Source organism: Anguilla rostrata, chromosome 4 (assembly GCF_018555375.3).
Source record: "Anguilla rostrata isolate EN2019 chromosome 4, ASM1855537v3, whole genome shotgun sequence".
Classification (NCBI taxonomy): Eukaryota; Metazoa; Chordata; class Actinopteri; order Anguilliformes; family Anguillidae; genus Anguilla; species Anguilla rostrata.
The window spans coordinates 39,351,529-39,495,707 of record NC_057936.1 but is presented as its reverse complement, the minus strand read 5'-3'; the positions used below and the strand labels follow the sequence as shown (position 1 = coordinate 39,495,707).

At 40.1% G+C, this 144,179-nt stretch overlaps 1 protein-coding gene across 1 annotated transcript; it reads right to left on the bottom strand.

Moving 5' to 3' along the window:
* Positions 1-65,335: 65,335 nt before the first annotated feature.
* LOC135253377 (parapinopsin-like) lies at positions 65,336-140,022 on the bottom strand. Its single transcript, XM_064332582.1, has 4 exons — positions 139,416-140,022; positions 112,960-113,288; positions 83,785-84,018; positions 65,336-66,375 (listed from the first exon to the last, which is right to left on the bottom strand). The coding sequence occupies exons 1-4, from the start codon at positions 139,783-139,785 to the stop codon at positions 66,100-66,102; spliced, it is 1,209 nt and encodes a 402-aa protein (XP_064188652.1). The 5' UTR covers positions 139,786-140,022; the 3' UTR covers positions 65,336-66,099.
* Positions 140,023-144,179: the final 4,157 nt, after the last annotated feature.

The following is a 144,179-nucleotide window of genomic DNA, read 5'->3' as shown; positions in this document are numbered from 1 at the left end:
TACAGGCTGCAGCCCAATGTGCCAGTGTGCTACCAGATGCCTCATCAGGACTGAAGAACTTTTAATAATTATCCAGAGAGCAGTTCATCAGACATCACTTCAACAGTTCCTCTGGTGTCTGAAGGTCAGCGGATAAGAAGAGGGAATGCAATTACGGTAATATCCCCCTCTTTTATGTTGTCGATTTGCTATAAACACTGCGGTCGAGGAAGGGCCCAGTGGTTATCATAGATTGAACATATAAACAGCCTTCAATGACAATTCAGCAAAAAACAAGCTGGAGGGCCGATAAAAAGTATCAATTCCCAAATGGTGTCTACCCTGACAACACAGGCATATTTTGGGGTGTTACATTTTGGCGACGGGGTAACATTATTACCTTTGGGCCGCTTTCACAGCAAGCTGACTGAACTCACTAAACCAGAGTGAAGATCACAGTAGATCTTCCCTGGCTCCTGAGTCCTGTAACCAGGAGGAATATTTTCTGTAAGACCTCTACTGACAGTCTGTTGTTAATATATAGATGAGGCAGGGGAACTGAAACATCCTCATCATTAATAACTGGTACTTGATAAGATATTCGCACATCAATTGTTTGAAATGCATGTTTACTGGTAAACGAAAACAGGGTTTATTCAAAAGAAAACTCATAAAGATTCAACAATACTTTTTAATTAGCAAGAGAGCACAGCTCTGCGAGTAGAAACTGTCATCAAATTAAATATGGATGTGCACGGGTGAATATTAAAATGCAGCTTGTATGTACTGTTTCACTTATTTTAAAGGAATCTGTAATAGTAAGTTTAAAAGGTTCCCTGCTGAATCTTATATCCGTATGGCCTTGATGGTATTTGTTCTGGCAGAAAAGGGGAGCCACGTAACACATTCATTCTTGCCCCTTTGTCGCTCCTCCATTGTTTGGTCACTGGAAAAACAGAAGTACGTTATGCTGAAGCTAAAACTAATTGTACGCTGTGATACTGAGTGAAGCCTACATTAATGTTTTAATCCTTTGCTGACACTCGCATACATTGGCAAAACGTAGATATCATGCAACTGTTATTTTAGATTCACCCTTGCACCAGAAGTAACTAACCCAACTTTACTGTCTGAAAATAAAGAAGAACAAGCTATTTAATCTACTGCGGTGGTGGGGTGTTTTTTTATCGTATGCATGTGTTCCAAAGAAACCAAATACAATTACTTTTACTCACAGCATTGCCGGCCCTTGAAGCACCCGGTTTGTGCGTGGACTGTTGCAGCCCTGCATGTAAAGGTTGCTTCGAAGGGAAGGACAGCGTTTGGCCACTGTTTTTCTCCACTAGAATACAATAATATATTTGTGGTTAATCAATGATTGAATAACATGATTTTATTGCTCTAGTAGCAAGGGTTAATGTGACTGACGATTGAATCACAGAATTAATGACAGAATAATGGGACACTTAAGTAGGTTCATTTTATATGGTTCTATTAATTGTAGTTATTGTCAATAATGGAAAAATAACATGAAATATATCTGGATTCATTTTATATGGCTCTAGCAACGATAGTAAATTGCTGAATGAATAACAAAGTTTATTGATTAAGTGGATTTACTCCGGGTAGTACAATCAAAAACTTAATATCAGACTTTATGAGTGTTGTTGTTAGTGCTGTACTGGTATTGTTAACAGGTTGGAGTGAAATTAGATGGATGTGCATTTTCTTTGTTTTGTTTAGTTTTTCTTTTGTTTGAATTATTTGGTTTGATTTGGATTTGGTTTGTTTCTTTCAGGTTCATCTTCATATTAATTTAATTATTATTTTGGTTTATTTCTATTTTGCAAGAGTGGATCTCTCCTACCCAGTCCTTGCCCCCCCTTCTTTCTTTCCATCTGTCTTTGGAGTAAGACAGCCAATACTCTATGTCCATAGGTCCGCTCACCCCCCTCTCTTTCCGCTATCCCACTCTGAAATGCAGTAGCTCCTTTGATATAGCGACATCGATGTCACCCTAGTGATTGGTATGCCGGGCATGTTAACTTGTGCTTCTTTTGTGGGTAGTAAGAGTGTCACCCCTCCCTATAGTCTTGTGTGCTGAGTTTCTCTCTCTCCTCAGTGTCTACACCCTCTCCCATTTTTTTTGTTGGTATTGGTCCTTACATCACCCACTTAAAAGTCCATAAGTATATTGTTACAGGCTCTCTCCTATGTCTGGCCTTGCACTTCCTCCTGCATTTTGCTCCTTCCTCCTCCCCCTTTTTTTTGTTTGGTATGTCTATTTTGATTTGTGGTTGTTGGTTTGCTGTTTTTGTGTGTTGGTACCATTTATTGTGTTTTATTTATTTATACTGACCAGCCTATTCTGAGTTTGTTTTGTCAAGCTTACATGTGCTCGGCAGTCTAATGTACTGTAACGACCGGAATCCTGAGAAATACTTTCATATTTGCAGTCTAGAGCTGCCAAGGAACTCTGCAGTGTATAAAATTTGCATATTTCCACAACAGTCTAGAATTTGTCTGAGAGCCCTGAAATGGTGACACCTTCCCTCACCGTGTTGTCCTAGCTATTGCTTACTCGTTTAATATTCATATGTCTTGTCCTATACTCTTGTTATTTGTAAAATAAAAATCATTGTATTATTTCACTATCTCAGCCTATGTCTTGGTCCATTTAACCCGTTTGCACAACCAGCTTTGATTTTTGAGAGGGCCTCCCACCCTAATTGGGAGTGGCATAGTCTAAATTAAATTAGCATAGCAGCACTTACGCCTCCTTCGTGTTACATATCGAAAAACTATCAAAAACAGCCTAAAGAACAAACAAACAAGAAAAAAATGTATGCGTTTTTATTAAATACTGGTTTATGAGAAGAAGCCAGTTTACTCAGAAATGTTACAATTCCTTGCAAAATCCTCTGAAATCAATGCAAGGGGAAATATTGTGGTCTAAGACCCTATTTATACACAATATGTTTCACCTGAGGAGGCCCTGTAATGTAATTTTTGCTTGTTATTTAGGTAATTGCTGCAGACTATTCATACGGGATAAAAAATCCCAGTTTTTTCACCCCAGTCACTGTAAATGTAAATGGGATATACAATCATGTTCAGTGCCCTCCAAAAATATATTAATAGTAGAGTGAAATTTTTTATTTTTGCTATGCACTGAAGACATCTGGATCTGAGATCAAAGGATGAATATGAGACAAAGGTACAGACAATCTGCTTTTATTTCATGGTATTTACATGCATATATGTTTTACCATTTTATCTTCTTATTAAATGGCTTCCAAGGCATTCAGTGCAGCTGCTTTCAGTTGATCCTTGTTTAGGGAGGTTTCTGTCTTCAGTCTCCTCTTCAGCAAGTGAAATGCATGCACAATTGGACTTGAATCAGGTGACTGACTGGCCAGTCCAAAACTTTCTACATTTTCCAATTTAGGAATACTTTGGTTGCATAGGCAATGTGTTTGGGGTCAGTTTCTTGCTGCAGGATGAAGAAATGGCCAGTGAAGTTGGAGGCATTTCTTTGTACATACAAAATGGTGTTTTTTGAATTTTTTGAAATGTATGTGTTTTTTAAAATCCAGAATTTGTTTCTAAATACTGTAAGTATCCATTATCCTATGCTCATGATACAGTAGGCCTTCACTATTCCCAACACAAGCACACAGACACCTGCACATCCAACTGTTCTCATACAACATTCTTCACCATAAATGCTTATTTTAATTACTTTATCGTTTCCTAGCCTAGAAAATGGAGGACCCTTGTATTATTATTATTTAATTTTTTTGTGAACAATTTTACATTTTATTTTATATATTCATCCCCCATTCCTGGCCCAGGATCTTTAGAATAGCTTTCTTGGTGGCAGGTAGTACTGCTAAAAGAACCTTAATTGAAAACTGCTTCAGATTCAACCGAAGAGTCATCCATCAGCAGTAAAACCTCAGGACAGAGGTGGGCTGTAATCTTAAAAATATTATTGAGTATATGGGCAACATAATACATTTAAATAAATTCCCAGCACACCAGGGCACACCTGACAAAAGGCTTCATGGCTAGCTTAATCTGGAATTGCCTAAAAGGGGTCTCATAACTCCTGTCAGCCAATTTGAAATTAATAAACTGGTGTGCCATGTTTGTTAAGTAAAAATATGTTCTCATAGTGTCCCAATCTGAAAGGCAAATTTCCATAGATCTTTGTACCCATTTTATTGTGGACAACTTTTCAAGTTGTAAACTGACATTTCGTTGTACACATATGATACTGCACAAGTCCAATATTGAATGGTTGATGGTGTAAGGGTGACAAAAACTAGCAGTCTGCAGTCATATGACACAAGCCCAAATAACTGACCGAAGCCTGAGGTTCGAAAATAAAGTGGGTTTATCCACTGAATACTCCTCTCGTAGTTCCCTAAAAGAAAGCAAAAATATTTCCTGCTGTGTGAATATTGCAATCCACCCAGGAAGGCTAAAGAAAGAGGTGTGAACCCATTAACTACAGGTTGTTCCACCAGATGTGGGAATGTGAATGCAATGCTGAAGACCACAGACAAAACTTGCTGACGATAGCCTATATCTATAATGTGCTGGAATAATAATACCCAGGCATATTCCGCTCTGCGGCAGCAGGGCGCCTTGTAACCCCTCCCACCCGCCCAAAGGGATCAAAGAGCTTCTCCACCCTAGCTCCCCAGTGGTGGAACGAACTCGTCCCTCTCCGAACCTCCCCCTCACTACCCATCTTCCGCCGTGGCCTGAAGACTCATCTCTTCAGACTATACCTAGACTAACCACCACCACGCTGTATATTTCACTCTTTTATATAAAAAAAAGAACCCTTCCTGTCACTTGTTACATGTTGCCCCATCCCAGCACTTCTTGGTAATTTGTATTTGTCCTAATACTGTAGCTTATTCTTCTGCCTAGTTGGCTTTGCAGATGTTAGGTCAGAATAGTGTTCACTGTTCTCGGCTAGAAATAGCTGTACAAAATAAGTATTGTACCTTACTGAACCCGTGTTTAGCAGTTGTCTACGACCATGAAATGCACTTTTTTGTACGTCGCTTTGGATAAAAGTGTCTGCCAAATGAATGTAATGTAATGCATATAGAACAAAACTTCTGCTTAAGATTTGCAAAAGGAAGGTCCTGTATATGATATGGTTGTACTAATTCTTCTTCCATTGGGCACCATAAAACCATGGTGGCTGGTTGAAGCCACCCTGATCTGAAAGGCTCAAAAGTAATATTATAAATTTGGATATGTGAGACCTCCCACTGTCAGGATTCTGCCTTTGTTTCTGTCTTTCCTTTTTTGGGCTGCCAGATAGCGGCACTTCAGTTTTGTATTTCAGTTCGTTTTCCCTCATTGGTTTTACTTGTATTATTGTTTTCAATTATTCAATCATTGTTTTGTTCACTTCTCGTTATCCCTTCCCTCTTTGGTGTGATCATGTCTTGAGTTCACCTGTGTCTGATTATTTGCCCTGTCTATTTAAGTTCTCTGTTTCCCTGACTCAGGTGCTGGTTCCTTTTGTATCTACCTGCGTTTCTGCCTGTGTATCTGCCCGTGTGTTACGCCAGATTTCTGTCCTGTCTGTTTTTCGCCTGCCTGTTTACTGCCTGCCTGTGTTCTGCCCTGCCCGAGTTCTGTTCTGCGTGTTTTTGGATTTTTGTAAGATCTGCTGTTTTGTTTTCTGAAGGAATTTTTGTGTTTTTGAAAATTGCCCTGCGTGGCCTCGTTTTTTGGTTTCCTGTTTTTCATGACCTGTTTTGTAAGTAAAGCCTTGTTTAAATTTACCTATTGCAGTTCTGAGTTTTTTACACTCTGCATCTGGGTCCTAAAACCCCGTTGCCTGACACCTACAGATTTGGGACATCACAGTAGATTACCTGATTCTGTGCTGCTTACCAGCCCAAACGAATCAAGAGCATAATGAGCTCACCTGATCAACATATTTAATATGCTAATCTGAAAAAAAAAAAAAAAATCTTCAGCCAATCTCGCCATAATAAACCACCCTCTGTACTAAAATTCATGATGCAATTGACAGATAGCTAGTTAGCGAGCTCAGTTTTGGTTTCTGTGTTTCTTCCCAGCAGTGGAGCACTTCAAGCCATAGCTGACAAGGTGTTTTGGAAACGATGATTGAAGAAGGAATAAGCCTCCTCCGGAGTCTTGAAAATTAGCTCTGTTGTTGACTTTCACCAATGCATTGAAAAATTGTCCACCCCCATTGCCCAAAGCTTCTTCCTTTCTTTTAGCGGCAGTGGCAGCAGTGTAATCCATGTAAAAAAACAATCTGCGACCTTGGAAAGATACAGGATCCTGTTGGAGAAAGGCCTGATGGTCATTGAACTGTTAATTAAATTTGACATCATGGTTATTTTTCTGTTGGCAGAGTTCAGTTTTGTACTTGTTGTGGTTGTTGGTTAGCTTACCCACTGTGGAAACAATTACTGCTATTTCCAATTTAAGTGGGCTAAGCAAACTTGCTGTTTCTGTGACAGATTTGATAACAGGCCTCAGTGCCTTGTCAATTGGTAACGGGAGTGTGCCTTGGAAGGTACTGACTAATTGGGATAAGTGTGCTTCCCATTCATCTTCTTCATCATCCGCCTGGTACTTTTTCCTTGGCTTAACATCAGGAGTTTTTGTAAGAAGAGATGGCAGCACCTGTGGCATGGATGGTCGATATGCTTATCATAATAAAGCTACATCAAATTAGGTGCCTAAATCACACTGGTTGTTCAAGAAATTAATAAAATACTGTGGTAGGAGTGGGAGCTTGACTAGCAGGCAACCATCTTCTAGAAGCATTATTATTATTATTATTACTGCTAATACTACTGCTGCTGTCATTGAGATTTCCACAGAATTAAATAATTTAATTCTCTCTAAATCTGGTCATTGACGCAGTTCCTGTTGACCTATGCCAGCAGAAAGATACCAAGAACCAGCTCATCACCCTAGTGAGTCAGTCCCTTTCCAACTCAACTGAATCCTTTCCGAAACCTATGGAGCGATCCCAAGAAGTAAACCACAGTGCTTACATGCTTGTTGAGGAACCACAAAATGCCAAGTGTCCAAATGAGCATAGAGAGGGGTGGGGGCGGGAGGGAAATAGTTTATTTCAATAACACTTTGCCATTTGTTTCAAGGAAATTGAATTGAAATTAAATTTATTTAACCACTTCATGCCCCCTAGTAGCCAGCATGCTGGTGTGCTGAGATTGCTAAACTCAAACATTCAGTGGAAACAACAAACTCTGTGTTCTAGCTTTATAAGTAGATGATACACAACAAATATGCCAAATGATGAGTTTCTAAGTGCCACCATTGTCTCATAGGTCGTCCATTTAACAAGCACCCCTTCCCTGCAGTCTCATCTGCATCTACACCCCTCAAGCATGACACACTGGACAATAGCACCTATCTGGAAGTTCATAAAACTATTCTTTCACCACCAACAATTTGAATTCCATCATTTGAATTTCATTAAGCCAACAATAGCTTGAAGGTATGCTAATACAGTGGTGAAAAATGCTGCTCACTTAATAGTGAAATATAGAAGATGTATTCTTGTGTAACTATGCCACTTTACTGCAACTAAATATGGAATAAATATACAATCTTACCATTGTTTTTGCACATAACGATGTCCCTTTCAAGATTCAATGGTTATTGTCTTAAAAGGAACATCTGTACTGTCTTGAACAATCTATTTGATAAATAAACAAACAAAGAAAGCGAGGGTAGGTATTTGCATCTAACTCTGAAGTTATAAAGTCTTAAATAGAACACTGCCTATATGGCCGAAGATTGGCCAGATTTGGCATCTGTGCAAAGGGATTATTTGCATGTGTCACACGCCAAGCGTGACACCCCTGAGAGGAGAGATGCGACAGTACCGGAGAAACACCGTTTCTGTCACATGGAGAGAGCACACACCCACAAACACGAAATAAAATAAATGGACCATTTCTCCCTTCCCCCTCATGGGTTCCGAGCAAAAACAATAAATTAAAACAACAAGCTAAAATAACAAAGACAAAAGAAAATAAACAGAGCAGCAACTTTTCATTTCACCTGCTCTGTAGCTGACCCACCTTCCCAGCCAGGTCCAGCTCCTCCAGCATCCCAGCTGAGGATTACTTTTCTTTTTCTTTAGTGCTCAAACAAAAACAAAACGAAACTCATAACTGCGCTCTCGGTTTTAGCTCCCGGTTTCGGCCCCGAACTGTGGAGAGCAGCACATCTTTAAGCACCTGGGCTGATTAGCCAATGCAGCCCAGGTGCATGTGCTCTCTCCACCAGCCGGCGCAGCCAAGACCAATCCGCCTCTCAGGCAGACCGAATGCCACAGCATGATTACACACAAACCCTACATCATTATGGAACCACCAGAACCTTTTACTGTTTAAGCACAGTTTTGTTTTAATTTTTCATTCATTACTTGTATACTGTGTAATTATTTAAATATAAATGTTTTCAAGAAGCAAAGAGTGTCTGTCCTCCCACTTTTCCCTGATTTTACTGGACATAACAGGAAGCATTAGTGTAGATGTTCACCAACGACTGGCCTTAGAGGTACAAACTGTTAACTCATGGAGTGTGAAGCATTTTCACCTGGCAAAGGGTTACAAGCTTACCTCCCATCTCATCCTCATGGGTGCAGGAAAAATAAAATGGCAATTAAAAATCAGGACCATGATGGAGCTTTCAGACATTGTGGTTTGTGTGAAAGAGAGGAATCAAAGACCTCTTGCAAAATATAAAACCACCGGGAATAAAATCAGCATGCCCAACCACCAGACCTCAAACATCTTTAAAATGAATGTAAAAGATGCTAAGTCTGAGACACACCCTGACTTTGAGGGGAGAAGTAGAAAATAAGCAATGCTTTTTATGTCTAGATGCCTTGAAAATTTTCCACAGTAGATGAAAAATTGCTGCTGATTTTCCAATCCTCTGGACATTTTCCCCCTCATTAGGAGTTGAATGGGATGGGTAGCATCCTTGTTTAGCCTTTGTCAGTGAAGCGGATTCCAATGCAAAGTCGCTTAAAATGAAGAAGTAAATCAATAGTCTGAATTCTAAGCTTTGTCTGGTCAGTGAGGGGTTTTTGTCCTATGGAGCCAGAGTGATACATTATTCAAGTGTCACTAATAACAGGTGCAGGTGATTTTTTCATTTTTATTTTATTTTATTTATTGATTTATCTATTTATTTATTTTATTTATTTGTGTGATCAATAAATATGACTGGTCAAACTGAAAGCAAATGTAGATTAGCTCATTTTCATTATGAAGGCATCACAAGAATGAATGTGCAGTTTCAGGCATAAGTCTTCCCATGGCAAGCTGCACCTTGTTCTGATTACAAACCTTTCCAATACAAACTCATCCTAAATACAGTATCTTCTTAATTTAGGAGTCTTCCAGGCATTTTTTACAATATGTCTGAAGAGATAAATACTGGACATCACCGAGATTCCTGCTCTCCTGCTCATTACCTTTCCTGCACCACCATAAATCACATGCTAAAAAAAGAACTGCACACTGGCTATGTCGGTGGCTTGCTTTGTTATATGTCTCAACCCCTGAAGTGAAGGCTTGTCGTGTCAGAATTTAATGGTGTAGAACACTACACCATGTTTATCAATGAAAATCTATATAAAAATTAATAATGCTTTTCTGTGAACACACTGGGCTCCAGTTTTCAGATAGTGTTATCGCTGACTGGCTTTCACTTCATTACTAAAGAACATTTCATGAGGTATTTTAAAGGAGCAAATCATGCTGTGATTTTATTTTATGCTCCCAGAATGAGAGTGTCAAATCGGTTATAAATGCGGAAAATGTGAATTAATTAGATAACTGGCTGTTGTTCAGGTGGTTTTCATGTAATACTGTTTTAATTCACATGTAAAACATAAAAAATATAAGTAAAAGTATAAAATATAGAGCTGCCAATAGGTTATATGATGTTTAGTAAAAATACCCAACACACTAAGCCTCTGCATGTCCTCAGATATTAGGACTAATTTATTTAATTTATTCAAGTGCCACAAACATCTATCTATCTATCTATCTATCTGTTGGCTAGGCTAATAAAAAAACCTGGCAAATAGGAAAAATGTTATATATCTTTATGTAGTATATTTAAAAAATATTTTTACTTCAGGATGGACTGTAACTGTTTTTTATTTTATTTTATTTTTTTTAACTTTCTCCACAAACAAATTTAGCAAATTGTGCCATCTTTGGACTTACAATGTGTCAGAAATAATTTCTGGTATATTTTGCGTCATGACCCACATACAGATATAATCTCCATCAGACTGATGTTCTCCACACTAGTTTGAGAGAAGACGTCTACCAAAGCATCCTCTGGGCCAATTTAAAATGAGTGACAGGAGGGATTGATTTATGAGGACTACAGTGCAAGGCTGGTAATCTGATGTTTTATTGGGCTTGTGCATGTGATGGCTGCAGAGTTTAGGTTCACTCTTTCTTCCTTTGATAACCTACTTGTGTGCTGGCTGTGTGATTTGTCTATGTGGGTAGATATACGTGTACATCTGTGTGTGTGTGTGTTTGAGAGAGAGAGCGAGAGAGTGAGAGAGCAATCTTTCTTTACTGTATGTTTCTCTGTTGAATATTACTGCAATGAACAGTTTTTCCTTTGCTTCTATGTTGGTAACAGTTTTATCTGGTGTGGCATTAGAGAAAATAATTAGAAAAAAAATAGCTGCAAGCTACAATTAAGGGGGTCAGGTACCCATAGCCACAAATACACAACTGTGATTGCCATTATGATTAGGTCCTTCATTTATTGTATTGATTTTAGTCTTTCTGCATCCTTCAGTATTTGGGTGAATATATTGTTATATCGCAATATAACAAAATGTATACACTACTTTGAAGTGAGCTCTGACACAAACACATTTTTAGTCAATGTTTTATCATTTATGTTAAATCTCAGTAAACATAATTGCCTATTGATAATACTGAAGTTTGCATATAACATTACTCTTACGGTTGTCAATAATAAGCAATTATTATAATAATTAAATACATTTAAATAAATAGGCTTTACTTGTCTCTGCATTTTGTTATTGGTCACATGGAACTCATGTCATGTGCATTGTGATTTCTTGATCATATCTTTTACTTGTACCAAAGGTCAGACAGTGATCATCTGGGAGGGGCCAAATTTGGTTGTGTAACATCATTCTATTTTTTAAGTAGTTGCAATTAGTCAGCTATTTAACAAACCATTTGCACCTACATGTAATTATTTGTTGAAGACAAATGGGAATTTATCAAGAGTGAAAAGTCATTGATTGTTATATAGTTTTGATCCAGACATTTTAAGTGTAACATTATACTTTTTTGTTAGAAAAGTATGGGGACAGCAACGTCAGTAATTTTCTAAGTGAATAACAAGATAAGGAGGAGCATGTTTATGAAGTGCTTAACGATTCAACTTTCAATAGAATGCTTAATTTTACCCAAAATTGTAGTCAAAATTCATTTCATAAAGTACCATCGCAAGGTTGAAGTCCAAGGCCAAAAATGAACTAGATACAGTACCTGGTCTATGTTTGTACCATTGCAAACAAATGGTGTTACTTCTAAAGTTCTCCGGACTGATTTCCTCTGCAAATCCTTAAACAGACTGCATATATCTGTGATCTTGACCAGTGGGATAATTCAAATCGCATTAGAGATGTAATGAGGTGTGCTTGTACTTGAAGAGCAAGAGTGAGGGAGACAGCCAGGAAGGTCTTATTTAAAGTGTGTCAGGGAAATAGTAGCTATACATTCTCAGTGAATAGTTGAGCCGGACAGGGCAGGTCTGTCTGTCTGTCTTGTTCTGTCATTCTCTCTGTCAGACTTAACCATGAAAAAATCATAAACAAATAAAATACATAACAATAAGAACAACGATAAAAACCAAAATAATAATCACCAGCATTTTCATCATCTTCATTGTTATACAATATTTTATGAGTTCTAACATAAGAAACTGTCAATTCTGGAAGATTTCACAATTCAGTCACACTTAAACTGCAGTCGAGACTTTAATGCCCAAAAATATTCTTTCTCCGGCAGCTGAGGTGCAAGGACATTTCAGAAAACAATGAATATTCTACAAATCCCTTGTGCAAATGGTGAAACTGACATGCTGGGAAATATCTAGAGAACATTAAAATGATGTTTAGTTGAGCACTTCAAACTCAGAAGTTTCTCTGGCCTCTGGAGTTTACTCTGAATGGCCATTCTGGAATCACAGTTCCCACTTCTGACCACCAGAGGCCACTAGTTCCCCATTCCTAGTGTTCCCCATTTTTGCATGTTTTGTATTCATCAATGATTTGAAATCATTTGCATCATTATTTGATTATTGGGTTGGTCATCATTTGCCCCTGGTTTTCATTTAGTTCATTCCTATCCGCTGCGTAACTGTGTATTTAGGTTCTTGGTTTCCTGTGTATCCTTGCTTGGTCTTGAAGTTTTGTTTGCATTTGTACCTGTAACCTGTTTCTCGCCTTTGTAACTTGTTTCTCACCTTTCAGAGTTTCTCAGTGCTTTCTTGTGTTTGCCCTGTTTGTTGTTTGCTCATCACATTCCCTAGTAAAGACTTCATTATTTCACTTCCTGTGCCTCTGGGGCTCATCTAGGCACCTGTATCCGTATACTGATCTCTCACAGTAAGACGAAGCCAGCAAGATGGTCCAGCAGAGATGAGCCAGATTCATAGTGCCTTATCCAGTCATGATGTAACCATCAGCCATCATAAATGTCTGCGTCAGTCACTGTTGGACAGCCTCCAGTCGCTTGTCACATCGGTACAGTGCACGCCAGGTCCAGCTGTCAGCAACCAATACTCGTTCTTTCTTTGAGGCTCACCTGACACATCCAGAACACTACAATGGACACCTGTCAGCCCTGTATAGGTTCCCCACAGACCACTCTAAGGTGGCTTTCATTATTTCACTGTTCTCACTTGGGCTATGGCAGCGTGGGAGCAATAGACCCAGTCTGCTCAAACATTTCAGACTTTGCAGGTGACATGAGCAAGGTTTTTATCAACTCAGAAGTAGAACAGAGGCTTTGAGAAAACATGTCGCTCTCCGGTAAGGCTTGCGAAGCGTTGCAGACTTTTACATTAAGTTCCACACACTTACAGGCTGGATGTAACAAGGTGGTCTTAGTTGCTACCTTTCATCAAGGACCATTGGAACAATGAACCCTTAGAGGCATAAGCTGAGATTAACATTTTTCACTATCCTCCGTTGTTTTTTTTTTGTTTGTTTTTTTTACAGATTAAACAGGTTAACATAATAAATAACCCCAAATGCAACCCCTCATTTTGTCTTGTCCTTATCATGAAATGTCAAGCTTAGGCTGGGGTATGATATGGATTAGTTGGCAGGAACCATTATATGAGAAACATGATCCTAAGAAATTCTGGAAAGTAATAAAATCTTCATTTGGGAATGTAACCACAAATGAGTTGCCAGCCTGCATTGTAAAAGACTCATGCACTCTAACTGATAAATCAGCCATTCTTAACTACTTTAATGAACATTTTGTTTCTTCAGGTTTTTTATTTGAGTCTTTACATCCAGATCCAAAACAGCCTAATGAGCACAGGGTTCACTCTTCACCACCCCCAATTAATTATATGGTTCAACCATTCAATTTTACTCGTCTTGATGTGATAGAGGTCCACAGAGCCTTAAAGCAACTGGATCCTAACAAATCCACAGGTCCTGACAAGCTTGATCCTTACTTTCTCAGGTTAGCTGTAGACTTTATAGCAGAACCTCTGACTCATATTTTTAATCTTACCCTTTTCAACAATGAGACTCCAAACATATGGAAATCTGCCTATGTTCTCCCTTTGCTGAAAGGAGTGGATCCCTCAGTTGTTAATAACTACAGGCCGATCTCTAAATTATGTGTTTTAGCTAAAGTCCTTGAAAAGTTTGTTAGTGAACAACTTAAAGAATTTTTAGACACAAATGGTGTTCTATCACAACATCAGTCAGGCTTTAGAAAACAACACAGCACAAGAACCGCTGCTATTAAAGTGGTGAATGACATTATTGAGGCACTGGACTGCAAAAATATTGTGCATATCTTTTTATTAATTTGTCCAAGGCTTTTGACACAGTTGATCATGTCACCTTGGTGGCTACAATATTGGCCTATCTGGGCGTGCTGTGAGTTGGTTTTCAAATTACTTGTCAGCTAGAACACAATGCCACAGGGCTCCATACTAGGACCACTGCTGTTCTTTATATATGTAAATAATCTTTGTGATAATTTATCAAATGCTGCATTCCATTTTTATGCAGATGATACAGTTATCTATTGCTCATCCCCTTCAGTAGTACATACCATTGCATTCCTGCAGTCTGCCTTTGATGTTGTTCAGTCCCATTTAACTCAACTTAAGTTGGTGTTAAATGCAGACAAATCCAAATTCATGCTATTTTCAAATGGCAAAGAGTTAGCATCTAATGTCCCTAAGATCTCAACTGATCAAGGGGTTGAAATTGAAATGGTCACAACATGTAAGTATTTAGGTATTATTATTGATCAGAACTTGTCATTCAAGTCACACATTGAAAACCTTGTTTCCAAGCTGAAACTTAAATTAAGTTTCTTCTTTAGGAATAAATCCTGTTTCTCCCTCTAGGCAAGGAAACACTTGATTTCAGCAACTTTTTGACCTTTATTGGATTACAGCGATCTGCTCTTTATGAATGCACCTGACCAGTGCCTAAAGAAGTTGGATACTGTATACCACTGTGCTTTACGTTTTATTACTGGCTGTGGCAATCTTGTACACCACTGTACTCTGTATGCTGCTGCTAAGTGGCCATCTCTGTATGTCTGCAGACTTTCGCATTGGTTGGCTTTTATATATAAATCTCTCCTTGGGCTGATTCCTCCTTATCTGGGTACAAACATGTGTAAAAACCAAAATCAATATGGCCTGCACTCTCACGATATTCTACAGATGTTGGTCCCCAGAGACAGAACAGAATTAGGCAAAAAAAGCTTCGAAATAAGCTGCCCCATCTTCCTGGAATAAGGTACAGAAGGACCTGAAATTGTCAGAACTGATTACTATGGGGGAATTTAAGTAAATTTTAAAGGATCTTGAAAATAGTACTCTTGGTCAATGTGATTGCTCCTAAATTTTCACTGAAATCGTTTTAGAAAAGTGTACCTGTTTATGCATCATAACTGGATTTTTGTCCTTGACCTTGTATTGCATTTTAACTGGATATTGTGTTCACTCATTTGAGTGTGTGACAGTTGTATTTGTCTGTTTGTATTGTTTGTGTTTACTGTTGTAACAATGTTTATGCTGCTTTCTTGGCCAGGTCACTCTTGAAACAGAGATTTTTTTAATCTCAATGAGACTTTTACCTGCTTAAATAAAGGATATATATATTTTTTTTTATTATTAAAAAATGTGTTCACTTGAGTACATCTCCAAAATCAAGTGTCAGCTCAGGTATTATTTTACAAGAATACGTTGTATGGAGTAACCACATTGTACAGCAATGGGACATACCATTGCTTTACAATGTATAAAAATATCAGCAGCATACAACAGAATACCTGGTGGAAATATACTCTGGGAACTGAAATGGTCAAAAAACAGTTTTCCTTTCTTTTAGTGACACTGCATCCAATTAAACAAACAAAAAACTATGCACAATAATAAATTATAACATAGAAATAAATGAACATTATGCATAACTATATGATAAAAACAAAAATAAATTCTTCATAAATGCCTATTACTATAATAACTACTAATTATTACTTTTTGCCATGATTTGAATGATGACCGATGAAAGGAGACAAACAACCTAAAAAAGTGACATGACTCGCAATGTAACACAGTCTGAGAATAACTGCAGGTTCTGTATTGCCTGTAAAACAATGGTTACAATAATAAATACAGTAGTACTGTATACATATAGTGTATGAAGTACAGTACATGTATTGTAACATTTGTATTTTATTACATGGTAACAATATGTAACCTAAGAATATAGGTATTTACGTCAGTTTCACCTTTTCAAGTGGGTCTATTGCAAGGAAATAAACACCCGCATTCCCAGAAAGGTCTTAAGGCTAAAGGTATTACAGGCTATCAATTCTTATTGTACAATATTGCAAACAAATGCAAACAAACAAATGAATAAGAAGAGGTAAAATATTTTTAACTGATAAATACTGAGGTGAATCAATAGACTTCTAACTGGTGAAATTGTGGACACCTGGCCAGTAAAACTAATCATCTGGAAGATAATGAAGAATTCAAAAGCAAAGCAAATAATAACGAGCCAAATCTGCGTTGTGTTAATTATTAAAGAAATGAAATGCATGTTTGACAATCTAAATAGGAGATTGATTAACCTCCGTCTTTCATTTCATCAGTTACCTCTTTTTATGTAATTGTTTGCAATATAGCACAACAAGCACAATACAACATGGGAATTATGTCCTTCATGGCATGCAAAGCTATTTCCAGCATATGTGTAAATATTTCAATGTAAATAATCCTTCTATACATGAAAAGCACCTAATTTAGAAAAATTAGCGGCTTGTTAAAATTCTGGGATTGCAATTGTGATGAAAACCAGTTTGGACAGGGGGCCCAAGGACCTAGTTTGGGAACCACTGATCTAAATTATATTATTATTTATTCCAGTTACCTGCCTGAGCATAATCAGCACATTCACCAGGTCTTACAGCAACTACTGGAGCACCAGCTGTACCGCATATGAAAGGCAGCTAAAGGTGAGTACCATGCTCACGAGGTGTCGCTGCTGGGTTTCACTGTATCTCGGGGAAATTTACAAATGGGCCCTCAAAAGGTGTGAGCTGTTCTAAAATGGTCTCAGCCCAGTTAGGTCAAAGAGGTACAAATGGTTCTTTGATTTTTCCAACTTCAATCACTGCTTTGTTAGAAAATTAAGCTTCCTGTTTGCACCATTAACCATCACCAGAAGCTCCAAGTCCCAATTCTCCTGATCCCCCAGAGGCAGCTTTCATGGAATGCAAGTAGTGATTCTCATGCTAATCCACCCTGACTTGTCCCTGCTTTTCTTGGTTGAAGTAGATGCCTCCAACATTGGGATAGGAGCTATCCTCTCATAATGATCCTCCAAGGACCAGAGACTGCATCTGTGTGCCTTCTTCTCATGTGATATGAGCCCCGCCATGCTGTTTTTTAACCGTTTTAATTGTACTCACTCTTTTCGCCCATGGTCTAACAACACCAAACCAGACATGCTCTCCTGCAATGTACCCCGGACTTTTTGAGAATAAGTTTTTGGTGGCCTACCATGGAGGCAGACACCTGTTCATTCATCTCAACTTGGCATACTTCTGCCCAAAGAAAAGTCCCAAGGCATCCCCTTGCCCATTCCCTCCCATTCCTGGTCCCAGATATCTATGGATTTTATTACAGGCCTACCTCATTCGGAGGGTTTCACCACCATCACGGTGCTGGTAGACAGATTAAATAAGGCTGCCCACGTTTTTCCACTGCCAAAACTTCCATCCACCTAAGAGACATGTTTTGCCTACATAGCTTGCACCAAGATATTTTGTCTGAACATGGCCGTCCGTCTGCCTTTTGGTTCCAGAGTACTCTGCTCTCTGTACTTCTGGCTTTCACCCCCTTCTGTCTAATGGCCAGACAGAGTAAATCAGCCAGGACCTGGAGACCATCCTGAGATTCTACCCATCAGACAACCCCTCAAGCTGGAGTCAGTTCCTTCCCTGGGCAGAGTTTGCGCACAGCACTCTGCAGGTCTTCAACTGGTCTGTCTGTCTTTCTGTTAGTTCAGGTTCCAGCTTCCCCTGTTCCCTGAGCTAGAGATTGAGGTGGCCATGGCTTCTGCCTGGCTGTTCATCTGTCGCTGCCATCAGACCTGGAAGAGGGTTAGAGCAGCGCTTCTCTGGCCATCATCCAGACATCAGCAGCAGGGTAGCCCTCACAGTCACCTCCTTCTTCTATTCCAGCCTCCACTCTCACTCTCCAGGTGGAGTCCCAGAAGTTGGTCCCTTCCTTCATCTGCACAATCAAAATCACACAGCAAGTCAATCCCATGTTCTACTGGCTCCAGTTGCCTCAGTCCATGCCGGTCCACCCGACCTTCAACGTGTCTCTGCGAGATGGTGAGGCTGGCCTGCAGCAGGGCAGGTGCTGCAGGTGTAGCTGTAGCTTGGACAACAACTGATGTAACTCATTTCATCAAAAAATGATGTAATGGGTAATCTCTCTCCAGCTAAATCCAGTTAATGTGCTAAAAATATCTACATAATACATAAAGCACAGGCAGAAATTTCTGGGTTACTTACAGAAAACCACACTTATCTGCTACTTTGTTGCTCCCTTATTTTTAATCACACTATGTTGTGTCAATATGGAATTGTACGGGGACCGTACATAGATTTAGACCAGCTCCTCAAATCGGAGTATAACCTTTGATCTGGAGAGTCAATACACCACTTACTCCTGAATCCTGAATGCCAGCAAAGCCATGGTACATGGTCTTTTATTTGTATCTCTTATGCTCTTATGTGTTTCTTATGTGTCCTTATGTGTTTATTTTATACTTTGTGTATTGTTGTGTACTATGTCATGCCATGTGAGCCAAAGGCAATTTTCCTCTCCGTGTGGACAAATAAAGTTGTATTGTATTGTATTGTATTGTAAAACAGCAGCTATGCTGTGGTAAGAGGGAGAGATCCTGGACATTCCAAAGATGGCTAACTTATCTAGCCCTCACTCTTGTAGTCTCTGGAGACATTCGATTGAACTCTGAGCCTCATTATCATCTGTAACTGTCAAAAAAGTCGCATGAGCCCTGCATCAGACAAGGTAATCTCTCGCAGCAATAAACTCTATGTGTGCGTAGAGCAACATCCATCCACTTCTGAAGCATGTGTAACAGCAAGCACACCTCAAATCCCTTTTGCTGTCTCATTGGTTTATAGTGTAACAAAATCCCATAAACCGGCTGCGCAGAAAGTGTGACTTCGTTTTTTTTTTTTTTTGTTTGTTTTTTCCAAACTATATGTCATGCAAAAATTCTTTGGGTTTTGCAAAGCAAACACTAAGGTTTACTGGGCGGTCACTTGAACATCAGACGCAGTACTTCAAAAACAGAAGAAACTGAAAAACTATTGAAAAACTCTAACTTGGACTTTTTCTGTTATCCGAACTTGGTTGAGGGATTTGTTGCCTAAAGCAATATGGTAACAGGATATAATGTTTTTAGAGGAGACCGAAAAAATGACTGCAAGGGTAGTGGATTGCTCATGTATGTTGAAGATTGTTTTAGGAGCAAACAAATTAATCTTCCTGCTCAAAACAAATGTAAATGCATTATAGTTAGCATTCATTTATCTTCACAATCTTATCTTCTGTTGTTTACAGTCATGGGAATATATAGGCCACCCACTGCAAGTAATACATTTTAGGATAATCTGATAAGCGCATTGAAAGCAATTGATATGAATAAAGAAGTCATCATAATGGGTGATTTTAACATAAAGTGGGAGGATAAATCTAAAAGAAACAAACTTAAATAAATCGATTTGCTTTATCGCAATTAATGGACTGACCAGACTGACAAATTTGTCCAATCCTCAGATTAATTTAATATTTAGTAATAAGTCAGAAAGAATAAGAAAATCATTACATTTTCTTAATGGACTTTTTGATCATAATACTATTCTAATTTCAAAGTAAACCTCCAAAAAACAGCCAAAATGGCTTTAATATAATACCGATGAAAGATTAGGTCAAGTTCAAGTTTGAAGAAAAACTGAAACAATTGTAATGGAATGAGCTTTTATCAACTGAAGACCCTGAGATAGCATGTGAGCGCTTTATGAGCTCAGTTAATACAGTGAAGGTTGTGCTTAGTAAGAAAATTGGGCATACACATAAAACATATCATTTGCTGTGGTTTTACATGGAACTGTTAAATCTGATGAAAGAAGATAATGTGCTGACCGCGTTTAAGCAACGATTGGAGAATATTTAAAAATGTACAACAAGTGGTAAATACACTGCGAAGAGCAAAAACTTTTTTCATTAATGTCATAAGTGTAGCTAAAGGAAAATCTGAGACTTTTTTTTCATGTCTCTGTGACGCACACGTCTGGAGCTATAAATCCTTAAATAGAACACCCCTATTCAGATTTTGAATATCCCACTATTCATTCCGCTTTTGTTACAAGTGTCATAATAAAAGTACAAATAATATGCATTTATTGTGTTATTATTGTGAGTTTGAATATTATCGTAAAAATACTGTTACTCAGAAAGTAAATTAATTAGTGTAAAATGCAGATTGTGAAATGTTCTGCGTTCCAAAGACGCAGCATTCCATAGGCTAGCACTGGTGTCATGGTTTGGGGGCTATTCATCCTGTATTGCCCCCTGTAGCTTTTGAGATTTTGAGGGAAGCAAAAGTTGGTTTTTCTTCCCTCAAACAATGGATTTTATTGTAAGATAATTTTTAGCTAGCAGAATGGTTAAATGTTATGCAGGTTATGGCTGTAGCAATAATAGCAGGTAAACTCTTAGCCCAGTGATACATTGGAAAATCTGTAAATTAATAACATATGCATTGTAGGCCTATACATAGGCTAGCCTACAATGCGAGCCACTGTGCCTCGTTTTTGTGTTTTGTTTTTTTGTCTGATGTGCTGTGTTGTGTTGTGTAGGCCTAAGCAAGCTATAGGCCTAACTAGTTGCAATGTTGTTTTTGGTGTCTGTTAACATTTCCACCAGCCTACAGCCAAGTACTGTCTAGGCTGAGCCCTGTTCATGGTTCTGAAGTCCACCTTGACCAACTCTCCCAACAGCCTAACTCCTACAACCCAACATAGTGTCTACTGTAAATTATCTAGGCCTAATGGTGCAGTGTGTATGGTGCATGGTGCAGAAAGTCTTTTTGTCTTCCTGTCATAACTAGTTCCACCACTTGTGAAGCGATTACACTCTGTTTATAAACAGTCCCTGAATGTATTGGATAAACAGTCAATAAATGATCACCAATGCAATATAATACAAAAATATAATTTGCTGACCTTTGGCAACCTTGTGTTTTATGCAAATGATTGCTAGTATTTTTTAAGTTATAAAAGTGCTTGTCCTGACACAATTACAGTATTTTGTGTTTTGTGGTAAAGCAAACAAAAAAAGGTCTGCATCAAGAGGTTACTTTTCAGCATTTAACCTTTTCAGAGTTTAAATCAACCACTTTTGGCCAATCAGCCTTTCCAGTCAAAGCAACAAAAATGCGGATCTCAATTCCCGGCAACATTAGAGAGTGCACTAGCTTCAGTTGTTTTTATGCGCGACTGAAAAAAATGACTCAAGGCAAATCAGACATGCAACCATTAGTATTTTATCTGCCTGGTTACAGTAATCTTATAAAATGGATTGTTATTATTATTATTATTATTCAAGTACTCAAGTACTCAAGCCTGTGATCACCAGTCTCGTAGTCCCAGCCTCCAGAAATTCCATCTGGTAATTGGTGAAATGAGAGTCCCAAGGAACAGACCTGAGTCCCGTCCTGCCACGGTTTCTGCATTTGACCACCAGAGGCCGCCAGTTTCCCCATACCTAGAGTGTTTCCAATTTTTGCATTGGTCTTTGTTCCTTCTGATTTGTGTCATTGTTTGATTACTGGGTTGGTCATTGCTTGCATCTGGTTCTTGTTTACTTCATTCCGTCTCCTGTGTATCTGTGTATTTAGGTTCCTGGTTTCCTATTTATCCTTGCTTGGTTTTAATGTTTTGTTTGCACTTGTACCTGTTGCCCTTTTTCTCACCTTTCCAAGTTTCTGAGTACTTTCCTGTGTTTGCCCTGTTTTTGTTCCGTTGACTCAGTCACATTCTCTAGTGAAGTCTTTTTGTTACTTAACCTCCCTCCGGCTTCGCATCTTGTCTCTGTGCCAGGATCCATACACTGAGCCCTGACATCTGGTGCTGCTACCAGGGAAAGGCTACAGTTGTTGGGAGGAGTCATGCCGAAAAGAACCTCTTAATGAATTCAGTCAAAATCTGTTCTTCATAAATAAATGTTTTTCTTTTATTTCATTTTAACCTGCTAAACCAGGGGTCCTCAATCTTATTAAGCCTGTGGTGCAGTTTTTTCACCTAGCTTACACAGCTGAGTCCTACTATCAAGGCCTTACAAGGACTATCGTGTTGATAGTAGAATCAGTGTAACTCTTAGTTGGACTCACCCACACGCTTTGCGTTTAAGTTGAGACCCTGTGCTAAACTGTTTTTTTAATGTTAATTTAATCCTTGTCAATTTTTATAGCCTGTTTGACAACTGTAGTTTACTTCAAGACCAAACGTGACAGTGTTTAAAAAAAAAAACCTGGACCACATATACTTCCCACAATTTTGACAGTTAATTACTTATATGTCTAATGGTCATTGTTACGAATGTCTGATAATATATCTTCAAGCAGTTTCAAGAATATCCTCCATTGACGCAAGTTCATTTGAGGACATTAACTACAGTAAACTCATCACTCCTGTGTAATGGTGCTACATTAGATTGAGGTACAGTACATGCATTTGAATAATATTGTTAGGTAGGTAAACTGGCCTGGGGCCTGGTTGGAGACTTGTTGGGTTCACAGGGCAAGCGGAACTACTAGGGAGCTCAGGTGGACCACAAGTGGACAATAACACTGGAGGAGTAATCCAAGGCCGATGTCCTATTGCGTTGTTCATGTCCTGAAAGAATTGCCATGTGGAAGCCACATTCTTTCCCTCACCAGTGCCAGAGCCAGTCAGAAGGGTTTTCAAGCCCTAAACATGTAGTGTGTGGGATATTAAGAGCTTTTATCCACAAGTCAAGATAAATACAGTAGCTGGCAGAACACTTGCATGCTGCTCAATAGTATATAACTAATATGTCCATGATAAAAATTTTCAGTGTCTTACATTTTCTTTTGAAGTTCTCCCATTTTTTGCCAGGTCAGGTCCTCCATACCCATCTCCTTGGTTAATATCCTAAATACAGTATACCGTGAAAATACCACAAACAGCATATTCATATATACAAGCTTTTAATATTTTTACATCATCATCATCATCATGATCGTCACTCTGTAGTCACTGCCAGCCATGCTGGGCAGAATTACGCTTTTTGGTAAAAAGCTCCTCATTCTCTGTCCTTACTTTTATGAGCTTCTTTCTTAGCTCTGTTGTCACTGCAGACAGGTAACTGAAGACAACGAATAAACCATTTAAATAGTGTGCTGTTACACATTGTAATTCCAACAGCTACTGGTGCAATGAATGATATAGACTACAATAAATTGCTATTGCGATAATACTCTGGTAATGTAATTTGTATAAGAGCACCTCAGTGATTTCATGTACAATTCAGAATGGAGTGTGTATTACTGCTGTCCTCTGTAATTTAAGATTTTTTTTTTTAATGCAGGAGGCACTCCTTGTCGGCTTCCATTTGCAAAGTGAATTACATCACCACACACAGAATATTATGGTTTTACGTCATATAATATTGATTAAAGCAAGTATTGATGGGTTTGATGGCATAACAACTGGTTACTGATGTTACATAGAAGCAAAATGTTTTCTCCCACATCTCATGAATGTTGCTTTCTTATCTCAGTATTATATTTGCTTGCTTATCTTAGAGTTATCTGAATAGTCAATGCATCCTACGCATCATTGATATGAAATTAAAGGTAAGACATTGTAATTTTGGGTTGATTAATGTTGAAAAAGTCTCTCTGCTTTTAAAAACATATCCAGAGATGTAAACGGTAAGATCTCTGTGGTTTGTTCTAAACTCAGAGATGTCGAATCACACTAGAGTATTATTACCAGGCAACAACTGAGTGATAATATTGGGGGAGCAGGTATTATCTGTGATCATCGCCATATTTAGCAACTCTGTGACCTTTTCGGTTTTTTGTAGTTTCTACAATTTCCTCCGCGTTTAGTGCTTTGCTTGACTTTTCAGCATTTTTGGATGGGAACTGTCAACCTTAATGTAGCCTACAGCATGATTTGTAGCCTATAGGCTAGGATTATAGCATTTTCACCATATTTCCAAATGGGTTATTCCACATTCTCTTCTCAGATGGAGTTTAACACACATGAGCAGGTGTCACAACAGCATCATATTTCAGGCACTCTGACAGTGAGGCAAATGACTCCACTCTTCCCCCACTCAGATACATTACTCCAGTGTGCAAGGTGACTTGCTGGTTCCCCCAAAACAGTGGGTGTCTTTCACTTCCTTGCTGCACTTGGAGCTGTAGTTTTGCCTGTTATCGATATGAACAATGACATCTCTGTCAGTCAGGCTCTGTCTCAGCTTCAGGCTGTATACTGATGTTTCATATTATACACATGTATGGTAAACTTATGCATGTGCTGCTGTGCAAGGTCGACCAGTTTTTTGTTGTAAATTTTTTTTTTTTTTCAAGAAAGATCTTCTCCATGGAACCATCTTTTTCTCTTTTTTTTTGTAATTGGAAAGGTCCCGGTGACCTATTTATTCCATTGAATAATGCCGCTATTTGTGTCTTTGTGTAGGGATCCATGGCTGTAGGAAACTGTCTATTCTTGCACTCACTGCACCATCCATACATGCATGGCACGTGTCAAGACCTGGCTCAAGAATTATTTAAATGTGAAAAATAAGAATCATTATATTTTTTCCAAAATGATTGTATGCTACTTCACTCACTGCATCACTGCACTCACTTATCTTCAATGAAGTGGCAAGATATAGTCACGTACAGTACGACTCAGTATAATTAGTGGTGTCCGCACATAGATGGTTATCACAACACTGTCGGGCTTGGAATGGTACTGAGAGAGGCGGCTGATTCACTACATTCATGTTGAGCTGTGATGGTTTTTCCTACAACAACACATCGCAAAGGAGTATATTTTGGCTTTTAGCCCCGAAACCCTTCACCATTTACCATGCTTATGAGGAGCTTGTCTTTCATACCATTTTAGCAATTAAATCTGTTGTGGTTTCAGCTTGACAGCTGTTTCAATGATGCTTCAATGCTTAACTATTTACTAGTGTGCTTGTTTGCTGTGATCCCTTGGCCTCTGATATTTGGTTCGTAGGTGGGTTACCATCAAAGATGTGGACATGAGGTATGCAAATTTGGCAACACATATTTTGCACTAAACAATATTTTCACTGAGCTTTTCAAAGTCATTCCACACAGCACTCTTTTGCAAGCTGGCCATCTTTTCAACTGACGTTAAGTTACATTAAAGTAAATGAAATCAAGCCCAGTCTGCCCCCTCTGTTACCCATTTAGAGCAGTAGCTTAGATAACATTGGTGATCTTTTATTTTGAATGGTTCGAGAATTTAAAAAAGATTTTAAAAAATTGAATGCTTGTGAAAAGGTGGGGTGATTAGGGGTTGATTTGGGACTGCAGGCATGAATGCTTGGAGAGCAACTGTTTACCAATTTGTCATGAGCTGACATACACCTGGGCTTGGAAAAAATATTCCTACTCCTCTGAGGCAATTAGCTTCTTGATGCACTCTCAATACTCATTTCCGTTTTTACCCTTGCATTTCACTCATGAATCCATTTGTGTATTTAAATTCTTCAAATTGTTCTGCATGTAAAATGTGTAAATTAATTGTGGGGATTACCACCCAAGGAAAATAGGTCAGGCTGTACAAAGAAACAGGGAATTTGTGGCTAATTTTGTTTATGGAAATGATGTCTCAGGATTTGAAGAATTGTACAGTTTAAGATTATTTCAATTTTTCAAGTCTTACAAAGTTACATCAGTGCAGTTGCAGTTCATAACATTGGAGTTCATCATTACCTTCATCTTCATCACAATTCACAACAATAATCATCCCTAGTGTAGTAAAAATATAGTGTTATCGGTAAGGTACTTCTGTAATGGCTAAAGCTGGAAACAAATTCCTCCATGGTTTAGTTGCTATTTTTGCACAATGATCTCTGGGAAATGTTGACTGCACACATCAATGCATACTTCAAATTCTGGGTCATGTCAAGTATGGAAGTGTACAAGGATTATAGTGTGCACTTTACATTGGTATACTTGCAGTTTGGAACAGATTTATTAAAGACAATTTGGTGACCGTATTTGCTTTGCGTCCTAACTAGAACACAATTATGTAAAATGAAACACAGCCCCTTTTATAGTCTAAAGGGGTTTAGGATTGTCCACAAAGGGTTCTGTCTGGAACCTTCCAAACCTTTAGATCATTTTTTAAGCTGTACATATGTTTTGTAAATGTGAAGACCAAAAAAATTGTCATGCACAGAAACATGCAGCATCTTGTGTATGACAATTATTTTAGTCTTCCATCGTCATGAAAATCCATGTTATAATTAATTATGTAGTTGAAATCACAGTCTTATTGAGAAAAAAACAACTTTATGTAGAAGTCAGGAAGCATAAGGTGACTAAGGTTTAAAGGCTGTCAAAAAACTTTGAAAAGAAAAGGTTTATAATGATGAAAAAGTGATGACACCATTGGTGCCACCACCAGGTAGGGATGTGCCAATGGATAGTGTGGTCGATGGTGGACGAAACGGCAGCATGCCAGCAATCCGGCGCAACCACACAGATTAATAAATGCAACAACAAGAAAAATACCAACAAAATGAAAAGAAACACCAACCAAACCACCAGCCTCACAGCAGGCTGCCTTCAATTTGAAGAAATTTGAAAATTGAAACCACTCCACGTAAGTTAGTAGGATTGAACTGAAAGGAAATAGTATTAGAAACGATAAAGGTACAACGTAGAAACATAAAATAATGGGTACCACAAGGTGTTAGAAATGCAGTATGTATCAGTGCCATGACTGATGGGGATGTGTGAAATGAAACAAAACAAAAAAATAAACAAAATCAAACAATGGCTGCACATCAGCCCTCACACAGCTTGGCTTGTGCAAACTTGATGAGTGAAAAAGTCGATTCACTCTTTTACACAAAGGCTCAGTGCTTTTCCTTCTATGTGGAATCTTTTCACCCACCAACAATTTCTTGAAGAAATCTTTCTTCCAAAAAGGGTACTTCAAACGAATTGGGTTCTTGACAGAAACTTTTTTTTTTTCATCTGAAGACATTTTCTTTAAAAATTTTTATCCAGATGAAAAAGTTTCAAGGTGAACCTTACTTGCTTCACCTCCAAATCTGCATAACAACAGATTTTTTAATTGTATGACTTGTTAAGGGCTTCTCAACAGTCAAACAGTGTCGGCAAATACATATCTTTGAAGTGTTAGTGAGTGAAATTCCATCATTCCTATTCTGAGAACTACTTATTGTACGCTGTAAACCCTAAAGGTTCAGTTTACCCGGGGAAACATATCACCTTGAATCATTTGAGTTGGGCAACTTAATCTGTTCATTGTTCTTTCATTTTTAAGTTAAACCTTTTGAGCTATAATGCCTTATACCATTAACTACTCAGTTCAGTTAGTAAGACTGGAATTTATGTCTTACTTTAAACAGCAGTTTGGACTGTAAGCCAAAATTCCCCTGTATGAAACTCAGCCCCAGCTCCTCATATTAAACTGTACCACAAGCACCCTCTACACAGTGAATGAGAGTGAGATAAAAAAGAGCACAGCATTTACCATATATAAATTTTGAAGGAGATCAGTCCCTAAAAACCTGGGTGGCATCTCAGTTTGTGTGTAACAGCTTTTGAGGGACATTCAATCAAATCCCAGATCAGGGAGTGCAAACTTTATGGTGGCACACATATTATGTTTAGAAAATATTATTTACACACCTCCCCTTCTCAAACCACCCTGACCTTTGTACCAACCAAATAATTACCTCCCACCCAATGCCCACTGCATCCATTCTTTACACCACACCCTGTGAGTGTGCATATGTGTGGCCAGGCAGTGTGTGGTGTGTGACAGGTGACAGAATGAAACGCTGTTAATCACTCAGACAGGGTTGTATTTCAACCCTGGACTCTCTTCCTTCCTTGTGTTGACCTTGACAGGGTGCCATTGACGAGGCCCATCACACACACACACACACACACACACGCATACATATTGGGGATGGTGCCAAATACAAGTACCATATTTGGCAACACTTGAATAATGCTTTATCTCTGAATGTTTTCTCCCCCCAAATTTGGCCAATGTTATTCGGATTCGGATTTTTTCTCCCAACCTCTTTGATGTCATTTGCTCAGAAGTCAGCACCAAGTTTCTCAATTGGAAACTCACACACCCACAATTTTCCCTTAACACTAGATAGGCCAGAGCGACGCCATGGGGCTTTGGGGACTTTACAATTAAAATTACTCCAACATTGTACAGTTGAGGCCAAAAGTTTACATACACCTAGGCTAAAGACACTCAAACTCATTTTTTCACAACTCCACACATTTCATGTTACCATACTTTTCCTGTGTTATCTACTATATTTCCATAAGAGGTCAATTCAAAATAATAGCTAAGAGACACATGTCTTTCAGCTTTATTTTCTTCTTAAACCCCACTTACGCAGTTTTCACGAAGATTCTGACATTCACCAATGTTTTCTTATTTGGGATTTGTTCTTAGGTAACACTGAAGAGCACACTTACACACATTTGAGTGCTGTAAGTTTGTGCAAAATAATTGGTTATTGCGTTTTCTTAAATTCTACAGTTGTATAATATTATAGGATTAAAATTACAATAATATTTTAATAATTGATAATATTTTTTAAATATTATTTTCATTATTTTACAAAGCATTAAGGTGCCAGGTTCCGCCTCAGAGGGTGGTTGCCTCAGTGGGAGATCATCTGTAAATAAATGATAAAAATCAAACCATTGTAGTGACCTTTTATTTTGGGGGGTTTCAATTATGCAATATTTGGTCTATACAGCAAAAGCAAATGTTCAAATTTTGAATACAAACTAAGCACTTAAGTAACACTTTTTAAACACATGGACATGTTGAAGAAGAGAACACTTATTCAGAGGCGTCACTAGGGGGTGCGGACCGCACCGGGTGACACCATCAGAGGGGAGTGACACCAAAATGACTGGCAATAATTTTTTGTGCAGAGAAGGGTTTACTCCGATACAGTTTACTGCCGGTTGATTTAATTAGTGGTATTAATGTGATGAGAAGCGCTTTGTCGTTTGAATGCATAACACGCAATTCCTTGTGCCCACTCCCACCCGCATTTTTTTTTTGCCTCATATTTGACATCAAACCATTTTTTTACTTCATCAGTTGTGCGCCCTTCTCCCGATATAGCGTTCACTGAACGAGTAATAGCATCCCATGCATCTTTTTTGTGTTATTTTATATCCACTACTGACGCTACTAAATATGACAGGTTGTGCTGTCCACTTCCTGCAGCAATATCTCCACTTCAGAACTACTGAAGTGTTTCTTACGTTTGGACATTATTGACTTTGCTCTCAACTTTTCTTTTTGATTTCTGTGTGTGCACACAGCCCTGCAGTCTCATGCCCTTTTATGGGGATTGGCGGGGCGTTTACCTATGCTAATTAGGAACAACTGGCAGGCGCTTTACGAGGACAACGGGTTTCATCATTTTAAGAACACATGTGCGAACAATTCTACGGTTTAAGAACACGTCGTGAATCTGACGTAGACTTTTCTTAGGAATTTTCTCAAGAACAAATTTAAGAAAAAACTTAGGAAGATATTGGTGAATGAGGCCCATTGATCCTAAGCATACTTCCAAAGTTGTAACAAAGACAACAAAGTGAAAGTATTGGAGTGGCTATCACAAAACTCTGATCTGAATCCCATAGAAAATTTGTGGACTGAACTGAAAAAGCATGTCCGAGCAAGGAGGCCCACAAACCTGACTGAGTTACACCAGTTGAGTCAGGAGGAATGGGGAAAAATTCCAGCAAAGTATTGTAAGAAGCTTGTGGAAGGCTACCCCAAGCATTTGATTCAAGTTAAGCAATTAAAAGGCAACGCCACCAAATACTAATAAAAGTGCATGTAAACTTTTGACCCAGTGAAAATCTGATACAGTACATAAAAGCTGAAATAAATCTGTCTCTTAACAATTATTTTGAAATTGCCTCTTATGGAAATTAAGTAGATACCCTAATTGGCTTAACACCGGAAACGTATGGCAACATGAAATGTGTGGAGTTGTGAAAAATTGATTTTGAATGTCTTTAGCCTAGGTGTATATAAACTTTTGGCCTCAACTGTAAATGCTACATTTTCTTCTTTACATGACCAAATATTTGGTCTTAAAATATCAGTGTTTAAAAAAAAAGACTAAAGAAATACAGGCAGATTCGTAAAAACATTTTGCGTATGTTTGAAACTTGATTCTTGATATCAATTTTGACACCCTAAATACTTGATAAGATTTTTTTTTGTAAAATGGTAATGGTTGAGCCTTTGCTGGTCCACTAATGTAAGTAGAATAAATGCAAATAATTGTATATGTTAAACAAATTGTGTCCTCAGTTCAGTCAGCTTGAAATCAGACATATAAATAAATGTGGTAGATTAAATTACATCACATCATTAATTTAGAACATATTGCTAGCTATGTTTAATGGAAAACACGACTTTCCCACCTCAGACTTGCTAGTGGTTGTCTTTTTTGAGCTAGCAAGCTAGCTACTTATTTTGTCCTAAATTTAACTTTAAGATAGTTATAACTAACATAGGTAGATAGATACATGACTATCTCGCTAGCTATATTTGAAATCATCCTTTCATTTTATGGCAGGGACAGATGAAGGTGAGAAGAGGCTGATTAAGCTGAGGGGAGAGCAGAACAGCCTCTTCTCTGTATGGCTGAATGTAGCTCAGCAAAGAGTGAAGTCATGCATGATGATGTTTTGAAATTATTTACAACCTGTCAAATTGTTTATGTTAGTATGAAACATTCTGGTAATGAAAAACTGAGATAGTTGGATATCCTGACAACTATCTATTTGACGTGAAAATAAACAGCAACCATAGAAACTTTTTGTTTAACTGTTTATCAGTTATTAATGAAGGATAAGTAATTTGTACAAGTAAACAAGTCAGGAAACTACAAAAAGAACACTTTTTTACAGTTTCATCATGCTTTCCTACAAAGCCACTGACAGCTACCACGCAAGCATTGTGCATTGCTAAGTGCTCATAATCTGCAGTGTCCAAAATCATCTCTTTTCACCACTGACTCCCTTTCTAGTGCTCTATGTAGATTACCCTTTGTAGTGAGTCATTCCAAACACAGCCCTTATCTGTGAAGCATGGTGGATGTACTGTTATGGTTTGGTCATGTATGGCTGCCTCTGGAACTGGTTCACTTGTCTTTACTGATGATATGATTGCTGATGGAAGCAGCAGGATGAATGGTCTCAAAACTCATTGGGCTAATGGGGACTACATATATAAAGTTCTGTAATTCCTACACTGATAACCTGACATACTGTCAAACTGAAGCAGACAGTCTGCACCTTAACCTCAAATCTATTGATATATTGATATATTTCAAATCCAATGTGTCCAATCCAATGAGTACACAGCATAAACAACAAACGTTGTGTCACAATATATATATAATATACACATGCTTCCATGCACAATGCATAAATACATAGTTCCCCAAACAAAATCATGAAAAAGGCATATAGCAGAACAAACCCAGGAAGGTGGACATCATCAAAGGAAATTTCATTCAGGATTTGATTAAAACACATAGGACACACTATATCAACATGAACACTTGACAGACAGAAGCCTAAACTACAGCTTCACAGCTGTAAAGATTTGAAGCAGCACAGGCCACTCCTCAGAATCACGGCCAAGACAGCCCTTGGAAAGCCTGGTCTTTAGCCTAAGCCAAGATGCCCATCTGGTGTTTCAAAGCAACAGTCTCAAGGGTAAGATGTGCCATGAGTTCATTCGTCATATGAAGAAAGCAAAAACTGAGGGTGTGGGATATACCCAAGTGGTAGTGTGAAAGGTCATCACTCTGCTTGTTTCCCTTGTTCATTTGTCCTCCAATCAAAGAATCTGCTGCTGCACTGCCTATAGAAGTGTTTGGCACAACATGTAGTGGATACCCTTTTTATACTTTACCATGATTCATGGTATCATATTGTTTTATTGAAAACAAAAGATATACAATTTCAGAAATAGCAACACTACCACCACGACGGGAAACTGGAGGATCCCCCCTGTCCCCCACAGTGACACACTGAGTGTACTGGTGTTCATACATGGCCTGTTTTTTCTCAGGATGAATAACTGGACACATTTCATATCAGATTGTCTTGGTGTTAAAAAGATTAAGGCATGCATAATTTGCCACAAGCGCATTTTTATAGTACACCACTTACTTGTAAACTGATTTTTTTATTAGTGTTCTTTCTCTCTCTCTCAAATGAAACATTGGAAAAATGAAGAGAGAGAGAGAGAGAAAGAGAGAGGTCATCGAGTTAAAATACCTGGCCGGGTGAGAGAGCAGTCTGAGCTATCATTAGCTGTTTGAAGGGTATACCTTCATATCACGTCTGCCTTTCCCATTGGGGGGTGGGTTTCAATAACTTTTGCAAAATATGTATCCATATTTCATCTAGATGGATAATTATTTAGCAGTGCAAGAAAGGTGGATATACTTTGTCTCATGACCTTTGCCGTGAGTATTAAAAGATACCATACCAAACATGTAATCTCTGTCCATGGGTTGTCCTATCATTGTTATGCCGATGACAACTCTTTCTCTCCTTCCCCCCCTCTGACACACAGGTCTCCGCTCGAATCTCTGCTTGCCTGATGGATAACCACCATCTTAAGCTGAACCCAGGTAAGACAGAGATGATCTTAATCCCTGCTCCATCCTCTAACCTTCTTGACTTTTCCATTTCCCTAGGGGACACCGTGGTGTCATCATCACCCACCGCAAAAAACCTTGGAGTGGTGATGGACAACAGACTGTCCCTCTCCCAGAACATCACAGCGGTGAGTCGAACGTGCAGGTTCTTCCTGTTCAACATCCGGAGAATCCGCCCCTTCCTCACCACCTACACAACCCAGCTCCTGGTTCAAGCGATGGTCCTGTCCCGCCTGGACTGCTGCAACTCACTGCTGGCTGGTCTGCCAGCATCCGCCATCAGACCCCTGCAGCTCATCCAGAATGCTGCAGCGCGTCTGGTCTACAACCTCACCAGACATTCCCATGTCACCCCCCTGCTCACTGACCTCCACTGGCCGCCTGTTATGGCTCGCATCAAATTTAAGACCTTGGTGCTTGCATACCAGGCAGCTAAGGGGTCAGCACCAGGTTACATCCAGAGGATCATCAGACCCTACACACCAGCCAGATCTCTCCGTTCTGCCACCTCTGGACGCTTGGCACCTCCCCCTCTTCGCGTCTGTACTTCCCGCTCCCGTCTGCTGTCTGTCCTGGCCCCTCGCTGGTGGAATGACCTCCCCGTGGCGGTCAGAACAGCAGTGAATCTGACTACCTTCAAACGCAGACTAAAGACTCATCTCTTCAGGCTGCACCTCTCCCCACCCCTCCCTAGCCTATAGTTAGCTCAATGTACCTAGTTAGGCTAATACGATTACGTTAGTTTTTATTTGGCAGGATTGCTTTTGTCTGATTAGGCAAATGTGATTCCAGTGCTAGTTTGTACTTGGTAGGATTGTTGTTTGCTGAACAAGTTACTCTACAGGGTTGGAGTCCTGATCTATGTGGTCACTTCTGGCACTACGATCTTTACTTCACTCTAGTGTGTTTCTTTTGTACCTCTGCACCTTGAACTAATGCACTTGTTGTACGTCGCTCTGGATAAGAGCGTCTGCTAAATGCCTGTAATGTAATGTAATGTAACATGATTACTTTTCAGTTCAGGGTTTGGGAAGATAAAGAATTATTTCCTAGTCGTGCAGGCTAGGGAACTCAGAAACTTGATACTGTAAGATTCTAATTGCCTGCCAGTTGGGTATTGAAATGGTATTGGCTAATTATGCTTAATATGATTTGACTTTTTTCCATTCGTTGGCATGAATGGAATGGCCATGAAATACCGATGGTGCCCGTTAGTCGTCGGTGGTGCTCTATAGGAATATGGAGGCGCAGAGCTGGTGCAATCCGAAATTATCACACTGCGGGAGGTTCACACCTTGCACATGGTTAACAATTAATGAAAATGTGTTACTATGCCTCCACTACATGCAAGGAGGTTGTTAAATCCGCCCAGTGTCATCTATAGCTTTGATATTAGAATTATGGGTATCTGGCATGAGGGGTCTGGCGATCTCGAAGGGAAGTGGAAGATAGTGTTGGAAAGTTGAAAGTAACAGACACAGGCTCATTTGGAGCTTTTGCAGAAATAAAGCATTTTGTGCCTGCAGAGAGAGGGCTGAGAGAGGAGAAACAACTTATAACTGCCCTAGGGAAGAAGTGAAGGGAGCATTTTAATTTGGATTGGAAGGCAGCCTGAGTATGCGTTCACAGTAGCTTGTACTAAGTAGGTATGAAAGGTAGCCTGCACTGAGTATGTACAAAAGAATGACAAAAATATTTAGGGAGACATTAGGCTGCTAACCCAAAGAGTAATTTTTGTCCCCCCCCTCAAGAACACACAAATACTCTCAGCACTGGAGGAGGTCCTACAGTGAAGATCAGCCCGCGACAGCTCTCATTGGCTGGCTCATTCCTGCATCACTCAATGGTGAGACCTGTGGGACTTTTTAAAGAGCCCTCACCTATCTCAAATCCATTTCCTTCAGGAATGGTTATCTCTGACTTGTACCAAAGGTGTAAAAAGGGGGTAATCATTAACCCTCAGACCTGAAGGATTGACACACATTCATTTATTGACCTATTTACTTATTCACAACAATGCAGTTTCAATTTGGTCTTGATCCACAGAACACACTCTAATCAGCATTTGCACATCAGAGCTGAGCCAGCAAATATGTCACTCCGCACTGGGGTCGATGCCAAGGGTGTTGTTTTCTTCCAGCAGAGGAAAAGGCTGGCAGGGGTAGGGGAAGGGGGTGGGGGTGTTGCAGATTCGATCAATGTGATATGACTTCTCTGTCCCATGTCAAGAGCACAACTCTCGCCACACCAGTGTCACTCCAATGCAGTGAAGCAGTCCTCTGCCACTTTCTGTAGCCTAAAGCCTGATTTATACTTTGTCGCACACCCTTGCGACAAGTGTTGCATGACAAAAATGACATATTTGCAATGGAAAAAAGTGTCGCACAACACTTTTTTTCAGTGTTGCGCACCTTAATTTTGTTAATGTCACAGAACTTTATACATTGTCACGCAGTGCTGATTGGACAGCCAGTGGGAATGCTGAAATTTTTTGTCAGGGATACGTTATTTCACCAAGTGCTGTTATATTTTCCGAAATACAATGTTAAACTATCAAAAAAACAGTCAGGAGTTCGGCATATTGTTACCATAGAAACAATAGAACTCCTCAGAGACCTTTGCAGAAGTTTAAATGCAAAACGTCATGTGACACTTTCATTTTAGTCGCACGACGCTTGTCGCAAGAGTGTGCAACAAAGTACAAATCAAACTTAAGGATTTGAGTTGTGTTGCAATGACAGGACACCAATGGTAACTTAAATACGGAAGGTTTAGATTACAACTGCCCTTTCATTCACATGGGTCAAAACAGTGTCATCACCAGACATACTGTGCAGTCCCAAAATATTTGGACAGTATTTGGTTCTGTACTTCAGAATATTGGATTTGAAACAATGAATTTGAGGATAAAGTGCAGAATGCCAGCTTTAATTATTTACATCCATATCCAGTGATCCATGTAGAATTAATTACAGCCCTTTCAAATATAGACCCCATTTCGGTTTATAATTCCGCTCTATCAGACATGATATCAGATACATGACAGAGGGCATGGTTTTTCATAGTCAGAATATATTTCTACTTCACTGAACATCACACTCCTGTCTGCTGCTCTATCTTGCTGTACCATGTCAACCAAAACCCCCAATGCGCGCACACACACACACACACACACACACACACCTACACATACACACACACACACTGCTGCCAGGTTGTTTTAAACTTCTCCCCATTACAAACTGATCTTGAGCATGGTATGTTGCCATTGATTTATGGATGTGACATTGTGCTGTCCAAACAAATACATGAAATGCCTCCGAACCAACAAACACATACAGTGCGGCCTTTTCTTCATCACACATTGGATCCTAATTTTGCAGTTTTGCAGGTGCAATTGGAAAGCTCCAGAGGTATCTTGTAGTGGTGGTGAATTGACTTAAGGCATGTTCAGCTTAATTTGCCACTTATTTCAGGACTAGAGACTGTACCATACCAGTGGCAGAGTTGTAAAAGAGGTAGGTTTAAGGGGAATAAGTGACTTGTGGGGATTAGGTTTCATTGTAGCCTAGAACAAGGAGGAGAAAGATCTGGCATGTGTTAGTTATTTTGTTTGTGAATGACAATGTGTATTTCCATTGTGTCTGGACATTTATTATTATTTTTCTTTTTGTTATAATTTGTCGTACTAAAACCTGTTCATAGACTGTATTACCTTTAGAGATTAATCATTACAAAAAGATTACAAAATGACAAAAATAACCATTGTCATGATTTAATTAAATTGGATTGCCAAATATTTTGGATGACATCAGTAAGATACTGTTATTGATGTGAAGTGTCAAATGCTACTGAGACCTTTATAGTTTGACTACAGGTTACAAATACTTTTTTATTCTTTGAACATAAATGCTCAGGTAGGGGACTGACAAGTCAGTGTTTATGCTTGAGAGTTAATGTTTACTATAACAGTATAGCTACATTCAAATCTACCTGAGGTGTCCCAGTCACCCAATAAGACAATAAGAGAACGAGACATCAAGAAATTCTACAATAGATTCAACCTGGCTCCTCCCATGCAAATGAATGTATCGGTGGTAATGTCATAGTTGTTCTGCTACATACTCTTGTCTGCCTCATATGATTAATATTCATATTTGTGCATTGGTAAAGATACCAATACAGCACAGACACACACATTTGAGTTCTTGGTAGGTTAAAATAGATAAACGACCAAGATGGCGGCGCGCGCACAACGCAAGGCTCAGAGTCTCTCCAGTTTTCGCAAATTAGCGGTTATCTACTTAGTCGTTTTAAGTCTGTTCACTCAGAACAGTTTTGCATATGTATCGTACACCCGACAAGAACTTTTGGATATAGGATTATTCAACTCGGACAACTTTATCAGCGATCTCCGGCTCTACACTGAGACCAGGACACCGGAGGCTACCAACCCGACTCCGCCAGCCGGAAGTACTCGCAGGCGGCGTCGAGACCGCAAACAAAAGCGGGGAACAAGAGGAGGGCTAAGAGCCAAGCTAAGGCTATCTCATCGGCTATCTCTACCCAGCATTTTCCTCGCCAATGTACGGTCCCTGGCGAACAAGATGGATGAACTGCGACTGCGGATCACCACTCATAAAAGAATTATGGACTGCAACGTCATGATTTTTATGGAAACTTGGCTTAACAGCGGCGTTCCCGATAGCGCCATTGAGCTACCTGGGCGCTACATCCTCAGGGCGGACAGAACAGCTGATGACTCCGGTAAAACCAGAGGTGGGGGATTGTGCATTTATGTCAACAAAGCTTGGTGCACAGACAATGCCATTATCGAGAGTCACTGCTCTGCTAACCTAGAACATCTCATGGTTAAGTGCAGACCTTTTTATCTGCCCAGAGAGTTTACATCTGCTGTTGTGACTGCAGCATACATAACCCCGGACGCTAATGCTAAGCTTGCTATGAAAGAACTGCAGGCCGCCATTAGCAAACAACAGACTACACACCCGGAGGCAGCCTTTATCATTGCGGGAGATTTCAACCACTCCAGCCTAAAGACTGTACTCCCCAAATTCCATCAGCATGTCTCCTGCCCTACAAGAGGGGACAAGACCTTAGACCATGTTTACACTAACATGGCTGAGGCATACAAAGCCATTCCCCTCCCCCACCTGGGACAGTCTGATCATCTCTCATTGTTCCTACTCCCTAAGTACACACCACTCATCAAACGTGTGAAACCGTCAGTTAGAACAGTTAAAGTATGGCCAGAGGGAGCAGACTCTGTCCTACAGCACCGGTTTCAACACACAGACTGGAGTATGTTTGCCACTCAGGCCACCCTGGATTCCCACACAGACATTGATGCCTATGCCTCCTCTGTTTTGGACTATATCAACGCTATCATCAATAGTGTTACCACCCACAAACAGATTACAACATTCCCCAATCAGAAGCCGTGGATGAACAGAGAGGTCCGCCTACTGCTGAAGGCACGCGACGCTGCTTTCAGATCAGGTGACGCGCAGGCCTACAGTTCAGCCAGGGCTAACCTGAAAAGGGGCATCAAGAGGGCCAAGCAGAGCCACAAGGATTGAGGGGCACTTCACCTACAACTCCGACCCCCGACACATGTGGCAGGGCATCCAGGCCATCACGGACTACAAACCCAGCTACACCTCCCCACAACCAGCGACACCTCCCTCCCTGATGAGCTTAATAACTTCTACGCTCGCTTCGACAGGGACAACCAGGAGGCGGCCATCAAGGCTGTACTCCCTGCAGACCACCAGCCCCTTACACTCGCCCCCACCGACATGTGTGCAGCACTGAGCAGGATCAATGCACGCAAGGCTGCTGGCCCTGATGGCATCCCCGGATGCATGCTCAGGGCCTGCGCTGGGCAGCTGACTGAGGTCCTGACTGACATCTTCAACCTGTCACTGGCCCAAGCAGCTGTCCCCACGTGCTTCAAATCCACCTCCATCGTGCCGGTGCCGAAAAACTCCTCTGCAGCGAGCCTAAATGACTTCCGCCCTGTTGCACTCACCTCCACCATCATGAAGTGCTTCGAGAGGCTGGTCCTGGCTCATCTCAAATCCTGCCTTCCACCCACACTGGACCCCTTCCAATTCGCCTACCGTCAAAATAGGAGTATGGAGGACGCCATCTCCACAGCGTTACACTCCGCCCTCTCCCACTTGGACAACAACAACACCTATGTAAGAATGCTGTTCATTGACTTTAGTTCAGCATTCAACACCATCATCCCCTCCAAACTGATCACCAAACTTGGTGACCTTGGTATCAACCCCTCCCTCTGCAACTGGATACTAGACTTCCTAACCAACAGACCTCAGTATGTTAGGTTAGACAACCTCACCTCCTCAACCCTCATCCTGAGCACCGGCGTCCCACAAGGCTGTGTGCTGAGTCCTCTCCTATACTCCCTCTTCACCCATGACTGCACTCCTGTACATAGCTCCAATACCATTATCAAGTTTGCAGATGACACAACGGTGGTTGGTCTCATAAATAACAACGATGAGACAGCCTACAGGGAGGAGGTCCAGCACCTGGCGGCGTGGTGCGCCGACAACAACCTGGCCCTCAACACCAAGAAGACCAAGGAGCTCATTGTGGACTTCAGAAAGACCAAAGGAGGCACGCACACCCCTATCTGCATCGACGGACGGAGTTGAGCGTGTCACCAGCTCAGTTCCTGGTCCACATCTCCGGTGACTCTCCTGGGCCCTCAACACTTCAACCCTGGTCAAGAAGGCTCACCACGACTCTTCTTCATGAGGAGACTGAGAAGCCCATCTGTCTCCTCAGATTCTGAGAACTTCTACCGCTGCACAATTGAAAGCATCCTCACACTGCATCACAGTTGGTACGGCAGCTGTTCTGCCTCGGACGAAAGCACTTCAGAGGGTGTGAACTGCCAGCATCACAACTGCCTCCAGCAATTCAGACTGTCCAGCACAAGCGTGTCTGCGGAAGGCAGCACGCCAGGGACACCTCTCACCCCAGCCACAGACTGTTTACCCTCCTTCCCTCTGGGAGGCGCTACAGGAGCCTCCGTTCTAAGACCAGCAGGTTCAGGAACAGCTTTTTCCCCTCAGCTGTCACCTTGCTGAACTCTGCACCACGGTGACAGCCCCCCCCCCCCACCCCGGATACCCCCACCTGGACCCCCCCCAGCCCCCCCCCCACTCAACTTACTCCAATGAATGAACCTTGCACTGCTGCACCTTGCTAATAATATATTTATCATATTTATACCGATCCACTGTCTATATTGTTTATAACTGTCTATACTGTTTATATCACATTGTATTGTATTCATATTTATCAATATTGTATTCATATTTATTCACTTATGTACATATACCTCACTGCATTTTACTGCTTCTTTTGCACTTCTGGTTAGATGCTAACTGCATTTCGTTGTCTCAGTACGTGTACTCTGTGCAATGACAATAAAGTTGAATCTAATCTAATCTAATCTAAAATACAAACAAGTAGGGCAGCTGAATGACTCAGTTGGTTAAGGCACCACATGTCACCACACCATGAATAGATGACCTTCACCGTCTTTGATTGATTCTGGAACATTCAAATGCCAACTGTGGCCAGTAGCGCCATAGGTTGATGCCCAACTGATGATTGTGTTCCCCAGGGAATGGGAGGGTTCAGTCGTAAAGGGTTCCATGTTCATCGCTATCTAGCGACTCCTGCTGGCCAATCTGGCAACTGTAGATTGCAGTCAATGCTGGACATGAAAGGTCTTCATCCAACTTCACTTTATATGAGCTTAGCTGTAGTCTATGGAAGCACCTGGTGACACCATATGGTTCTGAGGAGAACTGTAGGTGTTTACACACTCCTAAATTGGTGTGTCAAATGATTGCAATTGATTGGACATTCAAAATTTGGCTGGGAATTGGATATACTAGATACAAAAAAAATAAAAAATTTGGCACCAAATGTACACAGCACTGGATGTTGTTTTGGTGAAAACCCATTTATTGCATGAAAATTGCATTAAATTAAACCATGAATATTTCATTGAAAATTGAACCATGCAATTACCAAAGCAGGATGTGGTAAAATATACTATCTGCTAAAGAACAAAATGAGCAATTCCACTAATGCTCAGATGTGTTTGTGCTATCAGTGTCAGGCCCCTTGCCACATGTATTATATTTATATTTAGGTGCTTAGCAGTCTATATGCCTGTCCAGTGTTGTCTTTCTGTTTAACCTCAGTGCCATCTTTCTGCAAATTTGGGTGTATTTTTTGACATATATATTATTTACTTGTAAGTCTTACACATTATCACAGTGTTATGTACTGAAATTAACTGCAGACAGTGTGTAAGAACTGAGAAAGGGTATCAGTACCATACATTCCTTTCTTATGGTACTGATACCTGACACTGAACATGAATGCTAAATTGGCTCCATGATGGAATTAAATGAGACAAAATTGCCCCACAAAGTATCACACTGCTTGGATTTCAAGCAGGGTTCAATTAGTCTCATAATAATTCTAAAAATTATTTAGAAGTTCTACAATTTTGGTCACCCTAGGTAGCCTTGTAAGTCCCTGTGTGGTCAATGCCTCTTGGTGAAGTGTTAATGAATAGCAGTGAGATAGCTAAGTGGACTGCTGTAGCTATGTTCTGCTGGCTGAGAGCAATTAACCTTACTCTGAGTGCACACAATTAGTATTTGTATGCCGAAATAACACTTCAATGGATTTTTGCAGACCATTCTTTTTTATACATGTGTTAACATTGCCGTAAAGAGAGAGGGGAAAATGGCACTTAATGCAAATAGATACTCTCCATCACATGAAACTTTTTAAAGCTAGCAGGGAAATCATCTGTGCAATGAGTTCTGCAAAATAAATCTGCCTGTCCAGGCATTAGCTTCAACAACACAATTGTCTGTCCAAAGTACGGAGGAGTGACGAAGTGTAGCACAGTGGGTAAGGAACTAGACTTGTAACCGAAAGGTTGTAGGTTCGATTCCCGGGTAGGACACTGCCGTTGTACCCTTGAGCAAGGTACTTAACCGAAATTGCTTCAGTATATATCCAGCTGTATAAATGGATACAATGTAAAATGCTATGTAAAAAAAAAAAAAAAAGTTGTGTAAGTCGCTCTGGATAAGAGCATCTGCTAAATGCCTGTAATGTAAGTACTCTTCTGATATGTTCATTTCAGTTTTTTTGTTTATTTTTTTTGTATGATTTCTTCTGTAACATTAAATTATCTTACCTGCAAATCACTGCACAGAACAGCATGAAATAAATCATTGGTTTCTTCAAAATCAGTCACAGGGTAAAAATTTTCTTTTTTAATTTAACAGGTTGACTGAATGAAAAAAAATATTCCATTGTATGAACTTAAACATTCATTAACATTCATTTTAAAAATACAGGTATAACAAATTTGAGAAAAATTTAGGCTTATGAAATTAAGCATTTTTTTCAGTGCAGTGCTAACCAATTTCTCATTTCAAGAGCCCTGGCTGAACAGCACTGGGAAAATTCTTTTTCAGTCAGGTGGCAAGTTTTTAACATTGCACATGCTATAAAAAATGCACACAGGACCCTAAGACAGCTAATCTTTTTTTACACTTGTTGCTTGGAACGGTCTTGTACTTATCTCTCAGATCTGTCATGGATCCATATAGATTAATACTTGTGGTGCATTTTAATCTTGGTCAGGTAGACACGTAATTGCCTCCATTTGATTCATTATGAGCACAGTAACACATTTTAGTACATCAATAATCCACTAAGGATGTGTTATAATTAGGGACAGTAGTTTATCTAGGGCATTTTTTTAAACCTGCAATTTGGCTTTCCTTAGAAAAGAGCCTTCTTCTTTTTCTCGGTCATTATCACATTGCCCCTTCCCAGTAATCTTCATCAATTGGTAGTAATTAAGTACAGATAATGATTCGACACACTGTCACCATCTGCTTTTAGTGCATTGAACCACAGACATACCCAGATATTTTTATACTGCAGTGTTGAGCAGTGATGATTTTTTCCAAGTAATGGGAGGTAGGCATAAAAAGTGCAGTTGCAGTATATTGCCTAAACTATTCATTGACTAACCATAGCAGTTAAATAGTTTGCAGTGGCGTAGGCCTAAAATTGAAAGGCTAATACCAAAGAACTCACATGAAAAAAGTCACACAAAAATGTGTTATTAAATTTGAACATGGTTAGTTGTTTAACAGTCTCCTCTGTCATTATTTCTGCAGTATCTTCCTGGATCCTTGGTTGGAACAGACGTGTATTGTTATGCTTTCTGTGCAATATTGGGAGTTATTTTTTTGTGCAGGATTCCTGCAGTGGCTAGTTCATATACCAATAATTTTATTGAAAGAACCATGGATTATTTCGAGTGAATGTTGACAGTTTCAATGGCTATTTATTTATTTGACTGCACTGTGTGCTTGTTGAGTCAGTGTTTGGTATACATTGTTCAGTTGTTCAACCTTTTTGTATGTTTAATGTATTCTGATAGCATCTCTACTCTCAAACCATTATTTTAACCTGACCTTTGACATGTTCTGCAAACAACTTGAGCTGGCTCATGCCCCTAAACCCCATAACAACTCTGACAGCTGTGACACAACACAACAATATTTGATGAGATGTCCATTTCCAGGCAGAACAAATAAAATGTAAAATTTTCTGTGCTGTCTGTTGAGTTGTCTGTGATCACAGGACATGCTGACCTGACCTGCTCCATCAATTGGAATTGGAATGTTGAAAATTATTATAATAATCAGAATGAAATTAGAATGAAAGGAATGTTTGCATGAAATTCATTTTTTCAGCATGAAAACTCACCATAAATCTGTGTGGATTCTTAACGAGCACCTCATCTTCACTGGCAATATATGCATCATTAATCCAGTCTTATTCGGAAAACACAAGTATACTAGTTGCAATACAGCCCATCCTAAGACCTCATTCCGAAAAGCAAAACCCAGATAAGCCCTTATTTTAAATATGCAAAATCAGTAGATAGATTACATATGCCTCTAATAATCCACAAATGAAAAGTATGTAAACCATATTCAATTTACAATTCTTGTATTCACAAGGTGTATTGGGGAAGTCAGCCACTTAGTTTACTATAATATGCAAGACGGAAACCCTCACTTCTGCACCATTGAGGTGGCAGAAGTCTCAATTTTCTGTGTGAAAGGAACTGAACATTGCCCAATACGTGGATGACAGAAAACACAAAAATAGTGATATGTTATATAAGGCTGTAACAGACATGAGATATTTTCTTCACAATTTTAGTCACTGTCAGTTTGCACTGTTGTTTCTATATTGTTATTTAAAAGATATGGAGACAAGGTTTATGGATGAGGTCATTCAGTTAACCCCTTAGCGTAAATGCCATGCTGTTTGTTCTTGTCGACCGGGGGGGGGGGGGGGGGGGGGGGGGGGCATTTATAGACAGAGCATTTTTCTACAGAATATGTTTAATAGCCAAAGAACCAAACACTTTCTTTCCCCATTTTTCATAAAATGTTTTTGCTTCAATTTTATTCTACACAATATAGTTTGTAATTTGAGTGTGTTTTATGTGGTCATTTCATTTCACTACATTTCCCAAAATGGGTTGTTTTAGCCCTACATGCTCATTTCTGTACCGTGACTTGCTCTGATGGCTGCTTGAAATATAAAGTGCTGATATACGTTGGCTAAGTAGATCACATTTTCTCATAAAATGTAGTCAATAAAATAGTAGCCTTGGCTTGCCTACTTTGAGACATGTTAAAAAAGTCTTGCTATTTCATTGAAAATAAACAGCACACTTGACAGTGATGTTCGATAATTATCCATTTATTATCCATAATTCCATACCGAACCCACTCTCCTCCACAGAGACTCCTCGCTCCTTGCATTCGCTACAGCAAGAGGAACGAACTAGTGTTGTGTTATTCACGAACGATTCGGGCAAGTGTACTGTTGTGTCATTCGCGAACGATTTGGGCAAGGGTACTGTTGTGTCGTTCGCGAACGATTCGGGCAAGTGTACTGTTGTGTCGTTCGCGAAATGATTCTGGCTAGTGTTCTGTCGTTCGCTAACGATTCGGGCGTAGTACGTTCAATGAACGAATCACTGAACTGATTCGGTCACTGAGTCTGCGAACGATAGTCAGTCAGTGAATTACCAGTTCATGTTTGCGAATGAATCGTTTCACGAAGTGATTCAGTACAGTTTGTTCACCCAAAAGATTTGTTCTTTTGAACGAGTCGTTCGCGAATGACACAACACTAGTGTGTGTCACAGAAGCCTCAGTAAAGCCTGGTTCTATTGCAGCTTGTGTCTCGGTTCGTCATTATAAATACAGTCTCTACTGGCGTAGATTGGATTATATACATAATTTTGGAACAAATAAAGTGCCACAAATTTAATTGTTTAGGCAAAAAATAAAAATTGATTAAAAATTTGCTCTTTTTTAGTTAGCAATGAAATATTTAGAGATTGCATATATACAGCAGGTTAAACTATACGTGTCCTGGATAAAAAAAAAACTTCTTGACCACAAGTTCAAGGGTGGATGTGTAGAACTACCATAGATCTATGAAGTAAAAACTAAGCCGCGTACCCAGCATCTCCAAATCTATCCAAAATTTATGCATTGCTGTAAATCATAACATATTCACATATTTCACTACAAATCAACTGTTTTGACTCAAGAAACTCACTGTTGCATCATTTCAAGTGGGCTTTACAATCTTTCCGTCAGTACAGTAGTCTAAAATATTTTGAGGTCCAGAAACATCCAAAATCTCTCCAAAAATGAATAAAATATTTTTTGTCCATTATAAAGCATATAAATAAGCCCCTTATGAAGATTTAAGATGAAACATTGATATCAGATTAAGGAATAATGCAAAAATATTGTCACACAATGCGGTACAGTACCTAAATGTGTAATAATTAACTTTTGTATGTATTTCTATACTCTGTACCCTCGTATGTTTTCTTGTATGGGGATGGGACAACATAAAAAATCTATTTGAAACCATCCACCACGTTTTGGAAATGTTCCAACTCTCACATCATCACGGTTGCATGCATCACAAAAACTATTAAAGTACCAACGAACGCTTACATTACAGTGTGAAATATCCTCATTATAAAATACCACCATCCTATTTGAAGACACTCAATTTCAAAAATAACGTATATAACCGAAATATTTTGAGCAGTAATATTTACATAGCAATGATGAAATCGTATCTGTGTTCATTAGACAGAGACAGTAAATTAATGATACAGTTCTATCTGTTTCTGTTTTACTCCAGAAAAGCTAGGTCTATCAGCAAACATATGACTTAGTTATGCTCAGAAGTCCTCAATAATAATAGTATTTTCCAAGAAATTGCGAAAAATCGTTCACAACGTTTCGTCAGGTGCAGTGCCTTTTACTGCTACCACAAAGTGAATGCATAAGTGAATGGGATGATGAGAAAACTTTCGGTTACGCTGACATATAAAACGCTATTCCAAAAGCAAAATTAGACATGTTATCCATCGTTAGAAAGCTTATACTCTCACCTACTGAATACATTAATTGTCAATCAAGCCAGACTGTACTAAAAAGGGTGACAACATCGTAAACAACACGTGTGGCATTATGCACAGCTATTTTGGAAGGTACCCAAGCATCATGAATGTGCATATATTTCACAAATGGATTGTCCAAGACGATATATATGACCACTCAGACTCAAAAGGTACATCTCTACATGTAAAACCAATGGTAAGATTGTATATTTATTCAATATTTAGTCCCAGATATTGACTGTAGAATGACATGGTATAATTTTTGAAAACTTTGTTTTGTTTATTTCGTTATTCAGTGAGCAGCGTTTTCAATGCTGTATTGGCATATTTTAGGGTTATTGTCAAGTTTATCTTGTCGCTATGATTTCTGAGTGAAAGAATATTTTTTATGAATGCCCAGATAGAGAATATTGTCCATTATGTCCTGGGTGGGGGGTGTAGTTGCAGATGAGACTTCAGGAAGGGGGTGCTTGTTAAATGAACGACCAGAGCAACAATGGTGGTGCTAATGAAACTAAAACAAAGCGTTTCTGTTTTTAACTCATACTTGGTTTGCAGTAGCACCGAATGTCTGAGGTCAGCAATCTCAGCATGCCAACCACTAGGGGCTTTGTGCTATGAGGTTAAGTAACCACGTTTTTGTGTGTGAATGAGCCCCACAAATTGAATTTCAACTGTGCCAGTGTCAACTGTGGGCGATGGCATTATAGGGTGACACGCATTGTGAGTGTGTGAGGGTTCAGTCGGTTAGGCATACCTGTTCATCGCTATCTAGTGACCAGCGCTTGTCAATCAGATGCCTGTGGACAGCATGCTAAAGCTGAATATGAAAGGTCTTCCTCCTACTCTGCTCTATAGGAGCATAGCTGTAGTCTGCAGTGTGAAAAAACACAGCTGATGATACCATGTGTTATAGGATGGTAAGAATTTGACATTCCTCAGCCCCACACTGGGTTGCAAATTTTTTAAATAAAGGGGTAAAAATGGTACTATGTACTATTTGGCATGTACTGTGACATTTCGAATGAGTGCAAAGAAAAAAAGTACAATATGGCAAAAAATCCAGCATCTCTCTGCATGCAAATTTGCATGAAATTTTTTTTTAAGTCAATGGAGGAAAATGCCACGAGCACCTTGTCTTGACCTCTGCACTGAGGTTTAAGAATATGAATACTTCATGTAATAGATCACATCCAACATCTCATGTCTTATTTATACACCATGTGGATTATATGGCACAAATGTAAGTGCAAGAGCATTTTGGTGAAGGAAGGCCAAAATAATTCACTATATGCATCAATATATTTTATCTGAACATAATCACGATCAAAATATGTTCAAGATCGATCAAGCTTGGATAGGTTAAAGGGGAACTGCACTTTCAAACACATATGGGCTTATTTTGTTTATATTGTCCTTCTAATGTGTCGACCTTCATTTTTCGATTAGTTGAAGTCACGCAATGATATGCTGCCTAGGTCTACTTCCTGAATTTGTAAAAGTAAGCAACAAAACATCGTACAATATTAACAAAACAAAATAACTAATTGAAAAATGAAGGTCGACACATTCATTAGAAGAAAATTAGAAATAAAATAAACCCATGTGTTTTAAAGTGTAATTCCCCTTTAAGCCCAACCCATGTGCCTTCACAGTGAATTTAAAAGGCCATTTCCAATTGCACATGGAACAAAAATAGTTCTTTATGGATTCTGAGTCAAACACCACACACTGTCAGGGGGTGAGCCTGAAAAGCTGCCGGCTTTGCTGTGCTGAAATCACAGGGAATTGTTTGATTGGGATCCACGTGTGGCATGCATTCCAGGGTAATTGGCTGATTGCTGGTTGCGCTGGCGGGGAAGCAGCGCAGCTGATTCTCGTTGAAATTAGTTAATGGGCCGGTTATAAAGAGGGAAAGGAAGAGACAGAGACGCCTGTACTGACAAAGGAGTTTCCTTGTGTGAGGAATTTAAACCTTTGGTTTTTGAATGTGCGTGCGTGCGTGCGTGCGTGCGTGCGTGCGTGCGTGCGTGCGTGCGTGCGTGCGTGCGTGCGTGCGTGCGTGCGTGCGTGCGTGCGTGCGTGCGTGCGTGCGTGCGAGCGAGCGAGCGAGCGAGAACCCCTAAGCATTGGTGACTTCCCCCCTTTAGACAGGTGAGTGGGGTCTCCCCTCCCAGAGCGAGACTGAGCACAGGGGAGCCAGAGTGGGAATCAGTATATGGTGTGCTGAATGTGAGCATGTGTGTTGGGTAACCTGAAGTGGCTTACGTGTGTGTGCTGTGTTGAGGGGTGTGTGCTCTTACCTGTGCTGGGGCTCCGTAGGAGGGAAGGGGGGGCCATAGGCGAGTAGCGGTGTGTGGTAGAAGTAGGGAGGAAGTAGAAAGGGCTGGGGTTAGTGTAAGGTTGTGTGGCGTACTCTATTTTATGAACTGTGTAAAACCTGCAAAATAAAGAAATTTACCTTTTACTTACCTTGTCCTGGTCTCCTTGTGGTGGGTGGGTTCCTGTTAAAAAGGGAAAAAGAAAAACCTGGTTACTGTTGGGTGGCAGGAGGTAGCGTCTGCGACTCCTGACTATTTTTTCATGCCCGTTGAACAACAGAATTTTGCATAGAACAAATATCTATATATTCAATAAAGTCATACCTCAGCAGCAGCAAAGGGAAAGGAGTTTCTTCAACTGTGCGGTCACAATCATGTTTGTTGAAGTATTTAGGTTGTATATTTTTTATCATGTGTGTTACTATCAGTTTATAGATACTTATTTAACTGCTTAATTAACTGAATGTAAGTAGTCTATGGTTTGTTTTGCATACTGCATACTAAATCCATTTAGAAACAAAATTAAGACAGACCTGAAGGTCACTCACTTAAAATGAAATGTAGAAAAACAGAGCCTGAGGTTATTAGAGCACCAGTTGAAAGTAAAGCACGTGACACATGTATTTCTTCACTGTTAATTCCAAAGCATATGCTTTTTGTGATTTTATCTGCAGGAAATAAAGGGGAAAAACAGATTCTGCTGGGGAAGGGAGAGGATCATGGTGATGCCAAAGTGATTTTGCAGTGCTTTCCTTCAGAGGCCTGCTGTCTGTATGATCTAGAATGTAGTCAATGGAATGATCAAAGGTATGAAATGTGACTAATTCTGTCACATTGTGAAACTAAATGTTTAGGATTTGAACACATGCTTAAATATTTGTCTGTAACACCTTATAAACCTGTCAAGGTGTGGAAGCCATTTTTATTGCTGAATTCACACACTTTTTTTTGTTTTTTTTTTACTGCCAGGAGAGATATCTATGGAAAATGGAGAGTGCGGAGTGCATGAAATGCACGTTTTTAAAGTCGTACTTACAGGATTAATGTCATATTTCTAATATTTCTGATCTATTTTATAATTTTGTAATTGATTCCGAATGGAACAAAGGCATACATTTAACAATATTGAATATGTGAAGTTGTGAGCCTGTAGGCGACTTTAAAAGGGAAAAGGTAAATGTGAGATTTCAAGCTGCGTCCGAATGGTCTTTTTTGCTTCGGAAGGTTCCTAACTGAGTGAAATGACCCGGACATTTCTAAGTGGCAGCCATGATAAGAGCTGGTCGAATTTTCTATTTTTTATTTTCTCAATTTTCCGTAGATATCTCTACAAAACACTGGACCATCCTTTATGAAAGGAAAGGAGACGATGCCGTCCCGCAATTCCTTGAGGCAGCAACATTTAAAGCGACGCACCATTCAGCCGTTCACGAAAACAAACGATCAACATGACAGACAAGGGATGTAGATCATCATGTATGGTACCGTTGCTTATTAAGCATTTGAACTTTCAACAATATGTTAAACTCAAAGGCGAACTATGAACGTTACGCTACTGTTGTAAAATGATCAAAGTGAAGTTAACGTTGTAGCGTAACCTATGCTCAGTTTGCATTAGTTATTTATTCATTTTGAGCATTGCTGTATTGCCAGCCTTTAGGAATATCATTAATTTATTTTACTTCCATCACAGATGCTGAAACCCTTGCAAGGGTTAAACTGGATCATCTCTTCAGTGGGAAGAGAAATGCAGCCAAATCAGGCTGGGAGTAAGTATATTTGTGGATTAAAATGTTATTATAAATGGGTATGGCGAATTAAGCTAATTCGGACATACAAGCAGGTGGTGAAGAAAATGAGGCTTGAGGTGCAGGTGAGTGCCACGCAGGCCTCCAAAAAGTGGGACCACTTAAAAACCAAATACAAGGTAAAGCAAATCATATGTCTGGGCACTGTGGTGGGCTAGTGTTTGTGGATATTATGTTGTACAATTAAAACAGGCTTACATTGGCTACCCCAGCCTTCTATATGGAAATGCAATGTGCCTATTAATTAGTTATCTACACATTTGATTAACTTTTCAACATTTGAGGCGAAAGTAATTGTGAGTAGCCACAGAGTTGAATGGCTAGTAACAGTTCCATTCCATTCCATTATTGGTCACTGTGCATTCTGCCCCAACTGCCCTTTCAGTAACATTCTGTTATCCATGGTGTTAATAGGAGTTGAAGAATCCCCCACCAGCAAAGGCACGGACAGTGGTGAAGCAACAGCAGCTACTTGGCCGTGGTTTGATGCCATGCATGAGGCACTTGGGGAAAGGCTGTCTGTTCAGCCTCCCACCCTCATTGCCTCATGCTCGGTGCCAAACCATGGCCAGACTGCTGCTGAAGCCTCATCCTCTGGATGTGAAGAGCCTTCACAAATGTCCGTCCTGCCTGGCACAGATAGTGAGGAGTCCATGCCTTCCACCTGCTCCGAGCCACCCACTAAAAGGCCAAAGAGGGGTGGGGGCATGTTGCCCTTCCTCAAAAAGCAGGCTGAAAAGGATGAAGCAACCAAAATGAATGATTCCTTGCCCTTTTTGGTTAAAATAAAAAAAACTTATATGGAGTCCTGTTGTGTTAATTGAAAGAAGTCAAATACAAAGCTCTTCAGTTGCTGAATGAATGGGATAGTATTGAGCAAGACATTGCTTCAATCCACAAACAAAAACCTAGCCCATCTGTCAGAGCTGTCCCCGACCACTGCTCTTATTACTGCCTAACTCACTGTACTGCGAAAGCCCCTTCCTCCCACCTCTTACAAGAATACCAATAACAATAGATGTCAGGAGCCCCTTTTTCAGAACTGTCACCTCAAACACATGAGATTTCTGCTGAACATGCAACATAATGTATGTTCTTTAATGTGATGTGCATTGAAATTCTCAACACCAGGGCGTACCTGGTGAGCAAAGGTAGAAGTACCCGAATGCAAAGTGACTGACCTACTCCTGTGAAATATACAAGCTAAATATAATGACCACACAGATGAAAAAAGGAGTCCAGCAGTAATGGAACACATGTAGGCTACAAATGCAGGACATAGTCACCATGTTGTCCTATTTACTAAATACTTCCATTTACATTCAGACACTCTACATTTATTATTTAGAATAGTTTGACCAGTTGGAAGCCCCTTTACCACTGGTTTTACAGACAGTTAATGATTTTAGTGTTTCTTAGGCAGCCCATGGTCTTTGCATCTCTCACAGAAAGATCCACTGTAATAAATGATAAACACTGTGTGAAAGAAAAGGCAAGTTCTTGATTCATTAATGTGCAAACAAATGTAGAAGAACAGTTCTTGAATTATTGACTGAAACCAAAAAGTAACAAAGCCATTTATTCACTGTACAAAATGAAATAGTCATGATCTTGCAGAGGTGAGGGGGCACTGGTTGGTGCTGCCAGTGTGTCTTTGTAATGCTGACCTCTATATTCATCCACTTGCACAGGCGGTGGTGGTAGCACTGGATCCTCTTCCTCAGCCGGCTCCAGGATGTCCCCAGCAGCGATGCAGATGTTATGGAGCACTGCACACACTGCGACATTAGGATCCACTTCCAGGGCTTTGAAGAAGATCCCTCGCCACCGTGCCTTCATCATGCCAAAGGCCCTCTCTATAATGGATCGGGCTCCGGCATGGTGAGTGTTGAAGCGTGCCTCCACTCTTCCCGCTATGGGCTAATGAGGTTCACTGGTGCAGTAAGACATGGGTATCCTCTAGGGCTGTCAAAAAATATTCGAAGTTCAAAAACTATTCAAAAATCTTTCTTTTTTTAAAGTTTGAACCTAAATTTGAGCATTCGAATATTAGTTTTGGATCCCGCGTATTGTAATTAACATGCAGGCTTTAATTTCATGCAGCGAATCATGTTCATGCACGCATTTCCTGTGCTAACGTTACTTCCTCTGTCAACAAAAAACGTTCTGCCCTGGATCCAGGGCAAGTGGATCGTCTGGTTTTCCTTGCCAATAACCTGTGGTGATACTTTCAGCTCTATTGACACCTAACGTTACTGGTCAGCTAGCCTCGAGAGCCAGTCTCTTTTTTCTCTTCGTTCAACAGATCTGGTCAGCTAACAATTTAGGCTAAATAATGTTCCCGTGGCAGGCTAAGTTTCCTTTCTTTTCTGAAGATTTTGATAAAATTGGATGATGAAAGGAGTTAAACAAACTAAACAGAGTAAGTAATTAATGTTGTTTTAGGCTACAGGTAATAGTTTGAATAGTTTTTGTGTTAATAAATAAACAGGGATTTCCTATAAACAATAATTTCCTGATGATTAATAAATGCCAATGTGTGGCAAATTACATCCACGTGAAAGTGCTTATTCATTTGTGCATTAGGCTATAGAAACTGCAGGGGGCTCATTTATAAAATGAACTTGCGTGCATATGTCAAGTGAAGACCTGACGTAGAGCGATGACCGTTTCCACGGTCAAATCGAGTCATGTTGAAATTTTTGAAATCACTACTTTGACTTGATTTTCTACGCACGCACCACAGTTGATCTGAAATACGTTTTGTAAATGAGGCCCCAGATGTAGTAACCTAGTATTAAAGTTCACCAATGTCCTCTATTCTACTGCACGCTTGTGGAAAATAACGCGTAGGCCAGTTTAGAGGGAGCGTCACGTGCATATTGCGCCCGACAATAAGCGGCTTATTTTTGTGAATTATAGGCAAATGATATTCAAATATATTAAAACTCTAATTACAAAAGCTAATATTCGAACTCAATTTCATGGCACTTTTGACAGCCTTAGTATCCTCCATCCCCCACAATGAAGTAACCAGCTGGTGGGTAGCAGCCCCTGACAAACACTGGACTATTTCTTAGCACCCTGGTGTTGTGGACTGAACCAGGGTAACCAACACATATGTCCAGAAATGTGCCAGTGTGGTCCCCAGATTGCCTGAAGCTGGACAGAGTGGAAGAGTTTCCTGTTCAGGTAATCTTGTGCATGTGGACCATGGGGAGCCTTGATGCGGATGTGGCATCCATCAATGGCTCCCACACAGTGACTGAAGGCTGGGCTGTTGGCAAGCTGTTGGAAGCCATGGCCAACTTCAGCACACTGTGCCAGTGTGGGGAAGTGGACCACTTTGTCCAGGAGAGATAGGATTGCGTCACACATCCGATGTACAATGTCAAACACTGTCGTCTTTGGCACATTGAAGACCCGGGAGACAACGGTGTAAGACAATCCATGTGCCAGCCAGTAGACCACAAGGAGGACCTCCATATATTGAACCCAGCCATGGGTCTTCTCCTTCCTGAGGAAGGTCAGAGCCTCAGTAGATGGCCTAGACAGGCGGTAGTCAATGTGCATGTCTTTCAATAGATCTAAACAGATCTGTACAAGAGGGACATGGGTGTTGGGGGTGGCATATATTTTGCTCCTCTCCTGTCAAAGACAATAAAGTGTAAATAGAATAAGGTGTAAATACATAACTAGTATGCTATTTTTTCCTGTCTAGTTTTAATTTTTAAACCTAATGATGCATTATCCTTGTGTAAGGCAAAACATAACCGCTTTCTACATGGGAACACATTAGATATGCAGGAACAATTTAAGTCATGCTTTGGTGGTATGTTCAATTCAAGCATGCTCTGTGATCTATGTTCAAAACCCATATCAGCATCCTCTTACCATTTGTGTACACAATGCCATGAACCTCCGCAGTGGTACCCTCCTCTTGTGAATGTCTCTTCGGTTTCGCTGTAAGGTGAGCCACACAGCAGCAGCAAGCTCCATATCCCCCATTTTGCTCTATAACTGTGATACTCCCCAGCTGCCCTTTTATAGGCCACTAATTGAAAATAGGCTCATCAGGATATATACTACTCAGCTGGGTAGATGGGTTATTGGCCATTCATTGAGTGCTGTATTGTTGGGCCCTTAATTCAACATGTTTGAAACGTAAGAATGATGTACAGTAGTAGATTTGTAGGCCTAGCATGTTATGCCTATCTTGCATAAATTTAACAATCATACTAATTGGCATCCATGTCGATAAATACAGTATAAGTGGACAGGAGAGTGAGCGTGAGCAACCATTCTCAATGTGACAACTATTTAATTTCACTTTTGTGACTGGTAGCCTATATTCCTTTTTTTATTTCAATTCCAACCTTGGTAATGAAGTAATATTTTTCACCAGGTTGTCCACGTTTACATAGCCTGCATGAAACAACACGGTAAGAAGGCACGGGGCAAAGTATCTAAGATGCACTTTTAGTAGTCCATCTTCGGAACATTGTAGTTTCACCACGGCAGACCCACGTTAATAACATCCGCCGTCGCATAATTTCGTAGCCTAGTGTAAGTGCAGTCGGATTCTCTTAGCACCACGGTTGTCTATTCCTAAGTCCTTTTGAAGTCTCCTTCACATCTTTCTTTGACCTCTTGACATTTTCCATCGAGGTCAAGGAAAAGTGGTTAGGAAAAGACATAGGACGTTATTTTTTTGACTATTTGGACGCAGCCTCAGTCTGCTGGAGAAGTAGATTGGTCTCGGCAACGCCGGCTGGTTCAAAGAGCAAACGCACCTGGGTTGTGTTAATTAATCAACCCATAATTAAGAGAGACTGTTTCTTTATTTTGGAGTCTTTGAGTTTTGTTTGCACAAGACAGAAAAAACAGCCGCTGAAAAGCATAAAGGTTTTACTTTATATTGCCTTTATTATTTTAGTTTGTTGCTTTAGTTTATTGTTTTCACACACAACCCATGAGGGGGAAGGGTGAAGTTGTTTATTTAATTGCATGCTGTGCGTGCACTCTCTCTCTCTCCATGCAGCAACCAACAGTGCACACCTGGAACTGGCGCATCTCCCTCCCAGGGGTGTCACACTAGCGTGTGACAGGGAAGTAAAGTGAATCAAACGCTACATTTTAAACTATGAAGTATTCAATCGGCAGATTAGCAAAACCTAGCGGGGCTGGACAACATTTGAATCAGAGCTTGATTTACCAAAGTGCCATAGGTATTCTGTGACATTTCACTAAAATTAATATATATGTCCTGGTTCCTTCTATCTACCATAGGTAGGGAGGTCAAACCTGCTTTGGCGATCTTTCAGAAAACATGTTTTGACAGTTTATTCTTCATGCATAATGCCATAAATGCTACAGTATAATCAAATAACATATAAATCGCTAACTTGCCAGAAAATAACGGTTGTTTGCTATAATACGATTTTAATAATCATTACCTGTGCAACATTTAGGGTGGGATTATCTCAGAATCAGAATCGGGTTTATTGGCCAAACATGCTTTTTACACATGTAAGGAATTTGACTCCGGTTCACAGTAACTAACACTGTACTTACATTCAGCAATGTCAACAACAACAATGACAAACAACAACAAGAGTAGGGTTTTCCTACAGTAAACAGTAGTGCTATCATGCACAGCAGTAAAGTATGTTGTTCATATGCATTGAATAAATATGAGTGTATGAATAAATTATTGCACAACGAACATTGCTGTGGGTGTGTACGACTTTTTGATTGACAGGCATTGTACTGAGGACATGCAGTGGCAGGTCACATGGCTGGGTTAATTGCTCATGAGAGTGATGGCGTGTGGGAAGAAGCTGTTCCTTTGTCTGGTGGTTCTTGTGTGCAGTGCCCTGAAGTGCCTTCCGGAGGGGAGGAGTTCAAAGATGTGGTGGCCAGGATGCGAGGGGTCAGCAATGATCTTCCCCAACCGCTTCCTGGCTCTGGTGGTGTAGAGATCTTGGAGTGAGGGCAGGTTTAGTCCAACAATCCTTTCTGCAGACCTGATGGTGCGCTGCAGCCGGTGTGTGTCCTGTTTTGTGGCAGTGCCAAACGACACTGTTATGGCAGTGGAGAGGACAGACTCAATCACAGCTGAGTAAAACTGCACCAACAGTTCCCGAGGCAGGTTAAACTTCCTCAGCTGGTGTAGGAAGTACATTTTTTGTGATGGAGACAATGTGTTGGCTTTCAGGTGGGCCAACACTAGCCTCTGAAAGGACTTCATGACTACAGAGGTTAATGCAACAGGCCTGTAGTCATTTAGTCCTGTGATGCTGTGCTTTTTGGGGACTGGAACTATTGTGGACTGCTTGAAGCAGGAGGGAACTTCACGTAGCTCCAGTTACTTATTGAAAATCCTGGTGAAGACAGGTACTAGTGGTTCAGCACAGGCCTTCAAGCAGGTGGGTGAGACTCTGTCCGGCCCTGCTGCCATATTGGTTTTTTGTCTCTGGAAGAGTCTGCAGACGTCCTCTTCACAGATCTTCAGTGCAGGCAGGGTGGCAGGGGGGTGCCACCCTGCATGCACTGTATGCCTCCTCCTTGGACCGGCGAAGCAGTCTGAGTTTGGTGGTGAACCAGGGTTTGTCATTTGTCGTATCTGGTATGAGTCTTTGTGGGAATGCCCATGTCCTCACAGAAACTGACATAGAATGTTACAGTGTCAGCCAGCTCATCCAGATCAGTGGTTGCCTATTCAAATACACTACAGTCAGTGCAATCAAAGCAGGCTTGTAGTGTGTCCTTGGCCTCACTGGTCCATCTCTTCACTGTATTTACTACAAGCTTGACAGATTTTAGTTTTTGTCTGTAGGTGGGGATGAGATGGACCAAACAGTGATCAGAGAGACCCAGGGCTGCTTTCCTTCAACAATATGAATCAATAATTTGTGGTATTTGTACAGTAAAATGAATATACTGTAAGCATTTGCTGGTATGTATTGTTATGGGATACAACATTTAATGAAAGGTGTACTCTAAAAACGCAATACGTGCCAAAATGTCTGAGTTTCAAACATAACTGCCCTGTGGCTTCAAAATTCCATTGCAGTTGGGGACTGGATTCGAGCAGCACATGTCCCCCTTTTCACCCTAATAAAGAAAACACCCATTTGTAAAACAAAAATCATTTATACCATACTGTAGACACATGATTATGTAAAAATCTTGTTGTTCAAACAAGTTTTCCCGGTGACTTAGCCACCAGAAAACATGTACACTGGCAGCAGGTCATAGCTACAGTAGCTGTGGCTATTTGAGCTACTGGGATTTGGATCCCAGAATGTCTCCTTTTAACCATAGTTACAAAACACCCATTCGTAAAACTAAAATCCTTTATACAACACTGTAGATAAGATCTTGGTGAAGAAATGTATGTAAGGATCTTGTTATTCAAAGAAGTTTTCTGGCAAATTAGCCACCGGAAAACATGTACACTGGCTATACCAGCTGCAGGGGATTCAGATTCCACAAGCTGGCACGTCTCCTTTTTACCATAATTACAAAAGACACCCATTCATAAACATATAATGCTTTATACCACACTATAGATAAGACCGTGGCAAATATATTCATATTTAAAAAATTGTTGTTCAATCGAGGATTTGCTTTTGGAAAACATTTTTTTTTCTTCCCAGTATAACTAAGATGAATTGGAATTGAACAATCAAGATGATGTCAAGACAGGGATTGTCTACAATTTGCTCTATGACTACAGGCTTCTGCCACCCTGTCTCCAGACTATAACTGATTATAAGCCTGAGCATAGAGGTGCGTTTTTAATCTAAATTTAAATATTGAGACTTTTGGAATAGTGTTCCACAGTAATGGGGCTCTGTAGATGAAAGCTCTACCACCTTTTAGGTTTTTAGAAATTTTTGGGACTACCAAGTAGCCTGCGTCTTGAGAACAGAGTGGCCTTGTGGGCTTATAAGGTAGGAGCAGGTTGGTTATGTACACTGGTGCACGTCCATGAAGAACTTTAAAGTTCAGGAGCAAAACCTTGAAATCTATCCTATGCGTAATGGGTAGCCAGTGAAGGGACACTAGCACTGGAGTAAGGCTGCATTCACACCAAATCAGGCAAATCAGGGTTGTGCGGCGGTGTGGGCGTGTCACTACATGGCCCATTTGTGTGACGTTGTGTTGTGAACTTTAACCCCCCCCCCCCCCCCCTCCATTTCATGTCCGCTAACTCAAAAAAAATAAAAAATGGACAAAAACGCAAACCAAGGGAAGCTTCTTGCTATCATTATTTTGCAGCATAGACTGCCAGCCAGAGGCAGACGTCGAAGCTGGGTACACAAAATAAACCAAGCGAGGACACAACTGGGAGAGTATCATCGTTTGGTCCATGAACTCCATAGTGCTAGGTACAATAAACTAACAGGTAAGAACTGCTGAATAGCAAATCTTTTATACAGCTTAATTCCGACGTTCGGAATTGATATTTAGGTAGTAATTATTGTTTTGGTACTCGTAGCCTAGACGTAACAAAAGCATGGATCAATTTCTCTGCGTCCCAAACTGACAGGAAATGCCTGATTTTAGCTATATTAAATAACTGAAAGAAAGCAATTCTGGATATGTTTTTTATATGCGTGTCAAAGGATAGATCAGTATCAATTGTGACACCAAGGTCTTTAACAACCATATTTGGTTCAGCCAAACAACCATCACAATTTAAGGTTAGAGTAGACATTTTCTTCCTTAATATTTTGGGAACTAAAACCAACATTTTGGTCTTATCCATTAATTATACATTTAATTTCAGCAAAATCCCTTCTGGGGTTATTTTGAATAAGATAGCGAGTGCCAGTTTTTTTTTTTTTTGGTGCCATATCGCTTCTGAAATAGCTGTAGAATTCTTAAAGACGCTGGCACCTGTAACATTTTTAGGACACCTAAATATACAAATGTGTCAATAAATAATAACTAATTAAACTCACTGTGAAATGTTTCAAATGTTTTCTTGGCTTCAGTGTGGTTACATTTTATAATGACCCCACTCATTTTGGTGAAGCGTTAAGTGCAGGCACAAAAACTTTGCATAAACAGTCAAGTTTGCATAATAATTACTGACTTCTACAGTAAAAAAGTCACATTACTGAACCGTCAGTGGACTTTTGAAATTATTTAATAGCTCTATCTACTCCGATTGTGTATATATCTTTGTTAAATGACAGGTTAAAGTGAGCCCAAATGGCAATTTTGTTTTATGTTTGTATGAGGAAGTCCCATTGTAATTACATTGCAGACATAACATTCGGCCTCTCTACCATAGGGCTGCATAGGACTAAATATGTGTTTGTCTGTTGTCATTACTGTATCATTGTTGTTATCATTATTTCTTCCTGTGCCATGCTAGCCTGTGTATTTTAGTTGCCCCAGTTCCCCTGTTTGTTGCTCAGTGTTGGAGTCGCATGCCCTGTATTTGCTTTCTGTGTATTTGTGTCTCTTGTGCATTGTAGCCTGCACCTATTGCTCACACCTGTGTCTACTATGTGTGGAAAATGAGTTGTATAGTTGAATTACTAAAGGAGAAAATGTGGAGTTGGACTTTGAATGAAGGGAAATGTAATTAAAATCCATGAAGTTGGACCCAAGAAACATAAATGCAGGACCTGGCAATTCAGACAATGTGGAAGTGTTGAATGACATCGCTACCACATACAATTCTGACACAAATCAGCACACATTAGAGAAACTATTTTTATTTTGATTCAGGGAATTTATAACTGGTATAACTGTACTTTATTTTACCCCAGGAAAAATAGTATGTATGTAATTAAAAGAAACCTCGCACTATTTAAATGGAAAAGAAAAACACAAGCATTGCTGACAGCAACTCCACTTTTGCTGTTTCAGAAGCTTTTGGCTTCACAGAAAGGTTTAAACATACTTCACTTTCCATCCACTAATCGCAGACCTGCTTACTCCTGGTCAGGGCTGTAAGTGGGGCACTGTGGTCTATCCCAGCATGCATTGGGTGAGAGACAGGAATATATCATGGACAGGTCGCAATCCTTTGCAGGGCATACACACACCATTCACTCATTCATACCTATGAGTGATTCAGATTCTCCAATTAGCCTTATCTGCATGTGTTTGGAGCTGGAAGGAAACAGGAGTACCAAGAGGAAATCCACATGGACACGAGGAGAACATGAGAACCCTCACAAACGTACTAAAGTGCTATCCACTGCACCACCATGACGTCCTATTGTCCTTTAATTGTGTTCTAAATTCAGAATGATTGTTTAGTTCTTCCAGTGCATGCTCTTTTTGTGGGTGGAATCTCTACTGCAAGCAAAATAACTTGATACTGTATATTGTATATTGTAGCTATATTGAAACCCAGTGCTAGATGACCCAGTGCTATGCATTATACAAAGTATGCAAATGCAGATGCTTTGGATGCTTAAAATGTTCTCTTTTAAGCTTTGTCACACACCAGTGTGACACCCCTGGGAGGGAGATGCAGCAGTGCCGGGGAACACCGTTGTCTGTTGCATGGAGAGAGACAGCGCATGCACACAAACACAAAATAAAATGAACTCAATCTTTACCCTTCTCCCTCACAGGTTCCAGGCAAAAACAATGAACAAAACTAACAAACTAAAATAACGACAAAAGAAAGCAAAACAGAGTGGCAACTTTTCAGTTCCCCGCTCGTAGTTGGCCAGATTTTCACCTGACCAGCTTCTCCCACTTTTCCCCATCTTTTTAAAAGAAACACAACTAAAATTAAACTCAACTCAAATAAAGAAAACTTGGTGTTAGCTCCCAGTCTTGGCCTCAAACTGTGGAGAGCAGCACATCTTTAAGCACCTGGGCTGATTAGTTAATATATCCCAGGTGTGCATGCTCTCTCCACCAGCTGGCACAGCCGAGACCAATCTGCTTTCCAGCAGACTGAATGCCACAAGCTTGTGTGCTAAAAAAATGTTCACAGGGTAGTTTTATTTATTGTTTCAAATTCCAATCCCATTTCATTGGTACATTTTTATAGTATTTTGAATTCATCTCCATCCTGAGAAGTGATGGTACACATACCACGTTTTTGACATTCCACAAAAGGCCAAAGAATTGATTTTGCAAATGTAAACACTTAAAGCACAAAATCACTTTAATAATGCATTGAAAAAGGGCCACGTTGCAAGCACTCAACTCAGGGCCGGCCCGTGGCACAAACCCTCTATGCATGAACGCAGCCCACAGATTTGTTTAGGGCCACCAAAATCCTAGGACCGGCCCTGACTCAACTTCTCTTCATACAAAGTGTTCCTTTTGCATCAGAGAGCACAGTTGCACTCTTTCATCTTTGTACCAGGTACACTGGACCAAATAAAATTACATCTGTAGGCCATTTTGTATTTTTAAAAATCCATCCCTGCTATGGTCTATATACAGTATACACACACACACACACACACACACACACACATATATATATACCCTTTCTTTTATTTTCTTTCAGGCGAAAACAGCCATTACGAGCAAGTTATTTGTTGTTCAGCATAAGAAATTCATGCAGAACACTTCTAACGCAAAATTACACAAAAACCTCCACCACTATGTACAATATCATATTTCAGTATTCAGTTTATCCACCCTTTGCCTTTATTACAGCTTCCATTCTGTTCAAGAGACTTGCCATGGGGTTTTCAGAAGAAAACTTGCAGGGATGTTTTTTCATGCTTCTTGTAAACACTTCCAAAATTCAGCCTTTGAAATTGGTTGCATTTTCTGCATCTCTTGTCCAAGTAATTCCATAAACATTCAGTCGATTTTTCTAAGAACACCAGCAGCTTTATTTTCTAGTAGTGTGTTTGGGGTCATTATCTTACTGTAGAATGAATTTGCTCCCAAACAAACGTTGTCCAGAGGGTACTGCATGATACATTAATATTTGTTTGTATTTATCAGCATTCATGATAACTTCATTTAAAACCAAATCACCAACTCTTGATATAGTTAAACAATGCCAAACTTGCACAGATCCTCCACCATGCTCAACTGATGGCTGTTGACATTGTTCCAAGTCTTTCATTGCTTCGGAGGTATACATGCTGCCTCCTCTTACTTCTGAAAACCTCGACTTTAAACTCACCAGTACATAAAACCAGTTTCAGTGGACATCTGAGATGTGTAAATTTTCTACTCTTATGTTTATTTCTCAGTACTGGCTCTTTGACAGCAACACATCCTTTCAGGCATATGGCATTGAGTTGTCTTCTCACAGTGGAAAGATTGACAGTAACATTTATGCATTTCCTCAGATACGAAGCGAGAGTGGAGCTTGATTTTTTCATATCTCTCAAAGATAAAATATTTAAGTACAGTCTTTGCGATGGTGATAGTGATTGTTTGAATGATGAAGTCATTTTAGAAGGTAAATGGCTGTAACATCACTGACACTTTTGACAATAATTTTGGTTTGGAGGACGCAGCTGTAACTTTGTTTGTTGATTAGAAGGATGTGAGATTTAGTCCTTAAAATGGAAGTTGGGTGCACAAAAGAACAAATATTGCCAAATGTTATATTATTTGTAGTGGTTGATACGTTTCTGTAATTTTCAGTTAAATATGTTTCCTGAATTATTATCTGACACTAAAAAATAATTTGCACTGAATAGTTGATCTAGACCTTTTTACAGACGTCTGCAGGCTCTTTTAGGTACTTTGAGGCAAAATGTAAACTGGCCACCCTGTTTTTGTGGCTAACTAGTGGTCTGCATCTTGCAGTGTACCCTCTGTAGTTCTGTTCATAAAGTCTTCTGTGGACAGTAGTCACCGACTCAACCATGTTGGTCCTTTATGATTAGTGACCTCACCAGTGCTATCTTTCTTCTTAATGATGTTCCAAACAATTGATTTTGGAAAGCCAAGGCCAATGTCTCTGACTGTTTTCTTTCATAATGGCTATCTTGACTTGACAACTGTGGTCCTCATGTTGACAAATGCCACTACCAGACGGTAGGCTTGTCATAAGCGCAGAATCAAGACTAAACTGAAAGCTCTGCAAGCACTACGGAAGCAAACTGAACACACCTGTCAAATCAGAAATACCTATGAAGCCATTTGTCCCAAACATTATGATATACAAGTCTCTGGAACTCTACTGGAGGGATGGAACACCATTCTTCAAAAAATATATTCCCTCATTTGGTGTTTTGATGATGGTGGTGGAGAGTGCTGTCTAGCACAGTGTTTCTCAACCCTGGTCCTGGGGACCCACTGCCCTGTATGTTTTAGATGTCTCCCTGCTCCAACACACCTGATTCAAATGAATGGGTCATTTTCGGCAGAGCTTGATGATGACCCATTCATTTGAATCAGGTGTGTTGGAGCAGGGAAACATCTAAAACATGTAGGGCAGTGGGTCCCCAGGACCAGGGTTGAGAAACACTGGTCTAGCATGTCGGTCAAAAATCTCCCATAGGTGTACAATTGGGTTGAGATCTGGTGACTGCAAAGACCACAGTATATGATTCACATCAACCATTCATGCTCTGTGGATGGGGGCACTGTCATCCTGGAAGAGACTTACTCCCAACGGGATAGAAATGTTTAATCATGAGATAAAGGTTGTCACTCATAATAACTTTATACTGATTTGCAGTGACTCTTCCCTCAAAGGGGACAAGTGGACCCAAAGCATACCAGGAAAATGCCCCCAACAACATAACAGAGCCACCAGACCCCCTTACTGTAGGGGTCAAGCATTCAGGCCTGTACCGTTCTCTTGGTGTACGCCACACATGCACTCGCCTACTTGTCAAGAATATGGTGAAGGATGACTCATCTGTCCATCTCACTTTTTTTTACACATCTCTGTAGACCAGTGCCTATGTTTTTGCACCACTGAAGTCTCAAATGTGCATTTGTCTTTAAAATGAGGGGTATACACTGCAACCCTACTATAATATCCCTCTGTATGTAGTTGTTGACAGACTATTCTTACTGACAGTCTGATCACATCCTGCATTGACATTATCTGTCATCTGAGGAGGAGTCGCTCTTATATTTTTCCTTACACATCACACTAATGCACAAGCATTACAGATGTCATTCCCATAGATCTAAATACAGACGTCAATTTAGTCAGTTCCTATTGAAACACTACCCAGTTGAGCAGCCAGTTGTGACTCCTGCCATCTGTGCCCCAATAATGAACCGTCTATCAAAGTCACTTACTGTTGATCTTTTTCTTTTGCCATTTTGCTCTAAAATTGAGGTCACCTGGCCCTGCACAGCATTTTCATAGATGCCACAGAGCATGATAGGATGTTAATTGCTTAATTGTACCATGCAGTACACCTGTATGGAAGCACCTGCACTTGTTATTTTTCTCCACTTATTTATTCAGGTTTTTCCTTTAATTTGTCACCCCACCCATCTATATATATATATATATATATCAAAATTTATAAGCACATAAAAAGTGTTCAAAAGTTTCTTGGCAAGCAGATGATATCTGAGTAGAATCAGAAGTGGGACACACGCTATGTACAGGTAAGCCCTACGACCCAACGTTTTCCTCGGCTGCTGTGCATGCTTACAGCTGAAAGGCCATTTGACTCGTCGCAAACGAGATGAAGCCAGCTTATTTTATCAATTCCGCAAAGAAGTCAATATCACATCCTGTCTAAATCAATAAAAGAGATTTAGACCCAACTATAAAGGCAATGAACATTAAGTACTCACCGTCCACCAATAAATCACCACAGTATGTGATTCAGGTCAATGATTATTCACCGAATGAGGTGATGAGACAGCTCTGGTGATGAGACAACAGTGCACTCTGCAGAAGCCTGATTTTACTTATGCTTACACATCAGCTACCTTCAGCTTTAGATGGCTTTCATGTTACTTCTTTGACATCATCATGTCAACCAAAGTTTGATTGCATTTTCAAATATGAATTTCAAATACATTCATATTCTTTTAATGTTACAAAAAACACAAAACATATTTATAGTTATACATTCTCTTTCAGCTGAACTTTCCACAAGACTTGTCCATCCTGAAGTGGTTTAACAGCATTGCAAATGAGTGAATGAATATCACTGCAATCAGATAATTAAGGAATATATATTTAAGAAGGAAACATTCTTGTCTAATTCTGCTTCCTTTCCCTCTATAATTCACATCAGCTGAAGGTCTGTCTATATGCAAATAGATCCTGTCACAACCCTCAGCATTCTGCTCAGCTTGTGGTGTCAAATGTCTCCCACTGGCTCTAAACACACCTTCCTTCCTCTTCTGCAAATGTTACAAGTTCCATCTTCACTGACTCCACAGATATTTTTTCTTCTGCCGATCTTTTCCAAAAGTTTCTATGACACTCCTCGTCCTCTCCACCCATCTCTCAGCCATTATAATGGGCCACAAGTGAGACCACAGGCCTGCTTGCCACTGGTAGTGAGTTTCCAGCAGTACCGGCGCCCAAAGAGACTCCATGACGAGGGCCGCTTTCATGCACAAAGGTAGTGCCTTGGCCAACGGACGCCACGGCGATGGTTATGTTGTGGCCATTGGCTCTGCGTACTGTTCGGAGAGACTTTATGACCTTGGACGAGGTCTTGATGCTGGAACCCCTCTCTGGCATCTTGCACTTCAGCAGGGCACAGAAACACCTGTAGAACTGACGCACAGACATGCAAAGAATACAGAGGTAGAGTTGCCTTAGTACAACACTTAAAGGCATAAAGTCAGGGAAGATTTTTCTCACTGCTTTCACACATCACCCCCCTTTGTGAACACTAAATGGTTGCTGTGTTGTGCTCATGCCTAAGCACCATTCCTGCTACAGCTATTACAAACCACTTTAAGTGCAAACAAACCTTGTCCAGAAAACAGAGCAGTGTGTTTTGGGAAAAAAATAGCTCCACTTCTCCAGCTCTTTCACGCTTTTGTGCAAACATTGCTCATTCTAGCCCATCCTTGATTCATCTAATCATCACTTTAAAAAAGAAATAGTTTTAATATTTTTACAATGCTTTAAATGATATTTTAATTTTTTATAGTTGTTTCTTTAGGTAAATCACAAGGACTTGTACAGTGATAAACTGTAAATATATGTGTACATGTAAAATAATGTAAAAAGTCATAAACACCACATCATCATTTCAAAAATTTGTTTAATTTTTTGAAACCAAACGAGGTTAATAACATTGCCTTTTAAGGCCCCCTTTCATTGCATCATGTTAATGACCATACCAGTGATTATTTTTTAAATGTGTTTTTGTACATTTAAAAATATTAAAATTCCATCCCAGTGGACTTGAAATGGTAGTGTAATATTGTGGAAAACTATTTCTAGTTCACAAAGAAAGAGATTACATTTGCCATGAAACTATTTACTGTGACATACAACTTTAATTTCAGGCAAGTATGACTGTGCCTTTGTGAATTCTTTACAAAACCATGTATTACAGCTATGTCAAAGAACCTAAATTTACATATTTATCTCTACATCTTAAAAACATTGAATATTAAAGGGATATTTCACTTTGTTATAAATAATTTTGTGTAGCTTACCCCATTGTATTTTTGTAGTGTGAATGCTAGAAACATCAAATCCCGAAACAGAAAATAGAGACATCAGATGTTGTTAGTATTCACACTACGTAAATACAATGGGATACGCTCCACAAAATTATGTGTGTTGTAACAAAGTCAAATATACCTTAAAGAGAGATTACCAAGATCCTTCATAAATCCTTAGGATTGCACTTGAGCCGGGTTAAAAAATTCAAGAACATGAGTTGACTGGTAGGGACAGGTATGTTGTTATAATGCTTTTATAATGCTTTTGCCTTTAACAGTACATTGTTAGAAACACAGAATGCACAAATTGCATCACTAAAATAATAAAAATCATGTGCATCATATTTGCAACCTCCTAGCAATACTTGGCAACACCCAAGGCAGCCATCCAGCAATAGCCTATAGCAACCATCCAACAACACCATCAGCAACACCTCAGCAACCATTTACAAACTACTGAGCAGCGCATTAGCAACACCCAAGCAGCCACATAGAAACCCCAGTATGGGCTGTCTGAAGCTTCCTTGGTGATGCTGCTTCCAACTATGAGCTGTTTTACAAATAGCACTGAAAAAGTGCCCTTGGGACATATTTACGCACCAGAAAAGTAATCTGAGAACAAATACATCCAAATGTGCTGTGAGGCTTGATAGAGATAGTGATTGTTATGTGATTGGTTGTTTTAAAAGCCACCATGTAACCACATTCTATACCTCCTCACCCACCATCCATTTAAAAATAACATGGCTGAACAAAAATATATTTTGTATTACAGTGTAGAATAGCAGAGAAGACGATAAGAAGCTTAATGGTGTGTGGAGTAATATAAGTTGTGAGAAATCAATTTTGAATGGCTAGATTTAACATCAGAACATATGTCCTACCCCACCTGATAGTACTACTGGTATTACAGCTGGATGCACACTGTGTATACAAGCTAGAAAAAACAGACTGAGCTGAGAAAACCCCAAAAGTTTATAATGGGCACCACCCCATCACCATATGTTCCAAAGTAGTTTCACAGCAAATTAGCAGAACGCATTTATCATTAAACACGAAACTAACAAGCATGTTGATGAGTAAAATTATGTAGATGGTTTTCAACATTATCTGTTGTCCCTAAATCTCCAAATCTGAAGCCCTATCCATGACCTCCCGGAGGGTACCACTCTCTTTCAATGGCACCCTATAATCATAACAGCAAAAAAGCATGTTTGTTATAACAATTCAGAGGAGGCATCACTGTAACATCTGTTAAATTTGCACATATGGGGACGTCATGTTTTTTTTTTTTTTTTTTTTTTTGGTCACCAAGCATCCATCCAGTTATGGGTAACAACAATAGCCTATCCCTATACACAGCCTGTCATAATGTGTTTTCCTTTCGTGTTAAAATAAGAGTAGCAGTCATTTGACTGCTAGCCACTATTCTAGGTTCGCGAATCCCACAGTGTTAACAGCCAGCCATGGATTTTAGTGCTCACATATGTGAACAATAAGTAGTTCCTGTAGAAAAAAAAAATGCAAATTAGCCTCTGCCAGGAAAATCTCTAGCGAAGGCAGTGCCAAATGAAACTCTAAACCAATATATATATATGGAAATGCATTCAATGTCAACATGATGAAAGGATAAACTTACCAGATAGCTATCTAGCCAACTCATAACACTGACGTTAATATTAATGACTTTATACTTGACAAATTACACATCATGTTTCTGAAACTGATATGCTGCAAGTAGCAGGTGGTACCCCAAATGCAGTCAGGGTAAGCAACGAAGGCTGCCTTCACTATGTCACCTTTACATTACATTACATTACATTATAGGCATTTGGCAGACGCTCTTATCCAGAGTGACAAAAAGTGTATAACCATAACCAAGAACAAGTGTGTCGAAAACCCTAGAGAGAAGTTCAAGCACCAACCCCTGGAAACTGAAATGGTTGAATCATAACACAAATCTTGGATGAGGGCAACTCAGTCACATGCAACCCAGTCTTTGCAGTTGAAGAACAGCAGTGACTGCTCAATGGACAGAAATAAATGAGGAAATACATTAATATTTTAGCTGAAAAAAAGCGAGACCAAAATATTGGAAATTTTAGCATATGGGAGTGTATTTACAAAAAAAAAGAAACTGAAGAAAGAACACTTTTTCAGAAAAACACTGAATTATAAGCTAGAGAGTGACTTATTTACTCTCAACCCACTGGCTGTGTGTTCCGTTACATTTGCAGGCTCCTGCAGACTGGAAAAATGTTAATTTTCACCAATTGTGAACATGAAATACCCCTAGAATTTACCCCCTTCATGATTTCCTCCATTATTGCATATTTGTCACACTAAATGGTTTCAGATCTTTTGACAAAATGTAATATTAGACAAAGGGAACCTGAGTAAACAAAAAACACATTTAATAAAATCATTTCATTTATTTAATAAGAAAAATATCACCTATGCGAAAAAGTAATTAAACTTAAATAACTAGTTGCACCAACTTTAGCAGCAATAACTGCAACCAAGCAATTCCTATAATTTAATATCAGTCTTTCACTCTTTTCACTCTTGTCTTTGCAGAACTGCTTTCATTCATACAAATTGGTAGGCTTTTGAGCATTATCTGCTTGTTTCAGGTCCTGCCATTGCATCTCTATTGGGTTTACTTCAGGACTTTGACTAGGCCACTCCAAAACTTTGATTTCTTTTCAGCCTTTCAAATGTGGACTTGCTTTTGTGTTTTGGATCATTGTCCTGCTGCATAACACTATTACACTTCAACTTCAGCTTCTTGGACATATGAGCGGACATTTTCATTAAGAATTTTCTGGAAAAGAGGAGAATTCATGGTCCCTTCAATAATGGAAAGGTAGCAAAGCATCCCCTCACCAGCACACTACCCCCACCATTACTCATCTGTCCACAGAACAGGTTTAGATTCAACAGGGCTGGCAACAATCAAGCCTGGCAGTGTTCAATCAGCTGAATCTAATCATCAATTACATTTTGTTAATTGGCTGATTGACTAACTAAGGGAGCAATTACTTTTTAACATATGGGCGGGGGCATATGCCACGCTCTGCGGTGGCCTTGTTTTTCATTACATAATCATTTTTAAAAATGTGTCTTGTGTTTACTCAATTTCCCTTTCATATTACATTCAGTCTAATGATCTGAAACCATTCAGTGTTTAAGATACGCAATAATACAGGAAAAACAGCAGTTAGTTCTGGTATTTTCTCACATGAGAAACTTGCTCAGCTTTATACTACATGGTATTCATTGTACTGTAGTGAATATTATTTATGATGTGGGCAGGACCTAGGGCCCTTGAAAATGACCCGGCCCTGATTGAGGGTACCACTGAGGCAGCCCATCTCACACACACTTTCATGTACACACATGGACTTTGCAGGGAATCACCTAATTATAAAATGGCGATAGATGATTAAATGATAGATCAAACGTTATTTATATAGCGCATTTCGTACAAGGTTTTGCAATGCAATGTGCTTCACAAAGAAAAAATAAAAATAAAATAAAATAGAATAAAATAAAACGTGTCCATTTTAACAATCCTCACATGGGCACTAATTATTTAGGTGCAGAAATAATTGCAGTAAGTTATCAGTCGCATAAAATTATCTAAAATATCTGACCATAAATTTGGAATTTCAATTAATAATGAAAATTTCCAATATTAATCATCAAACATAATTAAATCAAAGATTTAATTAAGAGTTATTCGAAAGAGTGATTAGACTCAAACTTAAGATCAAAACAGACACAGGTTTAACAAAATTATTAATTAAACAAACATACAAAAATACAGAACAAACATGAACTCATCTAACCGGGAAAGCTAAGTAGATGAATGGAAGGTGAGTTTGTATCAGTGTGTGTTCGCATGTGCGTGCACATGTGTTCTTTGTCCGAACAAAGGAGAAGGCATTTGTGTAGTCTGTATAGGGAACTCAAGTGTTGTTGAATACTTCGCTTAGCTCCAAAGGGGTATCTATCCCGGTAGTGCCGAGGGGGGAAGCGGAGCTTCCACTCATAAGCGATATATGCAACTAAGCTGGTTATACGCCCACGTTAGTTTGTTAGATGGAGTTGTAATTGGAAAGTTAGCTGGAAGAAAAGAGACCACGTGTGTGGTTGCACTATGCAGCTATAGGAAGCAAACCAATCTACATAATTACCCAGCTAACAGAACTCATTCAAATGATCTGTTAAAAGAACAAATGGAAACACACAGAACCACATTAAACTCAGCTGAGACTAAGCTAAATGTATAGCTATTGCCTGGGATGTCAGTCAGTCTTATGCTGTGTTCTCACCGAATCCAACAAAGAACCCCTGGTTACGCACCGGACCCCCAGCCCCTCCGTTTAATGGGTGGCAATATGCAAATTGTGTAAGCAGGTTCAGTCAGACAGATGCCTCTACAGGATCAATATGAACAAGTGATGTAGCGTACTACAGAACACTTCCAGCACCTAATTGGATAGACACTGGGCAGTCCTTGGTTTTGGCTTGGACCAAGTTTGATCCAAGTTTCTTGAACCAGAGTCAGATATGTTGGACCAAAGCACTTGTCAGACACCGCAAAAGACTGATTGCATCATGCACCATGCAACCTGTCCATAGAAAATGAATAGGACACGCCAAGTGCCGGATCCATCCACGTGGGTAGTGGCCTCCAGTCACTGGTCACTGTTGGGTCCACGAGAGAGTGCACTGGTGGAGTTGTGGAGGTTTTCAGGGGAAATCAGTCCAAGCTGGAGTCCTTTACTGTGTGTGGGGCAATGTTACATCTGGTCATCTGATGAAGTACCTTTTGTTAGTTGTAAAATGTTGATTGGTCCTTGGAATAGTTAATTTTGCAGGAGTTTCTTGTGGATAGCCAATGTAGCACTGGCTGTACACAAGATTCCATGTGAATTAACGTCCTTAGGCACTGTAAGTGAGCGAAACAGGCAGCGCCTAATTACTCTAAACAGCAACGTTATGTGTTTGTTCAAATACATCACAATAGTGATAATAACATTCTGTGACCCTTGGAATTAAAGAGTTCAACAGAAATGTGAGAACTCTGGAGCTAGACCAGATGTGTGACAATGTCCATGCCTGTTCTAAGAGAGCAGGAAGATCAAGTCACAAGAAGGAAAAAGGCCAAGGAAGCAAAAAGAAGATAATTATACAGTTTTATTACCGTGGTTTTCAGTTTTATGGCCTGTTATGTGTTTCCGGGTCACATGATTGTTTCACTGTAACCAGATGTCACACTGGGGGCAATGCTGTTAAAGTCACTTACGTTTCCTGTGGAATGTATGGAACTGTAGTTCCATTGTCGCAACAGCATGCACACACAGCTACATAATGGACAAACACACACAACTAAGCACACACGTACACACACAGCTACTCAGCAGGCTGATCCAAGCTGGATAACCAGAATGCTTGACTGATCTGTAACAAGTGGCAGTGTATCCGTCAACACTCTTGAGCAAAGAACTGGCAGAAAAAATGAGAGACTGTTTTATTTAGTTATCTTGATAAAAATGTCATCCTGTAGCTAACAGTGCAGAGTATGAGGAAGGGGAGCAGACCTATGATTCCATAGCTATTTTCCTCTTTATTGCACATGGACAGAAACTGTTCATACAAAAATCTCCAGAGACAGAGAGGGACAAAGGGAGAGAACAGAGAGCTAGGCAGAAAACAAGCAAATACATAAACACATTCAAATCCTAAATTTCCTATATCACCATTTGCAAAATATAATGCATATGCATTCTGCTAAAGATACCCCACTTAGCCAAGCCATTGCTTTTCCAAGATTATAAATTATACTTTCTATTCAGCTACCCATCATTGTGAGGAGGTAATAATTATGATATGAACTGAAAGACTGTTCTAATGAATGGCTTAGTAACAGTTATTATTCTGATTTTTATTGAATCATGATGATAATGAAATTGACCTTACTACTTTAACAATGACATCATTTAGCAATATGTACAGGGATGGCAGTTTATGCCAATAATATGATTAGAAAAGACAGAAAGGACAGAGTCAAAGAGACAGTGAGAAACAAGGCAGAGTAAGAGAAGAGAGAGGCTAGTGGGACAGAGGGTCACCATTAATACAGAAGTTGAATAGATCCCAGGACACCAGTGTGTAAATGTCTGTTGAGTGCACATTTTCAGGAATGTGAGGCAGTTGAGCATTTTGAAATTGTTCACATTTCCTTCCTCACTTTTAACCTGATTGACTAACAAGCCAAGTGTTAATCTCTGCTGCTTCTCAACTGTACATCAATTCACAGGTCAAATTGGGGCTGGGCCAGTGATTTTCCAGTAAAACTAACAAGCGTTTCCTTTTCATATGGATATTAATATTTTTAGAGATTATGTCATATTATTCAGAAAGGAAATATTCTCTGCTTTTAAATCACAAACATTTTTTTTTACCTTTCTTTAAACAGGTAGGTCAACTGGGAAGTCAATTTTCTGTGGCAGTGATGGGGAATCAGTATGGGGAGGGAATACGAGGGATTGTGTAGCCCAGCGGCTTCCATCCTCAGTCCTGGGGACCCCCTGTGTATGCTAGTTCTCGCTGCAACTATAGTTGCAATCCCAGAATTAAAACAAAAAAAAAAACCTGTTAATTTTTCTTAATTAGGTGTTTCTCATGTCTAGAATGATTGTTTACCCTCTTAATTTGCATTGTCAGAAATAGCTACCCATGCCATGAAGAATAAAATTACCATGGTCACATTGTGTTTATTGGGCTACAGTGCTGTGAAAAAGTATTTGCCCTCTTCCTGATTTCCTCTATTACTGCATATTTGTCACACTGAATGGTTTCAGAACATGAATAAACACAAAACACATTTTTAAAATAATGAAGTTATCAAACACCCATATCACCTGGTTGAACCACCTTAAGCAGAAATAACTACAGTACAACTAAATGCTTTTTCCATTGAGTTCAACAGGAAAATTAAACAGGAGAAACAGTGCTTGTAGTATCTACTGCATACCTGGCAGCAGCACGGTGGTTTGAGGCTCATTTGATACCTTGGACCCTTGATGACTTAAAGCCATTTAGCCAACAAATGTGTTCCATACTGTATCAACATCATTTACAGCTGAATCTAGTCCCACCCCCCAGTTCCCATAGAGACCCATTCAAATGCAAAGAGTTTTTGTATCGCTTGTACGACAACCTGAAAATAAGATATCCAGACTCTGATGATGTTGATAGGTCACAGACATCAGGAAGTCATGGCATGCAAATGATATGCAACCAAATACAAAACATGGCTCTTTTATTTGACATTATGTTAATTTGTCTACTGTATAAGTGAATTTCCCTGTTTCTAACTTCTCCCCAAACAGTTCACTGCAGCAAAAGTAAATGAGCAAATGGTGGCACAGGAGGTCTCAGGAGTGCATTTGTTTAACAAATTTTCTGACCAATGATTTGTTGTAAAGACCATTAAAAGCTTAATATTTTGCAGTTTTGGGCTTGGCCCATATTTTTTTTGCCCAGGAGTGTATGTCATGAAAATTACATTTTCAACATAGAAGAATGCCAAGTAAGTCAAGAAATACAGCCAAGTAACTCACACACGAGGTAGCTTTCGTTACACATGCTGAAAATGCCGAAAGCTCAACTGTCCCAGAAAGATTTTACAGATGCAAAAGCAGTTTAAACGTTGTATTTTTAGTTAGCCAGCAAGCCAGTGTACTGAGTTAGAGATTTGCTGCAGTCGGAGGGGGGATTGAACCCAAATCAGTCCTATAAACAGTTCCAACCAAAAGGCAGAGACACTACCCACTAGACAATGAGGGAAGTAGACATCTGAGCTGCAAAGTTGTACTGTCTTAAATGTGCGTGCCTGTATATATGTTCATTTTGTGTTTGCATCCAATGTTTTTATTGGTTGATCTACATAAAATGACCAATGGAGCGACATATTCTTTGTGGGCTAGGAGCATTTGTGGCAGGATAAACAAGAAGAAAAAGAAAACGCGAAATCCCCTTAGTTTGGGGCTTCATTGTGTGGATGTGTGAAGTTGTTTATGAATTCTGTCTGTTGAAATGGGGTCAGAATGTACATAAATTAATGTTTTTAAGGGCTGAGAGTCTGTGGCTGATGCGGTTATTTCTGTGGGGAACCCTGAAAAGTGCCAAACTGTCAGTGCTGTACAGGTATGGGGCATGCCCCACCAGGCATAACTTGGCTGGATGGCATACCTGCCATCCCAAATTAAAATAAATACTGATCGTAATATAGATACTGTAGATAGACATAGAGAAAGTCAGAATACTTCTTTATCCCCATGGGGAAATTTTTTATACTATCAGACATTTATACCAAGAAACACACAATCATTTACATTAGAAAAAAAGGGGGGGGGGGGTGAATAAATAAATACAGATAAAAATGACAAGTATTAAATAAATGTTTAATTTTACAAATCCAGATATACACTATATGGCCAAAGGTGTGTGGACACCCCTTCTAATTAGTGGGTTTGGCTACTTCAGCCACACTCATTGCTAACAGGTGTATACAGTCAAGCATACAGCTATGCAATCTCTATAGACAAACGTTGGCATTATCATCTATCCTCGGTTGCAACACTCACTACCGAATTCCAGAATGTCTCTGGAAGCAACTTCAGCACAAGAACTGTTGATCAGGAGCTTCATAAAATGGGTTTCCATTGCCAAGCAACTGCTCACAAGCCTAGGAACTCCATGCACAGTGTCAGGCATCAGCTGGAGTAGTGTAAAGCACACTGAAATTTGAGCAATAGAAACATGTTCTCTGGAGTGATGAATCACACTCCACTATCTGGCAGGCTGATGGACTAATCTGGGTTTGGTGATTGCCTGAAGAACACTACCTGTCCAAAAGCATAGTGACAACTGTAAGGTTTGGAGGGGGAGGAACAATTATCTGCGACTGTTTACATGCTTTTGCTAGGCCCCTAAATTGCAGGGAATGAAAATCTTAATGCTACAGCATACAATGACATTCTAGAGAATTGTGTGTTTCCAACTTTGTAGGCAACAGTTTGGGAAGCCCCTTTCCTGTTTCAGCATGCCAATGCTGCCATGCACAAAGGGAGGTCCATAAAGAAAAGTTTCTGAGTTTGGTGTGGGAGAACTTGACTGGCCTGCACAGAGACCTGACCTCAACCCCACTGACCACCTTTGGGATGAATTGGGACCCCGACTGCGAGCCAGGCCTTATCACGCATCATCAGTGCCCATCCTCACTAAAGCTCTAGTGGATGTGTGAATGGAAGTGAATCCCCACGGCCATGTTCCTAAATCTAGTATAAAGCCTTCCCAGAAGAGTGGAGGCTGTTATAGCAGCAAAGGGGGGACTAATGTCCATGGTTTTGGAATGAGATGTTCAACAATCACATATGGGTGTGATGTTCGGGTATCCACATACTCTTTGTCATGTATTGTATGTTTTGCCCCATTAATGTGTAAGGCGTGGGCTTCATTTTGGATCAACAGGTCAGACAATCACATCATGGCTGATCACATGGTGACTGGGTGTAGTACGTCACTTCCTGTCCCATAAATGTGCATTCCCTTCTCTGTTCCTCCCTCTTTGCTGCTCTCATCTTTGCGGATGGCTACTTAACCTAAAGGATGTGCACCAAGGCAGGCCCTCTAAAAGTACAAGTAAGTGAGCTAGACGCACAGATAGATAGACAGATAGACGCACAGTCTCTCAGATTAGCCAATGCCAGCAGTTTATAACTCCAAGTAAACATGTTTTACTGCAAGTTAGCTAAAGAAACTGCACCCACATGGCATCAGTTTATTTACTAATTTTACACATTGCTATCGTGCTGCAACAATGCAACAAGTAAACGCACATAGCCTACGTACCTTCCTGCGACAACACAGCTTCCTGCTCCAGTAGCAACTTCCCGACAGAATAGAAGAATCAGCAAGGAAAACTACAACAGAGATCCACAGACGCCTGTTCAAGCCAGAGTATTTTTTGGAGCAACAACCTACACAACAGGACACACAGAACCATCTGCGCTCCAGAGGTAAGTGAAAAACATCCAGGCATTAGCTCAGGAAAAGTATGATTGACGTTATGGCTTCATGGGATGGCATGCCCCATACCTATACAGCACCGAGAGTTTTGAACTTTTCAGGGTTCCCTACAGAAATAACCACAATGATCACAGACTCTTAGCCCTTAAAAACATTATAATTTCTGTATCTTCTGACCCCATCTCAACAGATGGAATTCACAAACAGCTTCACACATCCACAAAATAAAGCCCCAAACTTTTGGGGGGATTTTGCAGTTTTTCCTCCTTCTTCTTTTTCCTGCCTCAAATGCTCCAAGCCCAAAAAGAATATGTCTCCCCATTGGCCATTTTTGGTATATGGAAAACATCAGATACAGACACAAAATGAACATATACATATACAGTATATGTTTAAATGAGTAAAACTTTGCTGTGCTGACGTCTACTTCCCTTGGAGCTTACTGTGTAGCGCCTTTGCCGTTGGAACTTTTTGCACGACTGAGAGACCCCAGTTCAAATCCCCCCTCTGACTGCAGCAAATCTCTAACTCATCATACTGGCTTGCTGGCTAACTCAAAATAATAACATTTAAACTATAGCATCTATAAAATCTTTGTGGGAAACTCATTCATATTCCTGAAATCAAAATAAAAATACACCCAAACTTTATACAGTTCCGCTTTCTGTATTTTTTTTTTACAGAATTTAATATTAGCTACCTTGCTAACGAGACGACAGACCGATAGTATACCATTAGTACAAATACAGGCACTTCCAAAATTGATCTCTAACATCTGTGTTGTGATTTGCTCCAGAAAGTAACAGTACCGGTTGTATAGGCACTGCTGCAAGGTAATGACTTCACGCCAGGTATGTCAAGTCTCTTTAACTCAAAAATGGTTCACATTCACCGCTGCCCTTGTACAATTTAGGAAACATTGGGTAGCATTGCTTTGGAACGTAGCTTGTCTAATTTGTGTAAGGTAAGATAGCCAATATTGTTTCTAGTAGAGTAACTTTGCATCATTTTTATATCAATACTTTTAATGGCAGGCCTAGATTTTGGAAGTTTGAATGAATGACTTAGTGCTTTGTATGTGTGAGTAACTTGGCATTTTTGTACATTGAAAATGTGTTTTTCATAAGATGTTATTTATTGTATTTAATGTTGTGTTTAGAGCAAATCACATTGCCAAAAGGCACAATCTAGCCTCACATAGCTAATGTATATACTCTCGTAATAACATTAGCTAGCAATCCACCTTTCTTTTAACCAGGTACATACATTTTTAGAGAGAACTGCTGGTTAACTAATTCTGAACACTGGCATTTATGGTCTAAAGAAGATATAAGGTTTAAAGAAGGTATGTTAGGTCTATTTATGGTATAAAGAAAACAAAAACACGAATCAGAAACAATGATAAGTACTTGACGTGTACCCACATATTCATTCAAGCCAGATTTTGAATAAGTTTAAATTTTAAATAATGTCACACTCACATTTCCTTGAACATGCTACTGATGGTTAATGATAAATTTAAATTCAAAACCTGACCATTAATTTTCAGTTGCAAAATTAATTAATATAGAATAGATCAAAGCATATAGCTTTGATCTATTCTATATGCACTGAACTTTCATCTTTCGAAATCAGTTATTCATTATGAATGTCTAACATTGAACACACAGCAATACATTGTAACAACAAAAGCAAAAATCTGTCCAATGAATTATATTCACTCCACTGTGCAGTGCATTTTCCCCCTGTAAGTTACAGTAATCATCCCCTGAGAATCAGTTCTGACAGTTAAACTCTACGGCTTTATTCAATTCGATAGTCTCTGAAATGCTACAAATTTCAGACCCTCCAAAATCATGTCAGAATTCATGAGCTGTAAAATCTGGCAGGAAGGCAATTACCTAGCAGAATGTTAGAGCTGAAAAAAGTAAATGAACTCCACAAAAGGTCTCTTGGATTTTCAGACCAATTATAAACAAGGGTGGGGGTGGGGGGATATGGTTTGGATGTCCCGTTCTGCCTGAAAGACCAATGCAATCTCTCAACACCAATTCCTGACACAGGCAGAATTCAGGCACACCTTTTTATATTTTTCACACTCAGGTTTCGGGACTTCTGCGTTGCAATAGTTTTGCATTCAGACCCTGCTCCTTTATCACACTTGTAAGGGTTGTACTGTGTGTCTGGTTTAAGCCTGACAAACAAATGTTTTCCAACAGCAGTTGGGAGATGTCTTACAAGAGAGAATCTGCGGCTGTTAGTTAAGGATCAGAAACACCTGGCCGTGATCTCATTTTTGTTGGGGTGGAGTCTGTTGAGACTACATTATGTGTTGTAATATTCTGGGCTCGTTGCTGTAATATTTCTGATACTGTAGCTACGTTAAGCATGGACATCTGGTAGTTGCTGGACAATTTCAAGCTAACTCCAGACTCTCAACATGCTCTCTCTCTCTCTCTGAACTTTAAGTATGCATGGAAATGAACAAATGAATCATTAAATGAATAATGTGAATAGTGAAATATAAATTGGGTTATATTTATTAAATAATGCTGCTGAAACTATGGTGATGATAATGAGCCTCCTTATTATCTTAGTGTCTCCTTCTACATGAGACTCATAACTAATCTCTGAAGCCTGAGGCATGATGTAGAAGACCCAAATCGTCTAATCCCATGGGGGTTTGGAATCATGAAGTTTAACATCAGAGCAGCCTGACAGTTCAGAGCACAGGAGAACCAAGAAAAATCCCATTTACTCACCTTCCACTGGGAGGTGGTCTTTTTCATTTGTGCTGTGTCGTCTTCTGTGGTCAGCCTAACACCCCTCCCTGCCCAACCTGTCCTGGCTGACTGACAGCGGTACTTGTATCTGTACAGCATTTTAAGTCTTCAACTCGCCTCAACTCACAGTTTCCATAGTTACGGGCTGGGAGGAATTGAAGACTGAAAATGACATACAGGAAATTACATACTGTCTTCTTTGATGGCCAGATTAAACTGTTCCAAGAAGTCTTCATTTCTCCATCTTCTTTATGCGTAGAATTAAGTTGTTTTAGAACCGCATGAAATGTAATGAGTGGACTGCTTTTGTCGTGGTTATTTTAAAAAATTGCATATAGAACATCCCAAAATACGACATATTTGTGACAAACACAGTGCCACTGCCTGGAATGAAATGTAAGAAAACTTGTTCACTTATCATAAGAACTAAACAAAAATGTGTTGACTTAACAGGCTTTCACAAAATTAACCGCTCTAATTGAAAAGTATGACTGACATAGACAAATGAAATAGGATGATATATGCACTTTTTTGAGATTGCAGTACACATACATTACAAATACAGTAGGAGGCAGAGTGTATGTTAATGCTCATCATGGCCACGGATATATATATGCTGTATGGTAGAGTGAAATTTGTTATGTTTGCTATATATGGTTAATAAATAAATAATATAGCAAACATAACACATTTCACTCTACCATTAGCATACTTTTTGAGGGCACAATTGTAGTACTGTCTTTTTGGCATGTGTGTTTGATTGTTTTTTAACTCCCCTATCCTCCTTTCAAATGCTATATATTAAAACTAAGGTTTTTTAGAAAAGAACATATGGTCTAAACTAGTGATAGGAAATTTTATTTTGTACATTAATATGTTATGAGGATTACACACTCCTTAACAGGTTCGTATAAGACCATGCTATTTTTTTCTATACATGCTACTACAACTACTACTAGGGCTGGGTGGATTACTTTGAAAAATTAATCAATTAATGGATATATTACAAGACTATGATCACAAAGCTATGTGATCCTTTGGATTGCTCCAAAAGAGTTATTAAGTTTTGAACTAGTATATAATAAATTGTCTATTGAGTTTTAAAATGTTTTTCTCATTTTCAGTTTTATCAAAATATGTGTCTAAATGTCTAAGACACTAAACTCACATTTAGAAAACAAGTATTTATTCATTAAAATGTATTCTGATTAGCTCAACTAGACTAAAATAACATCAAACACCCATTTGCTGATTATCCTAATAATAATAGCCTAATAACGATAGCCTTAAGCACAAACTATATTCTGCACCCTGGCACTAACACCAACAATGATTCAATAGACCCTCATGATATTATTAAATTATTGTTACATGGATACTGGTCACAATTCAGTAATGCTATGCAGTCCTTCACAGTGTCTTAAGTCCTTTATATATGCTGAAAAAGTCCTTCATAGATGCACAGTGAGTTTGGAGAGCACCCTCCCACAGTTTGGAGAATACCCCTCTTGAGCAGTGATGGTGCACTGAGACCACAGTTTTGCCTTAGTGCTCTATGCTCATCTCACGAGAGATCTATCGGGCGATTCTCCAGGTTCAAATGCGATGCACCCATTTATCAGTGCCCGTTCAATCGACATGGCCTGTCAGGAGCTTACCAGATAGATGACAGAAGTCAGGCTGGTTGGGGAGGGGGGTGGATCTGGGCATGTGTGAGGCTTGAAGGGCTCGACCGAATCGGCTTGCAGGTATTCATCCTGCCTCTGTGTCCACAGTTAGGGAGATTTACACTGGCTTGCCTTGTTGATGTTTTCTGATGGAATCTCTGATATCTGGGAGTGGCAGTGTAGTATAATGGGAAAGGAACTGGGCTTGTAACCTAAAGGTCATCGATTCGATTTATGGGTTGGACACTGCCCTTGCACAAGGTACTTAACTATATAAAAAACTGTGTAAGTCGCTCTGGATTAGAGCGTCCGCTAAATGCCTGTAGTATGCAATGTAACAATGATAGCTCTCACTGTTCTTATGCTCAGGAAAATGGGAAAAGCAAGGTGTTTGTACCAGTGCTAGCGTCTGATCCCTACATCTGGGGGTAAAAAGAGATTAGAAAATGTGAAGAAAAGAGATTTTTGTAAAAATGTGTTTGTCTTTTCATGCCGATTATGATTTACGAAGAATCCGAATCTGCCTGAAGTGAAATAAAGAAATGCATCTACATTGCTTGACGTGTTTTGGTTTTTTTTTGGCAGGTTGCAGTGAGTGAATTTTTGCTTTGCTTTATCTTATTTTTTAGATTATTTAAAGTATTCCATGGTCCTGAATTTCACATTTCAAATACCATTTTTATGACCGGCAGATAATTTCCTTCACTGAGAAAATGGGAAAATTCGTTCACCATTTAACTTGAGCAAGCTTTGAGATTTGAGTTTTAGATGAAGTCTTTCTTGAAGCATGGAAAAGCAGCATTTCAGCAGCATTGCATGAATGAATTCTGCATCAAGCATTATTGCCTCCGAGGAGAGGAGGCATCAGGGCGGAGAAGGATGTGTGTCTCAGTCTGTTCAGATTTAGTAGGACTACCTGATGAACCACAAGAAGGCACAGACACATCCACGCACACATAGAAATCAGGTTTGGGCACACATACTGTACATTCACCGGCACGCAAATGCAGTACACATGGACACTTGCACACACAAACACACACACATACATATGCACGCACGCACACGCACGTACGCGCACGCACACACACACACACACACACACACACAAACAAGATTATTTATGAAAATGTGGTGCAGTTGATCTACCTGCAGGCCCAGAGTGCAAAAGAAAGAGGAACTGCTTTATGCTCGTTTGAGATTAGCATTACTCTTTAAAGAACTATCTATAATAAGTTGAATGTTATCATGGAAATCTCAGTGAAGCAAGCAACCTAGCTAGTGGGCTGGTTCACCTTTCATTCATAAATGTAATAAACACACCTACTTTATGAAATGAAACAATCATGGAGTAGGTTCCTACACTGGAGAGGTTTTAATAGTGTCAGGCTTATTGTCTCACAGTGCCCCTTACCGTTTCACCTATGCAAAACATTACAAAGTGACATGTAGAAACTGTCATACGTACACATATAAGTTTATACTTTTGGTCTTTGGTATTTATTTTTCTCTTGAGTGTGACATACTGGAGAAGGCAGAGAGATCTTAAGCAAACAAGGACATTTCAAATTTTACATACATTTAAAAAATATCTTATTTATATCATCCTACTCAAAGCATTGAATAATGCAGCATGCAAAGACATGTCATGAAACAGAAGAGACACATAAAAGTGAAAAGTAAAACCAAAAGAACAATAATATACTAACCAAAGGACACAACAAAGCCCTAAAATGACCTAAAGAAAAGGATAAAGATGTCTAGATGTTAAATGTAAATTTAAAAAATGTGTCTTTTAAAAATGTCTAAGTGATGCTTTGTGGCGAGAACTAGAGATTTGTGGAATATAGCTGCATGTATTAAAGACATACACTGTTGAGAACTCCTATGAGGAAAGTGGCTAAGAGCGGTACAATCTGAAATAAGCACCTCTGTGGTCCGGGCTCTCACCTGCTTGTTCATGAAGATGTAAATGATGGGGTTGATGGCAGTGCTGGACTTGGCCAGTATAGAGGGGATGATGCTGGCTTCAGGGGTGACCAGGCCCGGCTGGCCGAAAGTGGCCAGGAGTGCCATGATGCCATAGGGCAGCCAGCACAGCAGGAAACAGGTCACCATGGTGATCACCATGACGAGCACGCGCTGCTCCCTCTTGCGGCTGACGGTGGTGTTGATTCTGCTCACCTTGAGGACAGTGAATGGGGTAAGGTTGGGGTAATAAAGTGGTGGAGAAGGGTAATAAGCGGGCAAGAGGGTAGTGGTGGTGTGGAGAGCAGCAAGAGAAAGGTAGGTGAGGGGGTAATTGGTTCCGAGGAAAAAAGGGGGGACAAAAGGTGTGGCATGAGTGAGAATCTCCTCTACTCCCCACAAACTCAAGATTACTTACATGGTCATTTAACACATATGCACTCAGTTATCAGTTATATTTAGAATTTTGTGATGTTTTGTTTTTGAGAACATATGAGAGCCAAAACCTGAACAACCATACATTTGTGTCTTATTCACAGTCAATTTCATGTGAGCATATCCACACTTGATCCATTTTTTATATTAGCTCATTCAGAAGCACAAAATCAATGTGTCACCAGAAATGTCAGCATTCAGTGTCCAGCACATTCATCACGTGTGTATCTAGTGAGAAATAAACCTCTCAAATACTGATTTGTGGTTGTCAAAGAATTTCTGAATGTCTGATTGAATGATTCCGATTTTCTCTAGTTCAATTACTTGCCAGCAGCGAATACATTTTAAATCTTATAGATGCTACGACTTGTGGCTCAAACACAAATACAGAGCAAATTTTATGGCTTCTCAGCACGGCTTTTGATAGGTATGGATCCATGTGTACAATCTGTTTACATAATGTTTTCAATTGTTAAAAAAAAGTACACATTGGAAATTGAAGCTGTTGGGAACTACAAACAGAAATTACTGCTGCCTTGTATTTTAAATAACTTGTTTCATAGCAATAAAACATGCAAATTAACAATTCATCAAACCAGCAGTATTGGGATCTCATTAGAACATTCATTATTGTTCCTTGTGTCAGCTGTCAGAATGATATATTCTTTTTATGTAACCCACAATGTTGGCTGCTTTGCTCTTGATACTATTCTGTTGGAGTCATTTTCAAATATTATCAGTATAAACAATGAATTCCTTTATACATAAACAAATTTTTATCAGAAATCATGATTCTGCTTGAATTTTGTTCTGTCACCAAGGTATATACTTTAGACATCCTTTCTATTTACATTTACAATGAATTACTTTTACCCAAGTAAACAAAGGAAAATGTTACTCCTTTTATTCTACATCTTTCAGTTTTGCTCTATTACGTCTCTCTCTAGTCCAGCCAAAACCACAATAAGACACATACCAGAAATACAATATAAATGAACACACTTTACTCAGATCTGGCTGTACAAGATGTAATCCCTGCTAGAAAAACCACACACTTTTATATAAAAATATATAATTTAAACCGATCACTTGGGGCTTTTTTGCAGTCCAAGTTGGGACTGTGCATTAAATATGAACTGTGTAAGTTTGACAAAAGTGTAAGTTTTGACTTTTAATGCTTTTTTCCCCCCCACTAAGCCAGCTTAGGCACCCTATGCCCTGGTTAACTGACTGCAGATAAAGCCAAAATATAATCGGCGGAAAGAAAATGGAGGAACTGTCCATCTTCCACTCTCTCGTATCTTCCTTCTCAGCAATGCTTGCCTTTGCCATGTATCTTTCTTTCTGTCTAGAATCCAGTCTGCTACTTATAACCTGTGCAAACTGCTCTCCACATTCTGCTCACTCGCTCCACACTCTGCCCCCCCCCCAGAAGATTGTTAAAGCTTCTTTTTTAAAAGATTAACCCCTTCTCCTCACCTCCTCCCTGTTTCCCTGATTGCTTACCCCCCCACAACCCCCACCCTCACACACATCCTCCTTCTCACCCATCTCTAACGCTGAAATCTTTTGACTCCTAACATCCCACTGCCATACTACTACACTACTCAATGTGAAGAGCAAAAGCTTGTGCTTTGTTTACCACAATTAATCTAACTCTAATTAGGTCATTGTGGATATTGTCACTACTTTGCTATCGTAATTATCTATAGATGACTAATACTAGAACATCTGAAGCACTTATGCCCCACCAAAGCTTGGGGAGGGATGGGAAAACAATATTTCACCACTGTATGTTTTATATAATAAGTTACTATAATAAGTTACTTCCTATCTCTATGAGCTAGCGACAAAGTGCTTGTTTTAATGGATGGAGTTTGTTTTAATAGTCATGCTATCTTGAGAAGTTAACGACAAGCTGGATAGCTAGCTAACTCACTAGACATCTGTTGAATCAATCAGTCAGATTGTTATTTGGTTAGGCTGGCTGAAAAAACTTCACTATAAAAGGTATGGAAAAATACTTGAAAAAAAAGAGTCTCTAGGACACCAGAAGTAGCAGTCAGCAATATGCTCAAAATGTATCCCAGGCATGTCGTGCTGACCATTAGCAGCTACTGTGGATGTAGATTATATTTAGAAGTGGAACTCAGTATGCAAGCTAGTTACTTCGCTAGGCAACCTACAGAGGTATTCACAGATGCTATAGCCATTTGTCCTGTCAGGCATTTTAAATCTGTACATTTCAATAGTCTATGCCAAACAGTAATTATTATAGTCATTGTAACATTAAGTTTCACAGCCTCACTAGAAGGCCCTAAAGTCCCCCCATCACTAAAACCAGCCATCTCTCGTTCTCCCTCCATTGGATGTCAGTCATCAAGGGGCAGGGCTAATTATTATATCTTTCAATAGATTTACATGAAAGATTTAGATTTAGCTAAATCTTTAGTTTACAAACTGAGATTTAAGATATAAGATCAAAATTTAATTTGGAACTTAAGATTTAAGATATAAATAAACATGTATTGTTGGCTAAATATTTACATTTGTAATGAAGGCTAGTAATAAAACAAATGTATACATTTAATCTTAAATTTTGGTTATGGAAAAGATATAAGCTAAACATATATTTTAAAAAATAAATATTTATTTTTGAACCAAAGGTTTAAGATTTAAATGAAATTCTTGTTTTACAAAATATTTGCTTCTGAAACAGAGGTATAAGACATAGTTAAATATTTATTTAATCACATATTTAATAAATGTTAATAAATAAGACAACATTTAAATTATATATTCTGGGCCATATTTACTAAGCATTACTGTCAGGGCCACAAAAATGACTTTTCAGTTTAGCGAGATATTTACTAGTAATGTAAATAAACACAGCCGCAGCAAGCAATTTAAAGGCACTACTGGTATTTAACGTGCCTTACCCATGGCAGGAAAGCAACATTGTTGTATGACTCCATCTCTGGTGAAGTCAGGTTTTGGACAGGTCCCAGGATCCACGGATGCAACGAATAGACACTGTCACCAGTGCCACCTCACCTGTCTCATTAGTAAAAGCTACAGAACACAGTTTTAATTTCAGATTGTTTAATTCTGTACCAAATAGCCAACCAATTCCAGAGTAACCATCTCTTGACTTATCTAACAGGCAGCAGTTCCTAAAGATGAAGTAAAGTGTTTTTAAAAGATTTCCACCGTTTGCAAATGTAGGGGAGAGTCACCATAAATGTAACGCTTGATAAATGTAACATGGTCAATAACTTAATGTACAATGTGGCTATTGTAGCCATTTCAGGTTTGTATATGTGCAATTCAGTCCTCTACCATTTCGCAAAAGAACCGAGCAATGTGATAACCTTTGCGGGAGATATTTCAATTTCAATTAACTCCATACAGGTGCAATGCCTAAATAGCCAACATTGGACTGCATAACTGAACACAGCCTGAATATCCAATAGTTAGATGGAAATAAAATATTTATTGTATCTGCGTTATGTGTTCATGCATTCATATGAGCGGCACATTCATAATGCCACCAAAATAGCATAGCAGCAATAGCATAATAGCAATAGCACAATGGGGCAGCATTTGCAAAGAAACCTGGTCTAGGTTGGTTTAAAAATCAAATGCAATATTGACCACCAAGCTTGAACATCATGGAATGTTTCTATTTTCATGCCCCCTTTTGCAGCACCAAACCCATGTTGACACAATTTGGTTTACTACAGACCTTGAAACCAAACTTGGTGCAGACGACAAATATAAACGACAAATATAAAATTTGCAGGTAACAGAAATATCAATTTCACTTATGCCCAGGTGCGCTTGAGCTTAGGTTTTCAGGAAAATTGGGCCCTGAGCGATGTGACATACACAGACTTACACCACAAATTCTGCTCAAAGAGTTTGTCTTTTCCATTGCATCAGTGTGACCATTCCCTAGCTAGGTAACTAATTCCATTTCACCTTGGTCTACTAGGACAGGTGAAAATTCCAAATTTCATCCATTGGCTGTTTGACTTTTTGAATGGCTAAACTAATTTCTGTGGACAAAATCATGCGTCCCCTTTGGGGAATGTTAACAATACATACATGATGTGGCCTTGATAAATAAAATTAAAAATGAAGTTTTCGCACAACATTTGCCATTTATACTTCGGTGAAAGCCTGTGAGGAGGGTTCTGTTGGCTCTATGGTAACAAGATGCCAAACTATTGACCATTTGTTTAAATTTGTGTCATTAAATTACTGGGATTATAAAGGAGGAGGAGCTGAATATGCAGGGACTGCAGTTCAGGTTTGAAACAAACAGAGAATTAACATGAAAGTGGTCTATACGTTGCCAAACGCAAACACTGGCTGTTTGCCCATAACATGGGTGAGGATTTCCGGTAATTATGCTAATGCAGTGGATGCACCGAGACTGTCACCAAAGCTCTCCCCTCCTCGTTCGTGCCCAGGTGTCGTGGGATTCATGGCCAGCTGCTCGTTTGGCGGCTTTTCGAACTGCCTGAGTGGCTGAGAGCAGCACCTGGTTTTCTTTTCCTGCTAAGACTGATTAAACATTATAAATATGCATCTCCACCCACCTTAAGTGAAAAAGCCACATTTCACGCCCGACCCTGTAATCTTTAGAGGTGTAAACAATTTTGGGGATGTACTGCCCTGCAAACCCGTCATCCAAGACTACAAACACAAGCCAGTGTGGTTCTTTTCTTTTGGGGGGGCGGGGGGGGGGGGGAGTTGGTTTGGCTCATTAATGATATATCCTCAGTTATCAGGCCTATAAATCACTCCCTCCAAGGGGCCTGGAGGGTGGTGGTGGTTGTTGGGGGCAGGAGGGGAGGATGGTGTATGTCATGCTTTTGACTGGTGGTCAGATCTGAACATGACTGTCACTCAGTGGGAATGCGAGCTAGCCAGGCTTTGAGATTAGGGGTGTGGAACGTTGGTTCCATCACTCTGCCTGCGGGGGAATATGGAAGCAGTGGAACAGGCCTTGTTGGCAAACACAGTCACCTGGTGCCAGTAACACAGCTGCAGATACATTATAAATTAGAATCGGGGGTGTTCATTAGTGGGTGGTAAAGGCTGGGAGAGGATTCAGGGGCAAAAGGCCAACAGGTCCAATGTAATAATGTTAGAGAAATGGTATTAAGCCCATCCAAACTCACCATTCTGTCGTCCAGCAGCACTGTGTCAACACTGGTCTTGAAAAACCCAGTCTTATTCAACTCACTCATATTTTATAATGGAAGTCCATGAACAGATATTAAATACTGAATTGTATCAGTGGCATATCCACCTTTAACCAATTTTTACTGAAAGTACACCCTCTTGTTCTACTTCTGGAAGTCATTTATAATAAGCTATGTCATATTTGAGTTTTTCATTATAATAATGAGCTCATAGCATCAGTAAAAGGTGTTATTGTCCTTGGTTTTACTTTATGGAGTCCATATTCTTTGTGATCGTGCCCCCCCTTTAAATAACTAGAGATAATGAGTTGCTCAAAATAAATTTTTGCCACAGCATGATATATAACGTTTATGCAACCTTTTTCACAGAGAGCTTGGGTCAAACACTAACAAGAGCACGACCCTACCAGTGCTCCCTTACAAAAATAATTAGCACATAAAAGAATATTGTTTAAAGCATAGTTCTGTAATGTTAAATTTTGACTGCTCTACCAAAATAATTAATAATAATTTAATAATTTTATTGTCTGCACTCCAGTGAAGTCATAAAGATCAGAAGGCTGTAAACACAGCTGGTAAAACAAAACTGCCACTGTCTTGCAACCTTTTTATCCCACCAACACTCTTGGCCTGCAGGAACGAGGATAAACCGATGAACTGAACATGGTCTGTTTTCATGTAAAAAGCTCCCACAGGCATCACTTGGACCTGGGCTGACCAATGCCTACATTATGGACTGAAAGAAAGCATTATATGCATGTGCACGTAAATAACTGGGAATTATATTATTAATATGGTCGACTGTGAATAATACCAACTGAAACGCAGGAAATACTGTATGTTATACATAGACAGGCACACTGAGCTGTTATGAGAGGTCATAGGTTTATCCCAGGTATGTATGGAGGGGAAAGTAAATACACACTGTATATATAGATAGACATGTATTGCCCGAATAAGTGTTTGGATTATAGGTTGACCACCACCTTGGACCTCCACAGAAAAGCATTTAAGAAAATGACAGATAAAAGCATAAGATCACATCCAGTGTACAAAGTATCTTATTACTGACACCAGATTTTAATGGTTCTCCTGTGTCTACAGGGGAGGGGAAGTATACTTCCTGGAGGAGAGTGGATTTCTTGGTGGTGGGGGCAGGATGTTGCAGACCTGTTCCTGTCCAGCCACCACACCTCGCTCAGAGCTAGGTACAAGTTTCATAAGAGACCTCTGAGTTTTAACACTAGACTCAAAGTCAAATACCTCTGAATACTGAGTTAGGTAACAAGTTTAAGGACCTCTGAGATTTCTATTAGCATATTCTAAATCACAAGACCTCTGTGTTTCTGGCAATAGATTCTAGGTCCTAAGACCTCAGAGTACCAACCAGATAACAAATCTGAAGACCTCTGAGTTTCTAGCAGAATTCAAGTCATTCTCAGGCCTATGCCATCTGTACCTGTAACAGGTTTTTAGAAACCAGAGTTCATCATAAGTTAAGAACAAGTTCCCCAACCTCTGAGACTAAGCCAGTGGGGCTGCTGGTGGCAAAAATGGACTCTGAGATGCAGGTATGCTGCCTAGCACCAAAGCATACACACCAGGTAATTTCTGGGTATATCATGTTCATATAGCGCCTTTCCCCACTCTTACTAACAAAATTTCCTAAACATTCCAGTTACAGGATTTGAAAATAAATATCAGATACATGTGTGTTTTCCTTTCCTGCGACAAAGTCTTGATCCTTAAAAGTTTGGTGACCCTGACCTGACACTCCTTACACTTCAGTACATCAAATTTATTTTAAAGTATATTTTAAGTATATTTTGAAGTACTTTACAAACTACATTGGCCTATTTTAATTTATGTACAGCATTTATGAAATACTTTGTACAAATTTGTATTCTAAAGTGATATGGTTTTAGTATTTTAAAACCGTGATCTAAGTTTACTTATGGAAAACGAACTGAAAGTGCACTTTAAGTACACTATGGTATGCTCTTATAAACATATTTGTAAGGGTTGACAGCTGTGCACATTTTGACACCTGGCAGCTTTCCTGTGGTGTCAGACAACGCCATGGAATAAGCAAAGTATCTGCATCCAGATGTGCCCGTTAAGTGATGACTGCTCTACACATTGCGAATACTGATTTTGTTCAGTTTCCGAGGCCCCGACGCAGGCGTTGAGTGAAGTGTTTATACACTGTGTGGTCTCCCAAAGGTTCCTGGGGCAATTGAGGGGTCAAAAAATACCCTCAGGGCACCAATCGTTTTTGTTTTTTTTGTAGACAAGGGTACCACTTGATTACCATAGACGTTGTATGTGATGCCAGTAACAAGATTACAATAACAAGTATTAGATGCTGTGCTGTACTCGAGGAGCACACACAGCTACATTTGGAGCAACAGCCCACGGAACATTCTTGTGGGGAAAAGTCAATGAAATGAGTGAAAAACTGGTTACATTTGGTTGAAAAATTGAAGTTTAGGAGCCAACTAGGATGTAGCCAGGCTATATAAGGATAAAACCTGGGGTTAACCTATTCTGTTTGTCAAAACATCATTAATCTAGATTTCCCCTCTAGACCTCTAGATTCTGGCTTTTGCTCACTGGGGGTGACATTACTGATAGATGGCTTCTAGACGACAGTGCGTAGATTTCATCTGAATATTACAAATAGCAAAATGCCTAATGTTACTATGAAGTGTAGGCTATAAGCTATATTACATCTACTGGGGAGAATTAACAGTTCAAATAAAATAAATATTTCAAGTGGCATTTTTATATTACCACATGTAATTCATTTAATAAGATTTAATCTGACCACAAGAATAATTTTTTCACCACCCAATTATACTGTGTAGAGCCGACATAGAACAGAGGAGCACTATAATGCTGTGCACAAAAACAAACATTTGACACAAAACCAAAACAAGGCTGGGGGATGAGAAGCTGATTTACTGATTGCCTGCATTAGAAGAGCAGGTGAAATCCATCAACTTGCAGGTTGTAACCTCCAGGAAATGAGCCCATGCATTGAGAGTTCTAGTAATGTTATGTTGGAAATCCATTGTTCTCCATGTCTGAATGGTTAGCTGAGCAAAGCCTTTAAAATGTTGTATATTATATGGGAGAAACCTTAGGAGAAAAATATTTTGTTCATTTCAAACATGGTGGCAGTCTACTGCCTGTGACCCTACTAAAATGGAATCAGAATCAGCCTGCGAAGTCTGTTTAGAGGAATGACAATATCTGAGATACTCCATCTTGTGAAATTATCCACTGTGGGACTCTATATTTGACAAGCACCATTGTGCCGACAGGGAAAATGACATTTCATCCACTGACTTGAGCTGGTTCAATAAAATGGCTATCATAATCTGACTCAAAAGTCTTGTAACAAGTCTACAATTCAAGGCAAAGGCATAGTTACACATCTGATTATATCTAATGATTCATTGGGAGAATGTACAGTAAATATCAGGTCTGAGCAGGTCCTATGAAATGATTGGATGGAATCAATGTCAAATGTTGAATTCAGAAGTGCTCCCTCATTACAAAGGCAACTTGTTCAACAGGAATCCAGTGTGTCTTTTAATAAGACAAAAAAGAATGGCCATCAGGTCCAAACCCAATTATCTCTCTTTTATCTCTGTGAGTTTTAACATTAAATGCATAAAAAGGAGAAACTTTTTAGTTAACCTTGGGATGAGACACTCATGAGTGAGCATGGCCAGTTTTTAATTTACTCAACATGTATATAGTTTATTGATGTGTAGTTCTATTATGCAGGAAAACATGCACTCCCTGGTATCTTGGGTTTATGGTTCTCCCTCATCCCAACCACGGAGCTTCTCCACCCCCAGTGGTGGAACGAACTCTCCACTCCACTACAAACCACTCAGTCATTGCCCATCTTCTGCCATGGTCTGAAGACGCATCTCTACAGACTGTACCTGGACTAACTATCACTACTGTGCAGGGTACTCCCAATCTGGGATCGCTCTTATCACTTCAATACTTCTCATTTGTTCCTGTAGCACTTTCATGTTACACTTGTATCTCCATCCAGCACTTAAATTGCACTTGTACCATTATATTTATGTTGTAGTCATCATTTGACTCCTAGTTTGACTTACCATAACTTTCTAACCTAGCCTACACTTACTGTGTGAACTGGAGTCACTGTGTTCATAGCTATGGATAACTGTTACATAATGTATTGTAGTATTGTAAGTATTGTACCTTATTGCACCTTTGTTTTTTAGTTGATTCTCCGACCTTTGATATGCACTTATTGTACGTCACTTCAGTTAAGAGTCTGGCAAATCAATGTAATGGAATAAATCAGTGAATGGCTTCAGATTACATTGCATGGGGTTATTATGGTATGTATTAAGCATTAGAATTTACCCTGTGTATGTGCTTTCTCTGAATGCACAAACATAGAGGATGAGGTCAAGGGTAATGTTATGGTTTCCCACGAATTATGCAATTCAGAAGAAATGGGTTAGCATTACATTACATTACATTACAGGCATTTGGCAGACGCTCTTATCCAGAGCGACGTACAACAAAGTGTATAACCATAACCAGGAACAAGTATGACGAAACCCCTAGAGAGAAGTACCGGTCCAAGTGCAGGGAACAACCGTATAGTTCAACTTGGACCCTGATGGTTAAACTGATTAACACTAACAACGAGAACGGCAACAACGCAATCTATGGAAAAAATACAAGTAGTCGTTAAGACAGTTAATGCACCTAGTCACCTAGTTAATGCACCTAGTCACCTAGTCACCTACGAAACAGCTGCCTAGTGCCCATTTATAGTGTTGGGAAGCACTGCTCACCAATCAGGATTGCAAAAAAGCAAGTAACTACAACACATTACATTACATTACATTATAGGCATTTAGCAGACGCTCTTATCCAGAGCGACGTACAACAAGTGCATAGGTTTCATGATGTAGAGGCGCAAAAGAAACACTAGAGTGAAGTAAGGATCGTAGTGCCAGAAGTGACCACATCGATCAGGACTCCAACCCTGTAGAGTAAGCTTGTTCAGCAAGCAAGAATCCTACCAAGTACAAACTAGCACTGGAATCACACCTAATCATACAAAAACAATCCTGCCAGATACACTAACATAATCAAATTATCCTAGCTAGGTACAATGAGCTGAACTATAGGCTAGAGAGGGGTGGGGAGAGGTGCAGCCTGAAGAGATGAGTCTTCAGTCTGCGTTTGAAAGTGGTGAGATTCTCTGCTGTTCTGACCATCACGGGGAGGTCATTCCACCAGCGAGGGGCCAGGACAGACAGCAGACGGGAGCGGGAAGTGCAGACGCGAAGAGGGGGAGGTGCCAAGCGTCCAGAGGTGGCAGAACGGAGAGGTCTGGCTGGTGTGTAGGGTGTGATGATCCTCTGAATGTACCCTGGTGCTGACCCCTTAGCTGCCTGGTATGCAAGCACCAAGGTCTTAAATTTGATGCGAGCCATAACAGGCAGCCAGTGGAGGTCAGTGAGCAGGGGGGTGACATGGGAATGTCTGGGGAGGTTGCAGACCAGACGCGCTGCAGCATTCTGGATGAGCTGCAGGGGTCTGATGGCGGATGCTGGCAGACCAGCCAGTAGCGAGTTGCAGTAGTCCAAGCGGGACAGGACCATCGCTTGAACCAGGAGCTGGGTTGCGTAGGTGGTGAGGAAGGGGCGGATTCTCCGGATGTTGTACAGGAAGAACCTGCACGTTCGACTCACCGCCGTGATGTTCTGGGAGAGGAACAGTCTGTTGTCCATCACCACTCCAAGGTTTTTTGCGGTGGGTGATGATGACACCACAGTGTCCCCCAGGGAAATAGAAAAGTCAAGAAGGTTAGAGGATGGAGCAGGGATGAAGATCATCTCCGTCTTGCCTGGGTTCAGCTTAAGATGGTGGTTATCCATCCAGCTCTGGATGTCCCTCAGGCAGGCAGAGATGCGAGCAGAGACCTGAGTGTCAGAGGGCGGGAAGGAGAGAAAGAGTTGGGTGTCATCGGCATAACAATGATAGGACAACCCATGGGCAGAGATTACAGGACCAAGAGATTGGGTGTACAGGGAGAATAGGAGGGGACCAAGGACAGAGCCCTGGGGAACTCCTGTGGCAAGGGGGCGAGGTGCTGATACTGCACCAGCCCAGGCGACTTGGAAGGAGCGACCGGAGAGGTAGGACTCAATCCAGTCAAGTGCTGTGCCACAGATCCCCATAGCTGCCAGGGAGGACAGGAGGATGGGATGGTTGACGGTGTCAAAGGCAGCAGAAAGGTCTAGGAGGATCAGGACAGATGAATGGGAGGCTGCTTGTGCGGCGTGAAGCGACTCATTGACCGAGAGGAGTGCGGTCTCTGTCGAGTGGCCAGGTCTGAAGCCAGACTGGTAGGGGTCTAGGAGGTTGTTCAGGGAGAGAAAAGAGGAGAGTTGATTAGAAGCAGCTCGTTCAATTGTTTTGGATAGGAAAGGGAGAAGGGAGACAGGACGGTAGTTCTGGATGACAGAGGGATCCAGAGTGGGCTTTTTCAGCAGTGGGGTGACGTGGGCCAGCTTGAAAGAAGAGGGGAAACGTCCAGAAGACAAGGAGGAGTTCACGAGGGAGGTGACATATGGGAGGATGTCAGGTGTGATAGTCTGGAGGAGAGAGGAATTAGTGTTGCTCAGACAGACTTATTCAATTCAGTTTTATGTAATTGCTAATAATAGTTTTTTTTTTTTTTTTTAAATACACCTTTAAAAATAAGTGGTCTGTTAATGTAGTTCATGATAAATGATATGTCAGTGTCGAATCACTGTGAAAATAATTTAACAACTATTGCAATTCAAATGTGCATTCTCACACTTACACAACTTCTGGTCAAAGCCACACTCACTTTCAATATTCTAACTGAATACACAAACAGACACAGATAATTCTGTTGGTTGAAAAGGAACTGATGCAGATAGTGTCACCTGTGCATATTCGTACACTATCATAGTCTTGAAGACATAGTTATTAAAGCATAATGAGCTATTGGAAATTGTAAACACACGCATACGTTTGCACTCACTCTTTTGCTCTATTCATACACAGTATGACTCCCAGAATTTTCTGTATGGTTTCACTGATGGAGTTTCACCTCACCGTCATCTCAGTGAGTATGTCTTCATATCACATCTCTCACCAAGTTTTAATTATATTCAGCCACCATCACTACTATTCATGTGCCCAGTGTGAATTCCATCGGGCTGCATAAAAAAAAGGCACAACGGCATATTGATTAGGGATGCAAAATAACAAATGAGTCCTCAGTTGCATCCAATTCGGGAACATGATTGTGGAGCGACAGCTCACACTTTTCATTTTACCACGGTTGACTAAACACAGGCATGCACGCACGCACACCCACCCACACACATACACATACATACGCACATTTGTTTGAATGGGTCAGAGTGCTGCAGACTCCCTATGAGAATATAGCCTTTTGTTGTAAGCAATATCCTCCAATTAGCAGTCTGCCCAGCCTTACAGAGGGCAAGCAGCCAATAACTAGCATAGACCAACTGAACACTTGGATGTGCGTGTGTGTGCGTGTGTACAAACTGCCAGTTCAGCACCTAGTATCCCACAACGCCCAACCTCCCGCCATGTTGTTATAGAAACAGCACAACATCGCTCTCCGTGTCTTGTTAAGTGACTACATAGCTGGCAAATGCAGTATGAGTTCTGAGCTTGACTGTTGAAGGCTACGGCAAATTTGTGTACTCTCGCACCCCAGTGGCCCCTTGTCTGCATTAATTTGTCTTTTGTTCTTATGTTGCCCTTTTCAAGGTGTCACAGTTCAATATCCACAATCCATTACAATACATGAAATATAAAGTCTTATCCCTGAACATGGGAGAGCACATGGTTTTCCCCAGAATGATCAGGGAGCACAAAAGGGAACATTGTTTTCTGGCAATTAAACCCCTATGTAAGGCAGCTTAAGCCGATAAGTGCTAACAAGTTTACCGCTGTGCGCATAATCCTGGCAAGAATCGAGACACCACAGAGGTTATTAGGGAGAAAGAAAAACCAATGAAAAGGTGCTGTCTTCACCATTCTGTAAACGGTGTAAATTCCTTGTGCAGCATGAGTATGTTCAATGTGATAAAATGTACTTTGGTTGGTGTTAACTGGGTAAGTTGCCTTTCAGTTTTACAATCCTTCATTCCAATTTCAATTTACACCCCATTATTAGGTGATCTTCACCAATCTCTCTACTGGAAAGTGAATGTGATTGTGACCTTGTGTGGGTGTGGTTGCTGAAATGACTGCATAATGAAGTTCACCTGAGCTATTTCAGACTTTAAGTGCAAGTACGTGACTAAAAAGCAGGTGATTCACTGTCCTAAAGTCTACCCGTGGTGTGTAGTAGTCCAGAAGGTCTAAATGATTAGTTTCATTTAATTAATCATTGTGTCTGTGCATGTCTTGTGGACATGTGGGGTTTCACCGAGGTGGGGTAAGCTTCGGAACCTGTCACAAAAAGTGTTATTTGACGCACCATTTATGGTGTGTAATATTAGTACGGGGAAGCTTACACAGAGTGAATTCAATGAATACTAATGGAGTGAGCATTTGCTGATCTGAAGTGAAAGCAATATTTATGTCACTAGAACAGTGAGTGAGTAAGATATGAACACAAGTGCTGTGAACGCAAATTTGAATTACAAAAGCAGGCTGCATAGTTGCCATTAAAGGGGAATTACACCGCAAAACAACATTTAGTTAATTTAACAAATAAAAAAGCAACTGATTAATTTTCTCTGTGTGGCTGGCCAAAACTAATCTCTGCACAGAGATATCGGCAGCAAAAGGTAGAAATTTGGTGCAAAGGTGCAAATTCCTCATTTTTGAAGAACTACAATGGGTGGATAATTTAAATTTGGAGATTCCTCTGACTTAGGTGAAAGGGGCGTTGACCAAACTCATGCCAAAGAGAGATTCAGGGTAGCTATGGTTCCAACTGTAAACACTATTAGCTTGCAAGATAGCAAGCATAGTGGACTTACTTGCTCTTCTGTGCTCTCTGTGACCCTTTTTTGATGAGGATCCACTGTCCTTGGATGAGGTGGGGAACACAGATGGTGTTCATAGTACAGATACAGGAGCACATTAGCAGACTAGACCACAGACTGCAGTGAAATCACCGATCACCAAAAATGTCAGCCAAACCGTAGACACATTAATGCTACAAAAAATGAAATTTGTTAATTATATTAGCTAGCTAGCAAGCTTCACTATGTTTGATTCCACATTAAATAATAAAACAGGCTCAAGTTGGCTAACGGTAGTTTATTGCAAGTTGTGTTTTCCCACTGCTGCTATTAGCCATGCTAGGTAACAGCAACATATGACAATATAGCATGCCATTGCTACAGTATGTTTCATTTAGATTTCACTCCACTATTAATTATTAAATTATAACGCAAAATCGTACATGACTGATTGTATGTTACATGCATTTGCATTACGCTAATGTACAGCGCTAATTTCTTTAAGAACATCGTCATTTAAGAACCTGAAACAATTATGAAATTCCCCATAATTCATCATTCATTGCTCAGCAGCTTTTATTCTTTAGTTTGTTTATTGACAAACAATGATTTGCATGTTTCAGATTGCAAATCAATCCCCTAATCACCATGTCATTATTGCACAACCGGTGCTGGGTCCAAATGGTATTAACCGAGTACCTGTTGTACACTGAAAACTGAATAATTATATTCAGTAAAAAGTCACCAAAATTAACTACAGCAGTTAATTCATGGATGGAGGTATCTTTTGACAAATTTATCAAATGAACTGTTCCATATGCTATTCTAATGCCAATAGACAGGCAAAAAAATTTGGTAATCACAACATTTACATTAGTTATTGAGTTAGGACGTTATGAATACTGCATTGCAATAACTACAATCACAGAGGTTTCAGAAATAAAATAAATTATCCAAATATGCTGATCGCATTTCAGGTTTGATGGAGTATGGTTTCAGCTCCATGCCCAGGCTACTGAGTGTAACTAAAGAAGAGAACCTTCTCCCCTTCGCCCTTCTTCTCCTGCCTTAAATATAAATATGCACAGCCCACCTCACTTCTGTCTTTTTCCACTTTACAAATAAAGTCAACCACCCTACATGAGGAGTCCCCTGCTCCCCCTACACACCTAAAATATTTTAAAAGAGACATTTTAAAACCGAAATTTGAGAGCTAGAGGATCACAGGATGACCTGATGTGTGAGGTTCAAAAGGATTTTTTTCTTTTGCTTGGTCCACCAGAGAGAGTTTTGATGAAATAGGTCAGTGCACCAGGGGTACCAACACTAAATTGATGAAACAGAATCAGATGAGCACATCTAGCCCTGTAGAGCCACATTTGAAAAAAAAAAACTCCCGTTTACAACATAAATTATGCTGGTTTTAGAGACCAGAAAATGCAGTAGGGCATCCCGCCCTTTCTCTCCTGCCCCCTAGTGGTAATGGCGGTGGCCCCCACAGAATGGGGATAAAGCCAAAATCCACAATTTGTTAATAATGGGCCCCATACATGCAGCAAATTCAAAAATAAGTGCTTGCAGCAGACTTGTTTCCCCCGAACAATGCCACCGTTCCTTATCTCAAGTTCTCTTATCTGCACTCAGGACAATAAAGGACAGTTAAACAAAAGGAGCCTCCAGTTTCCCCGAATGCTTATTGATATCCCTCATCATACAACTTATTTTTTAAATATTTTCTACAGTTAGTTGGTATTGTTTATTTTTTACAATAAAAATGTATACTCTACATGCTTTCAGTACAGCACCTCACCAAATATAATTCAGAAAAAGTTTTAAATGTCCATGTGAGGGGCGGGGCGGTTGTGATGCCGGCTGCAGGCGGAGAGATGGGGGAGTGGTTTAGTCGGCCAACAGTCGCAGCTGTGGGCAGTTACGTGATTAGTTCTAACCTTTATATGTGCTGCCTGCAGTGAGACTGGGGAGTTTTTCAGGACAGATGCACATGGTGACAAACAGCAACAGCATCAGCTACAACAACATTATCTACAGCAGTATCTACTGTGCCAGTGTTCTGTTGCGAACAAATAAACCATGTGCATCTTACAGCTCCGTGACTGTGTGGTTCTGTGGGACATATTACAGTCCATTTGTAATTTACTTACATTGCATTCATTTTCGGTATATCCAATACTTGAGTCCTTTTGGTTATTTTGTCCATGTAAATGCTTTTGTAATCCAAAATGCCTCCACTCAGCATTGGAATGTCTAAATTTTGTGTCTGAAATTCTATTTACGTGCATAAAAATGCTTGTTTTCTAGTGCTCATGAAAAATCTTTCAGCTCAATGGTAATAATGCATAATAAAATAACGGCTTTTTCTAGCCGATGTACAAAGAGTAGATTGATTGCTTATAGCTCAGAGGGGGATTTTGGCTATGTCAACACCATCACTGTAATGTTAGCAGTTGTTTGACTAGTTGCAGTCAGTTATTGGATTATAAAATACCATAATCGTCAACCTGAGGTGTCAATTTCACTCCTCCTTTGGGGAAGGGGACTGCCTTGTTACTGTATTTCTTTTGTTATCTCTAGCGGTTTTACTAATTGAGACGGGGTTTTCTGCATCCAAGTGCAAAAAGTCTAAGGTTTAAAACTGTATAGCACTAAATCTTGAATCAATGACCAATAAAATTTTATACAATGCTATTTTTAGACACTGGCATCTTATTTTATGGACCTTGGGCTATAAGGGGTTAAATATGAATATGCATAAATTGAGCAAAATATATTTGACAAACTTAATCTTTAAATCCAGCCTCTATTCAAATTTTGAAATTTAATAATTGTTGAGGGACCCATGTAGACCATGCATATCAAATGTTGTGCCACTACCACCCTAGGCACTACAGCACCACCTCAAAATGTACATTTTCAAATTATCAGAGATGTACCCTTACATTCAATACACACCAAAGTTCATATGGACAATATTTGAATTAGGTCTGCAAACCATGACAAAGTTCCCCCTAATCGACTACCCTTGGTGCATGACCCCTTACATCGATGCTTGGAGGTATATTTAAAAACTGTTCCTACTTCACACAACGGTGAGTGTATGTGTGTATTTCTATCTATATATTTGTGATATTGAAAGACTGTAAACATGGATATACAGTGGGCTCCAAAATTATTGGCACCCTTGATAAAAATGAAAAAAAAAAGTCTGCATTGAGTAAACAACACAGATAATAATCTATATGTTATGTTCAAACATATGGCAAAACTATATACTTTTATTTCAATACATTTACTTCCATGTTTCAATCTTTTATATTAAGCAATCTATTTTTTTTCTGAAAAACATAGGTGCCCTAATCATTGGCACCCCTAACAATTATTGTAAATAAAATCAAACAATTTGAAATTGACAATACAATTTGACTTAATTTAGTTAATCTCAGTCTAAAAGAACTATATTGTGTCATTCCATCACTTCCAATTTCACTAGAAAGTAAAAAAAAAATGAGGTAACAAGCATGCAAAATCCCTTTGTCAGTCATCAGCATGGGAAAAGCCAAATAACTGTCAATTCAGAAGATACCGATGGTAATTTACCGTCACAATTCTGGTAATGGGAACAACAAAATACATAAACGGTTAAACATACCATTTAGCACTGTAAGGGCAATAAATAAAAAGGTATAAAACATATGGAATGGTTGCAAATTTGCCAGGAAGAGGACGCAAGTGCATGTTGTCCCCATGGACGGCGAGGAAGATGGTGAGGGGGGCCATACATAACCCAAGGATCACAGTTTTGCAGAATTGCAGAGATTGGTTGCATCTTGAGGTCAGTCTAAAAAAGAACCGTAAAATGGCACCTCCATTCCAACAAACTCTTTGGAAGGGTGGCACAAAGACAGCCCTTACTGAGCACAATAAACAAAATCAAGAATCTGGAGTTTGCCAAACCTCATTGGAATTATGACTGGAAGAGAGTGTTATTGTCAGATGAGACCAAAATTGATTGTTTGGCCATACACACCATCAACATGTTTGGCGACAAAAGTGGAATGCATACAAGGAGAAGCACCTCATACCTACTGTTAAATATGGTGGTGGGTCATTGATGTTTTGGAGATGTTTTGCTGCCAGTGGTCCAGGGGCACTATTTAAGATCAATGGTGAAATTAATTCAACAATCTGGTTGTCTCTGCTAGGATGCTGAGACTTGGTTGTAGGCAGATTGTCCCGCAGGACAATGGGCCTCATTCACTAAATATGTGCGTAGAAATGTTCTTACTTTGTGCGCAGAAAACGTTTGCAGCAAAATTACCGCTGGATTCAAGACACTTTTGTTCTGACCCACGTGCTTATGTTGGTGAATCTGGATCATTCCTAATTGATAGGCGTGTGCCCGCAATTTTCTATTTCTCCATATAAGGATGGTCCTGTTAGAGGCTCAGAGCATGGCTGAGAGATAGAGAAGTGAAGAGAAAAGGTGAACCATGGCCCCTAATGGTAAAAAAAATAAATAATTTTTTTAATAATGTAGAGATAGAAGTGATTGATTCAAAAGTTGAAGCCAGAAAAGGCGTTATTTTTCGTAGCGTTTCCACTGGAGTGACTGGTGCGAGGAAAAATGAGGCTTGGGCTGCAATACCTGAGGCAGTGAATGCCGTGTGCTGAGGGATGCAGTAAAAAACAAATCAGCTCATCTTGAATGTTTTTTCCAGAATATTCAAAACAGCATATGCACACTTTACCGACCATACAAACAAATTACAACTGTGGTAAATGCTGATTCTTACTTCAGAAGAATACAGGTTTCCGTGAATAAATAGCCTAAACACAAATGGTTCGGGTAATTCCTCTGTAAATGCCAAATGAAATCTCAGCTGAGTAGAACAGATTTCGGAGTTACTTCAGGGGTTCTTCGTGTTATCATTCAGCCCACTAAGATTTTGGAAGACTCGCCTCAAGAATAATTTCCATTTTTCTGGAATCCTTCACTTGGTTGCGGAAGAGGGGCACTGCTGCATTTTCCACGTATTCTACAGTTTCCCCAACGATGTATCACCCCTTATCAGGCGAGCCGTTTGTATTGCTTGGGGAAAGTCCCACGTCTGATTTGCAGTGGTGTAGGGTATGTCTGTGCAGGGTCCAGAAATTGGTGAAGAGCGTGCTGGAAGAGTCCCCAGTCCCACGCGTTCTCTCATTACACTCACGTCTGAATGCAGTGACAGGGGAAATCTCGGCTAGGGTGCTGTTCTTTAGCACCAGGAAGGAAAGTGCAGTAATTCAATGGAGTGTCCGATAATTCGGTCGTTGTGCAATTTTGGGAATACTTGCATTCTACAATGCTCAATACTGGAATGCCGGTGTAAAGCTAGAGAGTGCTAATTCTTTCTTTTTTTTTGGGGGGGGGGATATAAGGAGTACTCTATTGTTGGCTATGAGTGGGAGCAAGACAAATTTTTACTATTAAACATGATGTAATTATTATTATTCTTATACAGTTAATTATTATTATTACAAGCAATACTTATGATAAGATTATTAATTAATTTTCTTATTAAGTACATTATTAGGTATTATTAGTAAATATTATAAATATTGAATATTTACCCATTTCTACTATTTGTCTAAGATGAATTTACAACTTTTAAATAATTTTTGAAGACTTGGGGCTTTCATGATTTTTGCTTACGCGTGGTCTGAGGTAGCTCTAAATTTGTTCGCACAATAAGAACAAAATCAAGTAAGAACATAGTGATGAATCCCACAATTGTGCCTAAAATGTGCGTACGCAGGGTTTAAGCACAGATTTGTGCGTACGCAATGTTAGTGAATGAGGCCCAATGACTCCAAACATACATCAAAATCTAAACAGAAATGGTTAAGTGAAATCAACATCTATGTTCTGCAATGGCCATCTCAGTCTCCAGACTTAAATCCCATCAAAAACCATAAGCACAAACCCAAGGATATCAATGATTCTGAAAAGTTCTGCATGGAGGAATGGTCAAAAATCCCTCCAAATGTCTCTAACCATACCACAAATTATAAGAAAATACTTATGGCTGTCATTTTTGCCAGTGGTGTTTGCACGACGTGTTAAACCAGGGGTGCCAATAACTGGAATGTTTTTTTGGGAAAATACATTTTTTATTTAAAAAAATGTAAGACTTTGGTTGATTCCAATGAATCATTAATAAAGCACACTACTTAACATGTGTTGGAAAATAAAGTGTATGTCAATAACTGTATTATATTTTAGTTTACAGAATTTTTTGTGCATATTTATCAAGGGTGCCAATAATTCTGGAGCCCACTGTATATAAATCTCTGTGGTACTGCACATATGTGTGCCTGTGTTGGCATTATGCATCAGTCATCACTCTATCTATCAATGCAGTAATAATATTGGTCCAGTTATGATTGCCTCCTCATAGATAATAACCCCTTATTTTAACAAATGGTGCGGTGCAGAGTTTGGTAATAATATAAGTAGAGGGTGTGGGTATTCATTACTGAGGTGCATTTTCCCCACACGTAAGAAATAATGCTTACGTAACCCCAACTAGAGCTATTTATGCAGTACACCATCTGTATGAATGGCAGAGACCATTGTGTCAACCTGACTGGGCTTTGCCTTGGAGTAAAACCAATATTCAAAGTCACCTTTTGGCTTAATTAAATGACTCCCCCTATGTACTGCAAACAGTGATAAATTCTCATTTATTGTCCTTCCAAAATCTATTATTTGCTAAAGTAATTTTTAAGAGCAAACCAATGACAGGAACAGAATCCTCAATTAAAACAATATTCAATGGTACAGTCCAAAGCTATCTTAAAAAGTAACTGATAACTGTTAATTAAATCTCATAAAACAGAAAACTGTCTTTAAAAATGTAAAACAAACAGACCATTCTGAGCGGCTTCTGAGTGGTTCAGTCCTTAACGCTAGATGACAGCAGGCTGGATTCTGTTGCTGTTATGGTTTCAGCCATGACTATGACTGGGAGCCACCAACAAAAGGTCCACAGCTAACTGGGCGGATTAAAGTTGGCCGGGTCTCCATACTGCTACATTATTTTATCTGTCCTCCCTGTCATACGGTATGGATGCAAGGTGGTGACAGTAGTGTCAAGATTATTTCTGTGATATTTGAATGGTAATAACGGAATAGCTATGGAATTAACTTTTAGAGTGTTTTCTTTATTTTGTATTTTTTGCCTGATTTTAATGCACCTGTGAATATCTTAATAAGCCTTTACTAATTTTTCAGCTGCAGTTTTTAGTTCCTAACTATTGAAAGTGACAGTAAAAACTCAAAGCTTAATTTAGAACAAGATACTGCATATAATATCATGAAGTGTTTCATAATTCACTCACACACTCATACCTATGGACAATTTAGTTTCTAATTAGATTACCTTCATGTCTTTGGACTGTGGGAGGAAACCGGAGTACCCGGAGGAAACCCATGCAGACACGGGGAGAACATGCAAATCCAGAAACGCCTAGGCCGGATTCAAACCCAGGACCTTCTTGCTGTGACAGTGCTACCCACTGCACCATCGTGCTGCCCTATTTCATAACAAAACATCATATTGTCAACAACAATGGGAGAAAATGCTGACACTGTGCAAATTGTGCTACAAAATATAATGTCAATAATGAAGAACTTTTCAAAGCAGAAGACCTGTGACCTCACCATTGATCACTCCAATGTCAAACAAATAACACTTCAATTCGGGTTGAATAGTGAATTACATTTAGGTATTGAACAGTTACTCTTATCAAGAGCAATTCACATAATGGTATAATGATCATTTGTCTTTCCTGCACTCTATTTCCATCAGTCCTTAACTTTTAGCACAGGATTCAGTCAGATGAACAAAGGGTTACTGGATTGTATTAAATAAATATTTGACCTCTAATTTCACTTGCTATACATGCAGTTGTTCCTTTTTCCCCCACACAGTTTAGCAAATGAATCTTAAGTACTGGATAAGTACTTGCATTTAGGGTCAAAGTTACAGTAAGGAGATATGGTGATTGAATCCAGCAAATGTGTGGATATACTGACAGAACCCTGCACACACAAACAATCAGATCAGATCTACTTCCACAGTCAGGGCATTCAGATAGGGGTGCTCCACATGGATTAAACTGAGACACCCATGAAAAGAGATCCACAAACACAAGCAACACAAGGTGAGAGTTTTTAACGCTGAGCTCTGCAGCTCGCAATATTAACAATGACATTTTTCACCTTCTTAATTGAGTGGCTACAGGGTGACCCCTTTTTCTGAGAGCTTTATAAATTTACATGTACCATGCTGCATCCTAATTATTTCCAAAGATAGATGAATATTATCGAATTTGCATTCCGCTGTTATTGCAATCTAGCACAAGAAAACATTACATTCATTCAGCAAGCAATCATAATTATATTCTGTAAGAATGATTTGTAACGGGTTACTGCTATGCAAGCAAAGCCAATTTCTTCGATAATTTTTTCAGAAGAATCAAATGGAACAAGCGGAGATATGGATGGGGAGAGGAGGTGGGGAGAGGGGGATTCAATGGCATCTTTGATTAAATTTAATGACTACAAATTTTATTTTACACTAATAGAAATCTTTCCTCCTCATCCAATTTCTGCAATAGGTTTCATGGAGGCTTTGAAAAAAAAAAATTAAAAATTAAGCATTACCAAATGAAAACTGTCATTGCATTGCGGTGATCACACAAAGGGGACCAGCTTAGTTCTCTCAAAAGTGGCATTTGCACACACTGTATCATGGAGACCACACATCACTCATCTCACAACTGTGGCATGGTTTGTTAAGATTTAGGACATATCTTGGAAGCATTGCCCTTAGACTAGTAACTTCCTTGCAAAAAGCCATTCATAGAATACCTTGTATTGTCTGAAATAATGAAACTTCAAGCACAGCTAAGAATCACAATTGTGTCTCTCTGTGTGTCTGTAACTGTCGCGCTTTATAAGATAAGATATACTTTATTGAACCCCGTGGGGTAATTTGTCCTCTGCATTTTGACCCATCCTAGTTACTTAGGAGCAGTGGGCAGCCACAGTGCAGCGCCCGAGGACCAACTCCAGTTCTGAGGCCAGTGCCTTGATCAAGGAGGAGTGCACCTAACATGCATTGAGTGTAGAGGCGAGTCTTCAAAATCTTAGCGGGCTGAATGATAACACGAAGAACCGCTGAAGTAACTCTGAAATCTGTTCTAATCAGCTGAGATTTAATTTGGCATTTACAGAGGAATTACCCGAAGCATTTGTGTTTAGGCTATTTATTCAAGGAAATCTGTATTCATCTGAAGTAAGAAGCAGCATTTACCACAGTTGTAATTTGTTCGTATGGTCGGTAAAGTAGTGGATATGCTGTTAAAGTGTGCATATGCTCCCTTGAGCAAGGTACTTAACCTCAATTTGTTCAGTGTATGTTCTGCTCTGTATATGTGTCTATATTTGAAAAAAAAAACACATAAACACATAAGCTGTCTGAATATGTAGAGTCTGCTAAATGTTGTAAGGTAAATACAATCAGTTTTGGAGAAACTACTCTGAAAATGTAGTTGTACAAACTACCAAATACTTCATACTTTTAAGTTACCCTAAAGAGAAATATAGCTTGCAACACTATCATTACTCAAAAAATGTAGTCCAAACTACTTTCAAAAAAAATATTTTAAAAATGATCATTATGTTTCCCAGACATGCGTGTGAGCAATGCCTCCTTTTTGCACATGGAGAGAACTACTATACAGCTCAGTGGGGAGAAGCAGCAATGTGTGGCACTTGGCAGTTGACCGTTGGAAGATAATAGTAGAGCAGAGTGCTTCTCATCAACCAAGATTAGATGGAAAGAGAAAGAGAGAGAGGACGTGATATTTTGTCAAAGGGGTTTCTGGATAAAAAATATTTTAGGGCCAAAAGTAATTTGTAGTTCCTGTACTTAATTGCACCTCAAAATGAAAAAAAAATGATTAACTACTACAATGACCACAAATTTGAATGCAATTGAAAAATCTCATTAAATGGCTAGTTTAACAACATGAACTTAAACTACTTCCCAAAACTGAATATAATAATGTGGGAGAACTGAGACACAAACAGTTTATACAAAAAATGTAGTCTCAGTTCACAGACAGGACACGTGTGATGAGCGAGAGAGCTGTATGAAACCAGGCCTTCAGATATTTATAATAATAAACTTTATTTATGAAGCACTTTCCAAATACAATAACAAAACAACAACCAAAAAGGGATATTATAAACAATAAAACAGACATATAAAAATATAACAGGGTAGTTAAAATCTTAAAATAAGACAGTGATCATACACTGTTGCCATGCCTTGCTATTCAGATGAACATGCGTGAGTGCAGGCACTTCTGTTTCTCTTAATTGAAAACGATTTCCACTCTCCGGCATTAATTTCACCTTTCAGGCTAATGTCAATTCTCCCTTTGTCTCTCCCATTGACCCCTGAACCAAGGTTATCTGGATTTACCCCCATCTCAATACATGTTGCCTGTCGGGTTCCTGACACCTTCCAGAATTTTGTTACTATCCACAATTCCTCCCAGGAGGCCAGAACATTTACCGCCCATGGCCATGACTGACATTGGGGTCAGTTCATCTTCTTAAGGGTATGTGTAACTGTTTCTATATGCATCAAAGTCTGACATGGAATCCAGGTTTGACCAATGGAATGACCATGTCTGCACTTCATGCATTCCTAGTGCAGGCAGACTGCCAGTCTTGAATGGTGAATGTAACCCTTCCACTCGAGTGATAAATTCTGCCATGAACGATGAACCACTCTAAATCTCCCTTCATGACTCTTAGTCACAGACAATACTGGCATGATAAAGGTATGAGGCCTTGAGGCTTTGGGGAGGCATGGACACTGAGTTACAAACTGCTCATAGGCTCATCCAGTAGAAATTTTCCCCCAATTCCATCCAAACAACATCAATACTCCATCTTCAGACAGTGGCCATCATGCAGTCTAACCTGGGCAATTGTATTGTATCTTTCTCCTGAAAGCAAAGCAAGAATGGTTGCTCTTTGAGCCATTTGGTGGGCATTGTGGTAGGGGAAATTTTAACAAACAGAAGCATGCCGTGGTTTGAACACAAGACAATGTTTTGCGCATGCGACATCAAAGTAAAGAAACTATGTTTCTTCCCATTAACTAGCAATTGCTTGTGGCAAAGTAACACCTTAATCCTATATATCTGTTTTTGCGTCAGTAGAGAGACTCTGTATATATGAGTAATGTTGTCTGAAAAAAAAACCCAACAGGGATGTGCTGTAATCTTAATTTTCTTGCGCTGTTTCTCTCCCCCAACTACTTATTTTCCATAGATAATGCAGAGAGCCTGCGGCTTGTCACAGTTTAAGGAAGAGTGGCAGTCAATATGCCTGAGAGGCGAATTGGCTGGTGGAGAGAGCACACGCACCTGGGCTGCATTGGCTAATCAGCCCAGGTCTCCAGAGTTCGGGGCCGAGACCAGGAGCTAACACCGAGAGCGTGATTATGATTTTCGTTTCGTTGTATTTTAAGCACGAAAGACAAGAAGAAAGTAATCCTCAGCTGGGGTGCTGGAGGAGCTGGACCTGGCCGGGAAGGCGGGGCAGCTACGGGAGGTGCACGGGAAAGTGGTCGCACCGTTTTACTTTCTTTTGCCTTTGTTATTTTAGCTTGTTATTTTAGCTAATCGTTTTTTAAATTTTTTTTGAGGGGGAAGCGTGAAGTGATCCGTTTATTTGATTTTGTGTTTGTGTGTGTGCGCTCTCTCTCTCCATGCGACAGAAATGGTGTTCCCTGGTACTGTCGCATCTCCTTGCCCAGTGTGTCACGCTTGGCGTGTGACAGTTGGTGCCGAAACCGGAGGGAGCGGTCTTGGTGTAAGCCGAATTAGCCTTCGGCTGCATTCTCGCGTGGAAGGTGTGTGGCAGTTTGGTCCGCTGGAGAGGTGGATTGGACTCGGCTGTGCTGGCTGGTGGAGAGAGCACACACACCTGGGTTGCGTTAGCTAATCAGCCCAGGTGCTTAAAGGTGTGCTGCTCTCCACAGTTCGAGCCCGAGACCGGAAGCTAACACCGAGAGAGCAATTATGATTTTTGTTTGGTTTTATTTTAAGCACGAAAATCATAATTGCACTCTCGGTGTTCTTGGCCCCGAACTGTAGAGAGCAGCACACCTTTAAGCACCTGGGCTGATTAGCCAATGCAGCCCAGGTGCGTGTGCTCTCTCCACCAGCCGGCACAACTGAAACCAATCCGCCTCTCAGGTGGACTGACTGCCACAGGGAGATACATTGATCTTCTTTCTTCTGCTTAGATTCAGAATGAACAGTAAACATTTTGTCAACTCAGAAAATGTGATGCCAGCTGTCAGTGGCTCTATCTAATTATTTAGGTTCATCCAGCCTGGGGGATAACATTAGAAGCAATATTTGTCTAGGGAGGTAAAGCAGTGTATTCCCTTATGTGAAGGGAGTAGGGGGTAATCCCTAATACAGGAACCCACAAAATCCATCAATAATTTTGTTGTTTTGGCATAGGTCTGACAGCAGTGTCACTGGAATCTCTTATTCGTAGCTATTCCACTAATAATTATGAGACCAAAGTCACAACCGGAGTCCCACCAATTTGTAAGTACCGACTAAAATGAGTGTCTCCCAAAGGAACAACAGCAATAATAATAATAATAATAATAATAATAATAATAATAATAAATATAGCTGCAAGCAGCGTTAGACCGAGTCCAAGCATATACGGCCAATTATATGCCACTTAAGTTGCCAGTCAGTGCTAAAATCACGCAGTGGCCAATGGGAGGTACCTGATACTACTGCACCAAGTTTCAAAGATATAGGTTTCCGATGAAGAAGTTGATCAATGCTGCAAATGTTTCATCTCTAAAAGACAACATTGATTTTTTATGAATTTATTATTTTTTTAAATAGTGTGCTCGAAGGGTGAGCCACAGAGCACTGAGTAAAATTTAACAGGTGGGATATCTTCCAGAAAAAGATTTTTTTTTTCCATTCAGTTATTCTTTTGGTAGTAAGGGTACATCTGTAATAACTATTTGCAATTCTGAAGTGGTGCTGTAGTGGTAGCAGCATGAAATTTGATGCACATGACCTACATGGGTCCCTCTTTAATTCGTAAATTCAAAAATTTTTAATTGAAGCTTGATTTAAAAGGTGGTGTGGTTAAACATCTTTTCCACAATGTATAGATATTCATATTTAATTTTCTGTACAAATCTTTGACTGAAGGGGGCATGCAGTAGCGAAGCTGTCTAAGAGATCCATTCAAAATTTAATCCCCAGAAGTATTACAATCAACCTAAATTTGGGGCCATACACATAATTTGGCAGTGGTCAGCCATTTTTGGTTAAATTTAAGTTGTTGTCCTGTGACATCTTTGGACATATAAAGATTTCCTTCACAATTTAACACAGGGGCAAGCTGTTGATCATGCATGCCAAAACTGGTGAGAAAACATTTTTAGGAGAATGTTACGACTCGGTTTAGCTAGGGTCAGACCGTAACGGTGGAAATAGAAACCGAGCAAGATGATAATTGGCTTGTTGCCATTTATTTAGTCCTAGAACTAAAAATAACATTTGACAGTATCTCACTTCTTCATTCTATCACATCACAAAACATGATGTAGGTGATCATTCTGGATGGTGAGGAGGTCAGCAGGGAGGTAGGACAAAAAGAGTAAGCGCTTTGATCTGCTAGGCCTTATGTCATTACAGGCATTTGGCAGACGCTCTTATCCAGAGCGACGTACAACAAAGTGTATAACCATAACCATAATAAGGCAATGTCTCGCCTTAATTTCAATAAAATTATATTTTTGTACCACTGTGAATCATAAAATCGAATAAATAAATACACCATCATAAAATAAATACACTCATTTTTCATAATACCTGGCACTTACCCTTTAAGGCAGTCAGTCTATTTGAACTGTTTTACCAGAAAAATCATTGTTGTTCAGCCAAAATTTCAGGTAGCAACCTATATCTGGGATGTAAGAGTACCCTTAGTGCTTGGCTCCTAGTAATAATTGGACCCCTATTATTGCAAAAACAATAGGGGTCCTTGGTCCCCTGAAATATAGAGCTTACTATGCTAGAAATGAAACACAAGCTTACTCATACTCAATTGCTGAGTGTGAGTGAGTGTTGAAAAACTCCGTTAAACAGTACACCATTTAATAATGCCTTCTGCTTTCCTTTTTTGTGAAATTTTAAATACATTTTTTCCTGCAAGCCTAGATTTTAGGAGTAATGGAACTGTTACCTCTGAGATATCATACTTTCCAAAAAAATTGAAAACACTATAGAATGCATTAATTATGTCACAGGTTCAAGCTTACCTGTTTGATGCCATGCAGAAGCTTTCCATAGCTTAAGATGATGACCAAGAAGGGGAGGATGAGACAGAAGGTGAAGAGGCACAGTATGTAAGAGATGTTGCTGGAAGTTTTGGAGGCCCAGTCCACAGAGCAGGTTGTCCCAGGACCCTCGGGGCCATACCTGCTCCAACCGAAAAGCGGGGGTACCGTCCAGGCTATGGAGTAGCCCCAAGAGAGTGCGATCCCTATGCCCACATTTCTGTAGTTGGTGGCATCTGCCTGGGCAGGGCTAGTCATGGTGCAGTAGCGCTCGTATGACAGTACAGCCAGGGAGATGAGAGACACGATGCCTGTACGGAAAAAATGATGATAGTTAACCACAGGCCTCTTTTGGACGTACCTCACAATTTCTGTCTCTCAAACTTTTCACCTCAAAGCCCCTTAAAGTGACCACCATCAGGCTTAGGACCCCCATACATTCAATTACATTAATTTAGCAATTACATAAACTTATCAGGAACGATTTACAATGTAGGAGAAAGTTCACCTGTTTAATATGAACATTAGTGCCAGACCTGCAAACCAGCAAGGAAATAGGAAACATCAATAAACCAAAATAGGGCCCTATATGACAAATCCACAAGGCATTTTATTTGTTTTTATTACAGATTTTTAGAGTTTTTAATTGGGCCCAGCAATTTAATCAATTGTGCAACTTGGGCAGGTAACCTATCCATCGGCATTCACTCACACACTCATATTTACAAGCAATCTGAAGTCTCTGATTGGCCTGGCCTGCATGTCTTTGGGCTGAGGGGGGGTGGGATGGTGGTGTTTGGCTTCTCCATGGGGGGGGGGCTGGCCAGGGTTCAAGCCGGGGCCTTCTTACTTTAGATGATGATAATGGTAACCACTGCACCACCATGCTGCCCCCCAGCCACATACTTTGTTTGGTATTTACTTTCTCACAGAACCACTGCGGGTGCCTTAGGTTAAAAAACAAACAATACTAGCAGCTGACAAATATCTTCCATAGCTCAAACAGACTTTGTACACTTGGCCTTAATTACATCCTTAATTATATCTGTGTGTGTTTAAAGATTATTAAGCTAAAGACACAAGCAGTAACTAAATTCATTGCCTGATCCTCCAAATATTTTTCTCAGTACATATATAATTGAGGCCTCACCTCAGTGCTCACATTTCAACAGCCAGTACAGAACGCTTATTTTGGCAGCGTAAGCTTAGCACACAAAAAGTCTGACAAGCTATTTCACAGACTCAAGCTAAAGGTAATTTAGAGAGGGTGGGCAAATACCACAGCTGTGAGAGCCAGCTCCTCACACATCCAGGTATCCTCAGTTATGAACTACACACCTCATGTTTTGAAAGCAGGGAATTCTGTGGATATTAAATTCAGTTCTGGCTGTCCCAGTTGCGGCTTGCTACAGTCAAGAGTTTGATGGAGACGTGATGAAACAGCCCACTGAGGTTTTTGTTTTGGAAGGGAGAAATTTCACATCTCCTTACAGCACACCAGCATTTCCAGTTTGAACATACATGTTCTTTTTTTTGACTGTCCAAGTCCAAATCTCATGATACATTTTGGATTTGGAATGAGGTTGGAATAACAGCAATGGCACATTGAGAACAAATATATCTCTGTATGTATCATACTGTAACAGCATTTTTCTAAAAGTAACACCAATATTCTCGAGACTGCAAAGTGATTGCAATGTAATGCAAAAAAATAGAACAGAAACCATGAGCCCTCTGCGATCCCACAATGGGAAATTTCAAGCTCCTGAGTGCTGTACTCAGATGAGGATTTGTTGATCAAATTCCTAGTTGCATTTTAGATCAGTGGATCTCAAACTTGGCTTTGGGTGTGTGTATGTGTATGCTGGTTTTTATTCAAACATCACTTGCAATCCCAGAATTTTAACAAGCTTTTTCTTAATTCTCTTAATGTTTTTTTTTTTAATGTTTTGAGGGATTATTTAGCCTCTTAAACCACGTTATGTCAGAAATACAGTTGCTATGCAAACCACAAAGTACTACAAAAGTCCCATTTTAAAATATAGTTTGAAATGTTTGTGTTTATTGTGCTAAATTTTAAACCATTACACAGAAAGTGGTAAAAACTAAAAAATAAAAACTTTAAAATTGATCAAGTAAATGGTAAAAAAGTGTGGCCACCTGCTATTTTGTAGATTAAAAATTCAAAGACAAATCAAACGATAATGAATCAAAGCTGCATTGTGTTAATAAGAGTAAGAAAAAAAGTATAAAAGAGCTTCAACACATTAAACAACCTTAATAGAGTAAGAGATTGGCTATATAAAAACCAGCATACACTGTGGGCCCCAGGGCCAAGTTTGAAAACCAATGTTCTAGTTGAACAAAAAGTAAAGATGTTTTTTTCATATCATCAGTGTTTATGAAGCTCAGCCAAAGAAGCATGCACATAACAAGATAATTCAGTGAAATTATCAATTTTTTGATGAAAGCCTGCATGAATGTAGAACGTCAAAACGTTGATTTCTTTTTCCAGTTTCAGAACAGTACTTTGGGGAAACATGGGGGCTTTAATCGTGCACATACTTGATCTTGTGAGCTACAGAATATTCAAAAATCAAATAACAGAAATGTATAGTAATCCAGATTTGATTGACACTTTCAATCTTGCCAAAAACATTAATATATTAATACTTTTCAAAAACATTCCTTAATGTGTTAAAAACAGGCAATCAATAGTTTCATGTCTGTAAAATATTCATCATGTTTATTATTAATAATTTCTCACATGGTACAGATCAATATTTGTTTTTCATTAGCAACTAACTCATAAGGATTAGAGATATCCCAGGGGACAGTTGGACAGAGTCGAGGGTGGGGAGGTGGTTGGCACTTACACCATGGCAGCCCACCACACCTCAATGCTCAATGGCACCAAACCCCTCTGCTGGCCACAAGGTCAATGATCAGTGAATCTCATCAATGGTAGTGATGAGGCTTCAGGAATCAACATTTGGTTAGATTGAGATCAATGCTTTGTGAAACATACACCACTTCACTTCTCCCCCTTCTCCATGGCCTGTTCTTTGAACTGTTTGATCTAGCCAGACTCGATTCAGTACCACAAGGGCAGGGATGTGGCAGACACAACAGCTAAGAGGTATCTCCCTCTGTCTGAATGGCTCCACTGCACATGCTGTCTCTATTATCACATCACTTTTTAAAATAAATTAATAAATGAAGGCATGACTGAAAGCATGTCAACACATGAAATATTTAAAACTTCTTGGGAAAATAACTACCCAAAAGCCTCCTCAGATAGATACATGATTCCTATACCCTTCATAAGAAAAAGGAAACCCAAGAGAGAAGCCTGAATCTGCTGTGAGAATAAGTTATTCTGTCTTCATGAGAAAGATAATTTTGCGTGTCCTGTGTTTTATAGCAGGACTGCTATTTTATTTGCTTCAAATGCCCATATGGAAATCTGAAAGAAGAAAGGTGTAAATGATCGTGCAGACCGGGAACCAATTGACCCAGACTAAAATAAAGGGAAGCCTACACCAGCATAACCTCAGAGGGTTGATCGCAAGATGCAAATCACTGGTAAACTTCAAGAACAGAATGGCCAGGCTCGAGTTTGCATTAAATAACTGTAAAGTTCACAAAAAAAATCTTATGGACAGATGAGATGAGTATTAACCTTTACCAAAGTGGTGGAAAGAAAAATGTGGAGAAAGAAAGTAACTGCTCATGATCCAAAGCACCCCCTCATCTTTGAAAAATGGTGGAGATAGTTTCATGGCTCGGGAATGTACAGTATGGCTGCCACTGAAATTGGTTCACTTGTATCTATTGACTGCTGATGACAGCAGCAGGATGAATTCTGAAGTGCACAGAAACATCTCATCTGCTCAGATCAAACCAAATGCCTTGAAACTCACTGGACAGCAGTTCACCTTGCAGCAGGACACACTGAACCCCAAACACACTGCTAAAGCAAATAAATAATTCTTCAGGGCCAATGTTCTTGGCAGGCTAAAACAATCAACCAATCTGAATCCAACTGAACATGTGTTTCACTTGCTGAAGATGGCTGCAGTACAGACCTGGCAGAGCATCGCCAGGGAAGACACCCAGCATCCAGTGAAATATGAGTTTTCAGGCAGTCATCAAATGCAAAAGATTGTTAACTTGTCCAATTACTTTGGTCCCCTAAAACTATATATAAAAAGCTTCTACACAGATTACCTTGTGGATGTCAATACCCTTATATTAAAGCTCACAGTCAGCACTGCTAGAATACAAGCCAAAAGAACAAAGATTGTGTCACTACCCAAATACGTATGAACTCCTCTGTCTGTTGTTTACAAGTCATTCATGAATTTGTGTTTTATTATAAAGCATACCATGTCATTTTTAATGTAATAAGGTTTGTTCTACATTTTTTCTGTTACAAAGTTTTTGACCTTACTGGCTAATAAAAAAAGTTAATTTACAGCCCTGGTGCAAGGGCACAGCCGTGATAGATTTCACAAGCAGCTGTCATCCCCTGTTGCCGTTTCTGACCCTGTGACATTAACATTGACATTAATCAGCGTTTGAGAACTGGATAGATCAGGAAGTGGTATCTGGTTTCTTGTGAATACAATACATTCTGAAATACATGCCATATTCCAAAACACACAGGGTGCTATTTTCTGGAATCAATATTGCACGGTGCAAGGGCGCAGTCAATGGCACGGAGCATGGGTGCACTGAGCGTGGCTAGTGAATGTTTGTATTTTTATGACCAGAGACAAGGAGCATACAGCTGAAATCATGGGGTGTACCTGGAAAATGGGCTGGATTATACCAAATATATATCAGTGGGTGTGGTGTCGCTGGATTTAATTAACAGCCAATCTAATGACCTCTTTTGATTCCCTTTAAGAGCCAAGCACATTGCGCAGGGTGTACTGCCAATTTCCATAGTCTACGACTGTAATAGAAAACAAGGATAAGGACACACTAATCAGATATTTATCTTCTTTTGTGGGGGAGTTGGGCTGTCATGTTTTTCAAAAATTGAGTTTTGAAGGAATCCCAAAAATTAGAGAAATTTGTTTGAATTTGTTCAAATTTTCTTCTGTCAGATTTAATAAAACATTAAGAAAACATTGCCTTAACATTTATTATGGACCAGTTTTAATTTCCCATTAAACCTGTAACTAAATTGATATGCTATAACTAATAAATAATGACAGAAGATTTATTAAACAAAATAAAACCAGGAAAGACCATACAATTAAAGTGATTCACAGAAGTAAAATGACTCGGTGTTGCTCAAATGAAAGAAAGAAAAATTTCTTTGATTGGATGAGTTGTGGTTTCGTCATGTGTTAAATACACTTATTTCAGTCATTTGTCTCCAGGATCCAAATCAGCATAGTTTTGACATGACTACATAGACAAAATATGTGTATTTAAAACATTATGAAACCACAACACATCCAATCCTGCGTACGTTTTTGGCAACAACAAAAAAACATGACCTGCCTAATTGGATGCTGGTTTAAACATCCATGCACTGTATGCTCTTTTGATTGCTCATTTACATTGTACACAAACTGTTTGTAATCACCTCAAACTTAGTCTGACCTATTGCAGAAATTTCACAGCTTTTGATTGCATTTGTAAAAAATGAAAATTGTTACAATTCTGCCGCTTCTTCCCTATTCAAAATATTTTCTTGACAACAAGTGGTAATAACATTCTGTGGCCATCCTTAATCTGAAATGAAGTGTACAAGCCAAACTTTCTCTTGCTCAAAACTTTTTCAAGCTGATTATAAAATTTCCACCAGTTAGATACATTAAACTGCTCAGTTATGTTGGCATGAACAAATATATATAGGAATTTGTAATGATTATTACTTCTATAACACAAATGTTAATTATTTCTATATTTTCATTTTATGTTGATATTACATTTATTATATGCTACATTTATTACACCAAAAAGAAAGAATGTTGCAAAATATTGCATTAATCATCAAACTGTTTATAAATGCAGTCTATCCATAATCCATAATTTGTGCCAGTACTGTAGCTATTACTTTAACTACACCCAATTAAAACAAAAAGATTGTTTAAATTGTGTTTATTGTTATTAATTTCATTACAAATGGGTATACGAAAAAGAACAAAATACTATACATCAGGACAACAATGCAGTATAAAAACAGCCATTAAAAATAGAAACAAGTACAGAAATTAAAATGATAAAAATGAAAAAAGACAATGAACAATAAATGTAAAGTATGTATTTCTCCTGCTTTTGGGATTTATATCAAAGTCAAATTAGACAGCATATAATCCATGAAAGCTGGCAGGTGGCCAGAGTTAAAATTACACCAGATTGACCAGAAAATTGCAATGAGTTGCACAAAAATTGTAGTCTGCTTCTCGATATTGAATTACACATCCCAGCAGTGACTCTCCTCTCACTTCGGCACACAGTGATTCAAGGAAATTACCAAATGGATCAGGCTTGTCAAAATCCATGATGAAAAAAAGATTTAACCAGTGCGACAGCTCGCAAGATGCAATGTGGCAGCTAGAATATACTAGAATCTATAAGGTTACGTAATGTTTTCTGCAGTTATGAAGGGTCATGACAGCATGCTGCAAGCTAAAGTGATAATGAAACTAAGTTTGCGTTCAGGTGAATATGGTCCTATTACTGGTATTTCGTGTATTGACATGTTCAGCTAAAACTGAATCCTAATCCTACCAGTGCTGAAGCCTGATGCTTTGCAGAGCCAAACAAGAACAAATTATGAGCTAAGGTGCTCCTATATTTGCAGTTCTACTTCACACAAGGTATTATGTGCTGAGGAATGAAGCTCTAGTCTGTTGTTACTCAAATTCAGTTGTTTCCTTCATGGTTTTCTAAACAAGTTTAATCTGGTGGAACAAGCAAAAAAATGTTTTAGTGCATCAGCAGTCTCGTGGACCAGTATTAGAACTTATGATGCTTATGATATGTTTTCCAGGTAGCCTGATATCCTGTGATGGGTACTGCAAAAGTGGTATCAAAGTAGGGATATCGGTGCATCAGCAATAAACGTGGCTTCCTTACCCATGAAGTGGGTTCCATACTGACACCTCACAAAGTTGAAGCAACTGTGAGATAACATGAAGTAGACGGCATACTATATTACTAATTTAAACCAGCCATCAGAGCAGCAGCAGAAATGTAAGCCAGACAATTTCTGCAGGACACTGATAACACTTCAGCTACCAAAGACCAGGTTCCTTGTCTAAAATGTTTGTAATGGCATGAGAGAGGTGGTGTTTTAGAACCATAGCACATATGTCACATAAAGTGATGATTTTTTTCTTTAAGCCTTCATGTGATAGTAAATTAGGAAAAAAAGGTTTTCTTGTTTAATTCAAGACATAAACCAGGAAGCATCACTGTGATCAATATACAGTATTAATATGCAGTAATATACTGTATTGGTTGGATTTATGAAAATGCCTTCTTTTAAACAAATTTTGTAATAAATCAAGTTTACAACATTCTCTTAGTGCCAGTTTGGTTTCAAATAAGGAGCACTAAAACTGGAAGCACATTTTCTTAAATTATTTAGAGCAACTAGCCTAATTTACAAATGACTACCAATTATTTCTAGCAGAACCATTTTGCGCCAAACTGCGTATCTTGAAAAAAAAGAAGTAGAAAACCACTGTATTATTTACCATTGTATTATGGGGATAAAGTGTTTGTACTGGCAAAATAGCCCTTAGTGTTTTGCTCTCTGGACATGTATTGGTTCATATCAGGAGACTGACAGTACATAGTAGTTGCCACCACAATGCAGATGTATCACACTGTCAGAAACACATTTAAGAAATTGCTACCCACTGCCACTGCCTGGTTAATCTTTAGAGGTATAACAAGGGAAAATTGGTGGTTATACTAAGGCATACTTCCAGATGTATACACAAATAAAAAATCAACAATTGTCAGTAGAATTCTGAAGTTAACACCGAAAGAAAAAAAATTCACCTTGTTCTGTCCAAGCCAAGATTCTACAAATTTAAAACTTTTCATCAAATTGATGCTGAGATCCTGCTGAAAACAGATAATTTTGCAGATGAAAGCAGTAACCTGCACATTGGTTCCCATTCCTACCAATTTTTAATGACGTTCTTTTTTTAGCACCTTTTCAGGTGATGTACTCCAAACTGTAATCAGTTTAGTCTCCACAGGGAGCCCTAAAACTCTCCTGCCAGCCTTAAAACAGAAATTGTCAAACCTTTACTGAAAATATAACCTAGCTTAACTTTTTAAGTACTTTTTGGCTGGACCGCAACAGCGGGGCCAGCCCTATAAACGCGAATGACTGTGACTGAGTCACTGAGTGATGCAGTTACACCATTGGTGGCCGAGTTATGGCGTTACACCAATACACGGTCCGGCCATATACTAGGTTTTGACCTGGTCTTGTTGATCAATTTCTAACCCCCGCTGTCACGATAGCATAATTGAAAAGGTGGTCTTTCTTCAACTCAGCCAATATCTGTCAGCCAACAACCTCCTTGAAAAGTTTCAGTCAGGACTTCAGTCCCATCATAGTTGTGACACTGCCTTGGTTAATGTGGTAAATGATATTCAGCTAAGATCATTTTCGATACAGTGGATCACACAACATTACTATTGCTTAAAAACAGAATAGGAATAGGAGAAAGTCTAAATATCCTTCAATCCTACCTTAAAAAAACAAAAATGTTTGCTATTCTTTTGTTACGTTCCATGTAACAAAAAGCAAGTATTACAGTGGACTGCCACTTAGCACAACTCTTGGTCCCTTATTGTTTTCAGAGTATGAGGCTCCCTCTGGGTGATGATTTTGTGTCTCCATGGCTATATGATATTCTGAGTAACTGCTAAGTCATGGGATAGCTAGTTCAACCAATATATATATATATATATATATATATATATATATATATATATATATAAAGCTGGATGACACTAAATTTTACATGGATCCAATCTACAATATAACCTGCTGAACATGTCTGAGGTTAAAACTCTAGAGATAGCTAATCTCAGCCTCAGTATATATAGTTTCACATATTAAAACATCACTAGTTTATTTTTATCAACTCAGAAATATAGCAAAAGTAAGGTCATTCATATTCATGTCTGATGTTGGGACAATTACCCAAGCTTTATACCATCTAGACTATGCTACTGCAATACTTTGTTCTGTCCTCCAAAATTATGGAATTATGGAAAATGCAGCTAAATTGACAATGAGGGAATACATTATTCCAATACTTGTATGGTAGCTTTGATGGTGATGTTTAAATGTAAAAACAGGATGCACCTAAGTATAACAGACAGTCTTGTACAACCCAGAAATAATACTGGTCAGCTATGCCTGCACTCCTATGCGCCCCTTGTTTTAAAATCAGAGTTCACTTTTGGGAACTTCTGACATTATGTTAGATTTACTGCATGTTTTTGTTAGACCCAGACAGTTTTTGTGTGCAATGAAATATATGTAGATACCAAAAGAAGTTTCTCATGACCTACCAGCTACACATGGTATAGGGACATCAGTGATTGTGGTTTACAAAACGAAAATACACTTCAGGTAACTCCAAAATAGCATACGGTGAACCCTATAAATTGATGACAACATCAGGTATCTCAGGTAAATTAGCTGAAATGAGTAAAGGAGTAAGAGCTCTAGTAAGAGCATTATAGAAATCTAAAGATGAAATATACCAGTATGAGTAATATGAGTAGTTATTCACCTTTTAAAGGGCCATTCCCTCCAGGACAGATAATGATAACAAAATGTAATCATTTTAATTAATCTTAATGGCAGTGTTTATACTACAGAAATAATTATAAAATTGAATGTCCACATCAAATGTTATTACCATAACTTTTTATGTTTCGCCAACAAAAATATATTAATTCATCAAAAGGCCATATCAAAATCAGGGTCCAACAGTTATTTCATACTTGCCCAGTCAGGTAAGTTAGAAAGAAATTGACTTGCCCAAACTAAATACTATACTATACTTGCCAAGGTATGGCGAAATTTACCTGTGACAAGAATCCGCATTAAAACCACAAAGTCTAGTTATTTATCAGGTATCATCAGGCATTGAAACAACAATGTTACAAATCAAAATAACCATTAGATGATCATTCATCTTATATGAAGCATTAGATTTTAGGATATAATCTCCTACAAACAATGATAAACCTTTTTAGGTAACAGATAGTGACAGATAGCTAGCTAATTGGGCTTATGTGCAGCAATCTCAATGACCTAGACAGAGTGTTCATATGACTTCACTGTCACTACATTCATCTCATAACCTTTATTCCTTCTTAATTGCACCACAACGACAATCACTTCTGTGCTAGCTTACTAATGCCAAATGGACTGCCGGGGATAGGAATATCCCATGTCACATGACTGGAGTACCCAGACAACTGTTTATGAAATTTATGATTCTGTCAGCTTCCTTCACACATTAGTTATCAGTGTACAGGCTTCATTACTAGCTGTAAGTCTCCCCCACTGGCCTAGCTTGGTGCATGTGTGAGTCCTTCAAGAAGATCAAGATGAAGGCCCCATCCTTTCCTCCTGTTTAAGCTGTATACATTGTCCCTGAACAAGTGTTTACGTTACTGAGCCGTATGTCTCCCCTACCTATCTTGTTCAATGTGTGTTGTGTGTTGGGCAGCTCTGGGAGGATTATATAGACATTGACGCACCAGACTTACTGGCTGTTTGCACAGACTGATCGCTGCACCACTCCATGATGCTTTTGGAATCGTCCATTAATAACCCATGTACAACACTCATGCCCATGCATCAGAACCTTATCTGCTGAAATAACTGAATTTTCTACCCTGCACCTTTCAAAATTGTGCATTTAGAAAAACTAAGAAATAAGGAATAACACTGTGCACTGTGGCTTTGCTTAGGTGGCTTTTCCACTCATTATAGTAAGCTTGATACAGCACGTGTGACTGGCCATGAAGAATTTTGTTATACGAGCGGTTCTATCTGCATTACCTTTGAAATATTGTGAACTGCATTTATGCACATGCTGTCAAACAAAGCAGCCTCCAGTGTATAAACACCTTCTTTTCATGTCTTGTCTTGGACCCCAAAATGCAAGGAATGCATTTACATCTTTGCATATGTGACGGCCCCGGCCGTCTGTTCTTCCTAGGCTGTTTGTCTCTGTTTTCTGTTGTAGGTTCTGGGCCCGCCAAATTTGCTTGCATAGCTTCCTGTTTACTGTGGGGCTCCGCCTGCCCTTGATTAGTGACCGTCTGCACCCGTGAGGAAGAGCATAAAAGCCAGGCTTCCTCAGTGACCTGGACAGACGGACCCCTGGCACCCTCTGGCTTAATTGTTTTGTTTTTCTTTTGTTCTTGCACCATTCTTATCATTTACTTAAATTAAAATGTTGATTTAACTAAGGCTTACCGTGTGGACCTCCCTTAATTGTTGTGGTCTGAATGAGCTTGTTATGAAATAGGGGCTTGTCCAATTTAGCATCCGGGTTTCTGAAATTAAAGCAATTTGTTTGTGTTGAGAAACCCTAGATGTTGGTAGTGTAGATGGTATGTTTGTTGGTGCAAAAAAGAAAAAAGGTTTGGGAGGCCTATGGTAGCTGATTGTAGTTGATTGTTTTGTTTTGGGTTGATGCTGGTTTTCTTTGTTTCCTACAGGTTAAGGAGTGGAGCATGTAGACCTTGGGTTTCTTTGTGTGCCATCAAAGTTCTGTTTCCTGAGGTGAACTGTATGCAATTGCAGGACGGTGGTATGTGTTCATACAGCGTGTGGCTGTGGGAGAGAGTTGTGACTGGATAGTCCTCATTGTGGCTGGAGCATTCATTTGTTATCCCAGTTTAGGCTGTATCAGCAATTCCTCATCAGGAGGGATTGTTGAGGCTGCTTTGTTATTACTGTATGTTGTCCACGTGGTTAGCAGCAGTTGTCTCGGGGGCACCATCCGTAGCATTGGCTGGGGCAGTTAGCCTTCCCCAATGCAAGCAGGTTCTAGGTGCGCAAGTATCCACCACTAGTACGTATACGAAGACTAGGGTTGAGCTAGTTAAATTTGGGCTAGGCAGTTTAGGGGGGAGGCTCCTTTCTTAATCAATCCTCTTTATGGTTGTGCACTGAGTTGCATTGTTTTGGTCTCAAGTTGCGCTCTGTTTGGAGTGTGGGCGTGTGGGTGTCAGGCTACTTTTGTTACTGTGAAAAACCTGCTATGTTGCTCTCCTTGTGCTTGCAAAATTTGAGATGCCCTTTAAAATTCAGGTGGATGACAGTGGAGTTGGTGCCAGAGCTGTACTGGTGCAAGAAAGGGAAGGGGGTATTGATCACCCGGTCTGTTTCTTCTCGTGGAAAAGTTGTGGAAGTTTTAAAAAAGGAGGCACTGGCATTGATCTGGTCCTTACAGTTCTTTGAGGGATATGTGGGTTCAGGGTCAACGCCAGTCACAATGTTCACTGACCATAACCTCCTGACTTTCCTATCCAGCATGCAGAACAGCAACCAACGACTGATGCACTGGTTATTGTTCCTGCAATCGTACACACTGAACATTTGTCATATCAGAGGTCGGGAGAATGTAATGGCAGATGCTTTGTTTCGGGCCTTGGTTTGATGCTTACGAAGACCCTAGTGGGTCTCCGTTTTATGGGGGGGGGGGGGGGCGGTGTGACGGCCCGGGCCGTCTGTTCTTCCCAGGCTGTTTGTCTCTGTTTTCTGTTGTAGGTGCTGGGCCCGCCAATTTGCTTGCCTGGCTTTACCGTCTGCACCTGTGAGGAAGAGCAAAAAAGCCAGGCTTCCTCAGTGACCTGGACAGACGGACCCCTGGCACCCTCTGGCTTGTTTGTTTTGTTTTTCCTTTGTTCTTGCACCATTCTTATCATTTACTGAATTAAAATGTTGATTTAACTAAGGTTTACCGTGTGGACCTCCCTTAATTGTTGTAGACTGAATGAGCTGGTCATAACACATTTCAGCTGATACTTCTGCCAACTTCCAACAGCCTTCACCGGAGAAACGCTTTAAGCGCACTTCTTATCCCTGTCAGCCGATTCAATCTCAGGCAGTCTCCGACCTTCAGGGACAGCCTTTGCTTCTGGTCAATGAGATCAATGACCCACGCTTCAGGAAATGTGGGTGGTATCCGAGAAGCTCCGCTCCATAAGAATTGTAGGAAGGAACGTTTCAGACTTATCTGCACAGGGGACAGGCATGTCTGCCACATTCAGCTCCGATAAGCTCTCAGAGCAGGTATCTGACATGTTCCCTGTCACTGAGCCTTCTCAGGCCCTTCCCAGTGTCAGAGGATGCTATGTATTTAAGACCATACAATGAACTTTAGTCTTACAACTACTAGTACTACTACGGCAACTACTACTACTGCTCAAGTATTTTTAAATTAGATGACATACTGCCCACTCCGAGGCACACAAACAGAGCTGGACTTACATGAATTGAGTACTGGCCCAGGCCCTGAATCCATCATGAGTAAAGTACCGCTCCCCGGAGAAGCCCTTTTTCTTACTGTTATGGCCCTTAGCAGCATGCCTGCTTCTCCTGCAAACAGCCTCTGCCTCACATGTATTTTCCTAAGTGAAGCTGCCCTGTCCACCAGCAAGGAGTCACCCCCCGCCCACCCCAGGGACCTCCTACCTCTGCCTCTCCACTCCATCTGGCAAGGCACCTCCAATCAACGGCACATACTCTCTCATTCTCCCTGGGTGATGTGCAAACAACCATACACTATACTGCCGTGCAAAGGCAAAAGGCCTAATGTTCCAAAACTGTCATTTTTGGAACATTAAAGATCTGCTTTATCGTGTGGACAAATATCTTGAGTCAATTTTGTTGTTTTTTGGAGAAAATAGTGGGTTGTCTTTGCCGTAACATCCAAAGCCCAAGAGAAGCCAAGGCAGAATCCCGTAACATCAGTTACGGTTCTTTGTCTTTGTTTCGCTGCACTCAGGAACGCTCAAATTGAGTTAAGCCTTAACTTAAGGTACTCTGCCTTTGTCTTGCTGCGCATCAAAGTGGAGTTACGCCTATGTGTCAACGAAGCAGTTCTGAGACACACACAGTAGCTTGAATAAAGTGTAAAGCAAATATAGTGTTGCAGTGGTTGTTTTTACTAACGTTACATCTAGCTTTTAAGAATGGCCCATTGCTCTCGAGGGAAAATGTTGCTAGAGATGGCTTTGAAACGCACCCACCAAAATCAAGGTAAGAAAGATTAGGCTGATAGATAAGATAGATAGATAGTCTACTCAAATTACTTGTTAGCTAGCTAGCGCGAGGTAGTGTTAGCTAGCTTAGGCTAACTACTTCACAAACAAAACCAAACTTCTCCCATATGCGATCAGAATGCAAAGAAAGCATTGGAAACAAACAATAACTAGATGGCTTGCCAGCTATAAGTAATCGTAAATCATACGCAATTAATTCTTTTTTCGTGTCATGCAGGCTAGTCAGTGCCAGCCTGTGACAGCCCGACACTGACAGCCAGGGAAACAGCGCGAGTGGTTTAGGGCTCGCATAGACACATGACACACCTCCTAAATAGCTTAATCACACACACACAAGCTCAGCAGTAACAATTTACAAGTAGATAGCCTACCTTTTTTTGTAACCTGATAAAAATCCATTGCAAACAACGTCCTTTGAGAAGTTAAATCCACAACATTTTTTTTGAGTTTTGAGCATTACTCGCTGGCGTTCAACACGTTAAATCCATAACATGAGTCGTCCTTGAGTATCCTACTCTGGCATTCATCCAATTAAATCCAAAACACAAGTCTTGTATCCTTTACTATTCGTTGCATTAATAAACACGAATAAACACAAAACGTTATCCTTCCACATGCAAAACTATTTTGTTTGATCGATGTCATCTGTGTCTACATTTGTCATGTCAGAAAAGCAATGAATCTAATCTAAGCCTAATTGTGCCATGATCACTAGATTTTATGTAGATGTTATCATTATTATCATATACTGATTTTATATCAGCTCAACCCGGGAAAGACGGAGCTAATCTTTATTCTTGCTCTATCCTCTCCCCTCCTCGACTTTTCCATTTCCCTAGGGGACACCTTAGTGACATCATCACCCTGTGCCAAGAATCTCGGAGTGGTGATGGACAACAGGCTGTCCCTCTCCAAGAACATCGCAGCAGTAAGCCGGGCATGCAGATTTTTTCTGTATAACATCCGCAGAATCCATCCCTTTCTCACCACCTACTCAACCCAGCTCCTGGTCCAAGCAATGGTTCTATCCCGCCTGGACTACTGCAACTCTCTTCTGGCTGGACTACTGGCATCTGCCACCAGACCCCTGCAACTCATTCAGAATGCTGCGGCTCGTTTGGTCTTCAACCTCCCCAGACACTCCCACGTCACTCCCCTGCTCACTACCCTCCACTGGCTGCCTGTTATAGCTCGCATCAAATTTAAAACATTGGTCCTAGCATACCAGGCAGTCAAGGGATCAGCCCCAGCATACCTCCACCAGATATTCAAACCCTACATGCCAGCCAGATCCCTCCGTTCTGCTACCTCAGGACGCCTAGCACCTCCCCCTCTTCGCACCTGCACTTCCAGAACACGTCTCCTGTCTGTTCTGGCCCCACGATGGTGGAATGACCTCCCTGTGGAGGTCAGAACGGCTGAAGCAATGACCCATTTCAAACAACGACTGAAGACTCACCTCTTCAGGCTGCACCTCTCCCCATCCCTCCCTACCTCCCTGTAAATGACTGTAAGCTTAGGGTTGTAACTAGGCAGCTGTTTCGTAGGTGACTTAGGTGCATAAACTGCGCTGTTGCCGTTCTCGTTGTTAGTGTTAATCAGTTTAACCTTCAGGGTCCAAGTTGAACTATGCGGTTGTTCCCTGCACTTGGACCGGTACTTCTCTCTAGGGGTTTCGTCATACTTGTTCCTGGGTATGGTTATACACTTTGTTGTACGTCGCTCTGGATAAGAGCGTCTGCCAAATGCCTGTAATGTAATGTAATGTAATATAGTGATCAGCAACCAAATGAGTGATCAAATGGAAGTTAATGCCTTTTGCCTTGGCATGACCCCTTATTATTTTGCAGACAATGCAAAGGCAGAGTACATTAACTTCCAGATAAGGGTCAAAGGTCAAGTTTGAGCTCAAGATTTTTATGTAGATAAATAACTTCAATAAAAAAACAAAGAATTGCCACATTTCCAATATTCTTCCCACAGTTCATTTGGCTGGACAACAAAACAAGTTTAAAGTCATTTTTCTCAGTTCTACACTCTGGCGAGTTAAGGTCTTTTGCCTTTTTAGGGCAGTATAGATGTGCCCTTCAGCATCACAAAACTCCATATGTGATCTGACCACCTCTGAGACATAGTCTTGGAAGTATGAGTTATGTAGGTGAAAGGCACCATCCACACTGTAGGACCCACAAACTAACAGATGTTTTTACTCATGGTGCTTCCTCATGCCAAAATGGGATTGATGACTGGCATCCCCTTATGGATTTACAGTATCCATAAGGGGAGGTGCTTGTTGAGTACATGAGCTCAACAAGCACCTCAGAGTGGCTAATGGTAAATGAACTGCATTTATATAGCGCTTTTACAATTGATACTGCTCATTCACCCATTCACACACACACACCAAAGGTGAAAGGCTGCCATGCAAGGTACCAGTCAACTCATTGGGAGCAATTAGGGGTTAGGTGTCTTGCTCAGGGACACTTCGACAAGCCCAGGGCAGGGGATCGAACCGGCAACCCTTCGACTGCCAGACAACCACTCTTACCTCCTGAACTATGTCGCTCACTTCAAAACACCAAGGCGTATAAAGATTCTACAGTGTGGCCACTGGCTGACGTGGCTCTATTGGTTGCGCTTCCTTAATTATCTTGAGGTCTGGCTCCTGCTAGCGGGAACTTGGGAGTTAGCTTTGTGCCACACAAACCACTTGGACTGACAAAGTCATGGGATAATTTTGAATAGAAAAGTTGTAATAACTGTTGCTGGACATGCATGTAATTGAATGAGATGATAAGAAAATTTCCGGATTACGCTGACCTATAAAACGCTATTCCAAAAGCAGAATTAGACGTGTTATACATTGTTAGAAAGCTTATACGCTCACTTACTAAATAAATGAATTGTCAATCAAGCCAGACTGTACTAAAAAGGGCGACAACGCCGTAAACAACACGTGTGGTATTAGGCACAGCTATTTTGGAAGATACCCAGGCATCACAAATGCGTGTATATTTCACAAAGGGATTGTCCAAGACAATGTATGACCACTCAGTCTCAAAAGGGACATCTCTACATGTAAAACCAATGTTAAGGTTGTATATTTATTCAATATTTAGTCCCAGATATTGACTGTAGAATGACATGGTATAATTTTTAAAAACTTTTTCTCATTTATTTCGTTATTCAGTGAGCAGCGTTTTCACTGCTGTATTGGCATATCTTAGGGCTATTGTTGGGTTTATCTTGTTGCTATGACGGAACACGATTTTTTAGTGGTGAAAGAATATTTTTATGAATGCCAAGATAGACAATATTGTCCATTATGTCATGGGTGGGGGGTTTAGTTGTAGATGAGACTGCAGGGAGGGAGGCGTGTTAAACGACCAGAGCAACAATGGTGGCGCTGAAAAACTCCGTATTCGGCATAGTTGTAGTGTATCGTCTACTTATGAAACTAAAACAACGCGTTTCTGTTTTTAACTCGTACTTTGGTTGCAGTAGCACTGAATGTCTGAGTTCAGTAATCTGGGCATGCCAGCGTGCCGACCACTAGGGGCTTTGCGCTAAGAGGTTAACTATACAGTACATGCTGTCACCATAACATATAGCCTACATGTTAGATAGCTACACGAAAGTTTCTAAAGTTCTCATAGATGAACCTTGCACAGACAGCTCCCTCCTGTTCCCTCAGACTTCACAATGTAAAAAACATCCTATTGATCTTAGTGAACAGACATACAACCGCATACAGTACATACAGTATGCAAAAACATGCAAATATACAATGGTAAATAACATGTTCAAAGAGTTTCAAAACTTTAGGTTAATGTTGTAACCCTGGTTCTCTGAAACATTGAGTGGAGAAATCCACCTATGGGGAATGACATCCAGTCATGACTCCTCAAAAGCATCCAATTGCACCAAGTCTGGCCCTGACAGACAGTACCGCATCCAATGCTACAGGAGGCACCGCCCTCCTGTAAGAGCATATAGGATGCTACAGTGCTACTACTCCTCAGTGAACATATTTGCTTCTCATGCACGGCAAGCAGGGCAGTCTTGGTGGACCTCTCCACTCAATGTTTCAGAAAACTGGGGTACAGTAACCTAAAGTTCTCTTTCATCATCTTGTGTTCGAGATCCACCTATGGGGAGATATAGACAACTCCCAGATTGCCCTATGCCCACTGCTGAGACACTGTCAGGCCAGCAAGGGCAGCCTACCCCCTTGAGGGGAGGGGGTGTCTGGCACATCCCATGTAAGGAAGTACTAAATACATAGCACGTTGGGGAGATGCGTGAGCTTCACACAGAACTCACCTCCAGAACTGCGATGGGCTACCGGAGTCCTGGTAACATCCAGGTGGTAGAACCTAGCAAAGGTATGTGGAGAAACCCAGCCTGCGGCTGAACAAATGTCCTGCAAGGAGACCCCACTGAATAGAGCCCATGATGCAGCCATGCCCCTTGCAGAATGAGCCCTCAGGCCCGAGGGGGGTGTTATCCCCTTTGAATCATATACCATAGCAATAGCTTCCACAAGCTAATCAGACAGCTGCTTCTTAGAGATGGCTTTTCCTTTGCAGGTCAAGCCCCAGGCGACAAAGAGCTGGTCACTCTTTCTGAAAGCCTTAGTCCTTGTCATATATGTGTGGATAACATGCACAGTACATAGCATATGTAGCCTTTGATCCTCTTGAGAGGAGAAAAGTGGTGGGTGAAAAGCAGCAAGCTCCAACACCTCACATGTGAAAGCCGGGAAGCTTTTAGGCATACAGGCTGAATTGGGCTAAAGAAAAACCCTATCCATATCAGGAGCACAAGGAGCACTGAGAGCGCAGGAAGGTCACTGATTCGCTTAGCTGAAGCTAGAGCAAGCCGCAATGCTGTGTTGAGAAACAGCTATTTTAACTCTATCTCATTTATATGCTCAAATGGCCATAGAGACAGAGCCTCCAACACCAGTGATAAATCCCAAGAAGGAATGTGCTTTTTAGCAACAGACAGAGAACAGCCAGCCCCCTTCATAAACCTGCAAATGAGGGAGTGTTGCCCCACTGCATAGTCTTTGAAACCAACATGACAAGCAGTGATAGCTGTCAGGTAGACTTTAATGGTTTAAAAGGATTTCCCTTTATCCATAAGGTTCTGTAAAAAGCACAGTACATCAATAACAGAGCACTGGTAAGGCACTGAATGACGAGAAGTACACCATCCTTCAAATACCTGCCACTTATTTTCATAAAGTCACCTGGTAGAGGGCACTCTCGCACATTGGATGGTAGCAACCACATGAGAGAGGAGCCCTAATACATTAAGGTTATGCCTCTCACGGGCCAAGCCGAAAGAGCTATGTTGATATATTTCCCCGTTCGCCTGAGCCAGGAAGTCTGTGCATAATGGGAGTGCGCATGGTTGTGTATAAAGGAGATGGATAATCTCTGCCATCTATGCCGATTTTGGCCACCTGGGTGCTATTAGGATCAGTGTCAAACTCTGTTCTCTCACTCTGGCTAGAGTGGGAGAGATGAGAGCGAGGGGGGGAATGCATACAGGACCACATTGGGCCATGGGTGGGCCAGTGCATCCACGCTGAGGCGCATTCTCGTCCCGTAGCGAGAAAAACACAGGACAGTGGGCGTTTCTGTGCAAGGCAAAGAGATCTACGGCCGCCCAACTAAATCTCTGCCTCTGCAGTGTCTGTCGTCACAACTTTCTTCATGAGAACGAACCCAAGAGGGGTTCGCTGAGTGTAAAAGTCTCTGCTTTCCCAGTGACGCAGAGTTTCGTAGCACTCACATGTCACCAAGAGGTGGTGATGGAGATTGCCCACGGGGCTGAGGTTGAGGGATGAAATCTACCTCATAATGCCCCTCATTCATAACAGCCCCAGTGGTAGAACCTGAGAGGCTGATGCTATCAGCCCTTGCAGCCTAAGGCATGTGCGATACTGTACTCTCGAGCCCGGTTTGAACTGAGAGAGACAGACTCTGAGCGATTAGATGCGATCTGCTGATATCCGAGCTCATATTGAAACAGTTTAGTCCATTCCCAAGAACGTTAAATTCTGGGATGGAGAGAGATTGCTCTTGGGGAGGTTTACTGCACACCTGCACACCTCCAGGGCCCTGAGGCGGGCAGGAAAGATTGTGGCCGACCCCTCCCACCCTGGTCACAAACTCTTGCAAATACTCCCCTCCGGCAGGAGGCTGCGGTCCATCAGGACCAAAACCTCACGTCATAAGAACAGTTTTTTCCCGACTGCAGCTGGCCTCATCAACAAGGCCCGGGACCCCCACTGATACCACTGACACTGTACTGTTATCCTGACCCCCACGGACACCAACAGACAGCACCTGTACTTAAAATCACTTTATCCCCTTGCACTATTGTTATTGTTTACTGTTTACATTTGCACTATGTTTATGTTATGTCTGTTATGTTTTTTACTGCACTATGTTCATCTTACGTTATTTATCTTATTTTATGTTCACTGTTATGCACCACCTGACCAAGACAAATTCCTTGTATGTGTAAACCTACTTGGCAATAAACCTGATTCTGATTCTGATTCTGATTCTGATTCTACTCTGAAACCAAGAGACGACAGATGTGTCAGAACCAGCTGAGTGTCCTGCACAACTCTGACTTCCGAATTGGGGACAATAATCCAATCATCTATATAAGTCATAATTCTGACTCCTGTTAGTCTCAATGGAGCCAGACCTGCCTCTGCACAAAGACAGAACATCTGTGGGCTTAGGGAAAGGCCGAAGGGTAGAACTGTGTATTTGTAGCAAACACCGCAATGGGCAAAGCGGAGAAATTTTGTGTGAGGGGGGGTTGATGCCTACATGGAAAAAGGTATCTTTCAGGTCGATTGATGGAAACCAATTGTTCTGACATATTGAATGTAAAAGAGTGCTGTATGTTAACATTTTGAAGTTGTATTGCCTCAAATGTTTGTTCAGCACCCTGAGATCCAAGATCAGACGTAGGGAGCCGTCTTTTTGGAACAAGGAAGTAACGAGAATAAAAGCTGTGTTAGGCTTGATCTCTTGGAACCACACGGATTGCCCCTTTTGTGTAAGAGGGAAGAGATTTCCTCCTCTAAAACATGGCCGTACTCTCTTTGGTTTGAGAGTAAATGACTCTGTTGAAACGAGGTGGTTTCACTCTGAACTGGAGTCTGTAGCCTTTGGCTATTGTGCTCAGGACCCATTCTGGGGCTGACACAACCTGTAAGGCTACGATGTGGCTCCTGAGTGCCCCTGCCGGTGTGGAGGACTGTGGGAAAATTTGGCCAGGTGAGGCTAAATGGAATAGTGGGGCTAGTGGCGAAACCAGGGGAGGCCTTGTGTGTTGTGAAGGGAATCTTTTCACACAGTTTTTTTTATTTTCTAGCCTTTCAGGGTAGAAGCCTTTATTAGATATGGCCTCGAGTTGTTCTGCACTCTGAATGTGGGTAACACTACCTGTATAGTTAGAACAGTGTCTCCCTCTCTGGGCGTTGAGAGGGGGGGACTGAGGCTGGCGGACATGGGAACTGGTGCCCTGACCACAGCGAACATGGGGGGGGGGGGGATCCCTGGGGGAGAGGGGCCATCCCCCTGAACTTGAAGTCTCCTCTTCTTGGTGAGGGGAGATGAACATGTGTCCACGGGGCTGGCCGCCCCAGAGCATGGACTGTCAGGCAGACCACTTCCGTTGGGGTCAACGAGGGTGAGTGATGGTTTCTTCGCTGCAGCCGCTTGAAAGCCTCATCCTCTTTCTTTTTATCATCGCACCGCTGTTGCATGAGAGTCAGTGCAGGGCTGAAAAGAGGCTGGCCTGGCTCAACTGGGGTGCCTGCAACGTGCCTCTTCTCACTGTCAGGCAGACCAGAGAAATTAAGCCACAGGGCCCGCTCACCAGCTACAACCAGGGCTATGGAGCGACCACAGGCCTCGAATTGCGCAGGACCAGATCATTAACAGTGACAATCTCCAGCCACAATATAGGGGAAGGGCTCCTCTTCTCGAGCTGTGTCCTCATCTCCTCAACCCTCTCTGCTTGGGGTTCAGGTGTTGAGCTATGGAGGGTTCGACAGCTGGGGGTTCCCCCATGGCGTGGGCGGCTATGTCTTTGACTTCGAGGCCAGAAAAGCCGTGCTTGCGAGGGTCCTTCCAATGTTGTTTCATGTGCTTAGCACAAGCAGGAAGGACTGGGAAAAGCTGTTTCCGAGGGCTTATGGGAGGGCCTAGGAATTTCCCATCATAAACATCCCACTCCTTATGGGTGGGGTTCTGAAGAGCTGGCCATTTGATGTGGAGACGGGTGGCGGCCCGCTCGCACACCCCCAGAAGCACAGTGTGGGGTTGGGCGCTAGCCGTCCCCTTAACAAGTGCTACCTGTGTGGAAGGAATAGCGTCTTTCTCACCAGAGTCATTACACACAATGGGCTTGTCGTCATGCTCCGACTAGGTGCCTCTTCCTCCAGTATAGGGGTACCGGAGAGGGAGAGGGTAAGGCTCAATAAGTCTGGGTCGGACTGGTCAGCCCAGCTCAGCTCAGGGTAGAAGGACCTTGCGGGGGCCGAGGGACCGTAGTGCTGTCATCCTTTTTATCCGAGTTCTCCTGACTGAGGTTGTTGCCATGGGTAGCAGCGACTCTCATTCTCCACTGCCGCAGCTTCCTGGGCAGCACCAGGCAGTGACTGCAACTCTCTGGCATGTCGTCAGCCTCCTGGGCATGTTGAAAACCCAAGAACATAACACAGAGTGGGTGAGTGTCTTTGGTGGCCATGAGAGCACTGCACGCGGCCAGGCAGGCTCGCGAGCATAGCTCTTCAGACAATTTGAGGTAGACAAGCTTAGAAAGAGCCATGTAGCAGGGAGCTAGCAGGCTTGCTAAACAAATAGTTGGCTAGCCATCTTGTTTCACGTTAGCGTGAGCAGGGGGGTGTATCGAAGGCAAAGGCGGCCCAATACAGTAAGGAAGTTATCGAGTGGGGGTGGAAAGCTAGCGAGCTTATCAGCACTGACCGAACTCTCAAACCTTTCACGTCTGGCGGAGGCCAATCCGAGGATATGTAATCCTGCGGACCATTAAGTTGACAAGGTTCTGTATTTGAGATGCAAGGTCGAGGTTGAGAGCTGAGTTTTGGATGTCGTACTGTATTCGTATGTATGTACTGTATTGCAACGTATCTGTGTGTTTGTAGGAATATCCAGCAATATGCGCGTTTGTAAATTCCCACACTACAAACGATTCAAACTATTGCATCTCAAAATTATAGGCTAGGCTCTCTGCGTCTGGTTGTGTTAGAAGTCAGGTAGACTGTATGTTTTTCGATCATATTGGTAATAAATAGCCCGTGGCGTGGCTAGGATTCTAAAACTGATGTCCTCGCACAATCGATATCAGCATACTGTAAGTAAATTCGGGAAATAGCAATATAATAACCACTTAGCTAAACAGCCTACTTCAGATTGAGGCATTGTTATTGATGAGTTGCGTGTAGTTGAGCTGGAATATCAATGTTTATTTAGTTTAGCTAATGTTGTTTCGTTGATAGCTTGCATTATTTGTAAATGTGTGCTGTATTACATTCTCTGTGTGTTTGTAGGAATATTCACTAATATGCGCGCTTGTAAATTCCCACACTACGAACGATTCTAACCATTGCTTCTCAAAATTATAGGCTACCTCTCGTCTGGTTGTGTTTGTTTGGTTCTTTGTTTGTATATGATGTAACCATGTCACATTTCCTAAGTTTTGTTTTCATTAGGTAGTGGTTTGCCCCTTTTTTGTAAAGCACGTTTAATTTTCACCTGTTGAAGGAAATGTGCTACATAAATAAAGTTTGATTTGATGTCACATTTCCTAACAATTTTGTTTTTATCATATTTACAGAGATGCTGATCACGAAACACGGCCTAGTTCACCACTAGCTCATTTTACCCTTAGACCCCAGAGGGTTAATCACTCACACACCTACGCTGTCAAATTAACTTCCTTGAAGCCGTTGAAAGTGAAAGCAGTATTGACAGTTCTGTAGACGACGCAGAAATACGACCATCCATAGGCTTTATTACACCACCTGGGTTACTTAATTTCTATGTTACAAGCAAGTTACAAGCACAAGAGCCAGACAGCAGACATTACTATGAAAATGTTATGAGACGTTGCGTTAATCACTCAATCATACAGCTATATATGCTGCTGGAGTTCGTGTGATAACACAGATGACGTAGGAGCAAAAGTTATTTTTCCGAAATTCACTGCCAGATGGCTTGTCTCTTCATTTTTTCCCTTTAGATGTGTTTAAGATGGCTAGCTAGCTGTCTAACAGGCTGACCGTTTTCGCTGCCCCCATTTCGTATTTTCAAAGATATACAGTAATTGGTAACTTTCAATGTGTTACATTTCATGATTGGACAAAATTGACCTTGAGTTCACAGCACACGCTAGCCCACATCACTAAACTAGGCTGCTATGTCGGCGCTCATGTGCCGCCCCTCACCTCCTGCCGCCCTGGGTGGTCGCCCAGAGTAGCCCAATGGACAATGGCCCTGCCTATAGGTGATCTCGAACACGAGATGATGAAAAATAACACCTTAGCAGTTCAGTGAAATTTTTCAGCTGAGCTTTGAAACACCCACTGAGTAGTAGTCACAGTAGTTGACTGGCATCAAAGTTTACTGTACTTCTTCATAACACATGCACATTGTTTTCCTATTGCTTCACAGAGCAATACATCAGTATCTTAGCCAGCCTGAAGTTATTTAAAAACACAGATGAAATGCTTTTTATTCTTCCAGTTATAGCGTACTATATCGGAACACTTCACTTATCTGAATATTGCCACCTAAGGATATATGAAGACACATCAAATATATGAATTTGTATGAATATACATACTGTCATAAGCAGTATAATCATTACTTCTTCATTGATATTTCGATATGATCTTCAGTAGTGATAGACAATTTGCAAATTAAAGCCACACAAATACTTGGATGGAATATGCAGATCCAGCTTAATTACAAATGAACCGAGCTTTAAAGTACAATTATACTTCAAGACTTAATTTTACCTAGCAGAATAGCACGCGTGTATAAAAAAATAAATAAACAAGTATTGCATGTCATAACCATATTTTAGAGCCATGTGAGTGTTTACTGCCAGCCACGACGCTCATTCAGCACTAGAGTTCAAAAATGGTTTATTGAAACAAAATTTCTGAGACACTGTAGTACTACTTTAAACCGCATGTGGTGTTTCAAACGATTATGGAGTCACAGACTCTCGCGCACTCGGATTTGTAGAAAACTAATGAAAATGTATCGTGGACAAAATAAAAAACGTCCACCGATCACCAGATTAAGTAGGTTAATGGTATTATACTTTTTATAGAGCAACTGACAAACTTTAAAACACCAATCATTTCGTAGCCTCCAACATGCTGGTCGAAACTGTTAATCAGAGCTGCCTGGAAATGCTATCCTAATGCAGCTTGGTTCTAAATATTTTAACAATTCGTTTTTATCTGATATGGCTAAATAGAATAGAACAGAACAATACCTCAGAATATAATCCAATTCAGTTGTTTAGCGAACAAACTCAAACAACCCAATTTTGCGTAATTATCGTCCCCAAAAAGAAGTTTGAGTCCTTCTCTTTAAATGGGAGCCGGTCCTGTGCGTACACTATTTTACCAACAGCAAAAATTACAATCGGGAACAGGTCATTTAATTTTATGAACAGTACACAATGTTAAGCCAACATCATACAGTACTGCTGTAGACAGTGTCTACATGAAAAGACATGCATGTGAATGCATGTAGCTTGTATAACAACACAGACGCATATAAAATGTTTCCCGTTAGTATTAAACATTTCAATCAATGCGTTTAGTGTCAAAACGATTCCTCAATGAGCGCAGCCAATAAATCACAATTTATGAACCAGGGAGGAGTAAAACCTGATTGTAGGGTTTTCACTTCACAATAGGTATCCGGGTTCTGCCGGGGGCGCAAGTACTCATAAAACTACCGTATACAGGAAACAGCAGCTCTTGTTAGAGTTAAAGGTATGTATTAACTGAGGTACAGCACTTGCCTTTACGAACACTAACTCACCTAAGCAAGCGTTGACAAAACCGTACCACACGCATCCTGCCGGTCCGATGAGCCATCGTCTCTGTGTGCTGGCCGCGAAGCTGAACGGAGTTCCCAGCACGCATACCAGCAGATCACTCACTGAAATGCTCACTAGCAGGCAGTTTATAGGGGAGCGCAGCATCTTGTAGCGACAGAAAAGTATCAGCACTATCAGGTTACTGAAAAAACCAAAAGCACCGATGAAACCCAGACACACAGCGACGACCAGGTGTCCGGTCGGGGTCAGTGTCCTGTCTGAAGTAGTCCCTTCCAAATTACTGATGCTGTCACTCGAGCACCACGGGCTGTTGGCCCTTCCACAGCTGATGCTCACGTTGGGCACAATCATTGCAGTCCGTTTTAGGCTCTGAGAAAATACGCTCCTTTTACCGAGCTAGGGTGCATGTGTTCGTGTTTTTCTAAAGATGGTATAAACACTACTTCGCTATGGAATTTCTAAGATGCTGCTGCATTCCATCGAGACTGATGTCATTTACTAACGTGTCACTTTTGGAACTCTCAGAGAAAGTGGCAGACGCAGCAGCAACTGCAGCAAACTAGTTGGGAGTTGTGGTTCTCAGTTTAAGCCGCGGAATTCGAAATAAAGTCCCCCCCACCCTCCGAGGTTTAAGATACCAGGTGGTTCCTTAGTTTGAGAAATTAATTCATTTGACTGTGCTCCACCGTGTGGCAGTCCGCATCTCCGCAACCGACCCTGAACCCTGTCTCACAGTTTATATTACCTTGCGCTGCAGCTGACGTCTTCGGGCGGAATCTCAGCTAACAACTTCATTGGGGCAAATTAATGGCGTGGAAGTGGTTTGCGGGATAAGAGGATAAGATTGAATCGGTCACATGACGCTGATTTATTCCATACTATTCTTATCATTGCCTGCGTACGGCCACATATGCTAATTTGTAATGTCGTACTATGTGCTAAAATGATGTAAAGACGTAAAGATTGCTATATTAATTATGCTCAAAAGAACTGAAGACGAAATTAAAAGTTATCAAGGGTCCTATTATACTAATGCTCTCTCTGGTTACCAATCAGTTATGCCGCCAAGAGTGCAAGTAGGTTACCCACGGACGCAAGAGGCGACTATGTACAAACAAAAATGTAAGCTACGCCTTCTGCGGTCTATAGTGGAATAGTGGTGGTGGAAAGAGAAGTGGAAAGAGATTATGGGTGGCTGAAAATAAATCTGTGCTGCTTTAAGATGTTGTCTGGGTGAAGTAGCCTAGATGTATTTATTTATTAAAAGTTTCTGAATGGACGCTACATGTGTTCACCTTGGAAGAAGCTATTTTTCTCGTTTACAGCACTGAGATGGCTTTAATAAACTTGTACTGGTAAATATGTTTGTTGAGTTAAAGTTCACACCTTACATTAAGGCGTTTCTATTCATGTCCATTGCGTTCATTTAACCTATAATGTACTTAATGTACTTTCCTTTAATTCCAGTTCCACCAATTGCGAGATTTATGTGTGTTGTCAATGTTCTCTGTAGCGCTTAAAAAGATGCACTTCGAGGTGACTTTCTACTGTCCAGAAATGTAATATATGAGCACTAAAAATGTTTATAATATGAATTTATGAGAGATTTTATGGTTTTTGTTAATATTGTCTTTTTTGAGTCAATCTTCTCGTGTGTACACAGCAAAGCTCTTTAACTGCTATGTATGGGCAGGGAATAGAATATGGGAAATCTTTTTTTAAAGAAGGCCTTATTTACCTAACTATGTTCCTTGACTATACCCATGGGGAAAGGGCCTCACGTTCAAGAAAATCTCTGAAGTAGCATGCCATCCTTTTCTGTTTCAGCACAATAAAGCATGTTCAACTAGTGTTAATAGGCAGATAATGCTAGAAGTATAACCATTTTTGATAAGCTTGCATTTAGGAGCAATGAATATATGTGACCTGACACAGCAAAGCTTGTTTGACTAGCTTCAACAGGCAGAGAATGAAATGAACTGCTCATGATCCAAAGTATACCAACTCTGTGAAACATGGTGGAGAAAGTGTTATGGCTTGGGCATGTATGGCTGGCACTAGAACTGGCTCACTTTTCTTGATTGATTGTAACCGCTGGTAGCTGCAGGATGAAATACGAAATGTACAGAAACATTTGCTCAGATCTAACCAAATATCTCCAACCTAAATTGATGGCGCTTTGCCTTACTGCAGGACAATCACCCAAAACATCCTGCTAAAGCAATCAAGGGTTTTTCAGGGTCAAAAAGTGGAATGTTCTTGACTGGCCAAATCAAACACTTAAGATAAATCAAACACCCAAGCTGAATCCAACTGAACATGCGTTTCACTTGCTGAAGACAAGAGACAACATGAATTGAAGATAGCTGCAGTGCACGCTAGCAGAGCATCACTAGGCAAGGCACCCAATGTCCCAAACGTTATGCTGCTTTGATAAGAGGAGCTATGTATTAAAATTTATTTTTTATGTGGTGAAACTAGCTAAATTACACAATATATATATAAAATACAATTTAATAAAAGCTAAGAATCTGCAATTTAACCACATATGACTATTTGATTATAAATCTAGAATATACATGTGACAAATTAAAGGAAAAACCTAAATAAATGAGTGGCAAAACATAAGGAATGCAGATGCTTCCATACAGGTGTACTGCATGATAGAATTAAGCAATTAACATCCTATCATGCTCTGTGGCATGTATAAAAATGCTGAGCAGGGCCAGTTGACCTCGATTTGGATCAAGATGGCAAGAGGAAAATATCAAAGTGACTTTGAAAGAGGGTTCATTATTGGGGTGCGGATGGCAGGAGCTTCAGTCACAAAGACTGGTCAACTGGCTAGTGTATCAATTTATCATTTAGATCTATGGGGAAGACATCAGTAAATAGGGTTGGAAAATTTGGTCGAAAGCACACGTTCGATGACCATGATGCTTGAGCATTAGTGCGTTATCTAAGAAAAAACAGAAGAGCAACTCTTCCTCAGGTGACTGAAAATGTCAATGCAGGACGTGATCAGACTGTGTAAGCAAGAACAGTCCTTTGAAAACTACATTGAGAGGGATAGGGTTGCAGTGCATAAACCCCTCATTACAATGACTAAAGCATATTTGAGAGTTCAGTGATGCAAAAGCATAGGCACGGGTCTACAGTGACTTGGAAAATGATGAAACATTTCTATCCTGATGGGAGTGGTCTATTCCAGGATGACAATGCCCACATCCACAGGGAACAATGGGTCACTGAATGGTTGATGAGTATGAAAATGATTTGAATCATATGCTGGCTCTCTGTCACGACTATCAAAACACCAAACAAGGGAATATTTGGAATAATGGTGTTCCATCCCTCCAGTAGAGTTCCAGAGACTTGTAGAATCGATGCCAAGGTGCATTGAAGCTGTTCTGGTGGCTCGTGGTGGCCTAACACCTTACTAAGACACTTTATGTTGGTTTTTCCTTTAATTTGTCACCTGTCTATTTGTATATGTATGTATATTAGGGCTGTCAAAAAATATTTGAAGTTCGAAAACTATTTGAAAATCTTTCATTTTTTGAAGTTCAAACCTAAATTTGAGCATTTGAATATTAGTTTTGGATCCCGCGTATTGTAATTAACATGCAGGCTTTAATTTCATCACGTTCATGCACACAAAGTTCATTTCCTGTGCTAACGTTACTTCCTCTGTCAACAAAAAACGATCTGCCCTGGACCCAGGGCCAAGTTGGTCGTCTGGTTTTCCCTGCCAATAACCTTCGGTGATACTTTCAGCTCTATTGACACCTAACATTACTGGTCAGCTAGCCTCGCGAGCCAGTCTCTTTTTTCTCTTCGTTCAACAGATCTGGTCAGCTAACAATTTAGGCTAAATAATGTTCCCATGGCAGGCTATATTTCCTGACGTAAAGCGACAACCATTTCCACGGTCAAATCGAGTCATGTTGAAATTTTTAAAATCACTACTATGATGTGATTTTCTACGCACGCGCCACACAGTTGATCTAAAATACGTTTTGTAAATTAGGCCCCAGATGTAGTAACCTAGTATTAAAGTTCACCGATGTATTCTACTGCCCGCTCGTGGAAAATAACGTGTAGGCCAGTTTAGAGGGAGCGTCACGTGCATATTGCGCCCGACAATAAGTGGCATATTTTTGTGAATTATAGGCGAATGATATTAGAATATATTCGAACTCTAACTAATTACAAAAGCTAATATTCAAACTTAATTTCATGGCACTTTTGACAACCTTAATGTATATACACACATATATATATATATATATATATATACAGTACCAGTCAAAAGTTTGGACACACCTGCTTAAACCAGTTTTTTCATGATTAAAAATTATTTAAACTGTATACACTTGTCTATAAATATTTCATATTGAATTATATGATATATGTACTTATATAAGCAGATAATCTTAAGTGGATTGCATTCAAAAGTTTGATTTTTAAATGGAAATGGAAATCTTGTAAGCTCATTGGGAGGGGGGGGGGGTGCATTGTTTTGTTCTTAAAATATCTTGGTACATATTGGTGTTCATGATCACATCTATCTTAACAGGTGCTCCAGGACCTGTAGAATGTTTCATATTTAAAAAAATAAAGACCACCCGCCATATTTCAAAATGCATGGGGTATATTCCTACATCATTTTCACCACATGCAGTATCATATATTTCTAATGAAGGCTAGAAGGGTGAAACTGATGTAGGAGATTTCCATTTTCA

What these genes read in the sequence shown, in the direction of transcription:
- LOC135253377 (XM_064332582.1), bottom strand. Translation starts at nt 139,785, where the DNA reads ATGATTGTGCCCAACGTGAGCATCAGCTGTGGAAGGGCCAACAGCCCG. An exon ending in TTTTGTCAACGCTTGCTTAG is followed by an intron (nt 113,289 to 139,415) that starts GTGAGTTAGTGT and finishes TTTTCCGTACAG; the next exon opens with GCATCGTGTCTCTCATCTCC. An exon ending in ACATCTTCATGAACAAGCAG is followed by an intron (nt 66,376 to 83,784) that starts GTGAGAGCCCGG and finishes TCTGTGCGTCAG; the next exon opens with TTCTACAGGTGTTTCTGTGC.